Source organism: Aythya marila, assembly GCF_965140915.1.
Source record: "Aythya marila genome assembly, chromosome: 4".
Classification (NCBI taxonomy): domain Eukaryota; kingdom Metazoa; phylum Chordata; class Aves; order Anseriformes; family Anatidae; genus Aythya; species Aythya marila.
In genome coordinates, this window is record NC_139045.1 from 53,806,956 (window position 1) to 53,951,134 (window position 144,179).

The window sequence follows — 144,179 nt, forward strand, 5'->3', positions numbered from 1 at the left end:
TTGAGGTAAGCTCTGTATGTATAGGCCAAACCTATACATATAGGTATAAATCTATAAATAATATGAAAATGACATGTAAGGGGTATACTCTATATAGTCTATGTCTGTGGAAGTAATTCACACTCTGTAGTACAGAAAACAGAATTTAAGAAGCTACAAGAATGTTTCATTCTCCTAGGACTATCTTTGCTGTTATGAAACCAAAGTCTCCATGTTGACACCCAAGTTTCTTTTCTGTACACTAAATGTAATTTTGAGTGCAAACTTTCTTTAGAAGCCAGAAAGCTCTTCAGAAGAAAAAAATGTTGGCGAGTTGGGTATTGTTGAGCTAAATCATACTGTGCAGACCTTCTATGAAAAATTAGCTCCAGAACTTACCGTACTGCTTAAATGAGGCCTGTAGTTAAAAGCAAAAATATTTGCACTATGAGCAGATCAATTCTATTCTGCAGGACATGCCTATAGTAGGAATAATTCTTCAATGTCAGTTTAGCAACAATTTTTTTGTATCTGCCTGAACAACTCTTCTGAGATAGAGCTGGTAATCCATCCTATTAAAGACTTAAATACTTCTTTTATACTAAAACATTTTTCTTTATTCCATAAATATCTGGTGGTGCTTATTCTGAACTGAAGTGGGATATACTGCTTAATGTGACATTGTGAGCTCTGAATTTAGAGATGATGAGTGATGTCAAAGTGTTCCTTTTTCAAAGCAATTATTTTGATAAAATTTTCTTTAATACATTGTGTAGGCCTATTAAAAGACCTGTCAACAGAGGCCCAACATAAATTTTTCATTTCCACAGATGGATTTATCAGAGATAATGGATAATTTTTTAAATTTTGTTTCAGAGACTTCTAGCGGAGCTAATCCCAGCAGAACAGTGAGCATAGTGCTGTTCTAGCATTTACCTGAGCATTTAGCCACCATTTCTGTCTCGACCCAAATCCCCAACTGCACTGACCTCTGCAAGAGCTGGGCCTTTAGGATTACCTGAAAGGGCATTAAAGATAAAGCAGGAACTGAGTTTCCACTTTAGCCAACATGTAGGACTCAGCTGACCTTCTTCTGAGAGGTTCTCATTAATTTCAGTGGATATTGAAGTACAGCATCTCTTTTTCCTCCCCAAACTAGACTAAACCTTCTTCCTTCCCCCTGTTCCAATATCCCAAAATCAGGGGAAGAAGTGCAGATGGGGAAACTGTACTCTTTCAGGTTTCCTGGAATGGGATTTATCCAGTCACCAGGCAGAATTTATGTCTCCGTCTCCTTAAGATAAAATACAGAGTGTCAGCAGAAGCAGTATCTTTGTGGTAATTATATTTATATGCTAATAAATGCATAGTGCTCTTGCTTTACAATAAAATAGAAGCTGCATTTTAATTTGATCTTAGTATTGGTCAGATGAATAAATGTATCATTTCTTCGTCAAGCAGAAATATTACAGAAATGAAGTTAAATAGCATTTGGATGCACCAACTTTGTATTTACTTGATTTTACCTGAGGAAAAAGTACATGGATTATGTTGCTGTCGGATTGCTGTCCATGGCAAGGTGTGAAGACAAACTGGATTAAGGTAATATAAGTAAAATACAAGACAAATGTTACTTCAAATACATGCTGATATTTATTGAGATGTTGCAGAGTCATCATTAGGTTTAACTCAATATAAAGGACGTTATAGAAACAGCAGCAGCAACTCTTGCAGTGCTGTTGCTGACTTGGGGATTTTATGAATGTTACAGAACTTTTAGGAAAGCTCCAGAACTTTTGCCAAGGAAAATAAAAGGCTGGAGCACTCAACTCAGGGTGTTGAAATAGATGAAAATAAACCAAAGTAAACAGGAATTGTCAACTTTTTACAAATCAATCTTATACTTCAATTAAGGAAAGAAAAAAATGCTAGCATGCTTGAGTATGTGCTAAGCATGCTATATAAAGTCATTTATTGTCACCTCTTAAAGGTTATTTTTACAGAGAGCAAATTGAAGGGGAGTTTACCAATGACTTCACATTAGACATTAGATCAGATAAAGGGAGTATTTCAGACTTATGCATTTGATATGCTATGTATACAAAATTTATGTGGACTGTTTTAATGATGTTCACTGTGTATCGTCTGTTTAGAACACAAGACATCACCACAAGTACTACCATTTGACAGTTCTAGATATGCTTCAGGATGGAAATTCATGAAGCTCGTATCTTTTGGGAATTTTGTAATCTTGGCTTTCACTGAAGTTTCTAGATAATTTTACATATTTTTTAATGACAATAAAACCTACAGTGGTATGACATAAAAGACCTGTTACTGATTGCATACTTTCAGATGAATAAGTGTCAATTCAATACACACAGTGTGTCATTTTCCAGCAGATAAACCAATTTTTGTGCTATTTAATTCACCAAGAGGTGGCAGCCTTCACTTGATTCCCTCTACACTTGTCCTATGATGTAGGTTGACCAGATATGTGGCACTGATACGCATTGAGGCATTGATATGCTTGTACAATTGTTGGTGGATGTCTAGAGATGGATTTTCAGGCTGTGCCAATACCGTTGGTATTCTGTATTATTGATTTGATAATAAAAGAGCTGGAAGAAGACAAAATGTATAAGAAATTAAGTTGTGACCTTTGTTATGAATTGAAAGAATCGCCCAAAAGAGGATTTGTTTTGAAGATTGAGTCCTACTTCACTTTGAGCCCTTTGCTAACAATCCCAGTCCATGCTGAAAACTGGATCAGAAGTTTTGTTCTGTTTTCCCTAAGGAGCATGGGAATGTTCCTCTGCCTCTGGTTGGAAGTTCTGGACAATGGTATGTACGATGCATTCATAAAAACACACATACAAAACATTAAAAACTGATTTACTTGTTCTTTTGTTGTTAAATATTCATTATTTTTAATGCAATTAAAACTATCCAAAAACACATCATGCAATGATTTCCTATTTATTTATTTTTTTTTTCTGGAGGAATGGTGGTCAGTCTGTGCAGTTGTAATGGATGTGTCAGCATGGTGTCTGAATGCCAGCCGGCTAACGAAACTGTCCAAATATGTACCTCTGTGATGACACACGGACTATGTACTGGTGATAATGTTTGTTTGCTAATTATTTCTTCCTTCTGGGAAGTTTTATGGAAAATCTAAGATGAAGTGTTTAGGTAGTTTTTTTTTGTAGGCTTAGTTTTTTCAGAGTTAGATTTCTTACTTAAATTAATTATTTGAGCTGTTGTTTATGATGAAAGAAAATATCTCCACAGATTGTATGTCCCAACCTGAGAGAGTTTAGGATAGGTGAATTGAATAGCTGGTTTAACATACCCATGTCTCCCCACAGACATCAGAGGGACTATCAAATTAGATCTGAATTTGAAGAATTAAAGTAAGACAACATGAATCTTTATCTTTAAAATACAATTGTAGGCAGGCATTAATTTTCACAGTTCTTCTAAGATCGTGTGGGAAAAGTGTGTGAACAAAGTACACAGAAACAAAATATTCCTGCTGATCTTTGTTGCCACTTACTTTTATCAGGAAGAGATGGTGGAAAAAAAAATCTGATTTTTTGGGGGTGTTTTGAATCACTGAGATGAAAATGTTTAGTTATTTCATGAAGAGTCTTTAAACTTTATAGCTAACAGATGTTTCTAAAACATGATTAAGGCCAAAGAATATCTAAGGCAGAACTATATCTTGTGAGATTTTGATTCCTTATCTTTTGCCTTCACATTTGTGAAGAATGTCACAATTTGATTTTAAATTTTCCAGCCTATGAGGAGGAATACTGATAGGAACCAGAGTGAGATAATGGCACTGTGTTTGTGTTTTAATCTCCCATATGCCTTTTGAAGTCAGATCAGTAATTTCCACGATCATTTGCATTAACAGAAATCTGGAAAAACATATTAATAATGATTTCTTTGTTGGTAATAACAGTCCTCGACATCTGAAGAATTCCTCTGGTAACTGTAGGACAAAAATCACAGAGGAAACAATAGAAGGGCAGAGAAGTTGGCACTGACAGACAAGATGCAATGACTACAGGAATAATGCAGCTGTATGTATGTGCTGCAAGTATCTTGTTCAAGCACAACACTCATCCCCTGTTTCTGTGACCACCAGTGGCACTGCTTGCAGCACATACTAGTTTTTATGTTATCGTGGTGACATGAAGGTCCTTAGAAAGGTGATTTAAAACACAGCATGCGTTTTTCAGTTTTTAAAATATTTCATCACTCCTTGGTTTGAACACTTGCAGTGTTAAGGAAAGAAAATGTATTTTATTTGTGATGGGGACATTTTATTTCGAAGATGTATCTGCAGTATGCATTTGTACTAAGATACTCTGAAGTATGTTCACAATGTTCTTGGTCTTATTTGTGTACTTCAGAGGCTTCTTATTCTGACTGGAGCCAACATACACGTCTTAGGCTATTCAAATAAATGAATGTCTGGGCTGGAATAATCTGCACATGGATGAAAAAGAGAGGAAGGTTAAAAGCTAAATGAGACTGTTCGGAAGATTTACAATCAGCTGTGAAAGATGTTTCCCTGCACTAAAGCTAATCAAGACAATGAATTTTCATGTTTGTCTTGTATTACCGAGGAAATTGAATCAGACGTCTCTGGGGGATTCCTTTATTATTTGGTATTTGCACACTGGCACCCACACTTTTTTAGCTTCTGGCAATAAGATAACGTCAATGCACATATGGTAGCTAGGCTTCTCGCAAGGAAGTGAAGAAGCAACATTTCCCAACAACCCCAAACGTATGTTATCTAACGGAAAGATATCCGGCACTTCCACATTGAATGTGTTCCTTTCCTATCTGTAGGGTGGTCCAATTTTGTCAGCTGCGAGGGACAGATTGGGTTTTAGGATGCCTTGTGGGCTGTGTTTGGTTCTCACTGCTGGGAGTGGGAGAACTAATGCAAAGAGCTGGTTTGCCTTGCTGGCTTGTGGAGGAAGCTGGGCTGGTGCCTAGGGGCACGAGGCTTCCTGACCACAGCAGCTGCTACGCTGCACCCTGTGGCCAACTGCTGCTGGTGGAGAACCAGGAGGAGTTACAGCTCAGTTCACTGGACAAGATGCTTTCCTCCTCCCTGGGCACGAGGAAGCAAGCCAGGGCTGCCAGTTGGACCATGGTGCATAAAGATTGTGCATTTTTAAGTCAAGGATTGCTAAAACACATTCATAACTACAAAATGCTTTTTTATTATTATTATTATTTTTTATTATTTTGTTTTAATTATCTTTTGAGAGGTACACAAAATGAAATGACCCGTGTAAGTGCCTTGCTTTGGCTGAAGGAAGAGACCACAAAGCCATAGTTCAGCTGAAACTACAACACTGAGGTCCAATTACAGTTAGAAGTGGCTCAGGCCATCTGTTTAGATGGTTAGACTTGATTTGGATTAACTTGCCCTGATGCTAGCACATCATGTTTTCATAGCTAAGTCTTATTCCTTCAATTCCTTTCTGGTATCTCAAGTTTCATAAACTATTTACAGATCTTCAAAGTTTTCAGGATCTATGAAAGGTTTAAATCAGTAAAAGAAGACTATTCAGCCCTTTCTGGCACATGGAAACACCATAGATTAGCTCTTTGGTCCAGAATATATATATATATATATATATATATATATATATTTAATACAAGCATTTTTTAAAAAAGATCACCATCAGCTTCCTCCGTTGTAAGTGAAATACCTATGGAAACAAGGCAGGATTTTATTAAAGTGATTATTACTGACATTCCAGATCTTTCTTAGACACTCACAAAAATGAAACTGCTGTGGACTTACTGCCTGAATAGAAAAATAGAAGCAGCCCTTCCAGCTGCCCCATGGGACAGGTGTTCCCCATCTAGCCCTAACGAGGTGGGTGTGTGAGGTGGCACCTAGAAACAAGAAGAAAGGCCTGGTGCCACTCGTATGGTTTCCTGAGGGTTACCTCATGCTTTTTGGCTCTCCTGCATTCACAAAGGTAAGTTTTGCAGGCTTTGTTTTTTTTGATGGGGCAGAAATTTCTGTGTGCTTGTTAGATGTCCCTTGAGGAAGAAAAGGATGAGTGGGAGCTCACTGATCTCTCCATAACATGGGCAAGGTAAAGAAGCAGACAGGAATTGCTAGGTAGGGGGTGCGGCTTTCTTACCGAGAAAGGCTCTAGGAGAGAGGCTCAGAAAAGCATAATTAAAAGGATAGGGGATCATGAAGCTATAGGGATATTTATGTTGCTGTTGTATGTATAGGAATATTCTGATACATGCTTCTGAAGGAGGCAGAGGTATTTCATGGATGTCCATGCTACTTCAGAGGCTTAGAGGAATGTGGGGAATAAGCCAGCAGTATGTCAATGGTAAAATAACATGTGACTCTCATCTTCAGATAAATTAAGAGGTAGTACCTGACTCCATTAAGAGAAGTCAGGGAGATATGTAATTAAGTATGGAGCTATGTGAGAAAAGAAGCTGTAGCTCATTTGTGATAAAATAAGTGTCAGCTGCTGGGCTCTGATGAGGGGCTTTCTGTGGAAGTAGAGGAAGCAGGCCAGAGTGGAGGCCTATAAAGGTGTTCCTGGACAAAGTTTTCATTATTTCCAGTTTGAGGTAAAATCACTTAATGATAATAATGGCCTTTTACAGGAATAAATTGCAAGGGTGTTCTAAAAATGGAATATCTGGTTTATGGGCTTTGTAAAATAGTTATTCTTTAATAAAAAGGGGTTATATGACTATGAATCTGATGTCTTTATGTGGTACTACTAGCAGTATTGTCCCAATTTAGACAGGTAAGTCTATGCAAGTAGGCAATTCAGTCCAAAAAATCTGCTTTTTCTTTTCTTCTTCTTTTTTTTTTTTTTTTTTTTTTTTTTTTTTTTTTTTTTTTTTTTTTCTTTAAACAACAACTAGAGCTATAGTACCTTATTTATATGTGAGGAGCCTCTGGTGTTGTTTTTTGCTAACATGTCTACTATTGTCCCTTAATGACTGGGAATCTCAGTAAACTGTGGGGTATTGAACAACATCATCTTCTTGTGCTGGTACTCTGCTTTGTTGGAACCATGGTGAGATGACCTTGAAATTCCCTAATCCCACTAGCAAGAAGAGTTTCTGTTTAAGTGAATTTAACTCTGTGGTATGATTGCAGCTTCTTTGTGTGCTATGGAAGAGAAAACTCCTCCTCCAGCAGGAGGAGACAGTGAGGGAGAGGAGGACTTGCTTGGTTATAAACCAAGTTTAATGAATACTGAGTTATGCTGGCTAGCCAGTTATCCTCACACAACTTTGAAATGAAATCCTTGTGTACTTCTTTCTGGTAGCTCTTCTAATTCAGCACATTTTACTTTATGCTGAAGTCCAGATTTCCTCTGTCTAGGGCTATAAAGATGGTGAAGGGCCTAGAGGGGAAGAGAGGAGCCTAGAGAGGAGTGGCTGAGGTCACCTGGCATGTTCAGCCTGGAAAAGAGGAGGCTGAGAGGACACCTCATCAGTCTACAGCTTCCTCACGAGGGGGAGCAGAGGGGCAGGTGCCGATCTGTTCTCCTTAGTGACCAGTGATAGAACCCAAGGGAATGGTGTCAAGCTGAGGTAGGGGAGGTTTAGGCTAGACGTAGGAAGAGGCCCTTCAATGAGAGGGTTGTCACACACTGGAACAGGCTCTCCAGGGATGTAGTCATGGCACCAAGCCTGTTGGAGTTTAAGAAGTGTTTGGACTGTGCTCTTAGGCATATGGTCTGGATTTTTGGGTGGGCCTGTGTCGTGCCAGGAGTTGGACCCAATGATCCTTATGGGTCCCTTCCAACTCAGGATATTTTGATTCCTAAGCAGGTACGGTAAACCCTCCTCTAGTATAAGTGCTTTGCTTGTCCTGTTTGCTCTGTGTGCCTGCCATATGTCTGGCTCTCTGAATCTAGAGGTTGGATCATGGAAGAAAGAATAGAGATAATGTTTTAAGTTATATAGAATGAAGTTGCAGCAACTTGCTGAGGACTGCCCCATGTTTTTGGAGAAGGTACTTTGTTGCAAGCAGAACTTCCAGCTCCAGCAAACAAACCCTTGGTTGCATATGTTGTCTGTGAATGTCCATCCTTTTCCCACATCTCTTCTATATCTGTGAAATAGCTTTGTGTGGTCCACAGGTATCTGAACTGAGGAATAATTAGTTTTCTTGCTGTAATAGCTTTCCTGTGTCTACCATATGTTGTTGATGTAACAGGATGGTGTGGGGAACTGTTTTGCAACAAGTGTGTTAAAATTAGCCAGGTAGGAAGCAAAGAGGTGCTGTCCCCAAATGAACTTGATTGGAAGACAGAAAAAATTATTCCTTAGTGGGAGGTGGAGACATTACTGTTTAGATGTATAGTCTAACTCTTACAGACAGAGTGATTAAAGCCATCTTGTATTAAATTGTACTCTGCAATTCTACCGTTAATACAAATATTTATCTCAACCTTTGTGCAACTTCTGTGAAGCTGCAAAGCATCCAAATGCTACTTTTATAAGCTTATTGCAGTATATATAGTATGAATATTCTTCCTAGATTAAGGGATGAACTATATTCAGTACATCAGGGAGTATGGTGATCATGAACTTTAATGTTTTATTATCTAGTTGAGATGCATATTACTGATAAAGAACTTCATCCCTTAATTTTCATAGGAGCTGTATACTTTTTGAAGGTAATTAATACAGGGAAAAAAAGGTAGTATATGATATTGTCTTTCTTGTTTCAATAAAAATCTTGTATGATTTTTGGGCCTTAGAACAAAGCACAGAATGTTAGGCCTATGTGGAGACACCTGCCATAAACTTTTACTTTTGTCAGGGTGAGCAAATACATAACTGATATTTATTTATTAAGGTAGATGAAGTGGAAGCTCTTTAACTTGTATTACTCTGCAGCTATTCCAGTAGTTTTATCATGCTTCCAGGATGCTGAACTGGGTAGGAATGTGAACTGCGTTAGATCCCTTCCTAAATAGGTTTATAGAAGGGGGTAAAATCATTAGACTCAATTTCTGTTTAATTGGCTTCTAGGGAAGGGCTTAGTCTTTTCATGCATGCCTACTGTATCTTTCCACCTCTTCCTGTTATTTCAAGGGAATCGATGATTTTAGAGTGTTTTTAACGCAATATGGAATAATTGAAATAAAAGTAGTTTGAAGACTTCAACTTTAATGAGAGGCTCCTGAGATCTAAAATGAACTCTGCAGTTACTTATAACATGAAAGAGAAATTAGCTTCATACTGAAACAGATTTTTCATAACTTCCTCATAAATATTTGATATACTCATTTCATGCTTCAGTGGAGGAAACAGACTTTGAGCTGGACCTGTCTGGAGAAGTGGCTGTTCTGCTGCATCCACCATGTGAACTGTTGAGAGTTAAGGTCTTCGCTCAGGTTACTGTCGTCAGACAAACAGGCATAGTAAGCTCAAAAGTCCAAACAGTCTTTTCGTTTCTTCTTCCCCTCCAATGAGTTCATTGACTGTTAATTTGTGATCTAAGTGTGCTTCTTCCCTCCACAACGTAAAGTATGACTACTCAAGGTAGTCAGGCTGAAGCACATAAGAACAGTTCAGGAAAATCTGGTTTATTTAGAAAGTGTCTTGCTATTTCTGGTATGATGGCAGTGCATTCAGCTTATGAAATCCAATCACATGGTCTTGGATGCTGACTTTGGCACAAAAACCTCTTCCTGGTGGCTGGTTGAAATGGACATCTGTGAAGTCTTCATGCTGGTCATACTTGGTGTGATGGCTGACTTTGGTGTCAGTGTATTTGAAGTAGGCATCTAAGAGCAAAGAAATGAGTGATCAGTAAGTACTATCTTGTCAAGCTGTTGTTATAAGCTACCAGTTGACTTCTTTTTCTATTTTCCAGACTTCTGACTAATCTGATATTGAATCAGTGTAGTTCTTCCTAAGCTGACACATCGGTATCAAAGTCTTTTTTACACAAATTTGTATCTTGTTATTTTTTGGAAATGACTCATTGCTACCTTTACTTGATAGCTATAGATCTCACCTGTGATGCCAGTTGTTATACTAGACTTGAAGAGGCAGGGTGCCATCTTAGCAGGATGTTTGAAGAAGTCTCTTAGGAAAAAAGAAAAGCAGTCAAAAATAGAAGTAGGATCTTGATTTCTCTTGTGAGTGCTGTAATGACCATTGATTGGTGTATTCTGGGAGTATAAGAGTCATTGCCTTATTTCATAACTAAAAAATACCAGAGTATTTGGAATGCTGATTATAAAAGTCTTGCATCATACTTGCAGCATTCATTAAACTGAACATATTTATAGGGTGTTTTTTGGAACATTCAGACATTCTTTTAGGTTTTCACACAAAGATGTATGATACAGAAAAGACTCTGATCTCAGGAGCTGACATGCTATGGAGGCTGTGTTGTGTTGGTGATGCAATGATAAATTTCCATCTCTTCTAAGGATTTCCTCAAATGCTTAGAGCAATAATATTTTGAAGTGTTCCTGAGGCCTGTTAATGAAGAAAATTGAAATAGTTCACAGTGACCTTTGTAGAAAACTCAAACCTGATTTGAAGAGGAGCCTTAAGGCTTTTTCTAGCCTGTCAAGCTTGACCTTTTTATCGTAGTCTGTCTTGTTTTGAGCACAGCTTTTTCACATATCTACATATTCATGTCAAATGCTCCCAATGTCAGTTACCAAGCCAGGTATTCAAGATGGAATAACAACCACTCTCTGGTAGCTGGAGAACATCTTGTCACAAGATGCCATCACCTAACAGAGAATAAAATCTCATTTTAGTGTAATGCCTTATAAATGATGAGTAATGTGCATGTTGGGATAAATATTTTCAAAAACAGCTTCAAGAGTAGAATAAGCAGTTTCAACTTTAATTCGTGCTATGGGCCTAAGCCATGAAGTATAGCTTTACTTCCATATCTCTGTATTTCTGTGAGGCTGCTTTAGCAGGGCCAAATGGGTAGCCTATGAAATACAGTATTTCTGTGAAGAAAATAAGCTCTCATCACAAGCAGCTAGTCATTTAAAAAAAAAAAAAAAAAAAAGATGGGCCACATCAGTCTTGATATAAACGTGTAAATAAATCTAGAGTAACCAGCCACAGTGCTGATAGGTGCATGGTTGGCTAGCTCTGAAATATTAACTTGCTCTACAGTAAATTAGCTAGGGGTGAAGCTAGTTGTGTTTAAAAGTGCCTTTTTTTTTTTTTTTGGTAGCTGGAGTAATAAAGCAGGTGTGCTTGCTTTCTAGCAACTAAAGTCATGACTTTGTGCAGCTGATGTTGTGCCAAGATCAGTGGGGGGAAATCCACTGATTTCTGAATACTCTTGCACCTGAAGAACTCTAGCTGGTAAGACAGCACTCCTGAGTGCATGAAAGGATGCTTACTGCATATGTAAGCACTTGGAGGCTATAAATCAAAAATGAAGTTAACTTATTACAGTTGGATCAGACAGCAATAATCTGTTGTTTATATTCATGTTATACTTAGATTTTTGTGCTAAATTGTTCAGAGTTTTGCAGGAAGACAACGTGTATTTCAGCTGGTTGTCTCTCTTCTATGTTCTTTTGTTTCCTTGCAAGGTCTGTGCTCTCTTGATTTCACTAATGCAAACACTATTGCCCTTGCAGTGACTTACTCTGCAGTCTTGTGCTATAAATCTGTTTGTATTGATTTTTTTCCCTCACTGGTGAGGGAAAAATGAAATTGTGGATTCTTCATACATGTTCATAGAATATACTCTTTCCTGATGTTTCTTGCTGAATTACTTTTGGACATAATTAAAGATTCCTTCTATGCTATTGTAAAGCATCTATGAAAGTCCTCTGAGAAGTGCAACTACCAAAAGCTAACCTCAAGTTCTCTGCTGCCCTTCTCTCTAGTGGATGAAGAGACCCTCCTTGAGGTTTCTTAAGTGCTCTGCACTTCCTTCTTGCGTTCAGTTCCTTCTGCTGCAACTAAAAGATCCTTTAACTCTACAGTGCAATCTGCAACCCCATGAAGACTGCGCTTCCACGCTCTCCTTTTTTTGTGTTTCTAGTAGTCCCTATAACTTCTCACCCCAACAATGTATGCTGCATCCGATTTGGTCTGCCTTCTACCTGAAGAGTAACATACCCAACAACTGTTCTAAGTTTAGGGCTTTCTGATTCTGTCAGAAGCCCTAAAAAAGGACTTTTTTGGGGGCAGAAGGCTCAGCAGAGAATTACACTTACCTTTCTGTTGACTTTCCTGAAGCTTGAAGGGACTTAAGTTTGCTGAGACAGCTCTACTTTGCCAATTGAAATTGGTTAGGGCTCTAAGGTTTACTTTTTTTTTTTATTTTAAGCACTGTCAACAGATGTTGAGAGTAACTTTTCCTTAAGCATTCTGTTTATTTTTTCTATCTCTTAGAAAATGTGCTGATTTTAGTGAAGGATGTGTTATGAATGAAATAGCCAGCTTCATGCTGTGTGAGAGTCCCTTAACTCTAGGGGAGTAGATCCTGACTTTTCAAGCCATACACTGAAAGCTGCTTGTATCTGCCAGGGAATCAGGCTGCTGCCTGACAGGTACACAAGCAGGTTATTTTCTTTAATGTCCTAAAGCCACCAGAAGATTAATAGAGAATATTCCCGTCTGTAGGGAAACCTATGAGCTTGTATGAGGCAGCTTTTGAACTAAAGGATTACTGTGTTCGATTCACTTTTAGGATTAGGACTGAAGAGAGGCAAGTACCAAAGCATGTATGGTTTGTCAGTTGCAAACACGCTTCTATGAGAGCAACTGTAAACAAGAACAGATTTGAGACAACAGGTCTAACATGAGCAGTGCTACAAGCCCTCCAAATAAATTAAGGGAGATCTCTGTAGGTAGAACTTTATGTAACTCTAAGACCTCTCAAAGCTTTTTTATGTTAATCTAAACTGGAGCTGAAGTAGAATTTGAGTCCTCTCAGATGTTGCATGGATTAATTTGGAAGTCCCTGAACTCATGGTCCTGGCTAGCTGGAACAGCTAAAGTTAATAACTGAATTAGCAGTATTATGCTTATGACCAGATGAAGAATCTGCTGGCAGAGTAGTCCTTTTTAATACATGTCCAAAGCTACAGTAAAGCTTCCATTTTAATCTTCCATTTTGCAGTAAAAAAAATAACCTTATAGGCATTAAACAGGATGTGTGGGCAAAATGCAAGATTTCTTCCAGTGGTGCTTTTTTTTTTTTTTTTTTATAAGAGTAGCATTTGAATAATAAGCAAATTTAATCTTCAGGTTGGATGAAGGCAGCATTTGAATTCTGTATTTTAAATGGCTTTCAACTGACGTAATTTTCAGATGTAATCTGCAGTTGTGGAAAGGATATAGGAAAAAACTGAAGTAGTGATGCCATTTTTCTTGGGAATGAAGCTGTTTCAGGACAAACTCCACTGGCTACTGAATAATTTCCCAGGAAGGGCATTTGAAGAACGTGGGGGATTTTTTACCTTTTTTTTTTTTTCCTCTGTATAATAAATTGTCACATTGAAATCTAAGTGATCATGTGGAAGATTGAGCAGCCTACTGAAAAGTATGCAGGGGATGACAGTTCAAATTCCTTCACTGCAAGCAATGTACCCCCTTCCCATATTTCCAGAAGTACTGTTTAGTTAGAATGCATGGTCTTTTCTGACTAAATATTAATGTGTACTTCAAATTCTATTTGTACATCATGGATGCTCAAAGCACTGGGAAATATCTGCTCTGAAGCGTTTCTGATAAAACTAAAGAAAATAGGACTGCAGAATAATATCTGTGCTGTGTGTGTATTCATGCTAATGTTATCTGCTAAGGAGTTAATTTCTCACAGGAGCTGTTGACAACTCTCAATTAAGAGGCTATTTTTCACAGATCATATTATCTGCTGAAGTGACCATCTTCAGAAACTGAATTGTGAAGAGAGCTGGCTTGAAGATGTCACCCTACTTTTTTCATCATGCAGAAAAAAGGAAGGATTACAGTTCTGTAGTACTACCGAATAAAGAAGGTACCACTAGAGATCATGAGCCTAGTTCTTCATCTGATGGCACCTGGTACTCATCTAAGTAGAAGTTAAAGTGGATATTTGCCTCTGTTGCTTTGATAAGTTTACAGCACAGTCCATCTGCACAGGTAGAAGTGGTTCATGAGTTTGTGTAAGGTGACTTGACCTTTACATGAGTAAATCTAATTGCACTGAGCAAAACTGAGTGGCAGTTTGCTGCCACAATTACTACCAAATTCTTCTTAACAGTTAAAATTTCCCTTCATTGTGGGTTGCATGGTGAATTTAATTCTGTTTGTCTAGTGCCTAACAGATGTGTCCTGAATCATGTCTAGGACTAAAAATTAAGTGGCAATGACTAGCTACTTTAGGGAGGCATTAGTTGTCTTTGTACTTGTACTCATGGCATTATGTAATATTTTTCTAAGAACTTATGAACTTGTCACAGCTGAGTCAGAAATTACCTAATTCTAGATATGGCTAGCTCCTGTCACTTCCTATCATTAGTATAACTCCAGCTGCTATTGTTGCTTGAATAAGTGGCTAGTTTTTGAAGAAGCCTCATAGCCTCCTGGGAGGTCAGGGCTTTCACAAAGGCTAGAAAACCATGCAAGCGTGTATAAGGGGAAAAACAACAAAATTACTCACAGATATTTTAACATGGCCTGTTTTCTTGTTGCTGTGAATAAATTAAGTAGTAAAAACAAACAAACCAAACAGTTAATTCAATGACAGTGGACTTGGAAGTGTTTTTAATTAAAACAAAAAAGTTTAACTATTCAGTAGGTCAATGGGACTGTTCTGCAAAAGCCCTGGAGCAAATAACAGCAGAAGGATCAATAATACAAAGTATAGTAAGGGAAAAATCAAATGTTGGTCCTTTGTACCACCTTTTTGTCGTATTCCTTAGTTCCCAAGATTATTATTTTCATCTATCGAATTGGTGCCTACAAACAAGTTGAGTTTGTAGAGAATTTGGAAAGCAAAATTCCCACTTCAGTGAGGGCTTTCAATGTACCTGGTGGAAACTCATCAGTATCAGGACAAAAAAATATTTTCAGATATGTGAGCAAAATCCAAGCATCAGGGTTCTTATGCATGATGATATCGTGGCTGGGTTGTCCCAGAACTAGTTGTAAATGCTGCTGGGTGTGGAGGGGGAAGAAGGTACAAACCTCAGCTGTATGAAAGTCATGTCAGAGGCAAACGGACAAGCAAACTTTTAGAGGCAATAAAAATTCAACTACCCAGAAGAAGTAGGGTTGCCAGTTCCTATTAGTTTTTAACTGTAGGAAATGCAGCACTGCTGTGCTTCAGTCAGGAGTGTGAGCTGTGTAGAGGATTCAACTCCTAGTCTATTTGTATTATTGTAGGATCCTGTCCAAGCAGGAGGAGCTGTGTCTGTTTTCAGTCATCTTTCAGGTATACTGTAGTAAATGTTCATAAATGCTCGTGTAAAGAAGGGGTGTGAGGCAATCCATTCTTTCCCCTGACTTGACTCTTGTATCTGCATAAATTTTAGGGCTGGGCACTTTTCTAATATGTTTACATAACAAAAAAAGCAACCAAACAAAACCTGAAAGAACACATAGTTAAAAAACAACAACAAAAACACAAAACAAAAAAAAAACACAGAAGCTTTTCTATCCAAAATATTCCCACCTTCTGCTGTGGGTTACTTCCACCCTGGAGTGGAACTGTGGATTGAAGTGGAAGGGATATGCCACAGCAAAGAAGTTGGGAGGGGATACAGAGGGAATGTGGGACACGAACTTTAATTCTTCGGACTTGTCTTTTTTAATGGTGTAAATATCCCTGAAATTCTTTGAAAATTAGCCCTGCATGCTAACAGAAATGTGGGATAGGTGCCAGAGGTCAGGGATGCGATGCAGCAGCTACAGGCCAGCTATATCTCCTCGTTGGTGTGCAGGTGCTGAGCAGTATGCATGCAGGATTCAGTAGCTGTAGTCCCTGCTGCCTTTTTTGTTTGTGAATTTCTTAAGCTATGAGGAAACATACAATAAAGGACGGGTATATTTCAACATAATACTAGATATTGAAACAAATGGAAGGTTGGCTTACTGTAGTAAGGAGTTTAGCATGAAAATAGATAAGCTATATAGGTACAATCTAGCTCAAGTAGCGCAGATGAACTTTATTTGTAGGAATATATTTACATGTTAAATCAAACTTTATTATCTATAATCAGAACTTATTTGCAGCCATATCAGTTGTCCATTTTTTTATTCTCATGTTGCTAGCAATACCATTTCCAGATTGCACCAAGTAATTTTGATAATAACTCAAAGGTGCTAAGATCACTCACAATTTGATATGGATTTTTTTGATTGAAAAACATTTTAAATGCATATACAACATTTTGCCAGGAAGAGGTGACCTTAGTAAATCTATTTGCTTGTGGAGCCGATCCATTTAGTACAAGTAGAAACAAGGTTTTCTAATTGTCTCATGTCATGTATGAATGGAAAAAAAATATCACTTAGTAAAACATAACCAGAAATGAGGGTTTGCTCATCAATAGAAAACACATCCCTGGCACTCGCACGGCCTTTCTTAAAAGCACAAGAGGGCCTTGGTTCACAGCAGGAACAACAACCAAAATTTTTTTTTTTTTTTAAGAAAGTGGTACCAAAGGTGCTCTAAAAGTTGATCTTCTAAGTTAAAGCTGGATTTAATTCTTTTGTTAGATCAGATTTTCAATGAAAGATTTGTGGAAACTGCTAGCAAAATGTTAGCTTCATGGCTGATAAGGAGAAGCAATGTATTTTAAATATTATCCAGGTTTAGGGCATATCTGCTGAACAAGGAGCCAACAGTCCTGTGAATAATACCTTCTGCTTTTCAACAGGGCTATTTATCCCCAATGCTATACTCCTGTGATGCATCTGTAATTGTGTGATAATCTAAGCGCCCTCACACAGATTTACAGAGGCACTGCATCATATTGTATGGATATGCTCTCAGATACAGCCTAAATGTCAGTGTCTGGAAAAAGATAACACATCACAGGTGTTACTAAAAAGGCAGAACAGCTGCTTCACCCACTGTGTTTCTTCTTTTAAATCAGTGAAGACTCCTGTGCTGGGTTTAGGCTGGAACCTGCTTCTTTTTAGGGAGGTTCTAAGTGCTAAGCATGTCTGTGTTCTCTGTTCTTCGCAATAGCCACAGTATTTAGCAATTTCTATTATTTTGCGTGATATTGCAAATAGGGAAGCTGTCCCTATCCTGACAGCTTTGCTGAGGAATAATACATGCATGTCTGATCCAAATAATTGTTGATAGATTTGAAGTTAGAAGTGGAAGCCTTTTATTTGTTAGGTATGTATAGAAGCGTAGTCTTCGGAGTAATTTTAATGGAAGTCGTGGGGGGTGGAATTAATTCATTGCTTAGGGATCACTTGATATGAAAATGGTTAGTGGGGCTGCTGCGTTGACTTAGTGCATTCAATCCTGGTGCCTGTGTGTAAGTTAAATGTCTGTAAAATAAACCAATCCATATTTGTATATAGGTGTCATTGCTTAGATGATTTGAAAAAAAAAAAAAAAAAAAAGCTGAAAAAGTACCATTTGATGCATGTTGCTTTAGAGCTTTATTTTTCCAGAACTGGTGGAGAAGGGGAAAAAAGTTTTTTCAAAAAATCTGGACCTAAATATAGAGTGAAATTAATGGTTGCTTTAATGGTCTAAAGATTTCAATGCAATCAGATTTGGAGATGCTCAAAATAACCCCCCTAAGATTAGGATCAGCATCATTAGGATTATAGTTCTACTTTCATAATTATCTCATAAGCAAAAAAGTTCACTTCCAAATGAGAAATGAGTTAAGATATTACCTAAGCTTCCTGAAGTGCAGGCATGAGTCACTTACAGTAAATTCATTCTATGTTTGAGCATTTAATCCTTCCAACGGTTTTCTGTTAACATTCCCAAAGTTAGTAAATTTGGTCCCCCCCCATATGGAAGTGGGGATTTTAATCGTGATCCTAAAGGGAAAAACGGAATAGTATTTTTGGCTTTGTGCTGGTTTGCAATCAGTGATTTATTCATTTCTTGCCTTTCTTGTGTTATTTTTGCTGATAATGATTTCAGTTACCAAAAAAGCAGACAACTATCATATGTGTTGTAACTAAATGCGTATCACAACACTTCAGATGCAGGGAATAAAGAATGTTTCCCGAGAGCCCTTTTACCTGCTGGCGGCCTTAACAATGGTCAACAATTGCCAAGAATACTGTGGACTTGAAGCTACAGAGCATAAATGCCTAAACACAGAGTCCAGATAGCTCTGTGGAAGGGCTGTGAGAAAGTGGCAACCAGTATGCAATGGGAGGGTGGGGAGGTTTTCTGTCTTAAGTTACTTTCTGAAGGTTACTGGAGCTGACAGGAGCCCATGGAGCTGTCATGATCCTCTTCTCCCACTTTACTATTCAAGGGGCACACTCTCTCCTCACTGAGTTGCTTTGGGGAGCTTACAGGAAGACAGATTCCTCATCACTTCTGTCCTAATGTGGATGTGGGTTTACCTTCATCTTTTGAGTTTGACATACGACAACTCTATAAGGTGGGATCTAGCTCATCCAATGTCAGGTTTTGAAGAAGCAGGAGTTAGGCCACCCCTTCTAAAGTCAGAGGTTGAGTAGTTTATATCTCCTCTTTCATCACCCCTTTAAAAAAAAAAAAAAAAGGAAAACACTATGATTCACTTCATTGTTTTGGTAGGTACAAGTGGGTAAGGGGAACACTGAAGTTTACACCAGAGGCATCTCTTTGTCTGAGAGTTAGCTGAAGCGAATCCCAATCAACAAGGGCATTGTTGTCAGTCCTCCCAGAGGGATGGAGGAGATGTGAATCTGGAAGAAAAGTGTGGTCTGTTGGGCTGTGTCTCTGCTCAAGCTGACTGGGACCATTGTGCTCAGAAAAATGAGCTGAAGTATAAGGGAAACAGATTCAAATACTTCATTTGTCTTACTACATTAGCTTCAACTTGCAATTAACCCAAATTACATTGAATTTGTATTATCTGCACATTGGCCTTCAGCTTTAACTTTGAGCCAACTGGCTGCCTTAGCAGCATTGCTCAGCAAAAGCAAGTGAGGAGACTGGTGTGCTCTCAAACTTAATTTCTATGGTGGTGTGAAAGAAAAAGGCTCAGCTAGTTGGCTAGGCACACCTATCATTGAAGCTTAGACAAAAATATTAGAAGGGGCTTGAAGTGTGTGTATGGAGTAACTTGGTATTTTGTTTCTCTTAGCCTCTTAAATTCAATCAACTTCTAGAAAAGAACTTAAGAAGAGAAAGTTACAGAAACATTTTCCTCAATGTTTCAACTCTTGAGGGGTTTCTCATCCCAGGTTGGAAAGAAGTGAAATAATTTAAAAGAAAAAAGAATCTGTTAAATATTCCTAAGCAGCTTTTTGGTGTAAATAGATTTAGGAGACAAATTTTAAAATTCAAACTGGAACAATCACAGATAACTTTTTGAAGTCACCAGGTGCTAATAAAAGTCATACTTATGTGTTGTGCTTTGTCAGTTGAATTTTATTATTACTCTCTACTCATGCTGAGAATAAAAACTTCTTTTCTACTTTCAGAGATTGGAAATTGTGGATTAAATCTCTTCATGCTTTGGAATTTATGACATAATAATTGTTCCAATTCTAGTAAAATATACAATATTGGCCTTGAAGAAAAAGAAATACAGATCGAGAAAACACCCTATAGCTTTCCTGTAGCTGATTTCTAGAGTGCAGGTGCTCACCCTCTGGTCCCAGTTGTGTGCTTGAGGATTTGTTTTCGGTTTTATCTCTTCTAGGCATTGTACTTGCACAGCGTTGCTCAACTTAGGAGAGAACTCTGGTACAACTGACTTTTTCTGGCTGCTGAAATGCTTTGTGTTATAAACAACCTCACCATGTGCCTAACAATAGTATTAGGAATTATGTAGGTGCTATGTACGTAAGACCTTATATCTTTACAGGGATCATTGCTGCAAACTGATGAGGAATTATCAACATCTATATCATGGAAAGCAAACGTGAATTAAAATAACCAACAGTATCTGCAAGGCACTTGGAACTTATGCTGTTAAAAAGCTGTAGAATAGTTTCTTGTGTCATTAAGAATATATCACTAAGAATATCACAGAAGCTTAAATGAAAGATAATTGATCAGGGAAACAAGCCTTATGGCCTTATTTCAGATTGTGATAATGGTTTGCATGTGCTACTCCTTGAAGGATTATGAAAAAGATGCAGCATGTTTTCAGGAGTGCCCAACATAAAAGAAGAATTGGTAATTTGTAGCCTGCTCTTTGCTTAGATTGCAGCCATTTGATATATTTATGGGCTAAAATGGTCCTTTGATCATATCTGATTCAGTAACTGACAGCTAATTTAGCTTGAAACAGCTGTGGAGGTCGCTTTGGGTGTCAAGCAGGAAGTTGGAGATGCTCAAAACTCTCCCCTGAACAATCTGGTGTTTGCACAGGTGAATTCTGACTATTTCCAAGGATAGTTTCCACAGCCACTGTGGGCAATCAATTCCAATATTTGACCACTGTCATGGTAAAGTTTTTATACATAAACAGAACTTCCCTTGTTACAATTTGCCCGTTTCTATACGCTTTGCAAAAGAGTCTGGGTCAGTCTTCTCTATACCTTCCGCTTATGTAACTGTCACATAATTGCATCTTAAACAAAAACCCAACTTCTAGAAAGCAGGATAACAGAAACATGCAACACAAAATGTGCATACGATAGAAAGCTAAAGCAACAGCATTTTAGGCATTGGATAGCCATGTTTGGTCATGACCATACTGATTTTGCAACCAAAGGTATGTATTGGTTCTACTGCAAAGTGTATCTGTAGATAGATATCAGATACTTAAACATTTTCCCTGCTAAGTATCTAAATGCACCTAAGTTAGGGAGAAAGTTCGAGTGGCCAAAGCACAGCTAGAGTTGAAGCTGTCTGTGTCTGTGAGAGAAAATAAAAAGGGTTTTTTTAGATATGTAAATGGAAAAAGGAGAACTAAAGAATACATAGGGCCGCTCCTTGATAGGGAAGGTCTCCTCACAGACGATGACGTAGGCAAAGCAGAGATGCTTAATGCCTTCTTTGCCTCTGTCTTCAATGCTGATGATGGGCTTCGGGACCCAGGTTGCCCTGAGCTGGAGGACCGGGACGGTGGGGATGACAAACTCCCAACTGACCCTGAACGTGTGCGGGATTTGCTACTCCACCTGGATCCCTACAAGTCCATGGGTCCGGATGGGATTCATCCCCGGGTGCTGAAAGAGCTGGCGGACGTCATTGCGGAACCTCTCTCAATTATTTTTCAACGATCCTGGGAATTTGGAGAGGTCCCGGTAGACTGGAAGCTGGCAAATGTTGTGCCGATTTTCAAGAAGGGTCAGAAAGAAGACCCTAGCAATTACAGGCCTATCAGTCTCACGTCAGTGCCTGGTAAAATCATGGAGAAGATGGTTCTCGGACTTATTGAGGTGCACCTGGGGGACAAAGCAGTCATTGGTCCCAGCCAGCATGGGTTTGTGAAGGGTAGGTCCTGCCTAACTAACCTGATTTCCTTTTATGATAAGATCACCCGTATGGTGGACCAAGGGAAACCAGCTGATGTGATTTTTTTTGGACTTCAGCAAGGCTTTTGACACGGTTTCCCATAGGATCCTACTGGACAAAATGTCCACCATACAGCTAAATAAAAACATCAGACGATGGGTGAGCAATTGGCTAACGGGCAGGGCCCAAAGGGTTATGGTAAATGGAGCTGCGTCAGGCTGGCGGGCGGTCACCAGTGGGGTCCCTCAAGGCTCCATTTTAGGGCCGGTACTTTTCAATATTTTTATAAACGATCTGGATGTAGGAATAGAAGGTATTTTGAGCAAGTTTGCTGATGACACCAAACTTGGAGGAGTTGTGGACTCAAATGAGAGCGTAAAGGCCTTGCAGAGGGATCTGGACAGGTTGGAGAGCTGGGCGATCACCAACCGCATGAAGTTCAATAAGAGCAAGTGCCGGGTCCTGCACCTGGGACGGGGAAACCCTGGCTGCACATACAAACTGGGCGACGAGACGCTGGAGAGCAGCCTAGAAGAGAGGGATCTGGGGGTCGTGGTAGACAGCAAGTTGAATATGAGCCAGCAGTGTGCCCTGGCAGCCAGGAGGGCCAATCGTATCCTGGGGTGCATCAAGCACGGCATCGCTAGTAGGTCAAGGGAGGTGATTGTCCCGCTCTACTCTGCGCTGGTGCGGCCTCACCTCGAGTACTGTGTGCCGTTCTGGGCCCCACAGTATAAAAAGGACATGAAACTGTTGGAAAGTGTCCAGAGGAGGGCTACGAAGATGGTGAAAGGCCTTGAGGGGAAGATGTACGAAGAACGGCTGAGGTCACTGGGCCTGTTCAGCCTGGAGAAGAGGAGGCTGAGGGGAGACCTCATCACAGTCTACAACTTCCTCGTAAGGGGTTGTCAAGAGGCAGGAGACCTTTTCTCCATTAACACTAGTGACAGGACCCGCGGGAACGGGGTTAAGCTGAGGCAGGGGAAATTTAGGCTTGACATCAGGAGGGGGTTCTTCACAGAGAGGGTGGTTGCACACTGGAACAGGCTCCCCAGGGAAGTGATCACTGCACCGAGCCTGTCTGAATTTAAGAAGAGATTGGACTGTGCACTTAGTCACATGGTCTGAACTTTTGGGTAGACCTGTGCGGTGTCGAGAGTTGGACTTGATGATCCTTAAGGGTCCCTTCCAACTCAGGATATTCTATGATTCTATGATAAGTTCATATCTATGTTTATACAAGATAGAACAGTCTCCAAGTCTTCTGCATGGAAGAATGTACAAGTATTTCTTAATGTTTGGGAGGTCCCAGGCAAACTTAATGAGTTACTATTAGTTTTAAAATATATATATATAAACCTCACTGCTCATGAAAAATCACTCTGCTGCATCCTATAGTACTATGGCTTTGCTTTGGTAGTGGAGCTGGTAGTAGAGCTGCTGTCTATTATCAGCTCTAATCATTTGAAAAATTGACTGGAATTTGCGATACTAGTGAGTATGGGCTTTCTTTGAAAAATACAAGGCTTTTCAGAATAAAAATATAAAGAATGTTTGAACTAATACAAAACTATAACTGTAATGAATGTGTACTGTATTTCAATAGTATGAACTCCAGTCTACTACTCTCCCAGTCTGCACTTTGAATAACCTCAACTCAGAGAACAGATACTTTATGTCAGGCCAAATATTTATCATGCCCTAGAGCCCTCAGGACTTCAGGGACTTCAGCTCCTATAACCTTCTTTCTGTTCTTCTTTTTTTAACTTGCATTCTTGATTCATGTTATGGTCCCTGCTATACTTACTTCAGGTTGAATAGTTTAATCAGGTTATGTTCTGAATAGGCATTATTCCTCTTACACGTTTTTCTTAAGCCAAATTGACTAAGATTTGTTTACGGTTTTTCTAGTTTAGTCTTATTAAAATGTGTCACTTGTTTTATAACAAATGCAAAAAGCATCTCAGTCTACTATGTTGTATGAACAGACTTTGTCTGAAAATGCCCAAAACATGTGCCTTGCAGATAGGGCATAGCAATTAAGGTGAGGAATGGGAGGGGAAGGATTGCAGTTAAAAAAGGAAAATAAAAATAAAAATCTTCTGAACCTAAAATTTTAAGGTGAAGCTTCCACAGATTGAAAAAAGAAAAAGGAAGAGCAGCTCACAGGAGCAAAATGGTGGAACATATAAACATTCTGAGAATTAATTTTTATTATGATCAGAAATAAAGGGTGACTAATAAGGGTGGTTTGAAGCATCTGATGGAAAGATTAGGCTGACATAATCAGTATATCTGTCATTATATTGTTTTTCCCAGTGTCTACAGCAAGATGACTTGATTCTAATGATAAAGATTTTTAAGATCTTTGGAATTCAATAATATTGCTAAACTGGAAAATCCTATGAGAAGGAGTAAGGTGAAGTGCTGAATACAGAATATGGAGGGGATGAAGAAAGATGTGGATGCATTCATTCAAGTTGCAAATTTCATAAAGGCATTTGTAAAAATATGTTGGTTTGGGAGATTATTGGTAGCTAGTCCGAACAATACAAGCAAGCAAGAGAATTTAGTGTTCCTCATGAAGGCAGTGCCCCTTCTGCCATGTGTATGCTTTGCAGCTCTGAATTCAGACCTGCATAGGATACAAACCTCTCATGGGTTTACATCAGCTGGGGGAGAGCAAGTCCTGTCTATTTTTTTTTACTGAATTTATGCAATATGAGGTGAGTTGTGAGGATGGGAATAGATATGAATTTGAAGCTGAAAATAGACGTTCCTGGGTAAGAAAAATTATATTGTTAGTGCTCTGCAGACCTCTTCAAAGTGATACATAAGGCAATAGAGAAGCAGTATTGGCTGATATCAAGTGCTCTTGCTGCAACAGCTAAAAAGCCAATAAAAAGGTTTTTGAAGTCCTAGTTTATAACTTCTATTTACACATAATGAAGCTGAAGAGAAGCTACTGGGAAAGTAGCTTTTGAGTTGAGCCCAATACATTTGCTGTAAGATATGAAAGCCATTTGAAATTACACTGTAGGGATAATCTTCCTCGTACAAGAGATCCACTGACATCAGGCGGCATTTGTTTGTGTGATGTGAGCTGTGGCAGTAGCTGTCTGACAACTTCTTATTTTCTGTTTTTCTTATATTCCAGTGGTTACAGGATGTGACTCCAGGCATGTGATATAGATTTTGCTGTCTGTTGCCATGAGCGATGTTACACAATGTCTTTATAAAACGTGCAATCTGCAACATCAGTAGAGTTACTGTGGCATGTCACTGTTGCTGAGTGTTGTCCTCCAACGGGTGCCTCAGGCATTGCAGAGAGAATAAAATATAGTTTACATTATTAATAAATTCAAATATTTCAAGTAAAAATTACTGTGGAAGGTTGGTCCATCTTTTACAGACCTCACCTCAAGATCAAATTATGCTGTCTGGAGAAATGTTCAGCAGTTGTTCATTGACGTGCTGTTAGCTCCCCATGCCACAGCCGAAGGCAATTAAACCATCTCGCATGGCTCAGGCCACATGTGCTAATTTTCTTAGCCCATGGTAAATGGTCCCAATTTTTAGTTTGTGTTCTAGCTTGTTAATGTTGCCTTCTCTGATTGAACATGCAATCTTGCATACAGCCATCAACTTCCAAGAATGGTGGTGGCTCTGTCTTTAGTGCTATCTTCCCCAGCATCACTGAAGTCAGAGCACCTGAGGAGCTGCAGAACCTCTCGAACTGAAGTTGCCTGGCTTTGATTGCACTAACAGATTTGTTGTTCTAATGTTGTAGGTTGGACACTACAGTGTTTTTTATGCTATTTTATGTTCTTGCATGCTGGTGGCTGTGGGAGATCAGGTCACTCTGACCTTACTGCCTGCTGCATTCATGCCCTTTTAAGAGCCACTCACCTCACAAAAGCTTTCACACAGTCTTCAAAATAAAATCAGCTTCTTGCACTTTAATTAAAAAAAGATTAATTAAACCCTATTTTCTGTAAATGGATTTGAGCAGGAAGGTTTTCCTTTTTTTTTTTTGGTGAGCAGTTGAAGTTTCTGCTTTTATTTATTATGGTGTGTTGAACCTAGTGATCCCAGTCATAGAACTGTACGTTCTCCCTCTGTGGATAATGACTTATTCTACTAGAAAGTCTCCTCAGGATTATGGCCCTTACACTTGACTTTCCTGACCAGGTCAGAGGCACCTCAGAAGAGGCTGTAAATGGGTAAAGAATCAGTCCGACAGCTTGGCTGGCGTCTTGTGCCTTGCCATGCTACCAAGGGGTTTAGGAGGTAGGCAGCTTACACATTGCAAACTTCCATTTTAATGATGGAAGAGTAGCCTGGAAAACATGCTTTGTATATGTCCATGAGAAATAGTATCTGTTCCTCAACTAAATGCTTGGGTGCACCCAAATGGGCTGTAATAGCTATGAAATGAAGTCAAACCCCAACTTGCATTAGTTTTGGTTTAGAATAGGTCTGTTACTTCTGAGTATCTGTGAAAATGAGATTAGATTTGTGTATTGAATCTGTGTTCTTCATGGAGACCTCTTAAAAGTGGTCCAACAGCTGCAGAAAACTGCACTGTGTTCCTTTGTATTCAGGTAGCGTCAAAATGGTAGCTGCTGTGAGACACCAATGGTTTCTGTGCAACAACAAATTAAAAAATCTATGCTTTATGAGACCCTGTGTGCATAGTTTTAGGAGTGAAGGAAAACATGCAGATACTACTTCTCTGAGGACAGGTGATATACAACATTAGATTTTTTTTTTTTTTTTTTAGTCCTTGCTTTATACTTTTTTTTCACTGCAGAGCTTTTGTGATACATAAGAACAGATCCTGCTGAGACTGAATAAGGAGTAAGCAGCTCTTCTGAGCTAAAGTCCATGAGTGGTGAGTTAATAGCATTTATTTATACACAGGATCAAAAGAAACACACTTATGTCATCATATAACTAAACATTTATGAAATCCTTTCTTTGGAACACCCTGCTTGGTCTGTATTTATTTTTAATTCAGTACCAAAAAGCTGTCCATCCAGGAAGGAGAAATAGTAATGTACTTGTGGGGTAGCCCCTCTTCTACCTCCCTAGAGGACTAGTGGGAGGACATCTTGCTGGTGTTAAACAGGCAAGCAATTTCTATTCATTTGAATTAAGAAATTCGTAAAGTGATAGAACAATGAACTACTGGACTTTAACTTTAGTGTAGTAAGATTTCTTGTATTAAAATGGATTGTAACTTATTTGAGTAATGCTTCAAACTTGTTTCTCTGAAGTGCTGCAGTGACAGCAGGCACTGAATTTGCTGTGGCAAGGAAATCTGTTCGGGATTGCTATATAAGGTTTGCTCTTGGTGTTCATTGTGGGAGTAGGCTATATGCATTTACAATGCAAATGAGAAGGGACTTCTTTCACATGTCTCTGAGTAGACATATGCAGCCTTCACATTGGAAGGCTAAGAAAACAAAACTTACTGTCTGCACATGTAGTACAACAGAAGATCTTACAGTTCTCATTGATCACTTTTCCACATACTGAAATATTTTTATTCTGGTTTAAAATCAAATATATAGCTACTAAACCCACTGTCTACCCTTTCCTGAAGGAGCATTTACTTGTTTCTGTTACCTTTTTTGAAACATTCATGAGTCTGATTTTTTTTTTTAAAGGCATCTACCTCTGCAGCTAGGGAATCTCATTTCTCTTGGTTTATTTATGTAATAAATGTTTAGATATTATTAAACTTTTTTAAAAGTACAGTGTAAAAATGAAGAGTAGGCCTGAATGACTTGGAATGAACTTTTCCTCTATCTGATGTAGCAGAGACAATTCCCTACATTTGCTGATGTGATTCCCTACATCAGCAGATGTAGGGAATTGTCTCTGCTTTGAGAACTTTCAGTACCAATGCTGCGAGTGAGCTCTACAACGATTTGTAAATAAATCACAAATCACTTTTGAGATGGAATAAGCAGCTTGACAGCAATATTTTTATTTTTTTTTTTTTTTAGACAGATTTATGCATTGGCAGAGTAGTGACTACATAGAAGCAAGAAATGTATCATTCAGAGGGCAGGAAGAAGAAGCAGTGGTTTTTGGGAAGCTGACTACAGGGAGGAACTCTGTTAGAGGAGAAATAGGAACGTAATTGTGGCTGGATTTTCATGTTAATCTTCAGCATTTTCTCAGCTAAATATTGGGCTTGAAGCAATGTGACTTATTTAAGGTTGACCAAAAATAGCTCTCAGGAGGAATTTGAATGAGAATGTGTGTGGGAGGGGGATGGCATACTGGAGTGGAAGGCTTTCTCTTTGCGGAGTGGGCAGTGTGGAGGAAGTGTGAAAGTAGCAGGAGAAGGAGGCAAAGAGGCATTTCTGAGTAAGCTGTCGTGACAGAAGGCGAGGTCCAAGAAATAATTTAGGATGGTAAGCCTTTAAGACCAAACCTAACCTGATATTGTAATGCAGGGAAAAGTACTGTAGATGGTAAAAAAAAAAAAAAAAAATAAATAAATAAATAAATAAAAATGGATGTGGTTTGAACAAAGACTGGTTGAACAGCTGATTACTAGAAACCAATGATACTGAGATTAAGTTATGATTAGAAAATGATTGCTACTGTCCATGAGACAAAGTGTTAGCCTTTATGTTAGCAAGAATTTACTAGATACGATATAAAACACAAGGCTATGTTTTGCTGCAGGAGTGAATAATGAAAAAAGGTTTGTCAAAAAGTAACATGGAGAAAAATGTAGAAGGTGCTGTTGGTAGAGAAATAGGTCTATTTTGTCTGTACTGAAATTTAGCTGGCTATCACTCAATGAAGATATGTGCCAGTTGACAAAGGAGAGAAGGCTGAACTGACAGGTGTGAGAACATCAAGAATTGGAGGTGTAAAGCAGATAGACTCTCACATGAGAGTGAGAAGTGAGACGCAAGTAGTGAGAAACATCAAACTTGTCACAACTTAGGACAAAACTTAGGACAAAGCTATAACAAAAGCTGACTTGTATTCTGCTGCCCAGCAGCCATTGTCACCTACCTCACCTTTCTAGTATCTCAGTTGTCTATTCTTTCCTTGACTTTTTTCCCTTTTTGTTTTGATCTGTCCTGGATGTGAGAATGAAGACAACAATATCTTGTATTAAAACAAATACTGTGTTTTTGATGCTGTTTACCTTTCAATTATTATAATTATAACTCCTGTAGCTTTTGAAATATTGAAGACCTGAAAAGTGTACTCTGTTTTATTATGAAGTCTGTAGGCAGCTTCAGGGCTGTAGTTCTCATAGGCTCAGATTTCTGGAAGGTGGTGGGAAAAAATCTGCTCCAACTTCTTTTTGCAGGATTAGAACAGTGAGTCCATATAGTGGACCTTTGGTCCACTAGAATTGCATGGAGATTCTGTTCAGGTATCTAGGGCCTCCTAAGGCATCTGCACCAGAACTGGGCTGTCTTGGATCCTTGTTGGTGCCAGGCATGTAGGATATGCACAGGCTGTCAGTGACCCTGCATCAGACTCCCTGGTATTTAACTGTGGATTATTCTTTCTAAGGCCAACAGCTCAAGTGAAGGACAAAAAATAGGTATTCTTGCTATCTGGGCCTTCCCTTTCTGCACTTGAAGGATGTTAAAGCTCTGTATCAGAAATATCAGCTGGGTGATTTACCTCTGTCTCAAACTGTCAAGCAGCTCAATGTACATCTAAAGACCTGCATGTAGGGTGATACAGAAGTGCTATTTATCAAAGCTCTGTGTGGTGTTAGTGGTTATGTGCAAATCTGCCTCTGAAAAAATAAAAACAGAAGGTTTTCTGGAAGAAAAGTTGGAAGACCCTGAACACACTGCAGCTGAGGCAACACTTAGCTCAGATATTTACTATTGTTTGCTTTTTCTGTACCTAATTATCTGTGTTTTTACGACTCAGATCTTAAGGTCTTACATACTTTTCCCTTTGTTTTCTTTTTCAAGATCTTCAGAGCTCAGAACAGCCTACTGTTCCAACTACTTCCTTGAGTTAGATACTTCTGCTATTTAATTTGAATACACATAGCTGTGTTGTTTATCTGATTCCATTTCTTGACATAAATAAACCTGATGCAATTTAAAATATGGTTTAAATGGAAAGTGACTGAAGACAGCCAAATAAACTTGGAAAATGTATCTATCTCCTTTTCTGGGAAAACAACCAAAGGCTTTTAGCAAACCTTAAGAGGTGCCTTTTATTTGATTACATACTGTAATATTCCATTAAGGATACATTTTAAAATAGTGTTAGGAAACCATCGAATCTTACCAGGTGATTTCATTGGGACTTTGTGTATGTGAGTTTTTTAAAGTGAACTTTGAGATATTCCAAAGGGTTGCAGGGTATGACCTTGAGTCTTGTACCCCAGGGGCACTTGAAGCCAGATGAGGGCTGGGAAAGGCCTGACACTGTGCACCCCCTTGAACATGAGGATGACAACTAGAACAACCCCCTTGCCTGGATTCTTGGGCACCACACAGGTAACAGTGATGAATTGATGCTTTGTGCTTTATATTCCTCTGAAACCAAAGAAAATTGGACACCCACTGTACCAGCTTTGCATGCATATTTCAGTTATATTTACCCTTTCTTATTTGTAAGAGTTAGTGAAGGAAAAGAGGAACCTGAAATACCTATTGTGCCTGTGTCTGGCAACAAGATGCTTTGTCAAATGGCATCTGAGCGTGCTGTGATGCAGACACATCAGCTTTGAATTCAATAGAGATCACTGACATGCTTCAGGAAAGCCACTCAACAGATGGTAAATTAAAACAACTTCTGTCCCCTAACAAGCTGGGATGGTTTTGAATCACTGGCCTGAGTTTTTTTTTTTTAAAAAAAAAAAAAAAAAAAGTTGTCAATTATTCAGACTGAATTTACATTTCTTATTACCACATACTACATTCCTGGGCAGAAGCTGTTAGCTCTGAGGTGACCAACACACAGAACAGCTTCTAGAGCTTGCCTGGGCTGTGATCATGAAAAACTAATCAGTTGCAATGTTTCTTATTCAGCTTAAGTTTTTTACACTCTCTTGGTTGTGTTACCATGTTTTCAGTTTAGAGAACAGTGAAAACTTTTTTTCAGACAATAGAAACAGATAACTTTAAATGTTCAAAATGCCCCCTATAAATATCTAGCACTGGACAGAAGGGAGCTTCTTGCTCTGCTAGGTGGAAATCATTCCTCTTATGCCTGATTTGAACTTCTGTGCATGTTTACAGCTTACTGTAATGGATTATCTGTATGGCCTTTGCTGTGGGTTATAGAGGGTTAATGTTCTTCATTGGTGTTCAAGTGTTCGCCTGCAAACCAAAAGGTTGGGAAGGTAGGTGTATGTGTCCCACTCTTTAATCATCCACTGTCATTGTGTTGTGAAAAGGCAGTGAGAAATCAAATCTGAGAGGAGTGTTAAACCACTTGTGGGAGACAGCATCTGGATGCTGTAGGACAGGAACAGGAGACATGCCTATGACAGCTCCTGTGTGTTTCTCTTTAGAGACTTGACCCTCCACAGCCCTGGCACTGAAATGCATCGTTTAAAAAACAGAACTTGTCAATCAGTTCTAATTAATACTACTATAGAGCTACTGATCGAGGCTGAGACTGTGTATATATGGAATATCACTGAAGAAGGCACCAAATGTTATAACCTTGGTTTACAGTGTGAATGCCACTTGCAGGATGATACCTCCGTTAGTAGTCTAACTTGAATTTTTCTCCCCGCATTTTGCACGTAACTTTTATTTTGTACTCCCTCATAGTAAGGTTTTTCAACTTGTTCCTTCTGCAGATCAAGGTTCCACATAGAACCTAAATTTCCTTAGGCCTGATTTTTTTTTTTCCTGAAATGTTGCATTGTGAAAATTCAGGTTTAAAAAAAAAAATCCAAGCACATTAAGCATGCTTAATTTGTCTACCTTAAAAATTTTATCCTTAAATGAAGGAAAAACTTGGAAAGGCAAAAGTTTCTATCTGGAATACCACATCTCTCAGGCACTGCTGAACAGCTGTTGTGAGACACCAAGGGGGCTATGGTACCATACAGTGACCTATGAGAAGGGAAAAGATGTGAATAAAAATGAATATAAACATTAATGCTGATGAGTAGAATTAAGGCTTGTTTGCAGACCATGTGGAAATATTATTTTTAAGTTTATAAAATAACTTGCATATATATGTAAATGGACTATCTTCAGTGCAGAAGGGAATGTGAAGAAGCATTAAGAATCGTACAAAACTGATCACTGAGCAAATAAAAAGATGCCATAACTAAGTAGTTAAGTATACTATGAAATGTTTAGCTTATTGAGCTAAACAAAGAAGCTAAATAAAAGCTGTTACTAACCAGGAATTCATTAGCTGGAAATAATAATATTACGTAGTGCTCTCCTTAAAGATATGTTAATCTGATGTGAACAAACCCAAAAGGCTGCTAAATGTTAGCAGACTGTCTCTGATTATTAATAATACTGAAAGAGGGAAGTATATAAATTGATATTTCAACTGAAAGCTATGCATCCATAGAGATTTGTAGTCTCTAGAAAAAGCTGTCTTGAAGATTCCTTATCTTATAAGTGCAGACTCTGAAAGAGTAATTCTAAATCCTAAATACCTCAATCATATTTTTAACTGCTGAAAACTGACATGGCTCTGCTATCACTGAGGTTTTTCACTTAAAACAGCCAAGAATTTTAGATTTCAGTTTGCAATAACCTTTAGCACATGTTTTATTGTGCTTTAGGGAATAAAGGCCTTTATTTACACTTACAGGCTATAACCAGGAGAATGAATGGAATAACAGAGTGCTTTACTTGTTTATTTTTCCTAATCTTTTTCCATGAAATAACTCATCTATAGAGATGCAGAAAGCAGTGCAAAGTACTTATTTTTTTCCTATAAGTTAGACACATGATGTTTTGGTAACAGTTTAAATCAGTTTTCAGAGATGGTGAGGAATGATTATGTTCAAAGTACTACAAATTATTGTGAATTTCAGTGAATGATAAACAATACGGTACACTTGGTGGAAAAAGATCATTGCATTTTTTGGTAAAAAATGCTTTTTTTTTTTCTTTAAATAAAAAAATGGTTGTGCAAACCAGTAGGAGTAACTTGAAGTTTATTGCCAAGTTTCTCTGGGATTATGCCTTTAAACCTATATGTCTTCTAAACTCTTATAACATCATGCATTTTCATTTGAATTATTGGAAGAGTTTAACTTTACAGAATATAAACCTTTCAAACTTTTTTTCTGAAGTGATATACCATTTCTTGTCTTTGAACTGTATTTTAGGAAAGTGTATTGTTAAAAGACGTGCACTTAAAATGTGGTTGTATTCCTTCCAAGCTTCCCAACATTTGCTCTGTCTACAACTGCAATAAGGAATTACTGAAAATAAATATTAAAATGATCTTGTATAGTAAATATCCATTATTTTGAACACATCCTGTTATATTTGATCTAAATCCTGATCTCTGTGGGAGAGGCAGAAGAGGTAAGAATACTGGGTGGTATGAGGCCATGCAAAAATGGAAGATGTTGTTCTAAAAAGTAAACAGATATTTGAATTGTTATACCACAGGTTCTAGGATGACCCACTAATATTCATATGAAAAAAATTGAATTTTAGAGAAATATCTGTTCTGTAACCTGATGTGTAGATGTTTTTTTTCATGTCACCATTCTTTTACCTAATCTATAGTTGAGAAAATGAAACCCAGGGGAAGATCCAGATCCCTCTGGTTCCGTTTCTTGGTTTTGTGTATAATTGCATTAATCAACTCTGATTACTGGAAAAAGTTCTTGTCATATCTGCATTTATTGTTCTGCAGGGAGAACTGTTAAAGATCCCCATGATATTTCCACATTGTCGTTATTAGGAACAGACATTATTTATTGTCATTAATGCTAACTGTAGGCAGAAGTACTGCATGAAGTCTGTGATTTTACAGAACTCTCTTTAGGAGGTTTACAGAAATATTGAAAATCAATACTTCTTTTTGCTGTAACTTAAAAATCTGTTTAACTCTCCCTTTGGGGTATTTCATTGTCTTGTAGCTTAGAAAATCTTTGTGTAGAGGCAGCGTCTAATAAATATAAGAACTTTAACTGCCTTATTCACGATACCTTTACTCGATGTTTAATATGAACTTGTATGTGTGCTTCAAAGTATAAACTCCTACAGTAGAAAAAAAATTCTTAAGTAGTTACAAGCAAAAATGTAGACTTTAAATATGTATTCCCACCACAGGGAAAATGAAAGAAATGTTGGCAGTGCTAGGTTAAAGGTTGGACTAGATGATCATAAACTCTTCTGAACTAAGTGATTCTGTGGTTCTATGTCAGAAAACAGAAATGGGGTAACTGTTGGGGAAATATCTGTCTAGGAATACATTTGAACATCTGGGATCTTTAACTCATCAGTACAAGGTATTGTGTTCAAATCTTAGGTATTTTGCCTATTCATTTCACTTTCATTGTGTTGGGCTAAAGGTATTAGAATTCATTCAGTTCACTATCTTGCTCAAGTCCGGGTTTTTCAGATGGATGATCACACTTCATCTACTCATCTATACCCTTGGGGGAAGAGCTGAATGGGAAGGACTGAGGGTTCCATGCTTTTTAGTTTCGGATGGTGATTCTGGTTTACATTTAATCACTTTTTTAATCAAGCTATTTGCAGGAGCCTGGGCAGAAATTACTTGATGGCTACATTTCCTACTAAGCATAAGTGTGAAGTCTAAAAAATCAAGTTTTATATAAGTGTACTTTGTCTATGAAAAAGACAGAAAATCTTCAAGACTGCACTTCCATATGTATTGCTGTATGACTAAACTTGAAGATATGCTTAGAACCGTATCTAACTATAACAGCTAGGCTTTTTTTTTCTTCTTGGCACTGCATCTTGATTCTACTTATAATCACAGGATGGCTGGGGTTGTAAGGGACAGCTGAATGTCATCTGGTCTAACCACCTAGAGTGATTTACAGTAGGTTTCCCAGGACTGCATCCAGATGGCTTTTGAAGATTTCCAGGAAGGTAAGCTTCACGACATCTTAGGGCAACTTGTGCTGGTGCTCAGTCACCCACACAGTACAGAAGTGCTTCCTGATGTTCAGAGGGAACCTTTAGTGTTTCCGTATGTGCACACTGCCTCTTGTCCTGTCATAACTAGTGAAGAATTTAAAACAGATTGGACCAGACTTATCCATTGGTATGCTGCTGTTGTTGGCCTCCAACTATACTTTGTGTATCTTTGTTCACCCTACTCTGGGACTGGCCATTCAGATGGTTTTCTGTCTACTTACCCAGCCCATATTTCAACAGCTTTTCCATGATTATCTTATGGGAGACAGTAAAAAGCCTTACAGAAGTCCACGTAGACTGTATGTGCTACTCTGCCATCATCTACCAAGACAGCTATTTCATTGTAGAAGGCTATCAAGTTGAGCAAGCATGACTTCCCCTTTGTGAATATATGCTAACTACTCTCAGTCACTTCCTTGCTCTTTGCATGCCTGGAAATAGTTTCCAGGAAGAGTTGCTCTATCACCTTCCCACATGCTGAGGTGAGGCTGACTGGTGTGTAGTTTCCTGTGTCCTCTTTCTTGAAGCTAGGAGTGATATTTGCTTTCCTCTAGTCACAAGATACCTCAGTTGCCACAGTCAAAGATTGAGACTGGTATCAAAATATCTGCCAGCTTCCTCAGCAGTAATGGGTATGTCCAACTTGCCTAAGTATCCCTAACCTGATGCTCTTCAACTGTGGGTAGATTTTTTCCCTCCTCCAGACTTTCCTGACAATCTTTGGGCCTGGATTTCCTCGAGGGCTGGTAATGCCTTCTCAGAATAAGGTAAAGAAGGCATTCAGTACCTTCTGTGCTGTTCTGTGGCACTGGTGTACTTATATACTTATAGGAGCCTTTCTTGTTGCATTTAATACTCTATATCATAGTCAACTTGAGGTGGGCTTTCATTTCATTCAACAAATGAACTTCTGACCCTCTTAAATGAAGGGCCTATGTTGCTTGTATCACTTGCAAGAAAACATATTTAATGAAATATGTAGATTACTTTCTTGTACCTCTGTTAAAGCTAACCCTTGCTTTATTGCTCCCTGTAGACACATGAGCTGTGATTATGAAGAAAAAGTGTATTAAGAGCTTTTAGTCAAATGAATGCCTTTGACAGATATTGATTTAACATAATGCACTTACGAATCCCATATGCTATTAAGAGAATGTCTTCAAAGGGGTGAAAAAAGATAAACCTGGAGAAATATCACTTATGAAACTGAAAAGAATCATAATGACTTGCTGGTCAGGAGCATTAAATAATGTAAGTCCCTGAATAAGAAATTGTTGACAGCTACTTGTGATACTGTTCTTATAATTTGATTCCTGAAATTCTGAAATGAACGTCCTCTTCAGTGGTGTAAAAATAGTATGTACGTTTACTTCCTCCAAAATGAGGAGGTGAAAAGTGCAAGAACTCATGGGTTGAGATAAAGACAACATAATAAAGAAGAACAAGAGGAGAAAGAAACAAAACAAAAGTGATGCACAATGCCCTTACTTACCAGCTGACTGATGCTCAGCAAGTCTGTAAGCAATGCCTTCCCCTGGCCTTGAATGACTCCCCCCGTTTCTGTTGTTCAGCATGACCATGTATGGCAAGGAGTATCCCTTTGGCCAGTCTGGTTCAGCTGTTCTGGCTCTGCCCCTTCCCAGCTCTTTATGTATCCCCAGCCTCCTCACTGGTAAGGCAGCACAACAAGCTGAAAAGTCCTTGATTTGATGTAAGTGCTGCTGTTCATCAGCTGTTCATCAACAGCTAAAACATCAGTGTGTTATCAACACTATTTTCCTCCTAAATCAAAAACATAGCACCATACCAACCACTAGGAAAAGAACTAACCATCCCACCTGAAACCAGGATCTTATCCCATCCACAAAAGAAAGCATAGAATGTATGGAAAATGATGGTATTCTAGAAAAACTGCAGCATAAGGTTCAAGAGACTTATTGAATAAATCCATAATTAAATGAAACATATATAAGTACTGATCTCTGTCTATCACACTCATTTATAAACTACATTGTCTCTGATATTTGAAACTTTCATGGTTTAATTTCTTTAATAGTGCTGTATACAAGAACAGTATGTTTACCCTTCAGTGCAAAAGCATAAAATGGCATCAATGTTGTCTATGAAAAATCATATTTCTCATTTTTTTTGTTAGCTGAGTTTCTAGGGATCTAGGATTGATTGATTTGTGCTCAGTGACGTATCATCCCTGAGACAATGCGCAAAGTGGGTACATGTTCATTTAGAGCTCTGATACATGAGCTTGGTGAGAAAAGGCAGGTATGAATTAAGAAAAGGTGAAATCCAAGAGGGACCAAAATGCTATAACAGTGTGTGTACACATTGAATACAGGGGAAACCTTGTATCATCTATATATACACATATTCATACCTATAAAATCAAAGCACTCCAACAGCTGCAGGTACTTGCTCATCGTAAGCTTTAATATAAGGAAGAGTCATTCTGGGTGACTGAGTGTCACTGAAGAGGGACAAATGTGAAAAATGTGAGGAAAAACTTGGGAAATAACCATTGTAAGCTTCCATCGTGTCCAGACAGAGCGTTTTGGTAGTGTTTGTGAGCTACATTTCTTTGTCTTTGAGCAATTAAATCTTTGTTTATATGCATGGAAGTAATTGAGGAAAATGTGTACACCAAGACACACAATCTCTAAAAAGGATAGTATTTTCTGTCAAACTATCTTGTAATTTCACAGTACTTTTTTTTGTTTGTTTTATAACTGGAAGTATAATCTGAATATCAATAGAACAAGACAAGATGCATGTTGCTGCACAACTGCTGCCTTTAAAGTTACTAAAACTTCAAAAATCAGTAAAAATCAATAATAGGTCTAGTATTTCTGATCTAAAAATGACTGCTAAGAATTTTGTAGAATTCAGGACCTTCATCACAGTATAATGAAATCTTCAGTTACTTCATTAATAGTAATACTGTATTTTTTTAAGTTTGATTTCAAGTCCTTCTTTCTATTCAAATCCCAGAAATAACGCTGTATTTAGGGGACTTGGTCTGTGGAAAGCAAAGGTGAAATATTTTCTTGGTTAAAATAACAAAACTTGAAAATAGATTTGCAGAATCTATTACAAGACAAAAGAAGCAGATACGTGTGATGGGATTATAAACCCCTAAAACACATCCCAGTTTAACTGGAGGCTTTGAAGGTTTCACTTCATGAAATGAATCTATCTATCTATATATGGAATCATGTTATTTTGAGGCTAGGAAAGTTTTAGCTGAGGTATTTCTCAATGATTTCCATGGTAGAAATCTAATGGATATCAGTGAATTCAAAAATGGTGTTCCACTGTCCTTGAAAAAACATCCACTAGCCCTTTCGTTCTAATGTTTCTCTTTGAGAGAATATATATAGAAGGATTATTAGGTTGAGCCCAGCTTTCATATTGGATGTAATTATTCCTTTAAGTCCGCAAACCCATTAGAATACAGTGAAAGAACAAATTAATTTATGAACATCTACGTAGAGAGATCTTATGCATGAATTGAGGCCATTCAAAAATATGTTGCTGATATCAGGCAAGCTAATTGTGAGCTGAAGAAATTGGTGTCACTAATCTTGGAGTAAGTCACTACTGATTATGGAAGCATCTAGATTAAAAAAAGGGCAATCATAGAGAGGTACTTACATCCCAAAATACTTCCATAAGTACTCACAATGTATAAGAAGTCTTTGCAGTACTTTACACAGATATTTTTGGATCTATTTTGGAAATGGGTGAATAAAAAATAAAATAGAATAATAATTATAATTCTAGTAGAAGTAGAAAAAAAAATCCTTTTTGTCTAGTTTTAAGCCTTATGACAGTGTTGTAAATTACTCTTTGGATTGATATCAAGAATATTCTGCCACTGAATACTGGAAGATGTCTACTTGGTCAATGGATGATTTCCAAACTCTTTGGGTAATGATTCGTGTGGTTTTTAAATTGATACTTACTGAACCAACAGTAACAGTTCCAAAAGAGCTTATTTTGTCCCCACCCTGAACTGTCTAGAAACAAATCTTTATTAACGTGGAAGCCAAAGAGAAATCTGTGTAAGTGTTCCTCAGTTAAAAAGCCCTTTTTTTTTTTTTTTTTTTTATTGTGGACACCGTTATAATACAGACACAACTCCCCCATGAGAAATTAATCTACTTAGGTGGAAGTGGGGAACATGGACACATGAAAGCTTGCACAGGTACACACCTTCCTGTTGTTGTACCAGGATTGCCCTCCTGTGGTGAATGTACAAACACTACCAGCTCATTATAATTACATTCTGGTACAAATCCTTTCTATTTATTTATTTTTTATGTTTAGGTTAAGAATTGGTTCCCAGATGATTGGGTCATTGTGCAAGTCAAATGTTATCGAGTAGATGAATGTTTTCAAGCGATGAGTAGATGCAGTGAGCCAGAAGAATGGAACCATTCTCTTGGGACTAAAGAATTGTGGATGCTTTTCCATTGTTTACACTTGAAAAGTCTGCATGTGCAAATTGTGCAATACTTGTATATATATATAATTTGAAATCAGACTTTATTTCCAGATTGATTCAAAGAAGCAAAATGCAGTTCTGTTTAATAAGGTGGAATTTCTAATTACCTTATGACATAGGATAATTTATGCAAGAGATGATTGTATGACAAAGTTATGCATCAATTGGATAGTGTTCTGGGAACTTGAAGTAGCTTATTTCATAGGTATTAAAAAGCTATGAAGAAGTGCTGAGATCTCTAGCTTAATGCAATTTTTAATGTTGCTGTACTAGAATTTGCAGTTCTGCATGTGATTTAAGATACGATGTTTTCTTCTTTTGTAATCTCTATACTGCTCTCATTAGTTCCACCTGTTTCTCCCACCATAAACATATGCTGGTATTAAGGATTGTAATCTTGCTGTCTTGAAAGGATTTCAAATGCAAAAAATATGTGAATGAACTAAAGGAAAAAAAGAGTATACCAAACTTCAAAATAATGGTAATTACCATCAAAATAATGATCATATAACCTTATTTGGCACTGCGGAATTGATTAGCCACTAGTTAAGAGTTGAGCAAAGTGAATAGGTAGATCATTTTTGATCTTTTCTAGAAACATTAAAAAAAAAGTCCAAATGTAGTGTTGTGACCAAAAATGCAGACACTTGCCTGACTCTGGTTGTGTTGCTACATGTTCATGGCCAAATATCTTAATTGCATGTGTGTGGGTGTGTTTGTACTCGTGTGCCCCATGACCACTCCCTCTTTTTTGAAAGAAAAGGCAGTGAGATGGGTAGATATATAACAGATGGTAAGACTTTCAAGATGTGAGAGTAATTGTTTGTCAATTGCTTGTACACATACTGTCTGCTATCTTGTTTTAGTGTATTGCTAGACCAAATGATTCCTTTCTGTCAACGTCCTCAACATATCAATAACTTTTACAGTAGGGCTCTTACAGTCTAGTTCAGCTGCAAGCAAGTCCAGTGCAGTAAATGACTGACGGGGAGCTCAGCATTCATTCAATTTTTTTGTTGTTGTTGAATTGATAATATTAGGAAATGTAGATGGTAAATGCTAAGTGTTCTGTAGGATCACTGTGGGCATAGAAAGCTGACAGTTGGAACAGTAGAAAGCAGACATTGGAACAGTTGGGATCTTGATCTTGTTCTGGGTTAATTGAATGATCTGAGTTCTTAAAATTCCAGGTAGTCTTGAATGTTTCTATATTAGAAAAGTATTTTGTCATTAAGTTTTGTTATTAATCTTTTAATTAGACAGTTTTAACCTGAAAATGACAGTATTTCTATTTTATCTTTCTGTCTTACAACTTGGCTTTCTACAGTTGTATTAAAAGCTATCATTCATTTAATTTTTCAAAACTGGATGAGAAACAAAATCTGACTTTTTTAAGCCATGAATGATTATCTACTGATAAATACTGCCTTTACAATCACATTTAACTGCAAGTCATTTTGAGCTTTGAAGAGTGTTAAACATTCGTACTCATTCACCCTGACAGCTTTTTCACATACAGTCTTTCCTGTAATATCATAACCTCATCTAAGTCACAATGAAGACATAATAGGTAAGTCAGAGGAAGGCCATGGATCTTTTTGTATTCATTGTTATTTCTTCTCAGAGTTTTCTTTTCTTTGATTCTTACTCACTGGTGCTGAGTAGTGGGGATGTGGCAGAGATTCAAACATATTACATCAAGGTTGCATGTCTTTCTTGAGCTTGGCTAACTGGAAACATTTTCTGAGGTTTGTCTAACTGCCATTTCTATACTACCACTTCTACCACTTCTATAAGTGTTGGACAGAATGTCCAAGGTGAGGGAATATATATCTTAATTTAAGAATACAAGGTAGAACCACCGCACTGGATTTTATGAGGTACTAGAAAATTTCACTAAGAAATTTCAAGCAAAGAACTACTAAAGAAATAAATCTCCCTTGAAAATAACAGAATGTGGGGACTTCTGTTTGTGGGTTCTCAGTTAATGCTGAACTAAAACATTGCTCTTGTTTTAAATCTTCATTTATTTGTAGAAAGGCGTGTTAGAAGGATCTTACAGCAAAACAAAAATTCTACTGGTAGATACCTCTAGAGTTGCAAAAACAAGCTAATGATAGGTATTCTTTGAAGTAATATCTCCAGATTTTCTTGCTAAAGTGTTGTAGCACACTAATGATAGAACGCTTTTGAAGATGTTTATTTCAAAGTTCCTTAGAATCTGTCCTGAGGGAATAGGGATGGAAAATGAATGAGTTCTGTATCTTCAGCATAGGGCAAAAGGTTTAGAATATTAAATATATATTTTTCTCCTGGAGTTTTCTGAGATGTGAGCAGCTGGGACTTAAATTTCAAGCATCAGCCCAAAGATAAAAGGTTGGAAATCACATCATTAAAAAATTATAAGCAGTAGGTTATAAATTTTTATCACTCACTATTGTTAATTAACCTTTAAAAGCTGATCATGTAGAGAAAGCCTGGGGTTTGGTTTCTGTGGGAACACTTTTTAGTAGTAATGAGCACCTGAGGATTCCTTTCTCTCCCAGAGTGAACATGACATTTCAATTCTCAAAGGTGTGTGCATGATGCCAGCTCCTTTCAGCTTTCAGCATGGCAAGAAAGCATGGTATTTTCCATATAGATGCAGAAAGGGCAGTGATTTTTTTTTTTCTACAGTCCTTCCTGCTTAGGCTGGATGTGATCCCAAACTTTCCATTCTCACATTCAAGAATTAGTCCCATGAATAGCACTTATTTTCAGAAGTGTTGCTGGGAACCTTTTGATGACATTTTGCCATCAGTAAGAGCAACAATGAAGGCTCTAACAATTACTTCACCTGTTACTTGCGTATATTTAACTCTATATGCTTGCATTATTCAAGCCATTTTAATATTTTTTCTTTTTCAGGTAAATGTAATTGAACTAGAATAAACATCAGAAATAATGGCAAAAGAATACTTTTCTTAGGATTTTTATTCAAGTTGCTTCAGGTGGTGCAGGAAGGTCGCTGGACTATTGCAGTTGTATATGTAGTATCATCTGAATCCTGCAAAGGCTTTGCTTGAGCTTGACTTATACCAAAAAAAAAAAAAAGTCTTTGAACTGAAAGAGGCTAGAGGGACAAGATCAGTGACGAGTTTTTTTTAATGTATATAGACATGATCGTGCATGTGAGAAGACCCTTTGCTGATCTCTCATGCCGCACACATTCCCAGATTTGAGTGGGACCGTGAGTGAGAGGAATAGTTTTAATTTGACACTTTAGGTTCTTTTTCAAGCGCTTCATGATTCTCTTCATTGTGTGAGGCTCTCTTCCAAAATGCTGAAACACAGTTGAAGCTTAAAGAATTTAATTATAGTAGCAGCTACTGAGTACCAGCCAAAATTTTCCCTGTAGTCAAAGGAGATTTTTGATGCATCTTACTTCTTCACTGTTGAAGAACACCTACTCTTCTCAGCTTTTAAATTAACAGTAGCAAATGCTGAAACAAAGTTTGAGAGGTTGGAGAGGCTGCTTCTTGTGTCTGAATAAACATCTCTAATGCTTATAGCTACATTTCTTTTCTGATAACTTCCGGTAGGAGATACCGCTGAAAAAGAGTAAGCTTGTGGTAAATCACTGAGGAATGCCCCTTAAAGAAGACCAAGATCAGATTTATTCTGAAGTGTAAACAAAAAGTTAACAATGGAGGGTATAAAGTTCTCTTCTCACTTGATTTCTGTAAATACTCAGAAAGAATAGGAGAGGGTTACTACTACATAATATATAGGTAGCAGTAGTAGGGACAGATGCCCTAGCAGCAGGGTATTTTAACAGACTTGCCACACTTTGCAGATGTCATTGCCAGTACCATAAGAGCTAAGCTAATGACAGTGCTATGAATGTTGATAGCAGTCCATTGAAGATATCTGCACAAGTCCTTTTGGTCACAAAGGCAGCTTTCTGTGCAACATCTCTGTCAGTGTTATATGCCTCTGTGCAGCACCTTATTTAGGATGTTGGCAGGAATGACTTTTTGCATTTGGGGACTTGATTCATGTGGTATGGGTTACTTTTTCTGAAGTTTACATCAAATAAAATGTGTGTCTTACCAGGTCTGGGCTTGCACTCTTGGCACACTGAAACGCTTTTCCTTAAGATTTCCAAGGGCATTTCTATGCCTAAGTACTAAGATATTTTCTCAGATTGATAAGTGCAGAAGATGATAAACTTATCTGACAAACTTTTTGGATGGTACTAGAGTGGAAAATGCTAGAAAATAAACACACCTGACAAGGATCAAAGATATTCCTTCAGAAGCCCTTCAAGACCTTCACAGCACCAGGGGATACCATCAATTCTAACCTTTCTGATATTGATTTTATCAGTCACTGGTTGGAGGCCAATAAAAACACTCATTAGTTTCTCATCTGCACGTCTGTGCATCCATCTGTGACTTGCAGTGTACTCATTTTCTTCACTTAATGCACTTCCATGCCAGACACTATTGTGTTTTTCAGATCCTACTTAAGTAGAATCTTAAGCTGCTGCCTGAAGTTGTCTTATGTGTTCTATTGAAAAAGTGATAGTGATTAAGTGATATGCTTTTTTTTCCTTGGAATCTTTTATGTTGTTATCACCTGTAATCACTTAGCTGCTTATGTTATCAAGGGATTCTTGCAAAGGTATTGAATTAGTGAGAATTTTGTGGTTCCCCTCTGCAGCTGCAGACCTCATAGCTGTTGAAAATGGTGCCTTAATGTCTCATGTCTGTAGACCAGCTCTTTAGACCAACTACAGTAGAAGCTTTAAAATAGTTGCATGAAGCAACCATCTGTATATCTTAAAGTTTCATCTCCCAGTATGTGTGTGAAGGTGCACTTGTTCCATGTTAAACTTTGCTTTTATTTGACTAGAAAACAGAACTGTATTGAAAAGCAGTATTTGCTAAATACCATTTTCCTCTTAATTAGAACTCAGAGACATCTGAGTTTGGCTTTTGTTTTACTGCTAGCTGTAGGAACATAAACAGCCTTATACTCAAAAATGTTAGTCCTACTATAGTCCACAGAGGAGGAGGAAGGAAAAAAACAAAACAATAAAACCTACCTGAACCATAAGTTCTTGAGGCTGGTCTCGAGTTGGGTATGTACAACATGACAAATATTACAATGTCTACCAAAAGTTAGTAAACATAGGCTGATTCCTTGCTGTTTCATGAATAAATTAAGTGGGAAAATGTAGTGTTTGTATTCTACTCCACAACAGGTAATGCATGTGTGTACAAGTGTAAAAAAGGTCTAGGCAGATCTTCTGAGGTTTTGCGTTATGTAACACATTAGTGGAAATCAGTTCTAGAGAAACTTAATTTCTAATCTTAAAATTATAACTAAGGCTGCTCAGGTTCTCTCAGCAATACAGCCTTTTTATTGAATTGTTGATGAAAACCAGCTGTGCTACAATACTCAGTAATGTCTTCCTTAAGAGATCTGAGAGCTGATGAAAGAACTGACTTTCAGTTCTGTAATATTTCAAGCCCATTTTTAGAACAAATTTCCACAGAGCTTGGAATTCCTCTCAATTACATTAAGGTAGTTCAGCTCAAGTCAACAGAACTGCTGCTGCAACTGTGGTGCAAAATGAAAGAACCAAGTTCTGCATTCATAAATCCATATTCTGGATTTTTAAGGTTATGCTTGAATTGTGAAGAGAGCTGTTTCTACTGAAAACACAACCCATTTGGAAAAAGATGAAACTGAGTTAATCAACTTAATAGCAGAGATATTTTGACATTCTATCTGAAAGAAATTGAAAATGATAACTCTCTTCCTAGACTGATTATCATAATGGTTATAAAATGGGCTTAACATTGAATAGTCTTGATTGGCTTGCAATAATTTCAAACAGTGACATTAATCTGACATAACTACCAGTTTTCATTCTGTACAGCCAGTTATCTCCATAAGATTATTGTAGTAAGGACAAGGTAGAAAACATTATTATTTTTTTTTTTTTTGCTTGCATATTTGTATGATTTTGAAGGCTAGTATCAGGGAATTTACAATACTTGAAAGAGGTGGGAGTCACACTTGAAAATGTGCTAGGACATACTAGTCCCAGATAATTTTTGTTTTCTAATTTTCCATAGAATAAGGGACAAAAAATACTATACCAAAGGTCAGATATCAAAAGCAATAGAAATCAAGTGATCCCCAAATCAAGACAACAAAGATTTCACTTTGTTTGGTCTTAAGCATTGTAGCTTGGCTAGGTTTTCTCTTTGAAGATTCACCTTGCGCTTCTGTCTGTTTTATATGAGCAGCTTATAAGGTCTTTAACTAGTGACATCTTTTGTCCCTATTTTAGTGGAAATGGAGAAGATGGGGTCTGTGTTACATTAGGAAAGGAAGAGAATAATCACAACTGACTAGAGGAAAGCTTAAGGGATTGTGAAGATCCAATTAACCTTCAAGTGATGATCTGGCCGTAGGAGTAGGCCCCCTTTGTCAAAGAGAGTATCAGTCCATCTGACCCCAATAAGGGAATGTGAAGCAAATGCTGAAAGCGCCAGCTGAAATTATATTTTATCAATGTGGAAAAAAAAAATAGGATAGTGAAATTTTAGTTGTTCATCTAGGGCCAATGAAGACAAAATATTTGGTTTTGCCTTACAAAAATGACACCTATCAAATGAGTCCTGAATAAGAGGTTATTGCATTTTTAATTGCTTGATTTTACAGTGGCCATTTGATTACTGAAACACAGATTTACTTAACTGTTCTATAGCAACAAAATTTCAAATTATTTCTGCTCAAGACAACCACTGCTTGAGTCTAATACCTTAAGTTTTAGGTATCTGTAAAAAACTTCTATTTTGAAGTTTTGCTGCTTAGAATTATTGCATAGTCAATCCTGGAAATAATACAGGGGGTGCTGTTATTGGGGGAACTTATATGGGAAGCTAGGACCTGAGGATTTCCACCCTTCTAAGTGTACTGAAGGTTGAAATACACTGAGAATTACTTGTTTTATGTGTATTCACATGACCTGTTTCAGTATTACAGCCTCTTTATTAGCCAAGTCCATTAAATGCTCTTTTCCCAATGGCAATAAGCAGACTTTCCAATAAACCTGTGTAACCTAGTTTATTTCATAGCTCAGAGTGTGATGCTGAGATCTCATGAGGAGAGATGTGCCACTTTCTTGCTATTTCGGGAAGCAGTAACTGGAACATTTACCAGTTTGTAACACAAACATGCTAACATTTATGCTGTTACCTAAAATTATTCACTTATCCACATTAACAATGTGGGTGGCCTACTTAGATGGGCTTTTACCTTTTTTTTTGTCTTAATATTTCTTTTTCCATTCTACATTTTTTTTCTTCATCTGTTTACTTGGTTTTCTTTCACTTTCTCTTAAGATATGCTTCAGATTACATTCTGTTGTATGTCTCTGATCATGTAGGAAATGGAATGAACAACAGAGAAAGACTATGTGGGCAAAAAGACTATTCATAGGTCCCAAGGGATTATTAGGATTTGACTACTTCCATTAGAATAAGTATTAAATACTGAACAGTCAAGTAAACGAGAATTCCATGACTTATCTAGGATGACTCATTGTTTGACTGTAGCCTAAACCTAATTTTTCTGAAGATAAGTAAATGTTTTGTCTTCACAAACCATCTTTGTGCATGCATAAACAGAGTTTTCAGATGTATAGCACTGAGCATATGACAAAGCATTGAATTCAGAGTGTTCTTCTCAGTGTGCTTGTACACCGTACTTCAGAGTAGAAAACATAAATAGAACATCACAGGAGGCTTACTTGTCCAACTTGCTAAAGCTTCAAAATTATTCAATTCATTTATATAGAGATGATGCAAGTACATGTGTTAAAGATCTAAATGAACCGATAAGACCATTCAACTTGAGTACAACAGGGACTACTGAGAAAATGTATAAGGATGTTATTGGTTCTTTGTTCACCTGATGTCATGTAACTTCTCAGTGACTTTTTTCTAAGCATTCAGAGCGGGGCATGTAGTGATGTTGACCTACTCAGAATACTGTTGATATATTTTGTTATAACAAATATGTTTGCCATTTAAACATAATGAGTGGATCAGAGCCAAGAACAGCGAGTCAGTGCATAAGCAGTGATTAGTCATTAGAACTATTAAAAGGTAATTCCCTAGCTCAATTTTTCATAAATATTCTGAATATTGCTTTTACCACCATAACAGTTGTGTAAATTAACACTTTGGGAGAGCTAGGTTCTGTATATGGAGCCAGTTTTCTTGTCCCTGCTTTCTTCTTTTTCTTTAAGCTTTCTTTGTGATTCATCCCAGCCAATTTTATCTGCCTAAAAGTTGGGATTCTTATGTAGCTAGCTTCAAGACAAGTATTTCTCCTTGGGGTTGAGGGGATGAGTAACTGGGAATTAATAGTTTTCTAATGACTGTTTAGGCTGTATACTAGATCATAGGCACCTACATTTTAGATGATTAAGCTTAGTTAAACTTAAGTGAGGAGGGTTCTGCTGTTAGTATTTTCATGTATTTCTTAAGAACAGTGGTTTAGAAACACTGGAGAAACATTTTCCAGAAATTGAGTTGCTGGTGACAAGTTTGTTTTATTAGTTAAGAAATTGTTGTTTATTTTGCACCCTTTGTCCTGTTAGGTAAGCTCCATCTTACAGCAGGAAAAACTATTATCTTTCCAGAAATGCTGAAAGGGAGGATAGACGAGTTACTAGAGGTAAAATATGATGGAAGGATAATATGTTTTGTCCAATCTAGAGTCTTACGTGCATTTTGGACATTTGTGTAAGATGATGGTGTCACTCTGCTGGTACTGTTTTGCTCACATTTCAAAGCTTGGAAGTCTGTTCTGCCCTTCTTATAGCAGGGGGGTTTACTTCTTTTCTTCTGTCTCTGCAATAGCTCTTCTGGGGTGTGAGGGAGAACTGGTTGGAATTAAACTTTTGAGGCATGAGGAAAGAAATTCCTGTTAAACTATGGTTATTGAATGGCCACAGGAAACTTTGAGATAAGTTTTCCTGTTCAATTCAAAAGCTTCATTCTTTATAGCTGTGAGAAATCATGGGATTTGCTTTTTAGCACTGTAAGGCACACAAATTAATAGGTCAAACTACAACATGGGTAACTTCTAGATTATGTAGCATAAAGATAATGAGCTTCTGTAGTTTTGTTATTTTAGTTCATAACATGGTTTCTGTTTTTCCCCCAGAACTTTTATATATACAACTATATATAACAGCCAGTTGATAATCTCTTTTCTGATGGACTTGCTCAAAATATTCTTATTGTATTACTGAGTTAACGGCCTTCTTGAGATTTTGTTTTTGTTTCTCTCAAATGCATGCCCAAGAAATATTGTATTTTCCCAAAAAAGGCTGGTATCTTCATAAATCTGAGGGACGTTTAGATGTAGAGCTTAGGGATATGGTTTAGTGGGGACTGTTAGTGTTAGGTCAGAGGTTGGGCTTGATGATCTTGAGGTCTCTTCCAACCTAGAAATTCTGTGATTCTGTGACAGTTGAAAAATCTTCAACAAAAAGTGGTTACAGATGTTGGTCTTCCAAGCAGAAGAATCTTCAGTGGAATGTGTGTCAAATGAGTATAAGAAAGGTATATTAAAAAATAAAAGTCAAAGGGAGGAATTGATGGGTAAGTAGAATATTTTTGATTGTGCATGGGGGGGGGGGGGGGGGTAGGGGGGATGTGGGGGAAGAGATGATCTAGTTATGCTCAACTGCAGCAGCACGAAGAAATGCAACATGTTACTCCCTGTAGCCAGACTTTTAAATAGCTTGGATGCCCTCCAATAATTTAAATGAATCTTTAGCATGACTCATGGCCAGGCTGAGCTTTGCCAGTTTCACTGCAGGGAATTCCTCCTATGTGAAGGTGACACTTTGTGGCCTGTATATTTTTTGATGTTGTGTGTCTTCTTGCCAACTAATAATTTAATAGGAAAATGGTAGTACTTTAATATTGCTTCCTATGTTTTATGTAAGGTTATATCACATGACTGAGCTTGCAAAATGATTATGGGATAAAATGGAAAAATATTGAATTATTAAACTTTTCCTATTGTTACTACTAAATCACAGTGCTGTAAAATTGGAAGTGTGCAGGGGAGTTAGCTGTGAAATTTGAGCTTCTACTCAGAATTCCCTAATTACTGTTATTCCACATTGGTATTACTTTTTGTGTATTTTTGCCTTAATTAGTTAAGAATATTAAGATGAGAGTTGTCTCCATATTTATTCTATTTCAAATTAAATCTTCATCTAGAATTCTGTTTTATAACTTCATTAAATAAATTAGATGGGTGGTTTTGGACCAACTCTGACAAAAACTTTGAATAACTTGGTCCAGTTTGAAACATCTTTCACAAACTGCTCCAAAAAAGTATTTTTTTTTTTTATATAAAAAAGTACATTCCTGAACATGCTTCTCCCTTTTAAATACATTGAATATATTTTAGTTATCAGGGTGAATTAGGTTTTGTCTGAGATGAATGCATAGCCAGAAATTAATTTCTCTATCTCATATATTGCCTATTTTGCAAAGTGAACTCTTTTAATACAATTACAATGGCATCAGCTCCTGGACCAGAAGAGCGTAGGTCCACTTCTAAGGGGGCCAGAATGGGGACTGAAGCTGGGAGCGCCTCACTACTGCTGTGATCTCTCCATGGTGCTGGAAGTCTCAAGACTACAAGGCCCACAGGGGAAAATGTTTCCAATTTCCATTTCCTGTCTGTTTGAATTAGGTTAAAGAAAACATCAAGAAAACAATGCTTCAAAATATTTTTAATAAATGTAAATTGGTGTAGTTCCCTTACTTTCAGGTATCGCTACCAGTAGTGTATTACTGGTCGATATTCATGCCAGAAAATCAACCACAAGCTTTTTCCATGGTCTAAGCCATGGGGATAGATCAGCTAAGTGGGATAGATCAGCTGCAATCTGCTAGCTATACTACTTAATAAAGTCGTCTTTGTACCTTAGCTAATAAGGCTCTCCAAAAGCATTGCTTTGATCGGGACTACAATAGTTTTGATCAGTTTGAAAAACAAAAAAGAATCATCTCCCAAATAGCACAAAGGTATAAGCAGAGTGAGTTAATCTTCTGTTTATGAAGCTATATCTTTACCCTTCTTCATACAGAATTAAATTCACAGCTGGTAAAACAGGCAGGTAATCACAAATCTTCCCTTGCTTTTGATATGGAATATTGTAGCTATTTTATAATAGTCTTTGGCTGAGCTGATCAACACTTCTGACAGTGAGTTTTGTTCACTCAGAATATCACATTCATGTGGTTACACTACTTCTATCCTGGAAGTGGTTGCCAATGACAACATCATTTGTAGCCAGGATGCTGGATCTATCTGCAAAGCACTGTAAAGGAAACTTACGATTTGAAAATTGAGGTTTTTCTTGGTCTGATCATTTGATGCTGATCCATTTGCTCTATGTCAATATGACTGGCTGTCAGGTTACTATTCTGTACATTTAAGTAGGTCTGAATTACTTGAGGTTATGTCATCACAATATATTCTCCATAGAATTAAGCTTGGTGACTACTTAAATTGATACTGTCAGTGAGCTTTCTAACTTTAATTGTAGAAAATTCAACCATTATTTTAAAGTTTTGTGGTTCTCTATGGCTGAATGTTAATTTTCAGCTGAACTTTAGAGTGAGTAGAAATAAGTAGGGTATTCTGGGTACTTGAAAGACTACTTTTGCATCAGTGTTTGTGATTACCTGAGCTAAATTTTGATGTGTGTGTGCTTTTTTTTTTTTTTAATCATCAGCTTTGCATAAAGGTAAATGGTTAGAATTTCTTATGCTTGGTAATAGATCTTTGGTTCAGGAATTTGCTTGAATTTGTATATGTAGAGAATATTTACATCTATGAACTCAAATATTTGTCAAATGAAAGAGACTCATGTGGACAGGTTAAACGGTGTAAATGCAGACTTTCTATCAAGATACTTGGATTTAACCATAAATTTAGGCTTAATGTGATCTCTTTAAAGGGTCTTTCTAAATATTATTTGGAAGCTTATTTAGTGATATATACAGAAGCCTGTTATGGTTACTCAGTAGGTTAACCTAATAAATATGTAATTGCTGAAAATACAGCAAATATATCATGCATTGTACTTGGTCTTCTTATTGGGCTGTTTTTTCTTCCCATTAGGTAAAATCTTCTAGTGATCACCCAGTCATTAATCAAGTCATCTAAGAGGGTGACTTGCCTTTTAGAAAGTCCTCTCTTGATAATGGAGGTAGGTCAAACTATTTTCTTGATCAACTGTTCCCTTCAGCTGTTGAGAGGGGACAGTTGATTCTTTCTCTAAAACCTGGAAGATACTGTCCTATATTAAGGCATTTTGATATGTCACAGTAGTATTCAACAGATGGAAAGGGTAAATCATAGAGAAATACAGTATAGAGACTTATTTCCTGATGAATGTGTCCCTAATTATACTCCCACAGTCTTCATTTGGGGCTATACTTTTTAATATACTATTAAAATGTATTCTGGTTACTCACAAAAATATTTGGTATATTTATGAGTATTTTGAATCAGGCTTTACACAAAACGTCTGTTTCTGAAACAAGCTGTTCAGAAATAGGGGAGTTACTTAATATTGTTAGAGAAAGCAAAATGCCTTGTTAGAGAACTGCACTGAAAGCAATTTAAAAAGTCTTATAGACTATTACATAAAAAGCAAATCTTCTAAGTATCTCATTTTTTACAACACGAGATGCCTGTTTATTATATTGGTGGACATGGTACATGTAAAATCCAGTCTATCTGGAAGTGTCATTCACCTAAAGCATCAAAATTTTACAGGCTGCTAAATAGTATTATAATATTCATTGCACAATGGATATTTATGTGCTAACGGTGAAGGTCAGTGCAAACCAAGGGGGCAGCTTAAAAGACTGGTGGAAACAAAATAAACTAATTTAAATCCATATGTGGGAATGGATATGTACACTCATCTTTTTTGGGAAAAAAAAATCTTATTAAATGGCACCCAGCAGCTTTAAAAGTAAAGTGATGTATTTAGCTGTCTAGATGTGGATTTGTGTGCCTGTTTTAGGGTCCAGAGTGTGTAACCATTAGTCTACATGCTCTGTGGGAAGTGCAGCTCCTGACTGCTTGAGGGAAGCTGTTCTCAGCATTCTGTTCAAGACGTCTGTATTTTTCTTCTCAGTTTGCTATAATATTTTTCTTCATTTTTCAAACTGTTCTGTATAAATGTCTACTATAAAACAGATGGCTGCACTTCAGTGGTAGATGAAGTGCTGCCTTAGATATCTAATTTGTAACCCCAAATGAACAGAAGCTATTTATTTGAATTACTGATTTTCCTAAAAGCAGTTCAAATCAGTTCAGTAACAGATTTTATATAATGGTACATAGCCTGAAGTAAAATGGAAGATCCTTTGTTGTTGTTTTGTTTTGCCTTTTGTTTTTTGGTGGGGGAGGGAAGGTGATACCCACTAAAATACTGTACCCTTTGTATGACCTGCTGTTGGAGTAAAGGAATGAGTTTTTGTATTTTAATTCTTTTAATTCTGTCCTGTGTTTTAGTGGCTATACTTCCACTTTCTTCAGAATAGAATCCCATACTTTGTCCCATTGTTGACATGAAGAAATCACATTACATGCATGGCTTACCAGCACAATGCCTTCAATGAATTATCTCCTACTTCTTAGAAGTTACTCAAATCAGTCATGGCTCATGTAGTACTGAAAAATCATGGTTGAGAATAAGGTTAGTACACTTGTAGTTTAAACATTTTTTATATGGCTCAAGTAGCTCAGTTTCCCTCAATTTCTGGGCAGGGTGAGGTAGACTGTAACACCGTGAGACTGCAGGTTAATTATATAACACCTGTGGCTTTAGGATTCCTTACATAGAACAAAATGTTATAAAGAACACCAATGGATTAACTTCATACTAGCAGCAATAAACCACTACCCAACGAAAAGACTCTGATATGAGCGCACATGCTGTAAAAATTTTCGATTGTAAAATCCCTATAGTATAGCCTCAGTGGTTAGAAATGTAGTATATGTTTGTCTGGCACAGGTCAAATTCACATTATAACAGCACATAAAGCTGGTGTCAAACACTGCAAAATTGCAGCTTGAACCCTTCTATACCTGTCCATTCTGTTGAAGTAATGAAAGTGATTATTCACTATTTTTTTCCTATTTAAAAGCTTTTAGCTGTATACTGGAGCTGCTACTTGCTTGCAGACTAGAATACAGATGGGATAAGAACTTGGTAAACAACTTTTGTATTCTGGTAAAAACACTGACTGTTGAGACTAAGAAGGGTTGTACATTCTCGTTTCATGGACAACCTACCCCTTCCTTAGCAAGCTAAGACTTTCTTAAAACTTTCCTATATTCACAATCAAATGGCTTGTAGCTTACATTATAGCTTACCCATATATACAGTGTAATAAATGGCTCAGTCTTCAAAATAGGACTATAATCAAAGTTTACAATTTATTAAAGGAATAGAGGTAAGCAAACAGCGCTGGGTACACCAGGAGTCCACCAAGACGCACCCCAGTTACATCAAGCAGCTGATTTTTATGCTCCTAGGCTGATACATATTCATTACTACTTCTAAAAAAACAGGGTTATTATAATTAGTTTCCAGAATCCAAACCCTCCTACTGGAGCATGCGTATCAGTCTCTGGTGGTCCCTCTGGGGGTCTCTCATGCTGAAGGCTCATAGTCTTCCTCCCTCTTGTCCTTCTCCTTTGTTCAACTTGACTGTATGTCAGAGACTTGTGCAACATCCCCTGCAAGCTTTGTCTTTTAGTTGTTCTTCAGCTCTCCCCATCTCCTTAATCTCCTGGCCAGATATCAGAGACTTGCATAGTGTCCCATGCAATAGTCATAATAGTTAGCAGTTATTCTGAAACCCCCCAGATATCAGAGACTTCAAGGAAAAGTCTACAAATACATCTCCCTTCAAGCTCTCTATTGACACGAATTGCTAAAACATTCCTTTGCAAGATACAAGAACTATATACATTAACCACTCTGTTTTTCTTAGACTTGTGCTTATACAAGGGTATGTAAGACAGAAGGTCACATTCATCATACCATGCGGCCCTAGCATTGTTCCATACTGACACGAATCAGATGAACATATCTCACATACAGCGATATGTATGTATGTGTGTATAGGTATGTTGCCCCTATGTTCTTCTCTGCCTCTTAGGAGAAAGGTTATTTTTTAATATACACGTTAGTTTTGGAAAAAATAAATCCATAAGGAGAGGTAGAAAATTTCAGTGAAGTTAGCTAAGAAGAAGAGTTGAATAAGAAAAAATAAATATGACCTCAGAATGGCAGATTCTGTATAATGTCATTATGCCTATAATAAATCAAATTTAAAATACCCTACTATAGAAGTAAATGGGAAAAAAAAAATGGAGCACAGGAAGAACAGGAATTCCTCAGCTATTTTTAATGAATTTAAACATAGGCGCATACATCTAGAGTTTGGAAATGCAGAAATGACATTTTAAAGCATCATTCAGCTCCTTCTGTTCTTGCTTGCCTTTAAGTTTAGACGGGATAGGAAAAAGCAATGCATTTCTCTTCATTTGAGGAAGAGAAAGAGGTTTACATGATTGATCTTAAAGGCATCAATATTTTGCATAAGAGTTTAGTTGAAATGGATCTTAAATTTTATCATACTTCAAAAACTTTCTGTGATTTCTAGGTTCTGCGAAGGCTACTGCCAGGTGAAGGAAAAACAGGTTCATGCAGTGCCCTGATAAGTCACAGTTTTTATATCATTAAAAAAAAAAAAATGTATCAGTGTAGCTCATATATTTCCAGTGTTGTGGTTGTGAACAACAGTTACAAAAACCATGGTTACCACAGAATGCTTGTCACTTTAATAACTTCCTAACTCTTTGTATTTTGAAGAAACCCATGTTACTTTATAAATAATTGTTTGGATCAGGTTTAGGATTGCTTCTAACTGTGTGTCTTAAAATTACATGAGACTTTAAAAACCTACGTAGAGTGGGGTATACAGTGGGGTTAGGCTGAAGTCTTGGGAATTCACTTTTAGACTTAAATATTTTGTATTGTATCATCCTGATATATTTTCATCTGTTCATCTTAATAAAGCCTGGAGCAAAAATTGAAAGATAATTTCCTGATTTCTTGTTTTGATGTGGATTATTAGATAAGTTCCTTAACTTCTCATTCCTTCTGCATTCCCCAACCAGTAGCTCATTCCTACCAAGAAAGAAAAGAGGATTTCAAAGATTTACCAAAATGTAAATGAACTTTTTCTCTCAAGCTGATGCAAGAAGCAAAGGCTTCTTGCCAGAAGTAGGTAGGAAGAGGAATATAGATGTAGTCAGAAACAGAGGTGGGGAGAGAATTGTACTCTTCTTGGTTGTTTTGGAGCCTCACAATAGACGAGATGGAATTTATTTACCACTATCCTCCCCCTTTTTTTCCACTTGAAGTACTTATTGATGTAGTATTTTTCTTCTTAAAGTCTTGGAAAGTGTGTGTATGTACAACTGTATGGAAAAAGATTGTATTGACTTTTTATTTTAGTTATTATACGTTTATAATTCCTTTCTAATGGACCATCCATTCAAAATGAGTAATGAGTAACATAGCAGCACCAAAGTCAAGTCTCACCAATTTATTTCATCTTTATTGGTCTGATTTTTATGTAATTTTAAAAGTCTAAAAGGATATACAGTTGCACCAGATAAAAGAATGGGTTTTGTATTGATTATCATGATTTGATGATCTAGGAACTGGCTGAATGAAGTTGAGTGGCATCTGATGTGTCATAGTGCAATTTCAGTTATTCATGCTATTGTGGGAGACATATTACTATGTCTACAGCATCAAATCTCTTCTCCTGACATGGCTATACGTTGTTCCTTGGAGGAAACATTACTTCAAAGATGAATACAAGTCATAACATACAAAACTTAAATAGTGTGTAACTAGGGAGTATGTTCATGATGAGAAAAATATAGCCATCTTTGAGGTACCAGTTGAGGACTTTGGAATGACAGCTTATCACACCAGGGTGTCTTAAAATCCAATTCATAGTGAGACGGTGAATCATGTTGTTGCCCAGTACTTAGAACATGGTGATGAATAAATAAGTGTCTCTGAAGTCTTGGACCTAAAGACTCCTGTTCCTGTAAGCTGTGCATATCATGTGTGTATTTGATCTGTCTTTGTAATAACTCCATGCTCAATCCCCATCAACTACGCTGCTGATCCTGGAGACAGGACCATTGTAATCCATAATGGTATGGCCTTGTTTGAATTTAGCACAGTGGAAACCTAGGAGTCTGATCCATTTCAGGAAAAGGTATTGATGGCTACCTACTTTAGAGAAGACATCCTACCCTTCACTGTTTTTGTTCAAAAGGGGTGTGGGAAAAAGGGAGCCACAAGTTTCTGAGTCCAATTGAGTAAGGGATAATGACTAAAAATCATTGTATACTGGAAAAGTTCCATTCCTTCAGGTTTTAGAACTTATTTCATGAAGTTACAACGGATTTAATGAATTTAAATGTTTCTCCAAATTGAAGTTGTCTGTGTCTTGTGCGTTCTTTCTTCTCTCTTACACTTAGTCTGATTTCTTGCTCTTATCCTTCATCCTGATCTCCTATATTTGCAGTGAATACTCCACTGGCTCCCTTGCTTTTTTGCTCTTGTTTGATTTTCTTCTGCTAAGATGTGTTTTATTTCTGGCTTTTGTGAAAGTCTCAGTGGTCTGTGCCAAGAGTTTGAAATACAGAATTTGGTTAAAGTCAAAATATGCATGTTAAGCTGTTTGGAATACAGACTGTCTTTTGTGCAAAGCCAACAGATAATAATAATAAATATTACACAGGAGATAACATTCAATTTTAACTGTGTTTTCCTGGCTTGGTTTTAAAATAGTATATAGGTATTTTAGTTAGCATCATCTGGAAGATTTTAGAGGAAGCAGTGTACAAGAGCAATTCTCTTCAGTGAAAATGGAACATGTCTTAGTTCTTCAGGTAAATCCTACTGCCAGGTATTAGCTCAGTTTCCTATGAGATCCAGACATCAGGAATTAAACCCCTAGAGAGAAAAGATCAAGACTTCTAGAAGTCTTCTAATTGAAATGTAAATATATAAACCAAACTGGAAAATAAAAGACTAGTGATTTGCACATGAGATTAGGGATAGCCTTGGTGACGTGTAGGAATATGATTTGGCTCTAGTATTTTCTAAGTATAAAAATTATTTTTAACAGTTTAGGTCAAGAGAAAAAAAAGAATAATTCCAAAAGATTCAAATAAGGCAAATTCACTCAGCAATAACCATTGCAACCTATACTCTTACCTGTTTTCTGCTTTGCTCAAGAACAGCTTCTTTCTCTTCCCAGTTTATAGTTTGCTATTTTAGGAACTTTTAAGAGTTAGTATTTCAGAGAATATTATGGGGGAAAAAAGACAGGGTTATCTATACTGAAGCATTCACATATTTTTCTCATGTTTATTAACTCTATCATATTTTCCTGTTTTGATCTGTTTCCTCCTTATGATGTGATGAAACAATTGTTCTTAGAAGCGTTTGATTTCAGAGCAGTTGAAATCAATAATGGGCATACAGTGATGCAATTGTGAGACTTCTGGGAAAGAAGCGAAGCTTTGCTGGATATTAAGGGAAGGGAAGAACATAAGCACTTCTCAGTAGTTGGTAATTACCTTTAAAAGAGTGTTGATTTGCTGTTTGAATTAGAGATTTTCTTTGGCATAAGGCCTCTTGGCTGTCACAGTTGTTCCTACCCTAGTATAAAAATGATTGAATTTTGGAGAAGATGGGAGAAGTTAAGCTGGAATCATTTTCTACAAGTTAGACAAACATGGAAAGATTTTATAAGGGCTGGCTTGTGAACTTGGTCATGTTTCTCAACGTGTATGTTATGGCATATTGGCAGTCATAGGCTATTGAATATGGTCAGTGAAATGACTGCACGTGGCATGCTGCTGCTTGCAAGGAGTTCCTGGACATAATAAAATTAGTTCAGAGGAGGGTCAGGAAGATGGTCATGAGGCTGGAGCATGTCTCCTATGAAGACAGGCTGAGAAGTGGAGTGTTAAGGCCAAGTTGAATGGGGCTTTGAGTAACCTGGTCTAGTGGGAGGTGTCCCTGCCCATGGAGGGAGGGGTGTGTATGTGGCACTAGGTGACATTTAAGGTCCCTTCCAATCAAAACCATTCTATGAAATTATCTGTGATCTTGGGAAAATTTTAGTCATCAATCCCATCTATTAAAGAATAGATAAAGATGGCAAAAACGTGTTAAAAAGCTAATTATACCAAAAGTCCTAGTAATTGGCAGCTTATCAGTTTACACAGGTATGAAATAGTACGCAACATGAACTGATACTGCCCCTAACATGCTGGAAGTTTACACATTAATGTAAGTAAATCAACTCTTTCCAAATTAATTCATGAAGTTAATAGAGTATTTGCAGAAAAGCGGTAGTATTGATCTCTATCTAGAGAGGAATGCTCCACGTGGTTGACAAAAGGTGTTGTTTTTCTTCATAGAAGGTGACAGAAAATTGTTCTCTTACAATTTGATATGGAAAATGTTTCACAGTTGGGTGTTAATGAGAAGCTGTGTAGAAACAGGCATATTTTACAGAAACACAAGGATAATTTTATCTTAAATGGGTAAATGGATAATGGATAGTGTTTTTGAGATCATATCTAAAACAGGCGTGTATAAAATTCAAGTGAATTTCATCTATCTACATCTATCTACTCTGGGAAAATGAGAAGCTGATTTGAATTTTCTTTTTTAGGAACTAAATTCTCTAGTAACTCATTGCTTTCAAGATCTTGCATAGTAAATGCCAAACTACTATCTATTTCTTTGTTTCATTTTCATTACTTATTACATTCTAGTACTGAATAAAATTTATTCTGACAAATTCATTTCCTCATTTTAGAAATGCCTAAAACTTCATCCAAATAAATACAGTTAAATTATACTTATGTAGTAAAACAATGCCATAGAGAGTGCTCTAACTGAAATAGCATTTAACTTATCACAGGTTTTTAAACTAGATATGCTTATGATGAAATATATAATGGTATTTGGAATGCGGGATCATCTGCTTCATTGAGTTGTGTAGTTATAGAATATAAAAGAAATAATGAGTAACAAGGGAAGTGATAAATACACTGATAAAGAAATCGAAAAACAAGTGATAAAAAACACACACAAAAATAAAAAATAAAACCAACCATAAGCTACTAACTGATGCAAAATTCAGCTTTATAAAACACTGGTATGTGAATGGTTTTAGGATGAATCCTGCCTTTGTCAAAGATCAATACTGGAACCCTAAAATCTCAACATACTCGAGCAAGTCAGAAGGCAAATCTGGAAGGTGTAAATGAAGATCAAGAGAAACAGAGGCAAAACTGAATCATGCACGGGTCAGTGACAGCATCAGATGCTTATCTACTGTTGCCTCCCCAAGGTTTATATCCTTTCAGTGGTGGTAATGTGGTTAACCTGGATGAATAGGGACTTTGGGTAAATAAATAATTATTATTTATTTTATTAGCTGTCAGCCACAGCTGTGAATGGTGTGGCAAGGAAGTGGTGTTAGTCTGCAATTGTGCTTGTCATTGTTTACAAGTGAGGGTGACTGAGAAATGGTCCAGGCTGCCCGAAGTAGTTGTGTACCCATCCATGGAGGTGCCCAAGAGCTGCCCAGATGTGGTCTTGGGCAACCTGCCCTACGTGGCCCTTCGAGGGCAAGGGGATTGGATCAGAAGACATTCAGAGGCTTCCAACCTCAGCCATTTTAAGACGATTCTATGATCTGGGTTTAAAATACATTCATTTTGAAACTGTAACTGCCAGTAACTTTGGCAAACGGCATCCTCTTCAGCTTAAAAATGTACAATTTGAAGCACCACTGTGTGATTATTGACAGCAAATGTTGCATTCAATTCTAATCAAAATCTGTATTGCCTTCATCACTAGTTATCCAGGCAACTTCCAGAAATGTCTTGCTTACTATTCTTTCTGAGCAGAAAAATAACTTTTTATTTAAATTTGTTTATGCTTGCTATGGCAAGTATAAACCCAAAGGAATATATCTTTCATTTTGGCATGTAAAGCAGTGAGGTTTTGAAGGGGACAATGTGCACGAAAGACAGCAGCTGTGGTTTTTTATCTTTTTGGTTTCTATGTGAATGAGGTTTATTCTGACAAGTATATGAGGGGTTACTTTTAAATCCTAACATGTTGCTTTAATTTGCCTACACTCTTGAATTTGGTCTAATTAAAAGGAGGAATTAATATGCAGCAAAACCATAATTTCAGTATCAATATATTAAATATTAATTTCCTGTTTTTGTTGTTTAAATATTTGATCATTTTGTGTCTTCCTTGTTAACAATATTATATATGATATTTCTAGGTACTAGAAGGAGCAGGATTTTGTTAGCATTAAGAATGTTAAAAATAAGACAATAGCTTAAAAATTACATGAAATAGTTTTTCCAGATGTGTCCAGTTAAACTTCACTGTTTTAAAACATATCTTGCTTCCTCTTTTAATGCTGAACTAGCTAATAAGAAAATATTCCTCTTTTAAACATGTGGTTCATATGCCTTTTGCGTATTATGTTTTTAACCTTTGAACATCAATACATGCAAATAAAATCGAGCTTTTCCAAATTTAATTTTATAGAGGTCAGCTAGCTTCTATTCACATACAACATGTACTTTGAAAAAATTTTAGGAAAATTGTGAAACTAAATGATTTTTGCTCTACAAATACATTGCTTACACGAGTTTTCTAACTAATAGTACCTTGGCAAAGTTATGAACATGTTTGTTCTCTTTGCTTTAAAAGGGTATCTAGTAGTCTTGTCAAGGAAACTTGTACAAGATTGGTTCTTTGTACCAGGTGAATGTTCAGTGTTACTAAGGCTTGTTCCCAGAGCTGCTGATAATGAAATCAGCTGACACCATAAACAACAGATGTTGTTCATAGGCTGTGGATCTAGGCCAGTTATTGATTGGAATGAACTATTCAAGAACAAGATACATCTTAGTGTGTGTCAATGTGAGAGCAAGAGTAATGTGTCCTCGCATGTAGAAAAAAAGACAAACCAGGCGGTTGAAGGCTGTATTAACACGAGAGAAAGCCCAAGGTAAAAAATAATTCACCTTGTTAGGAAGTAGGGCATGCTACCTTCACCTTGGTGCTGTGTTGGCATGGTTACATATCTCCTAGGTTAGAGCTGAATTGTATGTGATGGGCTCAAGGACTGGACAGAAAGGGTACAAGTCCTACATCTTTCCCTGTGGACTTGTCCTGTATCGTTTGACTGTCACTGAGGTTTAAGGATGGTAGATCTTGACAACATTCAACAGACAAGTGAACAGTCACTATGGCTTCTTGGGACATAATTTGTTTCTCTTAACAAATTAGGAATTTGTTTTTAGACTTAGGTGGTCCCAGTTTATATTTTATTGAAATCTGAAGCAACTATAAGAGATGTAGGAGGAAACATGATAAATCTAAGTGCCATGGCTTATCATTTGCTGTAATTATAATTTACATTATATGCAAGATTTTAAGAAAGAAAAGACTTGTTTGTCATTCACTTACCTATATCTTTCAGTTAACAATGCTCTCCTAGTTCCTACCACTTTGGTAGGCATTGTAGGGAAAACTAGATTTCTTATTTGGAGGGCAGTGGTGTGCTGGTTTCCTTTTTCTCAACAGGGATCAAAGAGAGTGCATCCTACTTTCTGCAGTAACTTAGGGGTAGATCGGTTCAGAAATAAGTTCTCATAAACTCGCTCATAACCTCTGTAAACTCACTCATAATGTCTGAATTTAGTAGTAGCCCATTGAGAAGGAAGCTCTTACATTTTTTACAGGGAGATTTTGCCTCCTATCTGTACCTTCTAATGTAACTTAGTGTGGTACATCTTTCAGATTACCTGGTGCAACAGTTTCTGCAACAGAGCGCTAAATGTGAGTGGTGTGAGTAGGCAATGAATCTAGCTGGTTTGGAATGGCATTGGATTTGTTGGGTTTGTGTATCTTGTGCAAAGAGCATGTAGGTGATGGATCAGCACAAATCCATTGATGCACTGGCATCATAGCACGTGAATAGTAGATTTTGCTCATGTTCAGTAATCCAATGAGCTTTGATTATGTCAGGTTTCCAGAGTATGGGAAACTAAAGTGTGTCTTCAGAATGGGGTTAGTTTGCTCTGCTCTCATCTTTTGTTGGAGGGGTTATTGGGCTGATAAGGAAAATAACCTCTTGCACCTCATCCTTATTGAACAGAGATAATCAATTTTATTTTTTTTCCCACTGTTGCAAAGATGCTACTGGTCAGAACAGCTGAAATAGCTTTAACCCTCAAAATAAAATGTCAATAGCTCTACTGTGCTCATTATGGAAAGCACTTTAACTCCATGTCAAGCCACCTTCATTGTCCTGTGAAGGTACTGATTTGCACATTTAGTAATTCCTCTAAGTTACACCGTATGTTAGGAGTGATGTACATTGCTATGGTCTCTCTTATTTTCCTTAATTAAAACATGGTGCTGGTCCAACAAATCTTTTAAAATGTATTCTGTTCTCCTGTGTTTCTTCCTCTTAACAGATTGACCATGGATTTCTTTTTCTTACTGCTGCTGGCTTCTGTAAAAGTAAGTCATTGAAATACACAGCAATAAGCCAGGCTGTGGTTCCTTTTGTTACTTGTCTAGTTCCTTTGTTAACAGTTTCTAAAGCAAATGCTATGTTTGAAGTAGGTTGAGCCTTACTTGTTTCCATTGACTAATTTTCAGCTATCGTAAAAATAGCAACATGACACTGAGTTTCCTTTGTATTTTCAGTGATTTACAATTGCTCTTTGATGAAAGATTCCATCTGTAGAAGAGCATGTTACCTTTGTTACCTTCCTGACACATAAACCTTGCTCTGTTCGTTTCTTTCTGTGAATATAGATAAACCTTTTTTTTTTTTTTTTTGGATGGAAAATTTAGGAATCCATGTTCTTTTTCGATTTAAACATTTGTAAGTCCAGTTGCTAAGTGATGAATATAGCAGGTTTTAACCTCATGGGAATAACCAAGGTAACTGAGATAGGAGCACTGTACAGTGGATACTGAGAAAGTTCATCGCTCTTTTCAGAAGGCATACTAACTGGAATCCAGTACTCAATTCCATAAGTTAAATGACTTCATCAGTGATGTGCTAGATTGATTTTGTGTGTGTGTGTAAATGGTGGTGGAATTTGAATGAAATCCTTGCATTAATTTACTTTTTTTTTTAAGTAGCTACTTGTAATATTGCCTTATTCTCATTTAAATCATGCATATGGAACATAAACACCCTGGTATCAGAACATGTAGAAGTAAAATGATGACATAGTCTTTGCCACAGCATGTTTTTATCATTGTTTTGACTTTTAGTTTATAGATGTTGTATTTAAACTTTTTAAATGACATTATTTGTTACTGACAGACCTTCTAACCTAGTTTAGGCTTTAGATTCCTTTCCGAGTCCCTTAGTAGCTAGAGGATGAAGCTCTTCAGTCTTGATCCTGCAAAGGTTTGCATGTACATAAGCTCTTGAACTGCTCACATCAAAATATTTCAATGAGTAAAGTCATAAGCATACCTCCTCATGTAAGCTGCAATTGCATTTAGTTATGCATAAATGTATAGAACAGTGCTATATTAATATTGCAATTATTATTATGAAATTACATGTAGCTGTATGAGTCTACCTCAGCTGCTACCATATAACCTGAGTTTTTAATATGAGAGTAGGAGGCCTCCTCTACTGATAGTCATTAAAATTTCTACAAAAGCAGTTCATGGGGCAAGAGAGAAATTAATCCTACTGATTATCAATTTGATTAGAAGGTCTAATCATCCTCCAAGTGCATCAATGAACAAAAAAAATGAAATAATGTCAGAGGTGGTCTGCTTCTCTGAGCAGCCATAATTCACAAAATGTTGAGCGGCTGAGGGAGCTGGACTTATTCAGCCTGGAGAAGAGGAGGATCAGGGGTGACCTTATTCTCTACAGGTACCTTAAAGGAGGCTGTAGTGAGGTGGGGGTTGGTCTGTTCTCCCATGTGCCTGGTGACAGGACAAGGGGGAATGGGCTAAATTTGCGCCAGAGGAGTTTTAGGTTGGATCTTAGGAAGAACTTCTTTACTGAAAGGGCTGTTAGGCATTGGAACAGGCTGCCCAGGGAAGTGGTGGAGTCACCATCCCTGGAGGTCTTTAAAAGACGTTTAGATGTAGAGCTTAGCGATATGGTTTACTGGAGGACTGTTAGCGTTAGGTCAGAGGTTGGACTCGATGATCTTGAGGTCTCTTCCAACCTAAACAATTCTGTGATTCTGTGGTTCTTTAAAGTTCTTTAGAAGTTTTGTTGTAAGAGTTTGGTTACTGTTTACAGGAGTCACTTCTGGGACACAAATAAGAGAAACAGATACCTTGCAGATGAGTTCAGGGTAATTTAAGTTCCTCAGTCTTCATATATTATCTTAGGGTCTTTGTGGTATGTAGCACTGACTAGCCATGATCATCACACTTTTTCACAGAGCAAAAAGCTTTTCATAATGTGAATGATTTTTTTTTTTTTTTTTTTTCCTAAATGAGAGGTTGCTCTTTTGATGAGCAACCCAGGCTGGCAATTGCTGTCTTTTCAAACTCTCACATCAATCAGGTCCCAAGCAGTTAATTTAATCAAAAGTAGAATGTGTTGTCCAAATGAGCCAAAGCTATTTCTAGAAGAAAATGTAGCAACGTTAAGCACTGAGTGTACAATAAATTACCTTATATTACTTGATGGATTATGATTATAGTCTTGATGCAGCAGCTTAACAGTAGCTGCTAGCAGTGCAGTATCATGGATATTTCCCACATTTCATCTATAATAAATGTGGCAATGTGGGAAATGTAAGAATTAAGATTAGAGATGTATCCCCACGCTATCAACCACTGCTTTATATATTTTTTTTTGTTTTATGTTTTGTTTTTTGTTGTTTAATTTCTTTACTATTATCTAAATTTGTTTCTTTTCTAAGGGTCATCTGCATCTTGAGGCACCAGGCTGAGATAGATACCAACTTACTGGCCTTTTTAATATGAGGTGTGAGCTCTTATAGGTAATAGTGATGTGATACAGCCCTGCATAAATCAGAGTAATGTTTTTTGGCAGGTTCCTTGAACTGTTTGTTTTAATTTTTATTCTTGTCACTATTGCCTAAGGCACTGTGAGCAGAGTGACAAAACAGGCAGTGCAGCTCCATTAATGAGCTACCTCGGCTGCTCATACAGGAGAGCAATCAGCCTTCTCTTATTCCCCCAGGACATTAAATTAAGGTTGACAATGCATACATAACTGCTGCTGAGACTTGATGACTAGGCTTAGCCTACGGTCCCCCTAATTGCATCTATAGCTGTAAGCTTGTAAAATAGCCTCCTTGCACCTGCTAAAGATGAAGCCAGACCAGGAACCATGCAAGTACAAAAGGAATGCGTAGTGTAATTTGTCTATTTTGCAGAATACAAATACCCAACCTCTTCCTCCACATTCAAAGAAAACGTATTTTCCTGCTCTGTTAAGCTGACAGAGCATGGAAAGAGACCCTTTACCAGGGGGCATAGTTGCAGGACTACAATGATTAGTACCTCTAAACTAAAAAAGGGGAGGTTTAGATTAGATATTAGGAAGAAATTTCTTGACCCAGAGGGTGGTGAGGCACTGGAACAGGCTGCCCAGAGAAGTTTTTGGATACCTGGTCCGTGGAAGGGTTTAAGGCCAGGTTGGATAGGGCTTTGAGCAGCCTGCTCCAGTTGGTGGCATCCCTGTCTGTGGTGGGGGGTTGGTCTTTAAGATCCCTTCCAAGCTATTCTATTCAAAAACTATAGCTTATTTTACATAGCAACTTGTTTGAAGAGGCCAATTTAAGTATTCAGGCCCATGTAGACAAACTATTGAAGAGGGAGGCATTGCTAAGCTTAGGTATGGTGCTTAGGGTAATCATAGCATTTTGTCTGCATTAAATTGATGTTCAGAAGAACGTCATTGGATCAGGCTCTCTGCTTTCATGCAACAAGAACTCCTTTGCTCCTCAGCTTGCAGGGAGGTAATACACCCTGACAAGCACAGCAGCAGCTGAGGATGTTCTCTTGAAGCCTGCTTGCGGCTGGTGCAAAGCTGCTGGAGGTAATCAGTTACAAACCAGTCTGGCTCTACGTGCAGTCCACCTGCATTCCCTGATCCTGCACCTGAATTAACAAGCCATGATTAGTTAGGACTCATTAGTTGTGAGTTATAAAGCTGAATTAACATGATTAGACTATTCAGAACTGAGCTTCAAATCTTCTGCCACCATGGGTTCTGTGAACTGTTATCTTCCCCTTTTCTGTTGTTCTCAGCTGGGCATAGCAGTACCCTTAGCAAATGACTTCCTGAAGCCTCCACATGAAGCTATTAATTTCTAAAAGCTACCTTCCTCTGGAGAGGAGTTCTCCACTGGTGGTGCATTTTAGTCTTTGAGAAACATTTTAGTTCATGTGCTACGTCCCTCCTCTCCTGACAAGGGGTTAACATATTTTAGATGGTATTACATCCTGATGGTAGTGATATTGTAGGATCAACTGAAGAGGTGCATTTTTCTGTAGGGATTAGAAATGTTGGAAATATAATTTCTCAACAAAACACGCACTCTCACCACACATAGTTATGTACCTAAAAGTACATACATCCTCATCTAACGTTTGCAAGGACAAAACCATCTCTCTTGAAATTGATGTCTTATTTAAATTGTTTCAAAATTCCACATGCAAGACTTCCTTTACTGCTTCAGCTTTTCAGTTGTGTGTGTTGCTAATTTTCTGTAGTTGTGGGGTTTTCATTTTTTTATTATAATTTTTAAATCGGAAAGGCTCAACTCAGAATGAGATGCATCTGTGCACATCTATCACATTTAGAATGGTTATCTAAAATATCTTCTATATGAGAAACAGCTTTGCTGGAAGGAACCAAATTATGCACTGCAAAAACTGGTGTCACTGAGTTAACACAAGGGCTTTTGCAAGCTTTTCTGTTCTCTCTTCTCCTTCCCCCCCTCCGTGTTTTGTAAACTATTAAATTCCAATATCACAGCCTATGTTTTTTTAATGGCTAAATCTAGATATAGAAATTGTACTTTCTACCCCCACTGTGGAATATTTCTTTTCTTTGTAAGGAAACACAGAAAGAAAATTAACTCAATCTCTGGCTGCGCAAGTCATAGGCTAGCTGGCTTGCCCCTTAACTATCTGCTTGGTGTAGTGCAGTGAAGGACGAACAAGAGTTACAAAACCACCAGCAGTGTGTTACATTTCAAGGTCTCACACCTCATCTCAGGTCAACTCAGAACGGAAAAAATGTATGCACTATTTAAAAGTAGACTGCATTTCTTCCATTCACTTCTTTCTTGCCAACCATGAAGCATGGTGTTGTCTGTAGTGGGTGAGGAGGACGGGGCAGGATCTCTCCTGCTCTCAGTCCTGATAGAAACTGGTAACTTGGTGTTGTCAGCAGCCTCTGGGAGCTTCTAGATGGGCACAAGGAGGGGGGAGGAAGAAAGGGGACTCATCACACTGCTTTGTGAAGGAATATTGCCACCTGAGTAGTGTAGGTGTTGGCTCCTACACATATTTTGATGTCTTGATATTGAAACAAAAGAATTGGAAATAGTATTGTTGGTTATTAAAGTACTAGGAAGAATAAGAGGAAAGTTTTTGGGGCAGTTGGAAGAGTTGTGGTGGTGAGGTTATACAAGTTGTCTGTTTTCCTTTGTGTCTTTCTCCCTCCAGGCAAGAAGCAGGTGGGGATGTCTCAGTAAATCTCTCTGATTTACATTAGATGTTGAGGGTCCAGTTCTGCAAATTTTACAGAATGGGGGGGATGTGAGGGACATCAAGGGGTATTACAGTCACTAGTGAGATGTTTAAACAAGCTTTCTCTAGAAAATAAAAATTTACCTGTGGACGATGTTTATTTGAGGGGGAATAAGTGGTTGAATTTGTGTAAGAACCTGTATCTTGGGTACTGCCCAATGGTGGTTATAATGGCAGGTGGATAAGTAAGCAGGATCTGTCCTCATGAACGAGCAAGGGGCAGTCCCAGCAGTTCCCAGGTTTGACTGGTTGAGAGGCAATCATCTGCCATGACCACACCTGGTTTTGTAAAGTTGACAATGTAATAGCAGTTACAAACATGATGGATTGTCAGATCTTGACATTTTCTGTTTATTTCTTTCAGGGAACTTTGAAGAGTTAAGGAATAGCACTGCCCTAACTACACTTGTAGTGCTTGTGTTTTTAAAGAGAAAACCTAAGGAGATTCACAGATATTTGTGCCAGCTTCATCCTTCTTTAATGTCCTGCATGTACTGTTGCACATTTTCATGTATTTGAGGAAGACAAATATGTTATGAAAAGCAGATCATCTAAGTTCACTCTGCAGAGAGCAATTGCTTTGTTCTATCTGTATTGATGCTCTGCCATAAGACAGTGGTGAATTAAACAGCAACAAAAAGTATACCCTAAATGGTATATGTAAATAGTAGTAACCTTAACTGTCTGTATTTCGAAGAGTGGGAGGGAAATGCAGATACTGTTTATATTAAGCAGGTATAATTTCATATTGTTATTATATTTGCTTATTTTTAGCTTAGCTACACTGACTAGCAGAATGACTTATTAAATCTTGCATAAAATTATCTAGTACCTAGGATTTACAATCCGAATATAGTCAAATAAGTACAGAGAAAGTAAGTGTCTTGAGCATAACGTGTATTCTCAGCAGTTCTGGGAGAAGCTTTTTTGTTGTTGTTGTTATTAATCAGCCTTTTCTTTGTCTCTTCTTTCAGTTAGGAATATTTTTAGATGTATACACCCACAGAATGACTTCTTGCAGCCATGGTTCTAGACAGTACAATTTGAAGTTCACAGGACTCTTGCTTACAGAATTGTACAGTGCATTAGTTTTATTTTGCACATATATCTAGATTCTAATAGAAGACTTTCAAGTTCTCTGAAAAAACAGGCCTGTAGATCCATTTCATTGCTTATTATGGTTAAAATAAGGTGGTTGATTCTCTAGCACAGGAATATTTAATGAACACTTCTAATTCCTTACTCACTGTTTTCATATGTATTCAAAAATTGGATATGAGTTTCTTCTGTGGAATTTAATACAAGAACAGTATCCAAAGTAGTTGAGTTCTTTTTTGGATATCGTTTGAGCCTGTCAGGTCATGCTTCCTTAAGAATATTCTACCTTCATTTAAGCAACAACAGAAAAGTTCCTTAGTTATTTCTGTATATTTTTTTTCCTAAAATATCTTTGAATAATTACTTAATAGCACTTCCTCAAAAATTACAAGAGCTCAGGAGAAAATTGCTTGTGTAAATCAGAATGAACTCTGAGATTTATGATTAGTATGATGCCCATTTTCTCTCCACAACTTTATTTGAGAAATAAGGCATTCACCCAATTTGATGTGATTGCTGAAGTTAAACACCTTTCATCTGATTATTAATTTGTATTATCAGGATTTGGGGCACTGGCCCACAGTTTATGGAACATCAATTGTGGAAGAAATATTAAAAACGAGCAAAAAAACAAATCAGAATTACCCATACTCGTGGATACTTGTGTGGATGTTCACCTCCACCACCACCCCCTTCAGCTTTCCTATATCCTAATTTTGAAGGTGACCTTTGTAGATGTTATCAGGAACTTAGTGGAACAAAAAAAAAAAACAACACGCATACTTGCAAGAAAACTAGAAAACCAACTGACTGAAAAGTGCATCATGGCCTATCATCTGTAAGAAATATCCTGCTCTGCTTGTCAGGATTGTGCTCTAAGCACATCTGCAAGAGTCTGATGAAACTTGACAAGTGTAATTCTGGAAGAAGACCAGAATTTTAGTCTTTATTTTTAGACTGCACAATATTTTGGAAGTTATTTTTGCAGAACTTCATTTTGAATTTCACCTATTGATATAGGGATATGGATCCCTACAAGTCCATGGGTCCGGATGGGATTCATCCCCGGGTGCTGAAAGAGCTGGCGGACGTCATCGCGGAACCTCTCTCAATTATTTTTCAATGATCCTGGGAATTTGGAGAGGTCCCGGTAGACTGGAAGCTGGCAAATGTTGTGCCGATTTTCCAGAAGGGTCAGAAAGAAGACCCTAGCAATTACAGGCCTGTCAGTCTCACGTCAGTGCCTGGTAAAATCATGGAGAAGATGGTTCTCGAACTTATTGAGGTGCACCTGAGGGACAAAGCGGTCATTGGTCCCAGCCAGCATGGGTTTGTGAAGGGTAGGTCCTGCCTAACTAACCTGATTTCCTTTTATGATAAGATCACCCGTATGGTGGACCAAGGGAAACCAGCTGATGTGATTTTTTTTGGACTTCAGCAAGGCTTTTGACACGGTTTCCCATAGGATCCTACTGGACAAAATGTCCACCATACAGCTAAATAAAAACATCAGACGATGGGTGAGCAATTGGCTAACGGGCAGGGCCCAAAGGGTTATGGTAAATGGGGCTGCGTCAGGCTGGCGGGCGGTCACCAGTGGGGTCCCTCAAGGCTCCATTTTAGGGCCGGTACTTTTCAATATTTTTATAAACGATCTGGATGTAGGAATAGAAGGTATTTTGAGCAAGTTTGCTGATGACACCAAACTTGGAGGAGTTGTGGACTCAAATGAGAGCGTAAAGGCCTTGCAGAGGGATCTGGATAGGTTGGAGAGCTGGGCGATCACCAACCGCATGAAGTTCAATAAGAGCAAGTGCCGGGTCCTGCACCTGGGACGGGGAAACCCTGGCTGCACGTACAGACTGGGCGATGAGACTCTGGAGAGCAGCCTAGAAGAGAGGGATCTGGGGGTCGTGGTAGACAGCAAGTTGAATATGAGCCAGCAGTGTGCCCTGGCAGCCAGGAGGGCCAACCGTGTCCTGGGGTGCATCAAGCATGGCATCGCTAGTAGGTCAAGGGAGGTGATTGTCCCGCTCTACTCTGCGCTGGTGCGGCCTCACCTCGAGTACTGTGTGCAGTTCTGGGCCCCACAGTATGAAAAGGACATGAAACTGTTGGAGAGTGTCCAGAGGAGGGCTACGAAGATGGTGAAAGGCCTGGAGGGGAAGACGTACGAAGAACGGCTGGGGTCACTGGGCCTGTTCAGCCTGGAGAAGAGGAGGCTGAGGGGAGACCTCATCACAGTCTACAACTTCCTCATAAGGGGGTGTCGAGAGGCAGGAGACCTTTTCTCCATTAACACCAGTGACAGGACCCGCGGGAACGGGGTTAAGCTGAGGCAGGGGAAATTTAGGCTTGACATCAGGAGGGGGTTCTTCACAGAGAGGGTGGTTGCACACTGGAACAGGCTCCCCAGGGAAGTGGTCACTGCACCGAGCCTGTCTGAATTTAAGAAGAGATTGGACTGTGCACTTAGTCACATGGTCTGAACTTTTGGGTAGACCTGTGCGGTGTCAAGAGTTGGACTTGATGATCCTTAAGGGTCCCTTCCAACTCAGGATATTCTATGATTCTATTTACTTCCTGCGTAGTTGAAATCCTGCATCTGAGAAGTGATTTTTTTTTTTTTTTTTTCCTGATAAAAGAGCAGGCAAAATACTTGAGCTGACTCTTGTATTCAACAGCGAAAATGACAGAGCTGCAGTTTGGATTTGACCTTTAATCCTAACAGAGATGTAGTCATGTTTCATTTCAACTTTTTTTAAGTAAATGTTTCCTTTTCTCATTTTGTAATTATACTTTATCTTGAAGTTTATCTGTCTTGATAAAACCAACAAAGAAAAGACCAAGTCCCAAACATTTCACTTTAGAAGAAACAAATATCACTTCATATTTTACCCCAAACGTTTTTCTGTTTAGCTGAGAGGAAAAATGTTTCAGAAAACCTGCAATCAGAGTCTCTGCTCTGGGAAGTCAGACCAGGCTGTGGGACTTGTTGCAGACTACTGAAGTAGTCTCAGTACTTAGTAGTGTAGATAATCTGTGGTCAGCTCCTATGACCTACTGAAGGTTGATTGACTTGCTTGGGATACTTCTTTGTCATCTTTGAAGGATTGTGTTGTGGATAGTGTTTGAAGTTGAGAGGTTTGTAGGAAAAGAAGGTAAGGTTTGGCTTTTTTTTTTTTTTTTTAATGTATTCATTTGCTTCTCCCAGCTACTTTTAGTTACTTCTATTAGAAGAGGTATAGTAGGAACTATTGGGATGGTCAATAAAGGAACTTTTCAGGAAACAAGTAGAACATTGCAATTAGTTTATAGGGTGAGGCTTTACTAAGTGTTTAAAGATCTTCCATGTCTCATCTATATGGTAACATTCATTGGTGCTGCTGTGATTTCTCCCCCATGTCATACTGTGCTCTTCTGTTGCACATTCCATTTAATTTGGACCAGGTAAAAAGTCTATTAAAAATCATCTTGTGTCTAGCAGTAGTTGATAATGTCCATGTTAAGAAAAGTATTAAAATAAAAGAGTTATTTTAACACATCTTTCAATACTTAACTAGTGTATTAGAAATATATTTATTAATACTGATGGAGCTTGAGATATGACAATGGAATTCCTTGATAACAGAAGTTCTGTTTCTGGTACTTTCTCACCACTGAGTTGCTGACACCCAATTCTATTGGCATTTGCATGGTGTATGTGTTCAATTATCAGGGAAGCTTAAGAGTACAATGGGGCAATGGTTTTGACCCTGTACATTAGCCCCAAGATACTAGTGTGTTTGATTATTAGTAATATTATATCTGGCCGTGATAAAACTTTCTAAATTTGCCCAAGAATTTCTAAAAATGACACAGTTCACCTAGGGTTATGGACTTGAGGGATTCATATCACTTGATCTTCCAGTATGTCAGTAAAAGCAGAGTCAGCTTCCTAAAATGTTCCCATTTTCCTCATATCCCTCTTTCTGAAAACTTTCAGAAACCCTGCTTGCAAGGAATGGCTAGAGCTTTTGTACAGGTGTATTGTGGATATGTAGCTACTGGGAACCAGGTCACAACTTTTTTTCTCTTAAAGAATAATGTAGCAAGCTAAAAATAGCAACAAATAGAATAAATGACTTATTTTACTTGTACACAAAACTTTCAGCATCAAGTAGCAACTTTGATGTATTTGTGTAAGGAAGGTCAGAAAAGAACGTTTGAATCATTCATCATGAAGCAAGCTAAAGTTAAAAGGTCAAAGGATTTTCACATCTGTCAGAAAAGTCTCCAAAGCCAGAAAATGACTGCGGGAAACATGCTCAGCCAGACTTGCTTTTAACCATTTGGAAGTGCTGAAAATGAAGAAAGTAAAACAAGGCAGCCTTAAAAATTAAAAAAGGGAAAGTTACTTTCAGGTGGATATTTCTTAAGAAAAAATCATTAAATGTTAACCCCCCCCCCCCCCCAAATATATATAACCCTGGAAAAATATGAATCCTAATAAGGCTGATAAGAAGCTTTAAATGCAGATAGGAGTAATGTATTTCTGTAGTGTGCAGGTTGCCTCCTCTTTGTGCTTCATGAGATGAAAAAGGGTTATTAATAAAAGAATGAGTCAAAGGGCTCTTGGGTGAGTCATGGTGACAATTCAATGTGTCTTTCTGTATTACTACTTAAAATATGAGAGAAAGATGGTGATGGCAGGTTTTACATAATAAGAAGATAGTCTAAGCTTGCCAGAGTATCTGGGGAAATTATAGTATTTGGGAACAGAAGATCTTTATGTGATATTTTACTTCATTGCAAGCTGTTCTAGAGAATTTTTGTTCCCTGCAAACATTTCTGCTATTGATTCTTCCCCCCACTTCCTGCAGATTTCCTACCTACGTTTTGCCTGACAGCTGATACTGGTTCCATGGTACATACACCTTGCCTTTTCAGAATAAGAATACTTCTCATTCCTTTGTGGGAAAATACTCTTTTGCTTTCATTTCTATGCTATTTTATTTGAACAAGAAAATTATTGTTAGGAACATAGCTTTTAGCTGTCTTTTCTAAAACTATATTAAAAGCATCTCACTGAGAATGGGGAGGTTGCTGGTAGAGAAGAAGCATGATTATCAACTGAAATTATGGAGTGAATTGTAGATTTGCCTGTGCCAGCTACAATTTCTGTGATCTGTAGAGGGAACCTTGTTCCAGTGAGAGACTGGGTAAGTGCACTGGTACCAACTGGTCAGGTGGCAAAAGAAAGCAAGAGCCACAATGGATAGTGAGAACGGCAGGGCAGTGACGAGCTTGCTGGCCCCACTTCCTTGACTGCCTCAGCATCTCCTCACAATAATGCAGTTTGTAATCCTTGTGCTTAGCGATCTGCTATGAACCTTATCAATGAGTTATTGAGATAGTTAGAAGCTATGTATCTAATTGAAGTTATATGTTAAAGGTACATCCTAAATATCTTACCTAGAAAACCTAATAGCAGTTTGTTTTAGGTGGGAAGCATACTTTGATTTTATGGGTCCTGAAGTTAGGCCCTGAAACTTAATAGATGCATTTTAAACTGCAGGTTTTTAGGATCTGTGAAATGAATAAACTTACCAAATTTTTGTATTTTAAGCCACTCACATGCAGATATGCATGCAAAATGAATCTATTTCTTATCAAACCAACAGAGGTGCATTACATTCACCTCTTTATCTCTGCTGAGACTTTTAGCTCTACAGTAGGGAAATAATCATGTAGGTGAAATATAAAGCCAAATGATTTGTAATACAAATCTGAAGAGAATAGTGAAAATAATAGGAGGCATGAAAACACTTTCCCATGAAAAAAAAGACGGAGAAAAAATAGACTTTTTTTTTTTGAGGATGGGTTGGATATAGGTGAAATAGGGTAGGATTCTCCATATTTCATGTAATGTGAGCTCTACAAAGAGTAAAAAATTAACATAAATTGCCTCACATAGGTGATTAGCCTGTGGGATTTCCTGCAGTGCACTCAAGATGTGCATGACTAGTTTTTCAGCTCTTAACTTTTATCTGAATTTGGAAGTTTATAGTGCAGACCTCCACAACTGTCAAGTCACCTCTTTAGAGGTATTTTTACTTTTAGGATGTTCTTCTAATCTTTCAGCTGTTGACTTTAGGAAGGTACTACTAGGTTACTATGTTTTTCTCTGATCATAAAGAAGTGTAAACTGATTGTATCAGAGCTGTATATCTACTTCTGGCTAGAAAAATACCATCCATTATTGCAGATATTTTTTGCTTGTCAAACCAGTGAAGGGAGATATCTTGAATGGCAGTAGTGCTCATTCTTCCACACTTTAAGAACATCCAGCATCTTACAACCAGTAGAAATTTCCAGGTTGCAATCATTGTGATGGATCTTTTTGCAACTAGGACACATTGCTCAGAAACATTGAAAGACAAATATTTCCAAACAGTGTTCAATTTCAGATGTGTTTTGTCAGGTTCATTTTGGCACTGGTATGTTTTTCTTTCTTCTGTAAACTTTTAAGGTTTTTCTCATTAAAATGATTGAACCCCTCATCTCAAGCAGGACAATATGAAAGCCCTTAAGTCTTAAAATCCCTGCAAAAAATGGTATTGATGGTATTATTAGCTGCAAGTATTTGCTTCTTAGAGCATAAGATGTTGCTTATGAACTGCTGAATCCAGAACCATGCTTGTAAATTATTACAGGCTTGTTAAATTCATATTTTCATGCCAGCAAAGCTGTGTTGCAGAAAACTTTGGCAACCTTAAATCAAAGTGGTTTTTTACTTTGTCTTCTGTTAAGCTATCTGATCAAAACTGATTTTCTTATATTTCGGTTTTCTCTAAAGTATGTAGTAAAATTGTCTTCTCTGAAATCCTGATCAAATAGCCTAAGTAATACCTAGCACTGAGCACAGTGTCATATTTACAAACATATTTACAAATTCTTCTGTGTTTATGTATTTCCATTTCATATTGATCATATGTATGGTCACAGTTAATAATTCTTTATCTTTTTCAGTATAATTAATAGTAAATTAGATTGCTACATTTGAGATTCATATTTATTTTTCTGTTTTAGACTGTGCCTATTTTTAGGCTGATGTACAATATTTTGCTATGGATTTCTCCTCACTTTTTCTTTTTCCTTATTTCATTCTCAACATCTAGTACTTTTGCTTTTCATTTTTCCTAATCAGACAATACTAACATGGGAAAGTCAGTTCTAATCTCTTACATCAGCTTACAAAGCCTCTAGGGATTTACCATGCTGTCTCCATCTTAGACATCTACTTACAGGTCTTTCATGAGTGGTCTTAAGTTTCTGTGCAAAATTCCTTTCATTTCCAACATTTTTCTCCTGATCATTTTGTGTAAAATAGTAATGTCTTACTTCACTCTGCTTCTTCATTGCTTAGGCTTTCTGTTTTCATACTTAGTTCACTTTTTCATTCTATTGCTTCCCCCTCATGTTAACTTATGTATTTTTTCCACTTTGAGCTTCTTTTTCACACTTATCTACATATATGCATTATTTTCTTGTGTTCCTAGAAAACATGTAGGAATTTCCCTCACTGATTTTTTTTTTGTTGCTACTACTTCTTTTTGGTAATGATAGACTATGTCACTAGCTACATCAGCCTCTGCACTGTTCATTTTAAAACTCCTAATTTTGGAATATGGATTGATGACCTTTAACTCTGGATGCAAGCATTCTATGCAAATAAACAGCATTTCACCATACCTGTGAACTACAGTTTTATGCCTAAACCCTGTACCATTCCACACTTGAACTTTTGGGAACCCATGACGTGCTCCTGTGATGGCATTTTCAGGAGCCTGGAAAGAATTAAATATCCAAAGGAAGCCTCTCTCTAGGGTTCCAGGACCAGGAGCTAATTCAAAACAGTTTATTCAGAACAAAGGTTTACTCACTCTAAGTAGCTGCAGTGCAGGGAACCCTTGTCCTGGTCTGTTCTACCTGAGTTGCTTTAAGTTTCTCAAAAGTTGGGTCTACCCTGCTCCTACTGATACCTACTGATAGGAGCACTCAGGGCCTTAGGTGGATCTTTGCAAAAGGTACTTTGAGGACTGAATCATCATCTCAGAAAACGTTTAACTCTTTAGAGTCTACTCAGTTCAGCAGAGCTCCAAGACTTAGGAGATCATCCACAGTTTTTTTTTTTTTTTTTTTTTTTTTTTTTTTTTGGACCAGTAATTACGTGTTCAGCTATCTTCATCTTGAGTCACTTTTACTTATTTGTTTATTTTCCTAAAGGTTTCTGGTATTTGGCTAGTGTTGCAATCCCTCATTTCCTGTTTCCATAGCCTCAGGCAGAGTGAGATGCACAAAAGTCCTAAAAATATAGATCTCTCAAATTCTTGACTATGGGAAACAGCTTTATGTGCCTAGTTCTTGGCAACAGAAGCTCTTAGTAAAAATGAAGAGATGGCTTGTGTACATTTTTTCATGGCAAAAGCAAAGCCTCTCTGAGTGCTCTAAATAGAAACTAAGTTGCAAAATAATTAGGAAATGGCTATTATAACTCAAATTGTGTGTGTATCTGGTGAGGAAGAATTACAGGGAGTGGGGAGTGCTGTAATTTCTTTGGTGTGCATAAATGCAAAGTGTTTTCAGAAACGCCAATCACTGCTGAATTCTTGCTAGTAAGTGATGAATGCTAGTGTATTTTTCCTACTGTTCATGCTTTCTTTACCAGCTGGAACTTAAACTTATGCGATGAATAAAACTTCAGCATGTTCTTAAGTTTTTCTTTTCTTTCCCTCTTTTTTTTTTGTTTAGGCTTAACCCATACTGTATGTTTCCTTTTAGGGGATAAGAATATTGTGTTCTGTGATTCTGTTCCCCATGTCACATGTTTAGGCTGGTGTAGAAAATCTGGAGAGAAATCTAAAAATTCTACACAACATGTGTGTTTCTGAGATAAAATGAGAAGCAATTTCTGCTAGTGGCTAAAATTCTGTAAATGCTAAACTATTCTATCCAGAATAAAAGTGATGTTTATACTATCTGATTTAATCTGTAGGACTATGATCCCTGCACGTGGATCCTTATGCCTAAATCTGTTTCTCTTTTTCCAAGGACTGAGATGAATACTGCATTCTGATATGCATACCAATATCAATTTAAATTTTATTAAGTTAAAAACAAATCAAAAACATAATGTCCTAGTCAGAAAAATAGTTTGCTGTTACTGTTGCATATTTACCTTTATTTCTCTTCTGAATTTTGCAAAGCATGTGTTTGTGCTTTGGATCCTTTACAGGTAATGTTACCATTCTGAATGCCCCATCCAGGCTCTAGCCTTCATGAGGTTAAATAAGTAATGTCACACCTAGTGGCTGACAGATTTTCTGACCATTTTTGTAGCAAAACTGTTTTCTGTGAAGTATTGTTTTATAAATGCCAGCAAACACTTCAATATTTTGAGGAAGATCTGGCATACAGAACATTTAAAGATTGTCAGGGTTGAAGTATGGTGCCTTTCCCATCTATTAGAAGTGTAATGATTTACAAAGGGATGCTAATGCATTTTGTGACAAGAATGACAATTTCTAATAACAAGGATTCAATAAAAGTGAAGAGACTATCAAAGCCTACCCATTTACTACTCTAAAACCACAACTTTTACAGAAGGATAGTCAAAAATTACATATAACAAAAATATTTATCCAATTGACAGTACAAAATTACTCATTACATGACTTCCAGAATGCTCAAAATCCCCAAATTGGCTCATGCTGAGTCTTTAAAATATCTGATACCATTGCATACTAACTAGCAGATATTTCTAGTTTCCAGTATATTACAATTACTGCACAGTTTGTCTCCATACAAAATAATTAAAAGAACAAAAATTGTCTTGCAGATGGGACAAATTAGAAAAAAAAATTCTTTTTGTACTTGTTTTTCTGAATAGCTTAAGTCTGCCTCAAGTAATTTCTCTCATGCAAAAAAAAGGTGGGAAGACCATGTTTTTTAGTTCTTTAAATATTCCTTTAAGATTATGTGATCATTGTTTTTTTTGGCTTAGTGAACACATTTTGCTGCAGATGACCTCATTTAATCTGATTTTAATACAGATGACCTATTGCCATAACAACCAAGAGTTAACCAAATGGTACAAAGACCACAGAAATATATTTATCCTGAGAGTGTCTCAAGCTGTAGAAAAACAGTATAACATAAATCTATTGTTGGTTTAAAATCCAGAAGCATGAAAGACATCATGTTTTTCTTGCTAACGACATTCTGATATATTCCTTTTCCTACTCTTAAACCGGTAAGCTTTTACACTGTTGCATTTTGTCTTTTATTAAAATCTACTTCATTAACATGAAAGAAAGAAGAATCATTTTTAATTTTTATACTGAATATTTCAGGGCTATGTCCCGTGCAGAAGCAGCCACTCCCACTCTGCTGTTGGAAATAAATATTTTATTACTGTTTCCATTATGACACTGTGTTATGGAAATAGCCCCTGAGCCTGTGCTAGGAGGCAGGGCTCCCTATGTTTCCTCTCCTTTCCAACCCCTCTCCATTTTGGGGCTATGCTGTGTGCAGGCATGGAGTGGCTGTTCTGATTGAGGGATGCATTGGCCTCCCACAGGCCTGCACGCAGGTCTTTGGGCACTTCATGGTGGGGAAGTGGAGAGAGGAGACCAAACTCTCCCAGTTTGTGAATGATAGGAAAAAAAAAGAAGTCCCAGGGCAGTTAATTTTTGACTGAATGAAGGGAATTTGCTGTTGAAATCCACCTTCCACAAGGAAGTGCTCACCAGAAACGCAGCTTGTGTGTGGTGGTGCTTGGAGACAGTGAGAAGCACAAGTCTGTTGGTGTTTGTGGTATGGATGTGGAGAGGAACAGTAAGGACAAAGTCGCATCTGAACAGGGGAGACCTGTCCTGCTCCAGAACTGCAACTCTGTGCTTTTTGGTCCTCAGAGCACATCCTGAAGTTAATTTCCTTATGGCTGGGCAGTAACTGGCTGAGGGTAGGACTGGGAGAGTGTTCAGGATCACACCTATGGGCTTCAGCCCTTTGTCCTGCCCACTTGCAGGGTAGTGCTTGGGCTTTGCTCTGGTGCCTTAACAGGGGCTGTGCTGGGCCTAGGCCGAAACAGTTTTTCTTTGGGGAGCTGTTGTTTTCTTAGAGTAAAATCCAGTCAAGGGCTTAGTTCCTTTTCATGGTGAATATGTCATCTTGGTGAGAGTTATTTACATATTCCAGTGTATCCTGTTCTGCTTACAGACAGAATTCTGCTGCTTGCTTTCACAGTACATTTACTGAAACAGGGCACTCTGGAAGCGTGTAACAGCACTTACTGCCTGTTGAGTTCAACTCCTAACATTAAAACTGTATTCCAAAACCTTCAGTTTTCTGCTTCTAGTGACTGCTGCTTTTCTGTTTGTCATATAATGTTTTCCTGAGACTGTAAATAAATAAATAAATAAATAAATTGCATGTGGTAGATACATTTAGGCAATAGGCAAAAATAAATAAAATAAATAGTATGGTGGAGTAAGAATATTACATTGGTTTTCCAGGAGTCCCAGAAATGTGACTGTCTTGCACCTGATCTAAAGCTTCCCCAGCTGAGTCTGAAAGTGGTCAAATTTTGGAACAGGTTGCCCAGATGTGCTGTGGAATCTGACTCCCTGGAGATATTTAAAATTCAAATGGACAAGTGCCTGAAGAAACTGATTGAAGAGGAACTGATGTGAATTAGGGACAGGAGTAGATAATCTCCAGAGGTCCCTTCTAGCCTATAATATTCTGTGATTCTTAGAATCACAGAATGCAACAGGATAACATTTATGAACATTTCTGAATAATTCTAAAAAGATGTTACCTAAAATGAGTAAGGGAAATTCATCACAACTGCTTAACCCCTGGGTCTGTTCTAAAATGTACAGGTCCAGTTTTCAGAAATGTTTTGGTGTTCTTTCTTGTAGGTACTAAAGCATGTATATGGTCATATGGATTCACTGAGACAATTCTAAAGATGTGAATGGAGGCCCTGGCATGTGAGTCAGGCTAGTTTATTCAGAGCAGATTTTTCTGCTAGAGTAATCAGAACTACCTTAGTAGTTAAAGTTGCAAATGATTGCACTGATTATTGATTACATGTGGAAGAGCATAATTACTTCACAGAACATGATTAATTTGATATTAGTGGTTGAAAACCACTACAGATCTGCAGGGGGATTAAAAAGGATATATTCAATATACATGGCATGTGATTTCTGGGCCAATTAACACTGAGCGTTTTTGTGGGACTGAAGCTACACACACCCCCACCCACACCCACAGACACACCCACACCCACAGACACACAGACACACAGACACACAGACACACAGACAGACAGACAGACAGACACACAGACAGACAGACACAGACACACACAGACACACAGACACAGACACACAGACACAGACACACAGACACAGACACACAGACACACAGACACAGACACACAGACACACAGACACAGACACACAGACACAGACACACAGACACAGACACACAGACACAGACACACAGACACAGACACACAGACACAGACACACAGACACAGACACACAGACACAGACACACAGACACAGACACACAGACACAGACACACAGACACAGACACACAGACACAGACACACAGACACAGACACACAGACACAGACACACAGACACAGACACACAGACACAGACACACAGACACAGACACACAGACACAGACACACAGACACAGACACACAGACACAGACACACAGACACAGACACACAGACACAGACACACAGACACAGACACACAGACACAGACACACAGACACAGACACACAGACACAGACACACAAAAAATTGTAAATAAAGTCATTTGTTTTCATCCCATTGTACATATAATTATAACGAAGATGTTAAAAACGTGAAGGAAATAAAAAGGTGTAGAAGCAGGGGCAGGAGATCTGGAAGGATGGAGGCACTGTATAAGTATTCATAGGGATTAGGATTAGGAAGGCCAAAGCCCACTTGGAGTTGAACCTAGCAAAGGATAAAGAAGGGTGACAAGAAAGGTGTTCTACAGGTTTATCAGAAGCAGAGGGAATATCAGGGAAATGTGAGCCCACTGCTGAATGGATCAGGGGACAGAGTGGCAGAACATATAAAAAAAAGGCTGAGGTACTCAATGTCCTCTCTGCCTTAGTCCTGCCTAGTAGAGTTTCAGGTCTTGAGACCAGTGGAAAAATATGGAATAAGGAAGATTTGCCCTCAATGGAGGAAGATCAAGTTAAAGAATATCCAAACAAATTGGGCATACATAAATTAATAGGATGCACTCACTAGGGTTGAGTGAAGTGGTTGATCTCATTGAGAAGCCATTCTAGACTCTTTTTGAAAGATCATGGTGAGACATTTCAGAGGGCTAGAAGAAATCAAATATCATTCTATGTGATAAGTGATGGATAACCTGATAAAAGCAGCTGGGTAAACTGAAATACAAATGTTAAATATTTTTAGGGTTAAATTAAGAGATATGGTATCAGTTTCTTTAAGTCATGCATTGCGTCCTCATTCTTGGACTCTTAAACTTAAATGTACATTATCTTTCCAAAAGGTCTCATTTTCTGTTAGGTTTGCTCAAATTGCAATTCTAATTATGATACCTGCTAATTGAAGGTAATTCATTACAGTTGACACTGTATGAATGTTGATGTGCATTTACTGCCTCATATTTGGTATCTGTGACAAGGAATGTGCATGTATGCATATATATATGGCACATACCAAACTTTGCCTTTTAAAATTGTGTATATGATTATAAAATTGTTTGTTGTATGTATGTATGATCAAAAAGGAATGACACACACAACACATTTGCTAGCAATCCTTTTCTGTATTAGCTAGGATTATAAGAAATTTCTTGGCAGTCAACAAGTCAATTTGCACTTTGCTTCATGATACAAAATATAAGGATAACTATGTAAATGTATGGTTTTCTATAAACCAAGCTGCTTTGGAATTAAGTGGAAGGAATATTACTGCATTGATTACCAAGTATATGTTGTGTGGATACTGTAAACTATATAAATACTTAGAAAACTGTTCTTCTGATTTGCACCTGGTTGGCTTTCCAATCTGAAATCTGTCTTAATCAGGTGCTTTGAGTGTTATATGACTATTATTTATTACCTTCTGTTTGTGGTCTATCGCTTTCAGGAATGCTCTAAGTCTCTCCATTGTATTTCAGTATGCAAGAAAACAAGTGTAAGCACAATGAGTAGCATATACTTGATCTGAATTTGTGTAGATACGTTGAGAATATTGTGTTTGCACTCAGTATTTGCAAGCTTCAGCAACAGTTATACCACTGAGTACTTTGGGAGTCAGGGGAGTCTTCAGATGAAAATCTCCCAAAATCACAAGATTCTCAGTGAAGACATCTTGTAAAACAACTGAAAAGTTCTCTTTTAAACCTGCGTTTCTTGTATCATTGTTAGCGGTACTGAGAATCACCATATGCAGTTGCATCTCAGATGACCTTAGAGAGTATGTTGTGACAGGTTTAATTCCTTCTGCCTTTGAGCATATTTTAGTGTATATTCTAAAATAGCTTTCAGCTCTAGGTATCTTTGACAATCTCTTTCCATACATGAAACTACAAATAGCTTCAACGTCTATTCCACACACTATATAACTACAGTAGAAGAAATCCTAGTTATTTAAAACAACTTAACATTAATATTGAATTTTATTTAGGTGAATTAAGAGAAACTATGAGATTAAAGGAAAAAAGCATAGGCTTTAATGCATACTGTAGTGTCCCCAGGTAGGGAGACTTTCAGGAGCTGACAGTTAAGTGTGCGAAGTTGGAAGTAACGTTATTTTGGAATGTCAGATTCAGGTGTTTTTGGACAGCATCAGTCTAAACAGATTAAGCTGTTTATGATCATAACTGAACTTTCTAGCGTTTTTTTAAAGTGCAATTCTTTTTTTTTTTTTTTTTTTTTTTTTTTCAGATGTCACTGTTGTGAAGATACTTGTTTTAAAAACAAATTATGCAAATAACTCTAGAGATTACCTTTAATCCACAATGAGTGTGACTTGAAATAAATTTTGGAAAGATTCTTGTTAAAATTGTTTCTTTTGTGAACTGTGAGAACCTGATTCTACTATAAACAAGCAAAAAAAATAAACTGAATTGACTTTAAAACTTAAAGCATTATTTGAAGTATGATACAATTTCCCATTTAGCAGCTGGGGCTTTGCTGTTGTAGAGCAAAATAAGGAAAAATTATTAAAATAATTAAATGATTAAAAATCCATGCACTTCAGTGTCAAATATTTTCTGTCCTCAAAGACAGCGAATGCTGAATCACTAAATTCTCAAGAAAAAATGAGTTGAAGTGTGTGGCTTTTCATGTGTTGCAAATGCTGGAATCTCTTTCCCAAGCAGCTCAAGGTGTTTAGGGTGCTGCTGCGCCAGGTTGGAAGAGAGGCTTTGAATGTCTGCAGGCTGAGCTTGAGTTTCTGAAGATCACTGTGGCTGTTGTGTTTCACGCTGTGCCTTAGTCCTGAGGTGGGAATCAAGTTGTTTGCCTTTCCTGTGTTGCTGCAAGTTTGGACTTGCCCTATAGCACAATTTAGAGGGCAAAGAGGTGTTTAGCAACAGACCTGACAGCAGTTTGAGGGCTACACTTACCAGTTTAAGGGCTGGAATCTTTCCTGGGGCTTGATGTAGGTGTCGTAGCATTTGTGAGCATCTGAGTTTCAAATGCTACAGTCAGATATGCTATGGGAAATCACATCCCAAGGGCAGATGGAATAACTGCAGTACGAGGCAGTCGGAAGCTAACATCAGTGTTGGTGATTTTATTTTTATTTTTATTTTTTTTAATGCTGCTTTGCTACTGTGTGCACTGGCATGAGTGCAGAAGAAATTTACTGTTATCTATTAGAAGCTCTGAAGTTAGGATAAAGTCCTTTGTGTTTTTCTTTGATGACTTGAGAATTGTACAGTAATTCTATAAAATATCAAATATTTGTTGTCCTGGTGGGTTGAACCTAGTTGGCAGCTAAACCCCCACACAGCCACTTGTCTGCTCCCAACAGTGGGATGGGGGAGAGAACCAGAGGGGCAAAAATGAGAAATACTTATGATCTAGATAAAGACAGTTTATATGGTGTTTTTTTAATAATAATAATAATAATAAAGCAACCAACTACGTGATGCAAAGGTACTCACTGACTGCTTCCCACCAGCAGACTGATTTAATATCTGTTATATGAGGGAAATTTTTACCAGGAAAAAAAATCCAGGTGATAATACTCACTGTAGAGTTGCACATAATGCTCACTTTACTCATGGCTCCTGGCAGAACTGAGCCGATGGCTGAGTACAGAGCTGCTTGGTGCCTGCAGGATGGAGTCGATTCTGGACTTGCCCACCAAGCACTGGCAAAAATTTCTTGCTGATATTGTAAATGCCTATGGGGCATTTGGGTTATTGGATGCCTTTGGGGTTAGGAAACAACTGAGGCTGCAATTTTGTTTTTGAGAATGCTTCTGTCTTGACGTGTCCCTGAGTCCCTAACCCCATTATACGCTATGTCTATGTGAAAAATGCAACTATTTAATGAGTAGTTGTTATACTGTAAGAAGGGAATTGAAAAATACAAAAGTATTCACTGAAGAATTTTAGAGCCTTACTAATTCTGAGGTTAAAATCCATTTCTGATCAGGCATGTTATTAAGCATCTATTGTGGAGTACTGATAAGGTGCAAAAAAATTACCTTTTAAATTACTACATTTTAACCTGTGGGTACAGTTAACACCTGGGGACTTCTTCACTTTCTGTGAGGATGACAAAGCCTGCCAACTGTAGGATCGCTGTTGTGTGCTAACTGTGCAGAATTAATGCTTTCAATTTAATTAGGATTTATTCATTTGAAAGAAAAAAGCGTTCTTACACAGTGTCTCAAACTGAAATGCTGCTTTTGTGTTCTGGAAGCTCTTCTGTTCCTGCTTGCTCAGGGAAAAGGCTGATGACCAGGGTTTGCGTTTTAGTCCATTTGACACAAGCTGTGATCCTGCAGGAGGATGCTCCCTGCTCCTGGTGAAGCCAGCAGAGCAGAAGTTAGCCACCCTTAAACAGAGTATTTAAGTATTAAGAGTATTTAAGTTGTCACCTGTTTCCTAAGGAGAGTCAGTTTCTTCCAAGCAGCTCTCATCTCAGAATTTGATTTTCACAGAAATGTGTAGGAACTTCAAAGCTTTTCATTTGTGCAGTAATTAAGCTTGAGAATTACGTGAGACTGCAGGTGTAAGTAAAGGTTGTATTGCACTGTATACACAAAGGGCAGTCTGAATTTGGAATTTTACCACTTTAATTATAAAGATCAATGTATAAAAGTATTTTTCTAATTCATGGAGGATTTTTTTTTTTTTTTTTTTTAAACGAAAACTTGATTTCAATCCAAACTGGTTCTTGGGTAATTTCTACTTATCCACTCACATGAACTGAAAGAAGCCTGACAGTCTCATCAAGGGAACATGAGCATTTACTGTTTCAAAACCAAAATGCCCCACAATCCCACAGCTGCCTCTCTACATTTCTACTTTGTGCTATTAGCACAAATGAAAACGGAAAAGCAATCAATTTTACCAATCAATTTTGCCTGTGAGTCTCCAGTCTGGAAACTGTAATGGCTGGGGTGTGGTTGAGATATTACTGGACCCGATGGAGATGAGTTTTAGAAATCCTCTGAGACCCTTCCTTGGCAAGTGCAACAGAAAATTCATTTGTAGGGGATAGAGAGAAGTACATCTGGTTCTGTGAAACAGCATTTTCAGGTGAAACTTTAGTTTCAATTACAGTTCAACTACACCTGTTTTGTGTTTTTTTTTTTTTTTTTTTTTTTTTCCTTTTTAAACCTAAATGGGTCATGTCTATGCCTAAAAGAATTGTACAGGAATTCTAAAAACAAACAAAAAAAGATTAAAAAATGAAAACCATAGCAAATGGTAAAGGTTGTTTCCTAAATGACTACACATTAACCAATGTATTTTACTGACCATTAGTACAGTATGTAGGACACGGTGTATGTTCACCTGTGTTGTGGGCTGCTTAGCACCCACAGGGCTGTTTGCTCCTGTCTACCCCACACTCTGAGCAGGGTGTTGGAGAGCATAGGAAGGGGAAAAATGGGGAAAACTTGTGGGATGAGATAAAGAGTGTTTAATAAAGTGAAGAAAATAGGAATAAGAACAACCATACAAGAAATCCCCAAGTGATGCAAAAGTAGTTCCTTACTACTTCCCATAAACAGAGTGATGGACAGCCCTTGGAAGCCCAGCTGCCCACTGCAATGGGGCAAATTGGGGTCCACTACCCCAATCTTTATTGCTGGGCATGACATTATGTGCTATGGCATAACTCCTTCATCAGTTTGTCTGCTCTTCTATCTGTGTCCTCTTCCAACTTCTTGCCCACCCCAGCCTACTTGCTGGGGTAGGGGTGTGCAGCAGAGTGGGGAAAAAGAGAGAGCCTTGATGCTGTGTAAGTGTTCAGCAACAGATCAAAGAGAAGCGTGTTATAAACACAAATCCACAGCACCCTATGGGCTGCTATGAAGGAAACTAATTCTATTCTAGACAGACCCAGTACAACCTATTGCTATGCAGATGCATTTTTTTTGTGTGTGCATGAATTAAATATAACTTTAATTAATTAATTGTGTGGGACTACTGGACATTTTGGAATATCTTTAAAAAAAAAAAAATGAAAGATTTCATGTGTATAAAGCTGTAATTACACTTATTTTACTTCCTGTCTGAGACTAAATAAAATTCTAATTAAAGCATGCTGCATTTTGAGCTCTCAAATATGGAAACCAGAAATGTGGCAGTGTATGTATTCACTAAGTGCTCTCACAGGATGGATTGATCTATGCTTGCACTAGGGTGTCTCTGCAATTTAATTCTGTCTTTGCCAGTTGTATCTCTGCATCTTTTTTCTAACTGTTCTCAGCAAAAAACATTTTGACCTTTTATATCTGTCAACATTTTAGTTTGTAGATTTTGCATGATGGGCTCTGAAGAATGTTGTTTTTCTAAAAATCTTTCTCAAAGCAATTCCTGAGAAATCAACAAAAACATCCAATCTGTTGCCTATTTTTTTTTATTCTGGTGACTATTTAAGAAAAGTTGTACTTATTTCTTGTTGTTATTGATCTTTTTAGTCTACTTATGCACACGTTTACATTACGTATACTTATTACACACCTCTAACAATGATTCTTTTAGATCAATGTGCAGGCTCTATCTTCATCCGTTGTATAAAAGCTCAGGTGGCAGAGCACCCCACTGGATCTCAGTGCTCTGTACCATTGACAGAGCAAGCCTGGATACTGTTGTGGATGCTGATCCTTATTACCAGAGTGAAAAGAAGCTGGAGAGGTAGGTCTGTAAGAAGCATACTTAGAGGCATTTTACCTGATAAAAGGGTTCTCAGTTTACTTCCTGATGAGCCAATGGTACTCTCCTAAAATTCATCTTTAAACATCCTTCTCTTGGCAGCCTGTAGAGATGCTGTTGTGAGATAGATTATTTAAAATGCATGCTACTGCTGCTTGTGCTGCAGTCCTCCAGATCCCATGCCAATAGCAAAGTAGCACAGTATCACAAATTTGAGTTGTCAGTTTTTCCTCAGTTGGATTTTATTGTCTTGGGGCTGGCTGGGGGTGTAGGTCTGTAATGGTTCTAAGTACAAAAGGGAACAAAAATAAAGGTCAGATACTTAATGAATAATAGCTGTGGTAAAAACAGCTGCTGTCAGGTCACTGAAGCTATACTCACTATTGATTACAGCTACCTTGAAAATTCAGTTTGAGAGAGAGATTCCTACAATGTCCCCTCCCAAAATGTTGCTAGTTTTTTGAAACAAGCTGCCAAGCTATTCATCTCTATTTCATTTGGCAATTTATGTCTAGAACTTAATAGAAGTTTTAGCTAGTGCTTATTCTGCATCTTTTCATTGCAGTTTTGAATAATTAACTGCCACAATGGGATTTTCAGTTGTGGATGCTGTTTATATATTTGTGTGCTATAATGGCCAGAAGAAGGTTGTCTTGTTTTCTGAGGTGACTTGGCTGTACAGTGGCTGCTGTGTATAGCACATGTTGAAAATGCTATCAGGAGGTGAGATCTTTCAAGCAGTATAATATTTTCTGGGTTCTACCCTGCTGTATTGTACCAATCTAGTTTAATTTTTAGGTGAGGCTGCCAGATACACTTGTTTCTAAACAAGGTATTGTCCTTTACTAGGGAATTACAGAATTAAATCCTGAACCTTTATTAGGTATTCTATTTACGTATTTATGGGCTGAAGTTAAGAATCACTTTGATTTTAGGTGTGACACAGAGCTGTGACTGTGGAAAAGGCATAGCTAAATTCAGATTACACTGAAGGTGAATCTAGTGAAGAGAACCTCCTCTTTTACTTTGCTGCAGGGTAGTACTAGGCCTGTGGGTTTATAGTTATGTTGATTGTGTGACATGCAGAACTGCAGAACTACATGTTTGCTCTTCAGTTAAAATAAAATAAAAAAAAAAAAAAAGAGAAAAAAAATACCATAAAGAAGGAAGTTAAGCAGGATCATAGGATCTGGCAAAATAAACTTCTCTTGAGAACCATTGTTGAAAATCTTTTCACTAGAAAAACTAGTGATCATGCATCAAGATATTTAATATTTATAATTTGCAGTTTTGGTGAGACCTTGGATAATGTCATAACTTGGAAAAGCAAAACTGGGAATTGTTGACAATTAGCACTGATGAATTAAAGCTGAAGAACTGTGATAAACAGCTATCCCATTTTTAGTTTTGTTTTGCAGTATTCTTATATTTGAACTGTGCTGGCCAGTCATGTCTTAATCTGTCTTTTATGTGTTCTGCTATGTGACTTTCCACTCTGTTTATTTTATAGTATATTTAGAACATGTAATTTCAGTGGTTTCTGGTGACATTGTAGATTGGCATGTTGTTACTAGTTATGGCATGTTATTAACAGTTATTCAGACAACTTAGTGACATAAAATTCACCTACAAATAGCTTTGGGAGATGCTCTGCAGGTGAGCTGGTAGGCTGATAAATACATGTTGTTGTTAAATGATTGTTTAAAGTATGTTGAAAGAATGTTATAGCAGTAGTGGAATAAAATAAAAACAAAAACTCATATATATATATATATATATAAATATAAATATAAATATATATATATAAATATAAATACATATAAATATCAAACTAGCAAACAGATCACCAGACTGAACAGATATAGAATATCAAGTAGAGTAGGGGTATTGAATAGTAGAGTAGTGATATAGATCCATTGAACTGTAAAAGTAAACAAGGTTGGGAATCAAGCACTGCTCCACTTCCTCTATACCCTCAGAGGGAAGAAGAAGAAAAAAAAAAAAAAAGAAAACCCAGCACTTATGATATTACACGTTTTGTGCAATAATCTGTAAGTGTAGGGTTAAACTGATGTGGGGATTTAATCTGCAGTTTAGCCTCAGTATCGTAATGACTTCATTCTACAGCACACTACAGCCTCCACTGTAAGGTTTCATTAGTTGAGTTTTTTATTATTATTTTTTATTTTTAAAGAAATGGAGAGACAAGGCCATATTAGATTTTGGAAATTGAATTTGGATGAACCCAGATTTCAAAAAGCTATGTATTTAATGCAATTTACAGACTGCCTGTTTGACTGTGAGCCAAAGATGCTGTGTTTTGTGGACACTAAACAGAAAGTTGAAAAGGAATCCATGGCCAAATCACTCAGTTCACCTTCAGAGTCTAAGAAAAGATGTATACAGTTCATAAAGATCAAACACCCAACCAACCAAACTTTGAATAATGACAAGAGAAAATATGTTTATGCTAACTTTTTGGTCTAGCTGCTAAAATGGGCCAAATCAGATTTATTACAGTGTCTTTGCAAAAACTACTAAATGATGCAGTACTTTTCCTTCCAGATACAGGTTTTAGAATTTTATCTCTAGGCTGCTTTAAAAATAGCATGTAAGTTGGTAGAAAAGGGTAGGGAAAGTTGAAAGAAAAAGATTTCCATGTTTATATAATTCATAAAGAATTCAGATATTTAGATCTATGGCATATAGATGTTACTTTCATTTAGAGAAGAAGAAAAAGGAGCAGTTCTAGAGGAGATGTAATCTTTTTCAGCTGTTTGCTGAAATTTTGAACGTAAACTCTAGATGTTGGGGCTGAGCACATAGCTAGAAATTTTCGTATCGTGCACTCGTTTCTCATCTTCCTTCCACTCTTTTGTAGTTGCCTCATTTTCTCTTTTGTTTCTCTTCAAGTTCACTACTTGCTATCTGTGTAGCTCTTTATCCCCTTTAAGACTTTTTACCCATACAGACATTAACGTTTACAATTTTTAATCCCTATCACCCTTTAGGCAGACTCCTCTTGGCTGCAGTCCTGAGCATTGTGAATGAAACTATGAGGTGAATATTTTTTTTCTGATCTCTAGAACTAGAATTCATGTTTGGCATCAGCCAAGAGAGAATAATGGCAATAAAGGCCTCTTGGGTCTCTGCAGAGCCAAGTCAGACTACTGACAAGGACATCTGTGGTGTGCACAAGCCTGGGAGCTTACACTCCCTGAGATGGAGTGCACACACTGCAGCATTGTGGAAAGGAGCTGGAGCATACTCCATAGGAATAAAATTAGAAATCTCTTAAAATTAAGAAGTGCGTGTTGTGCATGCATGGATTATGTCTAACAGCAATTTACCTTTATGTTGCTTTGAAGTTGCTGTTGTCTTGTAAGGAGTGATGAAGGCACAAATGTGTCTCCATTCCCCACTTGCAAAATGACTAGGTTTTCATCCACCCATTAGAAGGCCAAAATCTTCACAGCAAAGAAGTTAAAATTAGGCTCAGAATTATTTTATTCTTTTTTAAACCCAGTTTCTGAACATAAGAAGGCTTATACTACCATGTAGTCTTCCTGCTTTTTTTCTCATAGGCAACTGGACAGGAGAGGGAGACTCAGTGCATAGACACAGCCTCACAAAGAGGAGTTCAAAGTTGAGTATTATAGTTTGAAGAGTAAAAAGTTGCTGAAAGTGTAAGAGTCTCAGAGTGGAAGTGGTCAGCACTCTACCTGTCAAAAAACAAACATTTTTATGCTTTCAGGGACCAATTCAAAATATGTATACTACCCTATTCTTCTGTCTTGCCTCCTTCTTTAACTGGCATGTTTTCTTCTTCTGACTTTGAAGATTTGTTTTAATGCTTGTTCTCCTTTATTTAACTTTCTGGTTTTCTCCTCTGCACTTTTTTTATTCTCTCAAACTTTTTCAGGATTTATCAAGTCTGGCCCTGTTCCAGTTGGCCTGCTCAAGGAGAATGGCTGTTTCTGAAAGCTCGTTTGCTACGAGGGGTGGAGTTTGCCAAAGTGCCTATTCAGCTTTAGGGACAAGTAGATGGCTTGCTGCCAGTCCTAAATGCATACTTAAGCAATTGTCCTGGGCAAAGCTAGGGTATTGGGAATCTTCATGATGAGGAGAAAGCTGTACCTTTCATCTTCTTATTATGCCCTTAATATCCTAATGATCTGAAGTTATAGTTTAGTTAGCAACATAACTTAGTCTAAATTAGTTTGTTAGGAGGATAGTGTTTGATGTAAGAGACTTGTTGCAACCTTGTGGGGGAAGAAAAAAAAAAAAGAAATTATTCCTTCTCCTTGAATATGCTCTTTGCCTCTGCATATGAGTGAATTAGTGACAAATAAATAATCACAGATTTTTCCTTGAGTGGAATCTCAATGTCTCTAGGCATTATCATGAATTGCGCTATCACAGCCTTAAGTTACTGGCTCTGCGAATAATAGAAACAGGCAAATAAAATGCTATCACTGTGCATAACATGGAAAAAAACCCTCACTGATGATGATTACAAGTGACAGTTTCTTTCATGCAGCCCATGAGTTGAGGTTTGAACTTGTAGTAGTGCCACATCTCATTATGCAAAGTGATTGTGGTGAGGGAGAGAAAAGCAAACAAAAAATAACATTCACATAACATTGAAGAGCACTCAGTTAAATAGAAATGTTTAACTTTAGCTCAGGAATCTGTTTTGACAAAGACCACAGGTCTTTGGTGTCTGATAGGTGTCTGATACAAATCGGATTTGTGTGAAAAGCTCACCTGATGTGCATACAAGAGCAGATACTTTTAGCCTCCGCAGCTTAAGAAATGGCAGCAGAAATATTAGATTGAGAAAGCCTGAACTTTATAGTCTCCCAAAATAACCAAATGGGGAGAAATCAGTTCCTCAGAAAAATGAATAAAGGTGATAGAAAGTCAGTTCTGCAGCTTAGTAAGATTCTGAAACTGAGCATCTATCACACGCATAGTCAAAATTCAAGTGTCTTTCAATGACAGTGTTCAGAAATTACCTTTTTGCTTTTTAAAGTCATATCTCCTGTTATTTGACCGAGCATTCTCAAAGCTAGTTATGATACTTAAGTTGTGCCTACTGTGTGCTCTATGCAGAATGGCTTTATTCTTACTTACTCTCCATTGGACCTCGAGACTCTGTCTGGCAGCACCCTGGTTTGATTACCAGTCAAGTATTTTGTCTGTCCGTCTCACCTGGTATGTGGCAATTGTGACTTCAGTCGCCTTCTGGCAGACTTCAAGCCGAGGCCTCGTGTTTTCTTTACTGAAGGGAAAGTTTCCTCTCTTAGATGAGCAATCTTTTCCCAGTGGTGAAAATACCAACTTTCTTATCATTTCAGAAGAAGGAAAAAAAAAAAAAAGGATAATTAAGGCTCTGTTAGAGCCAAAAGAGCAGGAGGGAAAAGCATCTCTTGCATCCAAGCATTGCTTGGAGCTGCAAGGTCCTCAGAAACACCTGCTGAGTGCCAGGGGCTGTAGAAGAAACCTGAAGTTGCAAGGCATTACTTGATGCTCTTTGTCAGGAGGCAAGAATTGTTGCATCCATTCATCCATACTAAATATATTTTGATTGTTGGAGTGAAAGTTTATGTTAGCAGAATGCATCATGTTATTTTCATGTATGTCACATTTCATACACCAGTTAAAAATATGCTTTTGTTTGTGGCAGACCGTCTGAATAAATTTTGAAATATGTCTATGCAATGAAATCGCTTGTCATGCTATGGATTTGTCCAAAGTGTTTATCGGAAGAGTAAGCAGGCAGGCTTTGAGGTCAGCCTTACTTTTTTTTAGATTGTTTGTGATAGATTCTCAGGTGGTTATCAATAAGAATTGGAGTTTACTGTTGAATTAATTGGCTTATCTGACTAGGCTGTTGACAAAAAGTAAGGAATAAATACCAGTCTCTTCAATTGCAAATATTGCAGTTATTTTTGTCCTAGTATTATGGCATTGTTTGTTTGAGGTTTACTATTTATCTGACAGCACTATGAGGAAGAAACGCACTAGAATTATCCTCGTGATTCTTAGAGTCTTTCACTTTGTGAATGTGTGTGTATACAAGTTTGAAGCAATTATGTGTGAAGGATAATTGTTACTTCTTTGTGAGAAGTCCATTAGAGATCCTGGACAGACAATTGTCAAAAGTGCCAGAGAATATATGGAGACCATGATACTAACAGAAAGTTGATGTACTTTTTAATTGTCTACTCTACAGTAAATGAACTTCATGATTCTCTCTATACATGTTACATTCCTGTGTTAGTGTTTATTTTCTCTGCATTGCTCACCATCCACAGGTCAAAACAGTTGCTAGAAATATTTTTGGCATGTTTTTTGGCTGTTTTTGAAAATATTGTGTGTACCTTTATGCAGATATCTGATATCTTTAAAATACCTTAATATATTGCTCTGCTGGGATGGAAACAAAATACTTTAGTGAGCTCTTCCCCTAAGTAAATGTGTACCTTTAATGCATTTTAAAGCAGTGAGGATATATCTTCTGTATATCAGAAAGAATAGATTTTCATTGAAACACATGGCATGTTAGGACCATCAGATTTTTAGAGGAGGCTGTTGAGAAAACAAGACCCCCCTTCATCCCAGAGCCCCATATCTGAGGCTGTCAGGCTTAGGATCTCACAAGCATGATTTAAACAATCCCACATGGATGTCTGTCAGCATCTTGCAGGTCAAGGTGCAATTTACAATTAATAGCTAGAATTGTCAAATTTGGCATGCTGCTGTTGGAATCTTTGCAAATAGTCATTAAATGTTTAATTATCGGGTACGTGATTCATTTTCCTTCCTGTAATTCTTTGTTGTTTTGACATAGTTAATACTTCAAAGTGTGCTTAGTTAAAGAAATAAATCCTAGGTTTTAGAATGGATCCTTCTTTAAAGGTACAATCGTTCTTTTTTGTGGAAAGGATACAGCTTGCTGTACACTTTTGCAGGTAATGTCAGAAGAGCACGGACTTATCACTGACTCCTGGGGAGGAGTCTCTCTCTTTAGGATTATAGCAGAGAGCAGGGGGATGGAAGTAGTGATCCTTCCTGCACTCTCCTCTCTCAGCCTCCAACCTCAACCTGTTGCTTTTTTGTCTGTTAAAGCTCATGTGATTTTGTCACATGGGAATACCATAAAACTATTGTTAGCTATTTCTAATCCTAAGATTTCTTTAAAATTATGCTCTAGTGGAAAAATACGTAAACTTATTTGCAAGTAAAATTTGCCTACAATAGCTTATACAGGTATATTAAGACTTCTAAGTGAATTAGATTTTTAGAACTGCTGACTGAGAACAAGTCCATGACTTCATCTGGGTTTCAGGTAGAAATAATAAATAAATACCAGAGTGTAAAAGTTAAGAATATACTGAATAATCATTTATGTGAATGCTGCATAGCTAAAAAGGCTATAGTTCTTTCCTAACCATAGCAGACACAAGGGTATAGCAGCATACAATGATTGGAAAGATGAAGACTGAAATAAAAAGAAATCATTGTTTAGAATTAGTCTGCAATATTTGGGAAGAAGACTTTGTTGGTAGGTGTCGAGGTTTCTGGAAGTACCAGTTAGTTACTGGAAAAGCCTTCTTGCATTCAGATACCTATGTCAAGCAAAATCTGAAAGACACACCGATGTGAACACTGATTATTGGGACAGCTCATAAACTAATAGCATTGGGATGCAGGAAAGCTCCTGGTCTGCAAATCTAAAAAACCCCAAAGAAACAGAAGAAATGTTAGTAGTATGCTGAAATATAAGTTGATCCAAGAGAGAGGTCTTACAGCATGCTTTAATTTAAACAGAACTTTTGTCCTTGTGCTTAATGGGAGAAGGATTCCTTGAGTAAGGGGCAAAATTGACAGTTCTACTACATGAAGTGAACGACTAAAGAAACCTTCCTTAATACATCAGTCTTGGGATGATACTTTTATGCAAGTGAATAACCACCTAAATTTCTGCTAATCTTGGGGAGTGCAACTCCATCTTCACCTCTTAGCTATAATAGTCATTCTTTTTGTCTGTTTTGTCACAGAGAAGGTTAAAGAAATTATGCAATGCCAGGTTAGATTTATGTGGTCTTGCTCACCAGCATGCAAGGTGTACCTTTCATATCAATTCTGCAGCTAGCTTCAGTGCTGACAGATGTATTCTCTAATGCTGAGAGCAATCATGAACTTCTTGGTACATGAGAAAATGAACACGGTTATCAGAAGAGCAATGCAAACTGAAATTCTGTATCACAGGTAGTGAAAGTTTGTGCTAATAATAATGTAGATAAATATGTAAAGCACATAGATGCATATGTTAACCTTGCAGCACCTATTGCTGAAAATAAAACTACCTGTTCAGATTCCAGGTCTGAGTTAGGAAGCTTAATTTGTAGTGATTTTTAATGTATTTATTTTTAAAAAGAAAAAAAAAAATCCTTTTTGCAAACATGACTCATTGTGAGAATATTACTGTATTAAATTAAGGCCTACTAATAGCTTACATAATGAATTTTTTTCTCTTGAATTACAGATTAATGTTTGTAAATTATAAAGTGTACACGAATGGCATATGAAGGATGCATTTCAGAATATTTCAGGTATTTATACACATTAATAAAACATCCCTCTCTCTGCCCCAAGCCTCTTTTTCTCCAGGCTGAACAGTCACAGCTCTCTCAGCCTTTCCTCTGATGAGGGATACTCCACTCCCTTCATCATCTTCACAGCCCTTTGCTGTGCTTTCTCCAGTTGCTCCATACGTTGTACTTTTATCTTTTTTCCTGAACAGGTACGGGTATCCTCCTTAATTATGGAACTGGACAATGACACATGTTGAAAACTGCTATGAGGAAAATAAATAAAAAGCTCATCTGTTGACTAAGTTCATTGCTAGTGACCACCTAAGAACATGAATCATATTAAATCTCTGCACATGCATATGTTGCAGAGTGAAATATCATACAGAGACACGTGAGTTAGCTGCTGTATTGAATGGAAACCGTAGCGATATTGAGCTCAGCTTGTGTCTTTAACTCACATTTTAGGTTTTGCACTTTCTTCTTCCTGCCACAGTCTGCATTGGTCTTATGACAGTGCTGCTTCATCCTGCTAATGCTTTTCAGTATTACTGTAACACCTGTATTTAGGTGTCAGGCAGCACATTCAAAGGTTTTCCAACTCCAGGGTGGCTGCTTGGTCTTCCAGTTTTTCTGTGCTTATCTGAACTAATCTTCTATTCCTTTGAAGTATGCCCATTTCTAATATAGTCCAAATTATGAATAATTTCAGTGTCAAGAATTACCAGTATGAATGTATTAAATAGTATCTTACTAAGCTTCTTAACTGGAGGATGACTGAAGAATCTTTCTGCACTAACTTTTCATACCTCTACATAATAACTTGATCATGAAAGCACAGAACGAAATTAGTCCCTCTTCATCTTCTGTGAAATCTCTGGAAAGTACTGGGTGACTGCAGGCTGTTCATTCTAAAGACAGCTTCAAATGCAGTCTTATGTAGGAAAACAAACAAACAAATCCCTAAACCCACACCAAAATCATTTTGGCCTGTAAGGGTTTCCAGTTATTACTTGAATACAGATTTAAATAAAATAAAATAAAAAAGTGTAGTTTCATGTGTTATTCGATTTCAAAGTCTCTTACACAAAAATGAATATTAATAAACTCAGGATTTGAAGAGGAGGTTTTACGCTGAAATGAAACTGTTAGGGCAGAGATCGAATGGCCTTAAATGATGGTCTTTCTATTTCATGGTAGGCTGTTAAATTTTGATTTACCTTTAAAAAAAAAAAAAAAAAAAAAAAGATGAAAAACTGATAACTGTAATTTCTTAGTAACACAGATTATACTGGTATTCAGTCTTCTGTTTCACGAGTATTTTAAATAAGTGGAAAAATAAGACTTGCTGTATATGTTTAAATTAATGTTCATTTATAAAAGCTATATTAAAGTAAGTGCAGTGTGCAGATGAATATCTGCAGCAAAACAGTGAGGCATAACAGAAAATAAAATAATCATCTTATCCAGTACACTGTATAATGTATAATACATGCAAAACCTAAGTTATGATGGGGGACACTTCAACTTGAGTTACATATACTAAAGTTCAGATTGTTAATAGACATCTATTGTGTATTCAAAGGACTAACTTGGCAATTAGAAAGCAATTATAAGCCCATTCAGGTGGAAGACAATTTAAACTGAAATAGCATGATGCTAATTGGGAGCGGTTTAAGAACATTTAATTAGATACCCCCAAATCCCCAGTGCCATAATAAGAGGGGAAAGATGTGCTGTTTAAAGAAGAAGCTAGCTTATAGAGGAGATGAACCTTATTTATAAAACCAAATTCCAGAGAAGAGGAGGAAGAAGGGGTGTAAGAAAGGGTAACTTGATGGGAATCAGTATTATCATAAGCTAGTAATTTAATTTAGAAGCTAGGAATTGGGGGAAAGAATTGGGGGAAAATAATGGAAACGAATGAAAAAAAATATCTTAGTTATCAGTGAAGTAAAGGCCAATATCTCACTTTCTGAAGTATAATAGCAATCGTATCTATCCACTGGACTCTACTGGTAGTTGAAAGTTTTGGGAATCTCCATAGTAGCAAACAAAATAAAGAACTTTTCAATATCATCACTGTTCTATATTTGCAGGTTGGGGCCAGATACTCCCCTAAGTCCTGATGTAGAGGAAACAGCTTCTTCTCAGCTGAAACTATTGTGAATGTAAAATGACAGCTAGATACATTTTAATTAGGAGGATAAGTTTTGCAGGTCAGAAGAAGGTCAAGCTTCCTATATGACTTGATCTTTTTGGCTCCCTAAATTTTAGGGTAACAGCTAGTGATGACACTTTAATATGAGTTTCTTGGTATGAACCTTTCAAAACTACAGAATATGTCAGTCTGCCTTAAGGATATAGGCGCTGTAGTAAAGCATGACATATTTTCTGATATGAATAATATCAGAAAATCATAATATGGTAACGGCATAAAAAAAATGCTTTTTCATGTTTTCTTGATAAAAGAAAAGCAGTTGTCTTTGAGAACTTTTATAATAGTTTTCGCTTGCTTGTTTTTATCAGAAGCCTTGAGAGACAGAAAGGGCAGAAAGTTGCTAAATGCTTTAGAAAAGGTAAACAGGATAGAAGAACTGTAAAGTTAATAAAGGTCATGTTTGGACAGACTGAATTAGAGATGATGAGACAGGTTCTAAAATGTGAGGAAGAAGGAAGAACACAAAGGCAAAGAAATACCTTCAGGATCATTCTTACAGGTCTAAATTTGAACTGCAGAAGAACTGATAATAAAAGGAAGCCATCTTAATACCCATATTTCAGCTCATGGAACAGAAGTAGGAATTGTTCTGCAGCTTAAAAATCAGATACACCTTTGTGACTCTAATGATCCTTTTATTTGAGAGGAAGAGTTAGAGGAGGGTTCTATTATAAAGGCTCCCATGCTTTTTTCCTAGCAAAAGCCAAGGCCTTTCTCTTATCACTGTGCAGAGGCTTAATGAACCACTGCACTGCCATATGTCTTTTGAGTAGCTTTGAAATTCAAAGCCATTCTGATTCAGATTCTTCTCCAAATTGTCCTTTTTTCCTGCGCATTCTTTGAGAAGGTAGTGGGACATATCATATTACCCTGGTTACAATAAATTCATTCTCAAGCTTTATCACAGAATCACAGAATTGTCTAGGTTGGAAGAGACCTCAAGATCATCAAGTCCAACCTCTGACCTAACGCTAACAGTCCTCCAGTAAACCATATCGCTAAGCTCTACATCTAAACGTCTTTTAAAGACCTCCGGGAATGGTGACTCCACCACTTCCCTGCCTCACAACCCTCTCAGTAAAGAAGTTCTTCCCAATATCCAACCTAAACCTCCCCTGGTGCAACTTTAGCCCATTCCCTCGTCCTGTCACCAGGCACGTGGGAGAACAGACCAACCCCCACCTCACTGCAGTCTCTTTTAATGTACTTATAAAGAGCGATAAGGTCACCCCTGAGCCTCCTCTTCTCCAGGCTGAAGAAACCCAGCTCCCTCAGCCACTCCTTGTAAGACTTGTTCTCCAGACCCCTCACCAGGTTGGTTGCCCTTCTCTGGACTCGCTCGAGCACCTTGATGTCCTTCTTGTAGCAAGGGGCCCAAAACTGAACACAGTACTCGAGGTGTGGCCTCACCAGAGCCAAGTACAGGGGGACGATCACTTCCCTAGACCTGCTGGCCACACTGCTTCTTATGCAAGCCAGGATGGTGTTGGCAGCCTTGGCCACCTGAGCACACTGCTGGCTCATATTCAGCTGACTATCCACCAATACTTCCAGGTCTTTCTCTGCCAGGCAGCTTTCAAACCACTCATCTCCCAGCCTGTAGCTCTGCTTGGGGTTATTGCGCCCCAGGTGCAGGACCTGGCACTTGGCCTTGTTGAACTTCATGCAGTTGACCTCAGCCCATCAGTGCAGCCTATCCAGATCCTCCTGCAGAGCCTTCCTACCCTTAAGCAGATCAACACATGCACCTAATTTGGTGTCATCTGCAAACTTACTGAGGGTGCGCTCGATCCCTTCGTCCAGATCATCAATAAAGATAGTAAAGAGGACTGGCCCCAGTACTGAGCCCTGGGGGACGCCACTAGTGACTGGCCTCCAACTGGACTTGACTCCATTCACCATGACTCTTTGGGCCTGGCTATCCAGCTAATATTTAACCCAATGAAGTGTACGCCAGTCCAAGCCAAGAGCAGCCAGTTTCTTGAGGAGAATGCTGTGGGAAACGGAGTCAAAAGCCTTGCTGAAGTCAAGGTAGACCACAACCAGAGCCTTTCTCTCATCTACCCAGCGTGTCACTTTGTCATAGAAGGAGATCAGGTTCGTCAAACAGGACCTGCCTTTCATAAACCCATGCTGACTGGGCCTGATCACCTGTAAGTGCCGCATGATGACACTCAAGATAATCTGCTCCGTGAGTTTCCCTGGCTCTGAGGTCAAACTGACAGGCCTACAGTTTCCCGGGTCTGCCCTACGGCCCTTCTTTTAAATTGGCGTCATGTTTGCTAGCCGCCAGTTAACTGGGATCTCCCCCTATAGCCAGGACTGTTGATAAATGATGGTAAGCGGCTTGGCCAGCACCTCCGCCAGTTCTCTCAGTACCCTTGGGTACATCTGGCCCCACTGACTTGCGTACATTCAAGTGCCGTAGCAGGTCACCAACCATTAGTGTGGCCCTCGTAGATAGTGAGGGCCATATTCTGTTCCCCATCCCCTTCCACTAGTTCAGGGTACTCGGAGAGCAACTGGTTTTGCCACTAAAGACTGAAGCAAAGAAGGCATTAAGCACCTCTGCCTTCTCCTCATCTTTTGTAATTAAGTTCCCCCCCACATCCAATAAAGGCTGGAGGTTCTTCTTAGCTCTCCGTTTTGCATTAATGTATTTGTAAAAACATTTTTTGTTGTCTTTGATGGCAGTAGTGATTGAGCTCCAGATGACCTTTGGCCTTTCTAATTTTGTCCCTGCGCTGCCTCTCAACATCCTTATAGTCCTCCTGAGTGGGCCACCCTCTTTTCCAAAGATCGTAAACCCTCTTTTTCCTCCTAAGCTCAAGCCACAATTCTCTGTTCAGCCAGGCCGGTCTTCTTCCCTACCAGCTCGTCTTTGGGCACATGGGGACAGACAGCTCCTGTGCCATTAAGATTTCCTTCTTGAAAGAGCGCCCAGCCTTCCTGGACTCCTCTGCCCTTCAGAACCGCCTCCCAAGGGACTCTGCCAACCAGTGTCCTGAACAGTTCAAAGTTGACCCTCTGGAAGTCCAATACAGCGGTTTTACTGGTCCCCTTCCTGGTTTCTCCGAGAATGGAGAACTCTACCATTTCATGGTCACTCTGCCCAAGACTGTTTCCAACCACCACATCTCCCACCAGTCCTTCTCTATTTGTGAAGAGAAGGTCTAGTGGGGCACCTCCCCTGGTAGGCTCACTAACCAGCTGCATCAGGAAGCTATCTTCCACGCTCTCCAGAAACCTCCTAGACTGCTTTCTGTGGGCTGTGTTGTGCTTCCAGGATATATCTGGGAAGTTGAAGTCCCCCATGAGAACAAGTGCTGACGATTTTGCAACTTTTGTCAGCTGCCTGTAGAACTCCTCATCAGTCTCCTCATCCTGGTTCGGTGGTCTATAACAGACACCCACCAGGATGCTTCCCTTGTTGGCCTTCCCGCTGATCCTAACCCACAGGGACTCAACCTTATCATTCCCAGCCTCAAGTTCCACGACATCAAAATTCTCTCTGATACAGAGAGCCACACCACCATGCCTTCCATGCTGCCTGTCCCTTCTGAAGAGCCTATAGCCAGTCATTGCAACACTCCAGTCATGAGAGTGGTCCCACCAGGTTTCCGTGATGGCAACCAAGTCATAGCCTGCCTGCCGCACGATGGCTTCCAGCTCCACCTGTTTGTTACCCATGCTGCGTGCATTAGTGTAGATGCACTTCAGTTGGGCCATTGCCTTCTCTCCCAGCCTTGCCATTGTTCCCCCCAGCAGAGCTCTAACAAGCCTTGTTTCAGCCCTGTCCCTCTTCTTACCTAGTTTAAAGGCCTCTCAATGAGCTCTGACAGCTCCTGGCCTAGGATCCATTTTCCCCTTAGAAATAGGGACCCGTCTGCGGCCATCAGGCCGGGTGCCAAGTAAAGTGCCCCATGGTCAAAAAAAAAAACACAAAATTTCTGTGTTGGCATCAGCCTCTGAGCCATGCGATTATCAGATGGGCATTCTGTGTCCTCTCTGTACCCTTCCCTCCCTGCCACTGTAGGGATGGACAAAAAAAACACCCGTAATCCCGCTCCATCCACTAACCGTTCCAGTCCCCTAACGTCTTGTTTGATGGTCTTCAGGCTTCTCTCTTCAATGTCATCACTGCCAGCCTGGACTATTAAAAGAGGATAATAGTCAGAGGGGCGAACCAGGTTGCGAAGCTTTCTGGCAATGTCCCTGACCCTGGCCCCAGGGAGGCAGTAGACTTCCCTTCGGGTAGGGTCAGGCCGACAAATAGTTTCCCCTGAGAAGGGAGTCACCCACAACAATCACCCTTCTTGCTGTCCTGGTGGAGGCAGTCCTGAGGCGTGGAGTCAACTTCCTCGCCCTAGGCATCCTCTTGGGTAGACTTTCTACCTCTTCCTCAGCTACCAGTGTCTCAAGCTCCAGGTCCTCAAACCTGTTGCATAAAGGCACCTGGGAAGGTGGGGCCAGTGGGGGTGGGCGATGTCGATGCAGGGGCCTGTTTCCATTCCTCCTTAACTCCTAAGTCCCCTGCCTCTGCCCGACAGCAACAGAGCAGGGGGTCCACTCCCTTCTGGGGTGTCTCACCCCAGCACCTCTCCTTCAGGTCGCTCAGGGAGTTGCTCCACAAGTCTATCTCCTGCTCACACTCCCTGATATCCCTCAACCTCTCGACCTCCTCCTTGAGTTCTGCCACAAGGCGGACCAGGTCATCCATCTGCACCTCACGCACACAGTCTCTTTGCCCCCCGCAGGTAGTAGCAACAGGCTCAGGCACTCCCTGCACCCAGAGAGCTGAACTGCTGCAGTTTTGAGTGGGCAGTCGGTCTAGATGTGTACAGACTTCCTGGAGAGGGCACTGTGCCTGGTGTACACTATTGCAGCTGAGCTAGCGGTAGACCGCCATTAGAGGAGGTGTTTGTATAGGCAGTGGGGAGCGCTCTGCCCTGCCTGTGCTAACTGCCGCGCCACTCCCTTCTGATGGGCCATACCCCGTTTGCCCATCCTGTTCGCACGCGCTCCCTAGGGGCAGCTTTTGAATGGCCGGGGAGGGGGCGCTGCTGGCTCCGCCTATGCCTCGTTCTCGCCTTGTTCACCTCCCTTGGGCTGCTGGGTCCTGGTGGCTCCCGAGTGGGCTCAGTGCCGGAAAACTTAGCCCTGCCTGTCCGATCCCCCACTCTGCTGCAGAACGTGTCTGCCCCTGAGCTGATCTACCTTTTTATAGAGGGCTTTATATGCCAATATTTTTTCTGCAAAGATTTTTTCTGGAGGATAATCCTACCACAGTACTGAATCTAGGGATGTGCACTGTATGGTCCTTCCCTTATTGTTGGAAATAAAAGTGATGATTTCTGAGGAGTTACTTTCAAAGCTTTTATCAGCATATGTCTGATGAAAGCAATCACCAAAGAAATGTTTGCTTTATATATGTTTCGCCTGATTACGCTGTATTACTTGCCTTAAATTTCTGAGCTAGCCTAATGAGACTGTCTAAAGCAAAGATGATGAAAGGATTAAGAAACACGTATGTAAAGAACACTCAGCTCTGACTAGCTAAAAATCTGCTTTGGGAAAGTTTTAGCTGGTAGTTTGAATTTGCATAAGTTTCAGTAAAAGATGGTTATCTTCAGCTGAAGGGACTGGCATGACCTATGTCTGTTCTTGAATCAAGAGAATTTTTTCCTACTTTTTATTTATTTATTTTTAACTCTTTACTACTAAATCAATTGCTAGCTGCTAGCTCTTCAATTTTCTAGGCTTGCTCCATACCAAGTAAGATATAGGGATCTCTCTCTGCATGTACTTGTACATTGTGTCTGTTCAGTCACGACAGTTGATTTTGTTGTCAACTTTGCAAATATGGGACATAGAGTTGTTGGCATAAAATTTAAAATGACATTTTCTAATTAAGAAAAAACAAAAAGTCTTCTATGTTGTGTTTTTCTGGTAGTAAAGGTAACAAGTATGAGATTGTAGGTGTTGAGCTTTGTCCAGGAATTTGCAAAGTCTAAATTAAGTACGTAGTTTTAGCTCTTTGGTGAGGTAGGCCACTGAGTCTTAGAGGTGATACTGGGATTGACCAACTGTAGTCTGTTTTTTTAGGCTGGCTGAGTCAGTATCTGAGAGCCCTTGTTGCCTATCACATAGTGTGCATGTAGGTAGCAAGGTTTAAGAACTCCTACCATGGATTGCGGTGGGACTGGGTGCTGCCAAAGTCAGATCTTTCATCCCTTCCATCTTCTTGCTTAACAGAAGCAAACATTGCTTTACAGACTCTTCCAAATTCCTCCCTGACTTTCTAGATTGTTCCTGTTCTCAAGTTGTTCTTTCTCTCCCTACTCATTCAGCAGCCATGTGATAGGAGGAGGTGTAAGAATGGTGCAAGAAATGGAAGAAGACTGATTACATGCGGGGACAGGGAGGCAGAGAGGCCAGAGCTGCAAAATGGTGGTAGAGGTAAGGATGGAACTGCCAAAACAAAAAGGTACAAAGATAGGTAGGAGCATCCCAGGATAGGCTGGCTGGACCCAGACCTTCCTAATATTTTTGTTGTTAAACACAATTGTGTATCTATTCTTGATTTACTTTTTTTGTTTGTTTTTGTTTTTGTTTTGTTCTTCTTCTATAGTTTTACTGGTTGATTACATTTATTTGCTGTTTGTGTGACATCCCAAATGCTTTTCTCTGGGGAATAGTCCTCATAACACCTTAAATAAGTTGATTTTAAAAGCTATATTGTTTTCAGGCTACATCTGGATAACTCCTCCTTGGCTTATTTACCTTGATAAACAAACTTTTTGAGTCCTGTAGGATATTTCCCAGCAGAGCAGACAAGAGCTGAAGTTGTTCCCTGAAGATCACTTTGTTTAATGTCAACTTCCTTTCAGTTATCCATCTTCATTTATGAATTAATCAGGGAGCACATTTTTTAGATTGCTACCTATTCCAAATGATGTCTTGGTAATACCTACATTGGGACTTTGGATGTTGTTTCCAGCTGATGCATGTGATAGCTCTTATACTAGCAAGTATATTCAGACATACTTTTCTTCACAGGGTAAGTGAAAATAAGATGAAATATTGCCTCAAGTGTAGCCCACTTTAGGATTGCAGTAACTGTTAATAAGCTCCTTAATATTAGTTAGTCCAATATCCTTACAGCAAAAAAATGTAGGTGGAACTGGTGACTGTTCTTACATGGGTGAGGCTCACCGTTGCTGTTCTCTGTGAAGGGGCCAGATGCTTTGTTTAGGTTGCTCAGAGGAAAAAGGAAAAAATAGCATATCACTTCTGTGCTGTTCTTTGCTATTCTTCCCTCTCTGCCAGTTTGATGTTCAACTTGCAGGGTTTTCAAATGCACTGCTATCTGATTCAGTAGGGTAGAGGTGGAAAAAAGAATAAGAAAATGCTCTTGCTCTGAAGCCATTGTGTCTGCTTGCATAAGACAGGAGCCCTCTGCCGATTGTGATACATTTTACACCTTGGTGAGCAGTGGAAGAAAACCTTGCAGGCTGCATGCACACAGAGAGATGGCTCTCAGTGTTAGAATGGTTTCTTGTTTGATTCTGGTTGGTGTTCCAGGCAAGGCCTATTAAGAGAGAAGGGTTGTGCCATGCAGGCCCAGAGAAGGGAGAAGGGTGGTTGACTGATGCCAAAAGGAAGGATCCCGAAAGGAGGAAGCTTTGCAAATCTGTGTTCAGGAAACTTAATCTCTCTTTCTCTAATAGATGAGCTTTTAAACTAAATGTTAATTTAAATAGATCATTGTAACTTGATGCAAGTTAGACAATATAATTGTCAGGTGCATAATATGGTCTTTAATTTGTCTTCACCAATTGTACTTAAAAAGCTACGAGAGCTAAAATGTTGAGCTTTAAACATAATATAACAGATTATATATATTTTGGCATGTATTCTTTTGATCTTTTCTACGAACAAAATTCTGAAAAGTGTTTTGCTTAGTTGCTGTGTGCAAAACAGAACTTTAGTTAAGCAAATACTTATTGTTTCATCTATGCAAGCCTTTCTCGGGGTCACTTTTCTACTTATGTGTTTTGAAAGGGAAATGTGAGACTGGTGAGGAAGAGCTGGAAGGCAATGCCAGGGAGACTGCAGGCATCCCATCCCTTCCTGCCATTCTTGGCTGAAGGGAGAGGGAAGCTGAGCAACTCTGGGTCTCTCTTAGATTTTGTAGTTTTTCTGAGTCTCTTACTTTGCCTGTAGTCTGGAAAAAAATTTGCCTTATTTAGAATGTTATGAGCAGGGGCACTGCACCATAATATGAAGTTTTGCAGCCCCAGGATACTTATATAAGCTCAATAATTTTTGTCTGTAAGATTGCCAGAATAAATGTTAAGTGTCAGTCTCGCCACTGTTGACCCACTTGAGGACAGGCTCGTATGTTGTTTGTATGGTAACTGTGTATTAGCCAGGGTAATCTGGGCAATCCTTCTGCAATATACATAGTTCTGCTGCTGCAGCAGGATACTCAACACAGCCCACCCTTGTACAAGGCCCACTGAAAGAAGAGTACTAGCATTATTTCTTGTGCTGCAGGACATGCAAATAACAGGTTTGTCTACACAATCACAGTACCATATATCACCACAGCAGCCCTCAGTCTTCCAGAAAGAGCATTTTTCTGCCTGCCTTATAGGCTTTGCTTTACACATTTGTGCCAATGTTTTGTAAGCATACAGATGAGTCAATAATTAAGCTGTTCCCTGAACCAAACCTTTCTATTTCACATATGGCTTTGACTAAGCGTACTTTGGAACTGCATTTATTTGAGTGAGGTAACTTGTATGAAGTTGAGCCAATCAGAGAAGCTTTGAAAAGGACAAAATTTAATTTAGGATGCTCAAGAATAACTTCCTCTGGTAGCCCTTTTCTGTTCTTCAAGCCACTGAGTGGTTTTCATTAGAAGTGAGCTCAGTTTTGGCTGGGTTTGGTATGCCTAGCTGGGTCCCAGCCATGCTGATAGTTGTGATCCCTGGAGTCTGAGGTTGCGCAGGGACTCTGGAGACAGCTTTGCTTTAGTCAGTTTGAGTTCAGACAGGATTATATATGCTGTGCAAAAAAAGCTACCTTGCTTCCAGATGCAGGATGGCTTCCCAGGAAGCTCAGTCATGGCACAGTTAATTTCCATCTGGACAGGGCACCCAGAGCTGATGGAGAGGGATTGCATAGTACATGTTGAGTTGAGGCTACCTGTCACAGAGCTCCACCTTTTAGCAGAACTTGATACTGTAATTCAGTCATCAGACTACTATAATGTCACCATATGAAATCTGAACTTAAGAAAATTGCATTCATGGTAACACCAAAATAAGAAAAATTATCCCTCTATTATAGATAATGAACTGCATCAAAACTCAGTTTCTCAACCTTTTACCAACTGTGCCAAATAAATGAATTTCAGAGGGTTATATCAACTAACATATTCAAAACTGTAAGTTAGTTGACAAAGAAAGAAAAAAACAGATGGACTGCCAGGAAACAAAGGTGTTCTCCATCTGTTGCTTTGTAAAAGCTGTTTGCAACATGTTCCTTAACATATGTTGAGCGTGTAAGTGGATACTGCTGCCCTTGCTTTGGCATAATGGTCATTATGGAATTAGATGCTGCTGTTGAAGCACAAGAATGGCCTCTGTGTTGTCTTCATTCATAATCACTGAAAAGAAAAGCATCAGTGAGAACAAAAACAGTTCTGTATTTAATTTGTAAGTCTTGAATAACTTATCCATTTAATGAGAGTAACCTGTTGATCATAATGCTCCTCACTCAACAGATTCTGAATTTCAAAACAATTCCTGTGTGATAAAATTGCCTTATTAAAAATATATAGTCATAAAAAATATTTTCATGTTATATTGTTTTCTCTTTGCATTTTTTCCTGAGAGCTGAATTATGAGCTTAAAAACTTGAATAAATGCAACTACTTATGTATTTTACTAACTTGAAGGAGTTTCCTTATGCTCCAATAGGAAAGTTGCTCTTGCTGTTGATATGATACATTAACACTCAGGCTCTTACATAATGGCTAGACCAAAATCTCTTTCAGAAGAGAAAGATAGTCAGGTTTGAGGTGGTCCTTTATTTATTTTTTTATTATATATTTTTAATTTTCTCAAAATATTAGTTATTTCTTCCTGGAAATGAAAATGAACAGTGCTTAAAGGGAATATTTGAAAATTCCAGACCATTCCAGAATGGCCTGAAAGGGTCTGTTACCTCATAATACAAAATGTAAATGTATTTTATGCATAACACACTATACATGTTAGTGCCAGCAGGACATAAGTACAATAGAAAGGAAGTGAAAATACTGCTTTTAAGTATCAGGCTTTGGAGGTCTTTGCCTCAAGATCAACGTGTGCAGGCTAGTCAGGGAATAATTAAGGAAAATGATATTCTCCAGTACATTCTCTGGGATGCCTGTTTTCTGTAACTATCTACTAATGAACCCCAAGAGAATTCCAGCAGAGCAGAGAAACAAAATGTGATCCAATTTATTCTCAACAATTCTCTCTTCTTTCCTAGTTGTATGCCATATAATTAGCAAACTCACTATTCTGGAGTTTCCCAAAAATTTGACTGCAAAACTCGAAACTGGTTTTGGAGATCTTTGAAGAGATTTTAATGTGAGATACTGATTTTTTATTTGTTTGTTTCTGTAAAATGTAGGAGAGAGCTACTTTTGGAGGTGGATTACCGTACTAGTTTTATGGCAACTGATAAAATTCCACAGTCTGAAAATAACACTCCTGTGAATTCTCTTAGTCTCTTTGACACAGTCTTGCACACAGCCTTAATAAACAAAGACCTAAAGGAATTATGCTATGCGTGAGCCCAGGGCACACAGTCCCAAATGTCTAAAACTATATCGAAAGATCCAACCTAGAAATAACAGATCTTTTAAGTGATTAACCTGTTGTAATCCACGGAAACATTCCAGGAAAAAGGATATAGGGAGTAAAGAACAAAATCAGTTGTATTTTAAGCAATTAATTTTCTTTAAAAAATATTTCACTGAAAGATGTTAATTTTCTAAGCTGCAAATAGCTTGATAGGACTGCCTTTTATATCTTTGCATTATATAAACATCATTGGCTTTAAATTTTCAACTTGCAAAGCCACTGTATTTTTGATGTTAAGCAATAATTAAGTGAAAAGGGAAAACCAAACCCAAGATCATGTGATAAAAATTATATTCCCTTGATGTGACTTTGAAGTTTAAGTCCATATAATAAGGCATGGTGATGAAAAATAACCTTTTTGGAGCCTTAAGTATTTTATTGTTCATAACATTTTAAGTTGAAAACTAGCTTCTGAATTATTACAGCTGTGGTAAAGTGGTAAATTAAAGCATTTTATCTGACATGGTTATCAGATTAACAAGATAAGTGACACTCAGGTAAATATTGCTTGGATTTCATTGGGAATACTTTATATGAATTGATAACTACTGATGTTATTAACATCTCTCATACATATCAGCTCTTCTTAGAACTGTGTTTCTTCTATTTTTCTTATCTTTAGTTAAAGGCATGATTACTGTGGTGTCTGCAAGCTGCCCAATAGCTTCATGCAACTGCCCTTCACAAGAATGACATTAATTAGTTATTTTTTGCTTTGTAACTTACACTGTTTTAGGATTAACAATGTCATATTAAAGAGAGACAGTTGACATGATTTCATTTAAAAAATCTTATAAAACTACTTATCTGATAGAATACCCTTTAATTAACATATTCTAAAGAGCATTAAGTGCTGCTTATGGTTCTATGGCAGTGCTGAGTTTTGCCCTCCAGACAAAAATCCACCAGAATTGTTACATGTGAAGGATATAGTCTAAATCTTTCCAGTACTTCTACTAGATTGCCTTGTAGAATAAGGAAGCTCTGGTTCCAGCTCCCACTATTTGTATTAAAACCCTTGGAACTTCCAAATTACAATCCATAAATAAGAAGCAAACTCAAGGAAGGGGTGTTAAGTAGGGGAAAGTGTGTAGCTCCTTTGGCAGTCAGGCACACCAGGATTAGGTGCTTAAGCCCTACTTCTTTTTCAGAGTTTGTCTTTGATATTTCATATCTGTCTTGTGTGAGATGTTCAGCTGGTGAGGTTTTTTTTTTTTTATTATTATTATTATTTTTTTTAGCTATCGCTGTACTCGTGATCTCTGTGGGGAGCTGAGTGGCTGGCAAAAGGCTTCTGGATTTCATTTGATGATAAACTCTGAGGCAGTTATTGGTTGCAAAGCTGAGAAGTGAATAAAAACATATTTATTTCTCATGCATAGGTTATACCAAGGAAGCAGGCTCATAATTTAACTAATGTACTTGAGGACTGCTGTTTCACACTATCACAGTTTTTATCCAGGCATCTGGGATTAGCTCAGAATTGTAATGTAGAATAGGCAAACAAGGTAAATTGTCTGTAGCTGCCTAAACAAAAGTAATCAGCCTGCCCAAGTTTCAGAGTTTTAGAAATTACATAAAAATAATTTTATGTGTGTATACATGTATCTTGTGGATATGAAGGGATTTTCTGACAGTTTTGCAGTAGATGCTCTGCTACTAGTGAAATTAAATGTCTGCTGACAGTGTTCCCTAAAACAATATCCTCTGGGCAGGATTTAAGCAAAAAAAAAAAAAAATGTGACCGTAGAACTTTGGAAAGAAGTCAGTTGAAAGGGGCAGGGAGATCATTGATAGTAACAGTGAAATATAGCTTCAGATAGAAGAAACCAAAATAGCTTGATTTTTTCATTTTTATGGTTCTGAAGAGGCATTCTCCAATATCTACTGTAGACACCCAAGCCTGGGGTTTAGTTTGTCTCATCTCATGCTGTCAATAAAGAGGGGCTCCTCTGGGCAACAGCCTGGCTCACAAGCCCTGTATATGCCTGTGGGGAACTGCACTGCTTTACACTGACAATAAATGAAGAGCTATGGAGACTGAGTATATAAATTAATAGGCCACATTGAACAGTAGGATGATAGATATCTTTCCCCTTGTCTTAGTTATGTAGTATACTATTTATTGGAGATTTTTTTCTGCCATAGCAGGTAATTCAGCCAACCATTGTTGTTTTTAAGTAGACAGGTTGCATGCAGTTTTCTGATCAGGGTGTGTCAGGAGCTGGGTAATGGGTGTGGTAATTCAGCAAGATCTCTCTCTGGACTTTTTAATCTTAAATGACTTGGTCTGAAGAGGGGCTGGAGATTAAATGTTCTACATTCAAAGTGTAGCATGGGAATTTCAAGAGAAGGTGTAAAATAACTCTACGCTTTCCACTAATTTGTTTTTCCTGAGCTAAAGGCTTTATGTTTTCTCTATACAGATACTTGCTTTAATTATAACTCTTTTCAACTAATCATACTTAAGGGGTTCTTCTTACAGTGTTTCTTACCAAAAAGAAAATTCAAGCAATAGGTGCAAAACTGCCTGGCCTCGTTGTTAGGTGTGGTAGGAGCAGTCACTGGATTATGGCACTAGAATATAACAAAATCATTTTCTAGTTTTACTAACATAAAAAGACTAAATCTTGCTCTGTGTCTTAGTCTAAACTATTTAGAGCAAAAGACCTGAAATCGCAATGATTTGTTGCAAGAATTGTACAGTATGACCCAAGAAGTGTTACTGGAAGTTTTTGGAGGATGAAAGAGAGAATCAGGTTCCCAATTCTCTCTGACTTCTACAGGATCTGCAGTGAAATCACTGAAAAATCATGTGGCAGCACAAAATACTGTTTGTTGCCTCAGGTTTGTTGCCAATTTCTAAAATGCTCTGTTTCCCTGATGCTTCTAGCCCCTGAAGAATGGAACAGAGTAGGTCTTGTTTGATGTCCTCTGCAAATGGGGCAGGATGCGTGGGGCTGTGCAAACCATGGGACCTCAGCTGTATCCCATGCATCAGCTTTTTTAGTTTCCTCTCTCTGTTCCTGAAAGTCCGTTCCTGCAATTCAAACGCTTCTGAAGGAGGTGGTCTTAACAACATGTTTTAATTTGTGTGTGTTTCTTTTATGATTTTCTTCCAGTTTTAACAAACAACGATGAAAATAAACTTTTTTAAAAAAATGCAATGACTGCATGATGGTAGAAATCCCCTCCTTTTACTTCTGCAACTTTAGGACCCCAAGCCTGCCTCAGTTTCTCTGAGTGTTTTTGATGTAGAGTGGAAACAAACATCAATGTATTAAGAACCTTTGTAGTTACCAGTGCTCAAGCTAGCATGTGACTAGGGAATGAGCATACTGACAGATGGGCCCATTAATCTTTCAATAAAGTCTTCAGATATTATGATCATTTGTACTTTGCTTGACATAGTACAAGGGACAATGTGTTGAAAAACAGGATAAAAGATGCTGTGCTAAGTTCTGCTCTGTTCTAGCTACAATAAAAGCAGGAAAATATATAATGAAAATGACCTGAATTCATGACTTTAGTAAAAGGTATAAAGATTTGCTGAAGTAAATTTGCAGGCAATTAAATGGAAGTGAATTGCAGGGCTACGAGGAAGTACATACCAATAAAAGAAAAAAAAAATAAAAAAGAGCTCTAACTACTAAAACTATTTACAGTCTTTTCAAGTATCCTGTTAAAATATATATCTCTATATATATATTTCCTGTGAGGTTATACTTTACACCTCTTTAATGTAATACAGTTACCCTTCAGTCTGTGAGATGATAAAGTTCTGATTTCAACCACACATAATATAAAGACCTAGTTTCACACTGTTGAATAGTAGATAATATTCTGTTTTGGAAACACTGTATTTAATATATATATATATATTTTTTTTTTTTTTTAACATAACTGAAACCATTGCCACAGGATGTAAGAGGTATTGTGATTCTCTTGGTTATGAAGAACTTGGTCTGAGAATGAGTCCACAAAGAAAGCAGAATGTGTATTGGAAGTAGCTTTTCAGATACTAACCTTGATCAAATCACAAGCAGTTATGTTCACAGAGAATGATCTGCATCATGTTATTACAGTCCCCAGAGCAACTTGATGTTCCTGGGTTTTCTGTCAAGCAGTTGGTTCACAGGTTCTCACACTTGTTTTCTAATACAGTTTAGAATAACCATTTCCAATACTTTTTACTGATTCCCCTTGTACTGCTGCTGTATAAGGAAAAATGCTTAGCACATAGGATGAGTTTACTTTTTTCTGAATAAAATCAGATGTTTAAGAGGTCAAGATTAGAATAGGTTTATTCTAGGTTTAAAACTATTGACAGAACTGTACTAGTTAGCAAACTAGTGTTTTTTTAAGCCTAATGTAAATGATGTTTGTGATAATTAAACATTTTCTTCTACATTCACACAGGAAATTACTGCCACCTGATATCAAACAGAAAATGAAAGCTGTTGATTTGAACAAAAGATCCATTAAAGGTAGTAGAGATTAAAAAACCGCAAAAGCCCACATATGGGCTCTGGGGATGTGGTAGTTGAACTTGCATTCTTTCTAATGCTCTCCTTGATGTGGGTAGGTGTTCCTCTTCTCTTTAGAAGCAGGTGCATGCTGCCAATTAGTCTTGTCTGTATTTCCCCATGGGATGCTTCCTGTCTTATTAAGACTAATTGGTGGGTTACTGAAAGCAACTGCAGGGCTTCTTAATCTTGAGCCTAAGATAGTTAACCTTCAGTTTTCTGGACATTTTAGTGAGCTCATTCATCCCCATGACTTAACTTCTTACATACCTGTGAGCTCCATGTTCTGTACAAAATACGGTTTTGTACAGAAAACTCTTGCCATGGCTCTCCTGACATTCTGACTTTCTAAAGGAATGGAAGGAAATTAAACAGAATGAAAATCCTTCTGGTGTCAGTGTTCTCCTTTAAAAAAGTACCTGGAAGCTACCAAAGGTGTCTGCTTTTGAATGTGCTTTTTTATTTAATAATAATTTGTGAGAATTAATTGTAAATTGGATTAATACTTCATGCTGTGCTATAAATATAATGCCTGTATTTTCAATATTTTGGAAGTGGTTGACTTCAGAAAGAATAGGCTTTTAAAAAACATTTATTCTCTTAAAGGTGCTCACATAAATGTTTCATTAAAGTTATAATGCTCTATTTTATGGGTTTTGTTTGACTTATCCTCATGACATGTATGTGCAGACAATTTTTTAACGTAAAAAAATATATCTTCATGTTCTGTCTGCTGCTAAAGGAATTTCTACCCACAAGGTCAACAGCAAAAATCTGATAGAGCTCCTGTTGGTGTATTACCCTGCTATGTAACATGTATCTATCTGACTCATTAGTTGAGTGATTAATTTTTCCATGTTTGAGATGCAATACACTTTTTCATAGATACCTCCATGTTAAAGTATCTATGATAAATCTGCAACAGCATTGTGACAGCGTGTTGCAGTGGCAGAGAGAATAAAGAAATTTAAGAGAAACTTTTTTTCTTTTACCTGGTAAGCAATGCAATAGGAATTACTATAAGGAATTGCACTATATTACTATATACTATAATTGCACTATATTACTTATATTACTATAAGGAATTGCACCTTGAATGCAGCTAAAATGAAGGCAGGCTGCAATATCTACTCAGGATCATTCTCTTTCCTTTTCTTTGCTATTGAGGTAGTCTAGGCAATTATCACAGTACACTTAGTTTCCTTTCTAAGGAAACCTCTCCTAAGGTTTCACTTAGGAGAAATTAATGTTCCTTTAGTAACTGCCATTTTTATTTTCTCTAGATATTTTGGACTAATTTCATTACGGATTATGTTTAATGATTTTATAAGTCAGATATTGCAGAAGGTTGACCAGAGTGGCTGTGAAATCCCTGCCCTTGGAGATATTCAACACTCAATTGGCCAAGGCCATGGACAGCCTGCTTGAGTTGCTACCATTTGAGCAGGAGGTTGGAAAGGATGATCTCAAAAGGTCTCTTCAGACCTAAATTAGTCTGTGATTCTATTACAAGGCAATAGAATATATTAATCAAGGCACTTGTAATATAAGTAAACAATATTTTTATCAAGTATTTTCCCATATAGAAGTACGTATAACTTTTGATGACTATACGACTTAGGAAAGAGACTGAAAGACATGAAAAGGGTGGAAATGGCTCTCAGTAGCATCCAGTGTTGAAAAGTCTTTTTTAAACTTTTTTTTTTTTTTTCCTTGGTGGTGTTTCATTAAAATAAAAACAAAACAAAACAACAACAACAAAAAAGATATTACCCTTTCTCTAGTGTCATTGAAAAGAAGTGGGTGTGCCACTTCTGCACTCAGGCTCATCATACTGGACTCCAATATGATAACAGATGTGCATCCACCCAGGAAATTACCATTTTCAATAAGAAGCAGAGCAGCAAATGGATTTTCATGCATGGAAAAATAATGTAATAAACTGAGCAAGGCCAGGGCTTGATAAATTATATGGTCTTAGAAGGGAAAAAATACAATTTGTTTAAATTTCTGAGCCTTCAATAGAGCTATAAAACAGGAACACTTCCTACTCCCTGTAATAAAATAACAAGCAGGGGCTCACCAGGTAAATACATTTACAAGTGTGAAGCTCCACATAGTTTTTATGAATTTCCCTGTAGACAATTTTATCTTTTAGTGTCAAATATTGAAAATAATTAGGAAATATTACTTGTGCTTGTTTATTCATTTATTTTTATAGTACAGTGCTCTGTCTCAAGAGACTTGAAATAGTGGGAAGAAAGAAAATCACTTTCAATCCTTTTTAATCTATATATTCATTAATTCTTTACTGAAGTAAATAAAAAAAATTATTTGCTGAAGTCCAAGGATATCCTACAGACTTTGAGGACTGAAAAGAAACAAGAGCACTGTAAGTGAAAAGTAGTGTGTCTGAAGAAAGAATGGGTCAGAAATTTAAGACTTTACATCTACTCGAATTATTTTAAATACTTCAAATTTAATTCAAAGGATAAATTATTATTCAGAGAAGGATGTCAGCTAGATTTTTTTTTTTTTGGAATAAAGTAGAATAGAATATTCTGTAGAGGACTATTAGAATCAGAATATTATAATTAATGAATATGGCACTACTAATAATTAGAATAATTCTTATTTTACAGTATGTAATGTTCATGATTTTCTTCTAGAAAATGTTTTAGCCTACTTGTGTGGCTTATGCTATCACTTTTGATATGGCAGTTCCCTGTTCTTTCTTTGTTCCCTTGTCAAATTCTGTTGGAATAATGCTACTGGTTCTACTATAGCTCCATCTTTTTGAGACTCCACTGACTCGTAAATAAGTAATATTTTCATTCTTGCTTTAAGACTCTACAAAGCACCCCTCACCTGTTTCTCACATCTACCATTATCTTTGCTCCCTAAACCTTCCTCACATGCATCTAAGGAGATCTCTTCCCTATATCCATCCCAAAACTCACATGCATTTTTGTCCTTAGACACAGCTTTCCTTTCTTGGCTCTCTTCTCACATATACCCTCTTGAAAGAGAGCAAAAGGTTTACAAAGAAAGAATATTGAATACAAAGCTTTAAAAAAAAATTTATTCTGAAGACTTCTTGCTGAATTCTGTCAGTGACTCTTGCATCCCACTTGCTGAAATTTTCTCTTGTTTATTTAAGTTTGATCATTACCTTGACACTGTGTGAAGTGCTGTCTTTTCCTGTACCACACTGCTGCACAAGTGCATTTTTCTGCATTGTTTTCTGTCCTCTACCTAATAAAACACTTCCTTGTTTTGGGCAAGAGAGATGAGTGAAGGAAAGCATGGGCAGTTACATTAAAATGAAAATACATAGTGAAGCGCTTTAATCTGCTGTGGTAACAGTTCAAGAATTGTGCTGTCTGAAACTACTACTGGCAACTTTTTGACATAATTAAGATCCTTTCCTATTTTTGTCATAGAACTCCTTTTGCTTGACTATCGAGGGGATTTTAAAAAATCAGTTTTGTTGTTAATAGATTCAAGTCAGATATAAGTAAGGTTTCCTGAAGATTTAAGTTAAATTAGATTCATAACTTCCATGATTTTTAACTCTTGACTGATTATCTTCAAAAATATTCAGTACTGTAGTTTGTATTTTCTGTTGCATTACCTATTCTAGCTCCAACTTTGTCTCAATTTGCTTGGTCTTATTTAATGTTACATCCATTGCATTATGCTAGTATCTAATGTTGAATGCCATTACTGATCAGCCAGAATGCCACAAGCTTTAGCTTAGAACTTGCCACTAAAATAGTGATATTAAATAACACCTGTAAAATATCTGGCAAGATTGCCATTACTCATTTTCAACTTGGAGCTGACTATTTATGATATTCTGTGATTCTCATGCCATCCCCCCCCCAATACCAGCTGATTAGGCTATTATGTTATTACAGATTTTTATTCCCTTTTTAAGGAGCAAATCTTAGTCATCTTTCTTTTCCTTGAGGAATCACAAAGCAGTGAGGAGGAATCACAGCAGAGGTTTCCAAAGTGCAATGACTTTGGAAGATGCCTGTGGAGGCACCTGGCTTGGACCTTGACCATAACACTGGCCTTGCACATATTAGTACATGTCAGCATGTAACAACTTTCTTTTCCAAATCTTCCTATCTTCTGGAACCAAACATTGGAAAATTAAGTACTCCTATGTCTTGTTTACCTTTCCATTTTCTAACTGTGAATGAAAAGAAGATGGTTAGAATCTTCAGGATACAACTGGCCAAGAGTTCCAGATCAGTGCTTTAAGCTTGCTGTGTTTGCATAACATAGACAACAAACAAACCTCCAACTTGGATATGCTCAGCAGTTTCTAAGCATGCTGCCATGTAGCTCAGTGTCAAGGATGAGGACAGGATAGAAAAGGGGAAAAGGGGCCAGGCAAATTTCAAGTTACAATGTATCTGGTGGAGACACTGGGCAACATAAAATGGCTTTTTTTTTTTTTTTTTTTTTTTGTCAGAGGTGACCTTGGTTAATATCTTGTTGGGAAAGACTTGCCAATAAGGTATGTTGGGAGTATATTAATAGAAAACTTTTGGACAGCGCTAAGTAAAATATCTGAAGCATTTCCCATCAGATGGAAAATGGGTTTCTTATACCATACTTCTGTTCTGACCACGCAGTTTATTTGAGGGTCAGCCAGTTCCTAGCTTTCCCAAATCTATTCCCAGCAGACTTCATAACCTGTAGTAACTATGACCATGTGCTATGTCAGAATTCTTATTTATTATTGATCTAGTGACAGAAATATGCTAGCTGCTTCACAGCCTGTAAAACAGGGCTTCTGCTTCAAGGATTTTATTGCATATTTTACAGTCAGCCTTCTGCAGGGGAGTGCAGGAGAGGCATTGAAGAATTTTTCTCACCTTGTGTTTTGAAGTAGTTGAAGTACAATATCACTGTTGTTGTCGGGTCTGTAAGAACTGATGCTACTCCTCACAGATGACTGCAGAGTGATTGCTTGGGGAGTATTATGATCCCGATAAGGTCAGAAAGGTAGAATCAGATCCTGCCATCAGTTCACTGAGCTGGATGTCATTGTAATTCTCGGCCAAGGAGGGCACAGGACAGTACAAAGAATTTGGTAAACTTCAGAAGGGAAATGCAATAAGAAATACTTTATAAAAACTTTTGCATTGCTGATTTAGTAACTTATAAATACAAGGAGTCATGAATTATCTGAGTCATGCAGACCATCCATTATGCTGAGTGTATTTGTTAGAAGCTGCCACACCTCAAGTGATCACTCTGATGCTTTTGCAACAACTTGAAACCAAGCATTTAAAGCAAAATGCGTTAAAACCATCTATCATACTGCTTATCAATCACATTTTGGATCTGTCTATGGGATACCAATTCATGCATTTGGGGCACTACTAAAAATTAATGTAAGACAAAGCACATACTGTTTGAATGCAGCCTTTAATGGGTTTGCCAAACTAATAACTGTAATGGAAGTCAGAAGCTTGGACATTGCTTAAAAAATACTTTCTATTTACATTAACTTAATTTGAATTAAATATTTGATGGGTATCACATGCTCCATAAGTTTAAAAAAAACAAACAAAAAAAGAAACAATCTATCTACCAGAAAACACTCGGCAATTTACAAAATTAAGAATTACTCTATGATTAAGAATTATTCTATGGCTAGAGGGAGAAAAGCAATAAACTTTAGGGTTTTAGCAGTTAAAAAAAAAGAAAAGTAAATAAAGTAGTAAAATACTAAAACTAATGAAACAGCTAGTTAACTTAAACTCAATAAAAAGAATATATAGCATGATCATAACTTTTCAAAAATTGGCACAAAAACAAACAAAACAAAACACACACACACACACAAAAAAAACAACACACAACTTTAAAGCAGATACCATAAAAAATAATTAGTTGAGTTGTATTAGGATTAGGTGAGTTGTATTAGTGAAGAAAAAATCTTTTAATAAATCTTTTAAATTTAATTTTAAATTTAAATTTTAAATTTTTTTAAAAATCCTTTAATAAATTAATTAAATTTATTAATTAAAGTTAAAACCAGAAAAAAAAAAGAAGGAGGAAAAAAGTGCTAGCATGAAATGTGTGGTGCAAAACAGTAGGTGCAAATTAATTAATCACTCAAAGGAGAACAATCTATAACGACGCTGAAAAAATTGAGGAAAGTCACACCAACATTTACCTTGAAACAAGTAAGAAAGACATTACCCTAGGTAATTTAAATTGAGTAGTTCTGTGCTGAAATCCCTATACAATAATGTCTGTGCTATATCCTGCCTTGGAAAAGAAAGATTTAAAATAATGAAAGACAGAATCTGAAGCTGAGTTTCTCTAAAATGACACCTTTTTTAATACTATTTCCTTTCTGCTAATGTGAGTTTCTGAAGAGGAATTTTGAACTCAGATCAAAATTAAGTTAACATGTCAGACTTTCTGACATTTGTCCATCTTTTCTAATTTTGTACCTTTCTCTTCTTTCTTGTCTTTTGTGGTTCTGTACGAGCTGCTTCTCTCTGTTCTCACAGTTATTTTTTCTTTCCATCTGCCCCTTTCTGAAGTTCTTTCTCTAGTCCAATCACTGATGATCTTTTATTTTGTTTGTAGGGCAACGGGTAATTGTTGTAAACTGAAAGAGGGTACATTAGATTAGATATACAGAGCAAATTCTTTACTCAGAGTGTGGTGAGGCACTGGCACAAGTTGCCCAGAGAAGCTGTGGATGCCCCATCCCTGAAAGTGTTCAAGGCCAGGCTGGATGGGGCTTTGGGCAACCTGATTTCATGGGACGTGTTCCTGACCATGGCAGGAGGTTGGAACTGGGTGGTCTTTAAGGTCCCCTTCAGCCCAAACCATTCTATGAAATATTCAATTGTTTTAGAACAGCTGATCTAGGATCAAGCCAGAAGTGTCGTCTTCAAACATGACTGTAAGAGTCAATAAAAGACGAACAACCTCCCAACAATGAAAATGGTTCCAAAAGGTATTAAAATGTAGTTTAAAAACCTGGTCATTCACTGGTCATTTTAATTCCCGTCATCAGCCTTCAATAAGGCAAAGCTAAATAATTTTTATTCATTTCTACTTGCTTTATTATTTTTAATGCAAATATGTACACATAAATGTAGAAGGTAATGCAGAATGTAGTTTGTTACTTATGCGAGCTTACAGTCTGTTCTTGGTCATCCTCAGATGTGATGTTTTTCTCATGAAGTGACCATTTGGTATTTCTGTAACACCTTGAGCAGAGATAGCCGTGCAAGTAAAAACTACTGTTTAAATTTTTTTATTTTTTTTTCTAATATGAAAATACCTTATTTTAAACAGGCCTTGTATTGCAAAGATACAAGTGTATACTTCCCTTAAAGTCACTGCTATGGGCACTTTGAATAGACTCTCAATCCCTATTTTAGAGTGTGTGACAGCAGCTGTGCTGCTGTGATGATCGAACATTGCTTATTGCTTAAAAGGCAATCATTTTAAGTGCCCTAAAATGCATTGGGTTATTGGAAGTGCTCTAAAACATGCAGAAAAGAGCTAGAGGGATGAAAGACATAGATATGATGCACAGGCTTCTCTCCGTCTTGTTTATTCTAGGGAGCAAGTGGCATTATAGGAAGGTTGAGCTACAAACAAAAAGAAACGTTTCAAGCTGTGATGTTTCTCCTGCTGTCTGCAAGGTTCAACAAGCACACCTGCAGCACTGCCCTTGAAAAGTCAACCTCCTGACTTTCACCTACAGTCCCACATGTGCTACTTCGGGGTGATGTGGCTTGTTGGCATCGGTCCTGAGCAGGAGGAGCCTGGGCAATTGGTGTTAAGCTTGCTTCTCAGGTGCTCTCCACAGTTTCTATATTTCTTTGCTATGGAAAGGTTCTAACTTCAAATTTTCATGTCTGGTGACGCAGTCTTTTTGTTGATACTAGAGACTGATTCAAACCTCAATGTTGCACTAGCCTATGCTGTGCACAGATTGCTAGGTGACACTTGGCAGCGCCTCTCATTATAACATCTAGCTAGTGTTTTGCATAGACAGTATACTTTTGCTTTTGAAGCACAGGACTGTTTTTTTTCCATATTTCATTTCAAATTGCTTAATATTAATAATGAGGTGTTTGAAAGAATAGCAACAGATCCTGCCAATACATGATGTCACCTGACTGGGTGCTACTGCTGTCCCAAATCTGTTAGTATGATCCTTTCCTGTATTAGATCTGAGAATGGGTGCTTGCTTTACATGGTTGACTTTAGATATAATCGGTTTCTATTACTCTTAATTTGTTTGGAGGAGTACTGCAATCTTACTGTGATTTTCTCATAAGAAAGAGCTTTACAGAAACTCCCAGCAAAAAATGATGAGTGTAGGTAGGTCCATCTTATCTGAACTTTACTGTCCCTGCCTTGATCTTTTCCTGGTGTTAAAAGTGTGAGAGAACGTTTTGCACTGAAGCAGCTATTGCTATCCCTATGGTAGTGTAGAGCTTGGTTAGGGAAACCTCTTTAAGCTGATGAACTGTAGGTGAGCTGTTGTGGTTTCTTAATTGTTTGCTGAATTTCATAAAACAAATTGGTGATTAATACTGGCTCAGCTTTGTGCTTATGAGGATGAATTTGACACTTTTTTTTTTTTCCACAGCCTTCCTATCCTCTCTATTTCTCCTTGTGTTGTTGATGTTTTTGTAGAGTAGAATCTTATTTTCCCCTATATCTGAACCTCTCTGTGTGTTCTTACATGCCTTTCAGCAACCTTTTATCCAGTCGATACTTTGGATAAAGATTGATAGAAATGCACATGGGAGAGCAGTTTCATTTCTGTACTCTAACTAAAAACACATTTGAACTGGGTCATGTCAATTTGTTCCACCTGAGCCCAGGCACAGTGCAACAAACGTAGCCAGAGGCTGAAATATTTAAGTTAGGAAGACCCATGAAATAAAGGGTATCTCATCTTAAATGTGGAAATAATGATTTTGGTGGTGTGGAAATCGGCCCCTGAAAATAAGCGTATTGTTTCTTGTCACAGCTTGCAAAAGGTCTTTCCTGTAGATGTGAGTACTGCTGGGATGTCTGTTGGACTTCTGCAAATACAATAAAGACTTAAAAATTACCACTTGTCTGGGATGAGAAGAATTTATTGGGTGGGATCTATCTGAATGATTGTTTTCTTGAGTTAGCCTGAATACGAATGAAAATCATTTTTATTGAGGTTCTTGGGATATGTTTTAGCCAAAAGGACTTCTCATTTCATTTCACTATAACTGAGTCCATCTGGCAGCATCATACAAATTTCAGTGATTTATTTATTTATTTTTTTTAATATGTGAGACTTTAATATGTATTAAGTAAAACAGAAAAAGTAAAGTTCATGTTCCAGAAGCTCTACTCACCAGTTATCTCACTTTGCATCTTGTTTAAGTGAAAATGAGCTGTTGGTATTCTTCTTAAACTGCAAAACTTGTGAAGTGATAAGCCAAAAAAAAAAAAAAAAGGTGTAAACAGATCACATAAGTTCAGGAAACAATGTTCATGGTGGAATCCAAGTTAAATGAATGGTAAAATGCACATATATTTTTATCTTTGTAATTGAAACTACAGAGTTTCACAAATTCCTTTGCCACCTACTATAGGAATGGTGAAGAAAATGTATATTTATAACTGAACAGAAAGAAATATTTAAAATTGAAAGGAAATCTATTTTATTTAAGTGAGTTTATTTAAGGGAAGTGTAAAGCCCTACTCCTGTGGAAGAAGAACTCCAAACACCAGCACATGATGTGGGCCAAGTGGCTGGACAGCACAGCTGGGGGCAAACCTGCAGTACCATGTCTAGTAGTGGGCTCCCCTGTACAAGAGAACCATGAACGTGCTCGAGAGACAGTCCAGAGAAGGGCCATGGAGATGAAGAAGGAACTGGAGCATCTGTCCTGATGAGAGGATAGCCTAGAGAAAAGAAAGATCGGGGCGGGGGGGGGGGGGGGGGGGGGGGGATCTTGTTTATGTGTATATAAATACCTGAAGCGAGGAAGTAAAGATGTCAAAGCCAGGCTCCTTTCAGTGGTGCACAATGACAGGACCAGAGGCAATGGAACTCAGGAAGTTCCCTCTGAACACCAGTGAACACTTGTGTATGGTGAGAGAGAGGAGCCCTGGCATGGGCTGCCAGAGAGGCTGTGGGGGGTGTCCTCCTCGGAGATCTTCAGAAGCTGCCAGGATGTGGTGCTGGGTACGCTGCTGTGGGTGTCCCTGCTGGAGCAGGGGCCTCCAGAGGGTCCTGTTGGCCTCAGCCAGCCTGTGAATCCTTGAATCTGTGTTAACAACAACAGCAACAATAACAACAACAAAATATATGTATATACATACATACATATATATATATATAAATTAGTGTAATCATAAAATAAAGGAGACAGAATATCCATTAAAAGCAACTTACCTAGGTTGGCCCAAGTTCTTTTTCTTGGTATTTTTTTCTAATTTCTGGTAGTAAGCACAATATACTATGTTTTAGTTTCTGTTTAGTTTTTGGAGACTTTGAATGCTTTATATTTCTAGAAGGCAAAATAAAGTTACATTGAAAGAAACTTGGTGTATTCTCAACATATGGCCACAAGAAATACAGCCATTTAAAGCTGCTTCTGAGTTGTTATTTTCCTCAGTATAAAATAGAAAACAGTGCCTTTTAAATGATTAGGATTGCAAAATTTGGTAATGTTTCCTGTACTTAAAATGTATCACCACAGCTGCAACAAGCACTCTAGGACTTGTTTGGTCTTTCTGGAAGAGCTGACTGTGCTGCTCCTCCAAGTTTCGAAAAAAGAACTGTGCATTTCTGGAATCAAATTTGAAAACTGATTTTGATGAAAAATACACATAGAGTGGATTTTCTGTCACTAACCATTGAGCAGTTGGTAATCTTGATTACTGTAGCGTAGCTTAATACATTTCTTAAGGGCAAAAATGACCTCTCTTCTGCTTTCTTGAGCAAGCTGCCATTTTAATTACCTCTTTCAGCCCTCCAACTTTTTTCTTGTTTAATCTGTGTCCATGATTTTAATCAACCATCTGTCACCAATGGTGCTTTACCCTGTGTTGTGTAGCTATGAGCCTCATTGCAACTGAAGAGGAGACAGGAACAAAAAGAAAGTATCTGAAGTAAGGAAATAACAGTGAAATATATGCATAGATACAGTTCTGTAGAATACCCAAGTATTAATTCTGTAGAAATTATGGTTGTTTATTGAGAAATGAATTTACCTGTGGAAATTCTTCATAATCAGCATTCATTTCTGCTTTCATAAAACAGGCATAACAGGGGCAAACAATTCCATTTTAAGAGGATGGGGGTTTGTACAATCAGATTTCCTTTAGAATTCAGTGTCTGAAAATATTTTAGCAGAAGATCCGGAACCAGGGTGTGGTAGTATTTATTAGTGCACTTAGAGCAACAAAAGTAAGTATTTTCCAAGGCCTGCTAAGAGTGGCACATAACTTGTCTCACTTTCTACTTCACACAGGGGAAGCTGTAACATCTAGTATACTGTTGTGTTATAATATCTGGTAAATAGTATTATAAGGCTGTAAGGGCTATTGCTGCATCCATTCATATTATAATTACAACACAAGACTTAATACTATCAGGCGTTACTGTTTTCTAAGTGCAAAAATTCATTTTATCAGGTGAACAAGAGAATAATACTGTGAATGACGAGCATTGGAACAGGCTACTCAGGGAAGTGGTGGAATCCTCATAGCTGAAAGTATGTGAGTAAAAGTTTGCCACATATTAAAAAGTAACTGGAAAAATCTAGACATAATTACAGATAGCTGCATAGATGAGACATAAATCCATTTTTTCCTTAGTAGGACTGCTACCAAACAGTACAAAATGCTTCTGTTGAACTAAAGAAAGAAACCATTGTTTCATTTTTTACAAAATAAAACTACATTTTTTTTTGTCTATGTGAAGTCAAAGAATAGCAATAAGATGCTTGATCTGAAGGTGAATTGATTGACAATAATAGCACAGGATTAAATTACTTTGATATATGCAATAATGAGGTTTATGTAATTGATATTTGTTACATGAATTACAAGATACTTTTCTGATTTAGAGTTAAAGACAGATTCATCAGCTTAAACTCTCCAGGTCTGAGGTTACTGATCAATATAAATAATCTATGTGATGACTGCCTCAAAGCAGAGACACTGAAAATGTTGCTGGATCCACCAAGTAAAGATAATGATGAGTGTCTGGGAAATAGCCAGCTGCAGAATCAGTAAATTCTGCAGAAGCTGAGAAACCACAGAATAGCTTAGAGCAGAGCATTGAACATCTGCCAAGTGATGGACTGATACAAGAGCAGACTTAACTAACTAGGAAAGCTTACATCCTTCCCATCTGGAGATTTAACTCTAGTGTGTGTGCACAGGCTGATTATTAATCAGGAATTGAACTAGGATGCCTTTGACTCTTAGGCAGCATTTCTATGAGGTGAGCCAAAACGGTTTCCTTTTGGCTAGACAAAGAGTAACAACTCTGTACTTGAGTCAACTGACTCAGGGTTGTTTTTGTCTACTCTACATATGCTGAATTAAGAAACAAATGAGAAAATGCAGATTTGTAAGTCATAGTTTTCATATATATGGTGTGTGTGGGTGGGTATATGTAAATATATTTTTTCATTGCAATATATACACTTTTCAGCTGCTTGTAAAAACAGAATATGATACTAGAATGGTGTAAGTCGTTCTGAGTGATGACTCTAGTGTCTCTATACAAAAATTGTGACCTTCAGGATCATGATTATCAGCCAGTTGCTAGCTAGTCTGTAGATTTCAGCATAGAGTTCCTATGTAACAGAAGTGGTTTTATTATTTATTTATTTATTTTTCTGGATGTGTCAGGAAATACATCCATTTTGACAGGATTAAATAACTGATTCACACCTGTCTTACCTTGGGATCCAAACACAACATTTTCTGCATAGGACCCAGTAGATCAGGCTCCCACAAAACTTATCTGTAGGAGGGAGGGCACCTTATTTCTTATCAAGCAGTTCAGAGAGAGCTTGAGGAGATAAATCCATTTCCTTCAGACTTGTATATTTCATCTTCAGGATGACATTTATCATCAAATAGTAAAGCATTCATCATGCCAAGGAGAGAAAGTAGAGCAGAGTACTGAGAATATCCACATGATAAAATAGAAGCTTAGGCTTCGGGCCTTGCAAAATTATTTCCACAGTTTATGTAATTTTTGCAATTAATACTAGCTGTCTGTTAATTAAAATACAAACAATTATTAGAAGAGGGACTGGCAATCAAGACTCATCCATTTCAATTCTTTTCACTTTTTAAATAAAATGCTTTGACATTCCCCCTTAGACTAGCCTCAGGTTCATTGATTAGAACACTCCCCATCAAGATGAGACATATCTGAGTCCAGAAAGCAGGACGAGAATTATTATTATTTCCACAAAGTTTATGCATACCATAAAACATTAATTCACATGTGATCTGTATTACAGCTTCTAATGATGCAATATAGTTCACAGTCTTGCAGAAGTCTTAAGTTAAACTTTTCATTGATATAAAAGGAGATAATAAAGGACAGAGAACATTAGGAGAGGAACGAATAAGAACTGTAAGCATTACACAATCATTTGAGCAAGAAAATACAAGACACTTTAAATCTTCCACATCAATAAAATTGTGTTAAACTTTGAAAACTTATTTTTTTTTTTCACATTTTTCTCATTTTGGTTGTTGAACTTTCAAAATTAGAAGGGCTGTTGTTGCCAAAGGATAAAACTCAGAGATAAGAGTGATATTTTAGAGCTCTGAAGAATAAATACAAATTCAACATTTCACTAATGGGCTTCCTTTTAAGTGCTTGGTCAGAACAGTGAAAACTGCATTTTGATGCACTGGTAATAAAAATTACAAAAATAAAATTGAAGTACAGAAAATAACATTGCTAGATCAAAGCTAAAAAATATAAAACCAGGATCTAAAAGCTCAACATCATACAAGCCAATGAAAGATGTAATTAAGCACGGAGTGAAAGAGATTATATTGTAAAGTCGCAGAATATTGCTTCTTGCTCTGACATTGTGCTTTCTGAACATAGTACTTTCTGTTTGATGAAGAGAAACTTTTGAATTTGATGAGGACAATCTTTTATACTGAAGTCTGGTCTTTAAATGTAGTTTGTGATTGCCTCGTCTCTTTTGGTATCCTGTGGAGGAACACATTTTCACTCTTGGGTCACTTATATAGTTCTGCTCATGGTTCATCAGGTAATACTGTTATCTCACACTTTATAAACCTATATAAAATGACTTATAAAATCTTACCGTTATAAAATGGATTTCTCTGTTTTCTTCTAAAACCCTTTCACATACATTATTGCAGAATATTGCAGAATTTTCTCTTTCTCTTGAGTCTGTCATTCATATTCCAGATGTCAGTCTTCATTTTTGTGTTGTCCAGATCATGTCTGATTTTTTTCCCGCTTGCTTCTGCTAACCACTTGTTTGTTGCCATCATGGTTATCGTATGTGCTTATTTCTCCCTGAATTCATTTCTTTCTCTGACTTCACTTTATTCTCTTTGAAATCCCAAAGGCAAAACTTTCTGATTCCAGGTGAATTCCACTAATATAACATATAAAATTGCAGTTCTCTCCCCACTTTCATTCATCCTAAAGTAACCTTTATCCTGAGAAGTGGGGCATTGTCCTGGGGATGAAAGTTGGGCTGAATCTTTCATGCAAAGTACTGTTTTTGCAAATTGTATTCACCCAGGTAGGGGTGAATACACAAATATTCATGGATCATTTCCCCTGATCACCTAATTCAAACCACTTTTTTTTTTTTTTTCCCCTGTGCCTTCCCTTCCCCTTTCTCATACTGCAGAAAATTCCATCCTTTGTTAATCTTTCTTGTCAATATTCTTGTACAACCTTTCACCTTTCATTTGAAACCCATGTCTTTTTTTCGCATTGCTCCTTAGCATCACTTGCAAAAGATGTCTTTCTCATCAATTCATTCTTTGGTCCTGAAAGAGTCATCTCCAAGCATTCTTCTGTCTTCCTGATTCAAAAGTGTTTTCTGAGTTGGTTCAAAAGGCCACTCCTAATTCAGGTGCTTTATAACACATCTGAGAAAGTCAGAAATATGTATCTGATCAATTTATACTCTTCTCTCCAGCTGTCTTATTGAGGATATGTGCTGTTTAGAGAAAGAAGCTGGTACTGCTTTAATATTTGGAAAGCATCTAGTACACTTGTAAAATGTAAAATGTAGCGTGGTTTATCTGCATACTCTTAAATATCCATTATGTTCTGTCCCAGAGAAAACAGCATTTCGTTCATGATACATGTAATTCCTTGTGTGTAAGTGTGGTTTAAGTGGCCAGACCCAGTACAGTAAGAAATTTGTGGAAATAGTTGTCCAAAAAAAATATAGTTTCATGTAATGAAAATGAACGAAGGAAAGAAACAGAACAAATCAAATACACGAAGCTCAGATTTCCAGAGATCCCAGCTCAGCAAAAGTCAGGGTGTAAAGGAAGGAATAATCTGAGATTCAGCCAGGACACAGGGCTTATTACTGCACCTCTGCAGTAATGGCTGAATGGTGAGTTCTGTGAGGCAAACATCTCCTTGAGTTCTCTTTGTCGTGTCATCTTTAATCTGTCTTGTTCATTCCTTCCTAACGTCTTTGGGACAGTGTCCGTCTTGGAGTATGCACTTGTGCAGGGCTTTGCCAACAATGTTTCTGTGTCATCTTAGATTTTGTCATAGCAGATACCATGAGCTGCAAGAACTACATGTAAATGCACTGATACACTTCACTCGTGTTCACTTGATCTTGAAATCTCTTGACCTACGCAAGCTAGACAAAACTCTGTTTTGGCATGGTTTGACAGGTATTCCTAGGCCTGCTTCTTCTTCCTCTGTTTGGTTAGAAGGATGTGGCAAATCATTTTTTTTAGTAAGTAACTTTACAAGTCTTCTAATCGATGTTCAAACGAGACTTTGAGTGAAATCCAAGAATGGTGTATGCTGACAGTCCTCAATTTGACTGTGGTTAGTAGTAAAGTAAGCAAGCAGGGCATAGTAGAAAGCTGGAGATACTGGTTATCAACAAGAAAACAGAACTCTAATATGTTTTATCCATTTTCTGTAAGAAATTATAAGTCTTGGGATGGATTTTGGGATACTAGCTTATTATTGTTTTATTTACCATTTGCTACAAATCTGTCTTCCACATTACTGACAAGCAAGAGATCTGGTACATGACTCATTTATTTCTGGAAATGTTTCTTCAGTGTACACAGATGGTGTTTATAGAGCCAGCGTAAGGGGTGACCTGTACAAGAACAGGAGATCTGCAATGTCAAAGACTTGTCGTAGACATTGTTCTATTTTGTGAACAGAAGAAATATCCTTTCTGGGCTGGTTCTGAGGTGTTTGTATTCATGAAGCTTGGAAGACAGAGGCCATTTACTACTCTTTTGTCTGTTCTAACACATCCTTTATGTGGAGTGCAAATTCTCTTTTGTCAATACCTCTTGCCTCAGCCGTTGTCATGGCAACAAGTTGCATCTTTGCTGAAATTCAGCTAAAATATAATTTGGACCTGGAGTAAGCAATACTGCTGAAATTTTAACTGGCCTTTCCATCTTTTTAGTCAACTTTTGTCTTAGAAACAAATGTGTTCTCTTCTTGCATCTAAGCAGCCTTTGTAAACCACTAAGGTATACCTTGCTTGTAAAAGCAATAAAGGCCTTTGCAGGTATTAGTAAAAGAAACCAAAAATCACATCAATTGAATACAGTTAAATATGGACGTTTAGCTATAGTGTTTTTCTACAGCCAAATATTAATATTTTACTGTATGCAGTGGATGTGATTCAGCACATAAAAATTTCCAAGTCTTTTCTCTGTTGCACATTATTCTGCTTTTTAGCCATGGCGCCATCACTCTGTTCTTTTCTCTCTCATATATATAGCAATGATATACTTAATGACCAGTTTACAGGAAAGTGAAATAAAGTTTTAAATCTGAGAAGGAGTGCAATATAACATGCTTCCCTCTGACTTTAGAAATTAAAATGTGTTGTTTAATTCATGATTCTGTGCTGCTTTGCACTTTTTACTAAGCAGGCTTTCTGACAGACCATTGTTTACAAGCAGAAATAAATTGCAGATAAATGTTTACCCTTCTGAAAATCAGTCCCAGGAGATATCAGAGAACAGTGATAGTGTCACTGGTGAATTTGGATTTTCTTTTGTTGTTTGAAGGATAAAAAAAGATTCTGCTGGTTTAGGGTTCACTCTATTAGATATACATTTGTGAAAATGCAGATATACTACACAACGTACACTGCCTTGATCACTACAAACATAAATTTTGCAAATATAACTTTCTTGAAAAAATTAAAGGGAAATGGAAGGAAAAATATTGCATGTTCGTGAAGTTTTTGTGGCTTTTTTGAGTATTCTCTTTATAATATAGTGGACATGTAATTTGATCAGATTGTGAATTCATGCCATTTTACAGTCTTCTCTACTACATTCATAAATTGAATAGTATGAAAGCTAGGACAGATTTATATGGAATTTTAGGAAAAAGAGCAGCAAATTCCCACTGTGACTCATTCAATATGATCCAAGTGAAAAAAACTTTTGCTGTTTTGTAGGAAGTTGAACAACAAAGCTTCTGAAGACATTGGCTGAGCCAACAGCTCAAGAGAGATTCCAGTCTTCTTTCCCCACTGTCTCCTCCTGCCCTCCAGCTCCCAAGTGTAGGTTCTCCAGCCTCCCTTGCATTGAATTCTCTGATTGCCTGGTAAACCATATAAGCTGTTCACATTGTATTTAACTGCCAGATTAGTTTGTCAGTTTTCTACAATTTTCCTGAAACAAATCTAGAAGTAAGAGCACATGAGGAGTGTGAAAGGAGAGGAGCAGAACCTTCTCTTTCAGCGAGAGCAGGCTGTTACCCCAGCTAAACTAAAATGTCTGATATCAATTCCAATAACCCCAGCTACCACTTAGCACATAGGAAATGAAAATATATATATATGTGTGTGTTTAAAAGACACCTCAGTGTATTTCATTGCTGCTGAGAAGAATTTATTGATTTAGAGATTCTTCCTAGAGTTTAAAATAATAATAATAAAATAACTAATTCTCAATAATTCTCAAAGAGGGGATTATTCAGAGAGCTACTGTCTTTCTAGACCAAATTCTGCAGAGCTTCCTGCTATTGATTACACAGCCTGTACCTAATAGAGCTAAAACTGTTTGTGACATTTTATTTTTGAACAGCAGCCAAAGAGGGAGATGTCCAGGATATTACTAAGATGCAGAGAGAGTTGGAAGTGACCCTGAACAGGTTTATTAAAAAAATTCTGCAGGAATCAATGATAAAGCATGTGTGGAGAAATGGATTATACTGGCAGAATAAGTTGAAATGAGAGGAAGAAGGGAATGGTTAAACCCTGCTTTGCCAACATACTTTTTTGGTGAAATTATGGCCAAAGCCCTACAAATTTCGGAGTAATGTTTGTGCAAGTGGGATGATATCAGACAAAAAGTTCCCTTAAGAACACGGAGCACATTTTGGACTAGTGGACATGATAGAAGTAGTTGCCTTGCTGGAAAAAATGATCAGATATCCTCAAGCTATAGAATGTACATGTGAGAGTAAACTTTAATCTTTTGTGTTTTTTCTTAAATAAGGATAATCTTACACTTGAACACAAAAGGTCTTTGCAACATCACTTTTTTTGTTCTTAATGTTGTGGAGTTGCTGGTTAGAACATTCATGGTTATCACTGGAACTGCATTTGTATCCCAGTTATGGATGGGAATGTTTCACAGTCCCATGTGAGCAGTTTTAAGTATTTCATGGAAAGGTAGTAGCAACAATAGTTTTCTGTAATGCTACTGTAATCATGCATACCCATTTTCCAACTAGAGAGGCAATGTTAGAAATGATCAGCTCTGCGCAGAAGAAAATACTTATCTTTCTTTCATTTCATTTTTTTCCCTATGTCTTCTGTCCTGAAGTTTTTTACTGCAATTAAGCAACTTGACTCGTCATCTTAAGAAAATTTCTTTTATGCTTACTGCAATTACATTCTTAATGTTCTTTACAGTAAGCAACTGAATTTCTCCTTGGAGATGGTTTGTGACTGGAAAGTATCAAATCATACCAAAATAAGCTCAGTGCAAGTCTCATATGCTTAAATTTCTGTTATTGAAAGTGGTAACAGGTGACATGAAAGGAAACTCACATATACATCACACCCCTGAAAATGGGTGACTTGAAAGAACATGCAGTTTGTTAAAACTGGAAAAATAAAAATGTCTTGTTATCCTGGTAAAATAATTATCTTTTAGAATTTTGCGTTTTCTAATCTGTTGATATAGATAGTGTATAAAACCAAAGACTTGGTTCATTTTACACTTGCTGTAGGAAGTGGACATCAGAAGACCTTCTCTGTTGTTTGACTTCTCTTTCCCCATCTTTGACATCTTTCAGTACTCTTTTACTTTCACTAAATGTTACATCACCCCAGTGCTATGGCTAGGCTGAGAAAATCTACCAAGAAACTTGATCCAGTGATGAGAGAAATCTTCCAGAAATCTGTGAGCCACTTAGCCATGTCCCCATCAGTCCTCCTCAGCTCAGGCATTGTGGATGATGTGCTGATGGCATAACGTTCAATGCCTGTGCCTCACCAAGAGAGAGAAAGCAGTCAGGGGATGTGTCTTCTGTCTTCATGTTTGCTCATGGCTTTATTTCCAGTGGAACAAACAAGGAGTAGTTTGTTACAGGTGCATGTCTTGCAGTCAGATTCTTAGCTGTCCCTTGCAGGCTGTCAAAGCTCTCCTTGTGCTTGGGACACTCAGAACGCCTCCCTCTGCACAGACTTTATGCAATGTAGCTGAAAGTGATTTCATGCTGTGCTTATCCCTGCAGATTTGCTCTCTTCCACTGCAAAATTCTGATACCTGTTCAGCCTGTTACTGTTTTTCCAGTTTGGTTAAGATTTCCAAAATATTTGGAAGAGATTGTGAGGGGACCGACAGACAAAGGGATGAATATTCCCACTTGCCTGTATTATATGGATGAAACATAAACCTTGCTTCCTTAAGAAGACAGGCTGAAAAAAAAATAAAAAATGAAGCTGTTTAGTTACTCATGAAACAGCAACCATGGTAACTCTTCAGTTACTGCTGTCAACAAAGTATTTTTTGGCCTGATTAAAATTATTAGATTTGTTGTGTCAATTAACCTAGAAGTGATGCAGAATGCAAGGTTATTACTGCTGCTAAGCAATGGTATTTGGGCCAAGATATGTTTACAGTGACTGATTAATAAGCCTGACTCTGCAATAAATCCCTCCATTTCTTTAATTAAGTGGAAAGGTAACATCCACTAATGGAATATGGAATAGTGCTGCCCACCACTAGATTGTCTAATTACGCCTGAGCTTACATACAGTGGTAAGAGGTGGAGAAAGAACACACTGCCTTTGAGTCCAGCATTGCTGAAATCATTCAGTGATTTATTTGGGATTTATTTTTCAGTCTTGGCAATGTGACACAGCACAATGCTGGCCTACTGCAGCTTTACTGAGTATAGGAATGTCTGAGGACGTAAGGGTGCAGCCAAAGCTCGCTCTCATCTCTTCACATCCACCCATGTAGGATGAGAAGCCTGACACTCTCAAGCTTCTCAAAATGGGACCTACCAGACTCAGACTAGGAGTAGTAACTAGGAGTTAACTAGGAGTAGTCGTGGGTAGCCAATGGGACAAGCTGAATATCCTCTTGACTCCCAGATCTTGTTTCAGTTCTCAGACACACCACTTAGGGTTTCACATTGAGTCCTCTATTCTCCCTTTCAAATAACTGATTAGAGCTCCCTTCTTGCTTTTAGCCCCATATCTGCCATAAGGTATAGACGATGAATATTCAGTGCCTTCTCTGACTGAAGTAAACCTCATATTGTCTCTTGTGGGAGAGTAACCTAACAAGGAAAAGTGGATCTATTCTGGTTGGACTGAGCTTTTTGCATCAAATAATTTGGTATTTCAGAAGTGGGAAACACAACACTGTGTGACAACCAAGCAATCAGCACAGTTTCTGGAGAGAAAGAGACCTAGGTTCTTTCTCCAAGTGACATGAGGAAACAACTTCTGATCTCTGCTATGACTGAATGCTAAGCATTCATGATATTCATGAGCAGGGATTTCAGACAACAGCATCTGCTTAAGAGCCAGCCTTCTGCTGAAACTGTGCTTCCAGCAGCTACCCTTTTTAGATACTTAGACATGATGGATGTAGCCCTCGTGCAAAGATCAGCTTTTTTGTAGGTTCTACACTGCCCACAGCAGACTGACAAAATAAAGGAGCTGGGCTGAGAAGCCAACTGAGCTGGCACCGTCTCCCTTGCTCTGTGTGGCATCAGGCCTTTCTAGAAAGACTGAACTAGTCAGAGTGGTGTTGTGAATTTGTCCTTGCTGTAAATCACAATGAGGTGCATAGTGGAAAACGTAATTATACTGCTTATGCCTAGTCAGTGGGACTAAAACATCATGAAAGTTAAATAAATAACAAGCTTAGATATCTGCAAAATCATTCTGAGCATGGCAGACAAATTAACAGTTATTAACAGAATATTCACCTCTTCTGGTTATGATGAGTTTATGAAGTTGACTGGCTGTAGAGAGCCATAACAGTTAGCAAAGACCACTGTCTTACCACTGGTATGTCTATCTTGAAACAGGAATACTGACTTCCTATTGCACCCTGCCAACACCATCTTTTTTTTTTTTTTTTTTTTTTTTCTTTTTTCCCTTTCTAAACATAGAGCCAAAACCATGAAAATGTAAAAGGATATTTTTCCTCCTCTACTCACTTGCTGAAATGAATATTTGCTAAGAATGGTTATTATTACATTTGATACTAAATGTTTTACTTAATCTTACTTTATTAAGAACAAAAAACTTCAACAATCCTGCTGTCTCCTACACATTTTGTAGGTAACTGATGATTTTATAATTTCTACTGATGAAGTAAACAATGTGATAGGAAGCCACAATCTCTTTTTGAACTGATGCACATTCTCAATGCAGTGGATTAGCAACAGGACAAGAGAGAATGGCCTCAAGCTGTGCCCAGGGCATGCATATTGAAAATTAGGAGACATTTCCTCTCAGTAAGAGTAGTTAGGCATTGGGATGGGTTGCTCAGTGAGGTGGTGGAGTCACTGTACCTGGGTGTGTTTAAGGGAAGGTTGTACGTGGTGCTTAGGGACATGATTTAGTGGGTGATAGTGGTGGTTGGGAATGGTTGGACCAGATGATCTTGGAGATCTTTTCCTACCTTAATGATTCCATGATTCTATGATTCTGTTCTGCAGTTTTTCAAAAACAAAACAGTCTATGTCATAAAGCAACTTTAAGAAATTTGAGAAACAGTGGATTGTTCTTAATTTTTATTTTTTTCTCAAAGTTCTTTTATAAATTATGTTAGTAAAGACTAGATCTTTTCTACTGTAATTGCCAGTGTAATTTCTAATTAATGCATTGTATTCCTTAGCAACCAAAACCTAGCTAGACAAGAATGAGACCAACAGTAATGTCACCATCCAAAAGAATGGTGATTCATAGTACTTGTTGGAGGTGATTACTGTAACCGTTTTCATTTACAACTACATAAAATGAAAGGAATTTTTAGATAAAAATATCAGAAAAGTAGTTTTTTTCAAGAAGATGGAAAGAGTAGTCAAATATATCTGATCTTTCTTACTCTCTTGCCCCACAGATGGTTTTAGCTTGTCCAACTTTTCCATGAAATTTTATGTTGCCTTATAGGTAGTATGCTAAGAAAGACTCCACAATTCAATACAGGATTCCCTGGGGTTTCATTTGACAGTTCTGCACACATTTCTTCTGTGGTGTTTGAAGGCTCACTATCTGCTATTTCACATTTTTTACTTTGCAGTGTCTGATACTCCCCACTGGTTCCAGTAATGGCATATCAGCCTTTTCTTAGTGAGAATTGATAGTGCAAAATTGTATGGTCTAGAACAGTTTGAAATATCTTGATTTTAACAGAACTCTCAGCTACCCTGATACTGTCATTTGATAATCTTTATTTTTTAAAACCTCTGATATGATTTAAACATAAGCCAGTTTTCTTCCATACAGCACTGGGCTAGAACATTTATTTACAGGCCAAACAAATAAGAGCATCATGAGGAAGACAAACTTGGACTTGGTGAAAGCTGTGTCTTGATCTAGTTTGCTTAATACACGTAACATTTGTGAAATGGCTAAAGGTATCTCTTGAGTCTTCAGGGAAAGCTCACAAAATAATTTTTTATATAGAAAAATGAAACAATTTAATATAGCCAATTAAGACAGTATCATCAAAGCAATAGCCAACAGTATTAAAAGTAAGTCTGGTGGGCCTAGCTAAGTTTGGAGTTGTAAAACTCAACGCACCATGTAAATGTATACCATGGCTCAGTCTAAATAGAAAGACAATAAAAGAAGAGACATACAGTCATACTACCACTATTTTGGGATTTTCACTACAGAAAGCTGAGATATGTTGGCAAAAAAACTAAGGTTTAGAGAAGTATGGGTTTTGGGAAGCTGTAGATGGCCTTTCCTCTTGTTAGTAAGTATGTCTTCTTCCTTCTTGTCATGGTGAAAACAGGTTGTTTACTTTTTAAAGCAAAATCCATTAATAATTTATATGTATATCCTCACCTAAGTAGTGGGGGAGTAGCTGGCTGGTGTAACAAGAGTAGTAGCCAGGAATCTCTAAACGGTTGGTGAGTGTTGAAGACACAGTGATGTGGAATGTGAAGTGATGTGAAGACACAGTGATTGCAGAGTAATCAAGAGCCTCACTGGTGTAGGTGGCTTGATCATGGGACAGCTGTGGCAGTCCTTCATGATCTAGTCCTCCAGCTATACCATGTAAGTTATGTTTCCATACCTGTTTCCACTGATGAAGTGCCCTAGCGTCAGTTATCCTTTGTCCCCAACAATGCATCTCTTTTCCCATCTGTGAAACAAGGGCAATGAGGATAATACTTAGTGAAGCTTCTTGAGATTGATGGATACTCTGGAAGAATGATATTAAGAACAAGAGGGAATTGCTGCCACAGCTGTATATCTGGATGAAAAGTAACACACTGAACAATTTTGACAAAACTGCTTTTTTCTAAAGAAAACTGAACTATCCTGTGGGACTGCATTAATTCTAACAGTATTTTTGACAGGCGTGTGTCAAAATGAATTTTTACCTTTTTATTTAATTTCAGTAGTGTCAAAATATTTCATATCAAATCATTCATTTTTCACACTTCTTACTTTGCCTGCTACGACTAGTTATGGGTAAATTGTACCTTCAAGCTCTCTCCTGGACTCTGTCCTGTGGGTTCTCTTACTGGGGCTACCATACTGGTGGATAATATGATAATAACACTTCTTGTCCTCACTGTCTGTTTAGAGGTGGAAAGGGCTTTGTAGTCTTTCTTTGTGGTTTGTTAGTAGGAGGAACATTCTGTTGTTAACCGTTCTTACTGTATTAAAATCTTTCTGTGTGGATCTTCACAAATCTTTCAGTCTTTATACTGACCTCTTTCATGTGTTTGAAATGCTTTGCCAGCAAGGGAGTGCAATGAAGTTAAAGTTAGAAGATGTTTCTTCAGGAGCCTGAGGCATGTAACTAAATACAGAGAGACAGCATAACATCTTGTATATTGATGTATTGTTTCTTCATCCAAAAGTACATAGGATGCATACAACCTGGAGCTCACCTATTGCAAAACTTAACTGAGATCTGAAGTCTTGGAAAATGATTCTAGCTTAGTACCACAGCATTGCAACAGCCTCCATCTAACTTGGCATGGAGAGACAGACTTGTGTCCTGAATACTGTTAGTCTTTCAGCTGCACGTTCCCCTCTGTTTTCCTCCAGGCCAAGGCCCTTAACAGTTCAGTGGTCCTTCTAAGCTTTAGAAATGGGCTGGTGGAAGATATTTCTTACTGACCGGTTCACCAATTATTTCCTTCAGGGATGCCTAGTATTCTGACTAAAGAGTTACTAATGATGACAGTACTTTGCTTCTGGTTTGTTATGGCCAGCAGCCTTCTTTGGTTTAATTTCACACAACAAACCAAAATAATGTCAAATTAGTAAAATGAGATATATATATATAAGCCCTCAGTTGGAAAATAAGGATCAAACCCCACTTCCAAACATCCAACTGTATATCATATTGATGAGGGTTATAAGAACATATTTTGAAACTCAAATTTGTTTATGAAATCACATTTCAGTCAGAAATTGTAAACTGAGAATTTGATGTTCGAAGAAACATTTTGATCTAGATTTTTTGGTTTTTATTTTACACTATCTTTACACTATATTTTATCATCTCCCCCGTCCATTTGTTTGCAATGAAATCCTTCAAGGCTACATCAGAAAAAATGAATTGTATAATGGATAAAGTTGGAAGTACAGAGAATAGTCTGCTCTGTCAGCAGTTGAGAACCACAGTATAATTCTAGTCACTTCACAGGGTCCCCACTATACTGTTGCTGTAAGCCATTAACTGGGAATTCAGGAGAATGAAGGAAACACAAGGATGAGTTTTAAAGCAATTACATCTTTCTGTAGTTCATTGGTCTGATGTGTTGGAAGGAGCTATTCCCAAGCTCCTTTGGTAGGTTGAAAGGCCAGCTTGCTAGATGGTATAACTGGTATAACTGACTTTGAAAGAATAATACTTAAAGAAGTAGCTAAGTGGAAAATGGGATATGATAGAATATCTAATTTAACTTTCTTTGACAAGTAATCTAGGCAGAGTTTATGCTGGTATGAGTTCCCACTACATCTAAGTAGTAAAATATATACTGTAATGACACATGGGAAAATTACTATGAAGCTAGAGAAAGTGGGAACTAGATTATTAACTGAGTAAAGAGCTTAATAAAGAGTATATGGTAATAGGTAGATAAAGAAAATGGTGAGATTGGGAAAGTGGAGTTTCAGTTATCCTCCCAGTATAGTTTTGAACAGATAGTTCTTAATATTTTCATTCATGTTTTTAGTATGAAAATAAGGGAAAGAAACTTTAAAGCCCTCATATGTGTTGTATCCAAAGCATCCTTCTTTATTGACCTCTGCTCCAGCTCCTTACGTTTCCTATTTAATACAAAATTCCTGTAATCCCACTGTGTGATACAGTAGGAAATAAAACCCCTGATATTCACAGTTCTGTAAGCCTCTTGGAGTTTTCTTGCACATAATGTTTTTTGTGATGCCTTGAACACTTCATCTTCTCATAAATCGATCAAATCACCTATCTCTGTTATCAATCAACTCCACGTTTGTTTAGCTAAGCTCTATCATTTCTGTTCCTATCATCCACTGGAGGCCAAATGATGGATCTAAACTGCTAAGGAGTAGTCTTGGTAAAAGTCATGTAATGTTTTTTAAGGTTAAAAATGCATTCAGTGATTTATTTGCTTTAGCAAAATGTGTTTCATCGCTTGGATTTCTTTGACCTTCATGTCTCTTTCCCCTGTGGCAAAGCCTGTGGCAAGGAAATACATAAAAACACTTAGTTTGTAGCTACAAAAAGATACAAATACCTCCTGCTTCACTTCAGATTGTAAGATGAATACAACTGTATGATAGTTTTCTGAATGATAAGCATACCCTGGCTCTTAGATGTAATCATATTGATTTTCCAAAAAGAAAGGGAAATTCCAGTGTTTTATGACAAAATTTAGTAATTAAAGAAGAATCTGCTGCTGAGATTAGTTATCTACCTACAATGTAATTTTTTCCCTTATAACTTTCAAAAATTAATGTAACTTCAGTGTTTGTATAACCAAAAAACAATTCAATGACTAATTTCTCTGGTAACCAACACCTCCCATCTGTTTTTCTTTCAAAGGCAATTAGTGAACTGCAAAAATAGGATATTTACCAGGCTAATACATATTTTGTATGCCATAATTCAGGAATGAAATATTTTTGCATTTTATTTATTTATTTATTTTTAATTAGAGTACAAAAGTAAACAAATATAAGAGATTTCATTTTTAGTATTAGTTGCAGTGATGCATCACAAATTTATCTGAAAATAGTCATGAATATTTTATTAAATTGCAATAGAGAAATACACAAGAAATGATGTGATATATTTTCAAAATAATATGGTAGATACTGATTCTTATATTCTGTGCTGATTGTTGAGTTGTTAGGTAGCAATAATTTTCTAGTTACTACAACTGTTACTGACTTGACATCTCTATTTTATTGTGTGATTTCCATTTAGATGGCTTCAAGCTAGGGAATGTGTTTTTTCCTTTATTCTATTACATTTTATTACCATTATCTATTAACTTCTCACTCATTTATTTACCAGGAATAAATTTTGATACTTCTTTAAACAGTCTGACATAGAAGTCAGAAAAAGATATGTTTATAATTATTTGTGCAAAAAGATGTTAGTCATCAGCATCCCATTCATATATCTGTCTTGTTATGACAGGTGATACTGAATATGTAAGTACTAGTACATGAAGGTGGACTGAAAGATGTCCTATTCTTTGTAGGTAAATGAGTATTAATCTGCTGATGGTATATACAAGCCTTTACATTGGTGGAAAAGGCATCTTACAACTGGAGGAATTCAAGTACTCAGTATATAGATTAATTCTAGAAGAGAAGGAAAAGTATCCCAGATGATACTTCGAAAGAGTTCTGACAGAAAGTAAGACAATGAGGAAGGCAAAATGACCACAGATCTTCTATGAAAGTTCCCTTTCATGGAAAGATAGAGAAGATGAAAAGAAAATAAGATATCTTCACCGCCGTAAATGCTGTAAGGGCCATTCAAAGTAGTCTTCTGCTGTAAAGAACATTTAAAAAGGCTGAAGACCTAAGAATAACCTCCATGTTTCATAATTTATATATCTCTTTGAATTCAACTAATTTAAATTTAGATATCTCTGAGGGACTACTCTCAAGCTTTGGGAACTCTGAAACTAGGGGATAATCAGACGAATTTAGCACAATGACTCATTTTTTTTCAGATACATATGTATTTGTATTTGAAGTCAGATGGTAGCCTAAAGCTGAAAATTTAGTATTCATTTTTTTAAATTCTTTTTATTTATTTTTTTGAAAGACAATTGCAAAACATAAGGAGCTAGAAACTAGGAGAGATTAAGATTATTTTAAAAAGGCAATTTTTTTCAAGGCTTCTTAAAAAAAAAAAAAAGTCAGGTGGGAATAACTGCATAATTTTCTAAAGTGCTTCACATTACCTATTAATAGGTGTCTCATACAGTACAAACAATTGCTATTTAATATTATAGCTGCATCTGGTGGATCTGAACATGTCTGTTTCATTAGGTGCCCTGTAAACACAGAAAGAAGGAAAAATGTCTTTAGACACAACTCTAAGCCCATATTGTGTCAGACTAAACTTCCTAGCAGTAAAATTTTTGAGAATACTGATCAAAAAATGAATTGAAGGATATTGGTGTGGAAATCCTCTAGTGTCACAGATTGTCCCATTTCTCCTTGGTGGAACTAAAACTTCTTGATTTCACTTTAATTCTTTGCTTCTTCTTTTACATGTGTTTAGCAACACAGGTACACGATACTCCATACTGTGAAGAGATAGAAACTGCACTGTAGAAACAGAACATTGTGTTTCTGGGGCTACAAAGATTGTCAGACAGTTATTGCTTCTTTTTATTGGGTTGCGATACTGAGAAGGCAGTGCTTAGAACAGCATGTAAAAGTGTTCTTTATGATACCAGTGGTGTTGTACACCTGCAAGCTGAGGAGAAACAATTGAAAATGAGCACTGTAATGTGAACATAAGAAAGTGGTGAACAGAAAATAGAACTGTAACTAATTTGTTT